Raw genomic sequence first — 139,915 nt, 5'->3', positions numbered from 1 at the left:
AAAATCTAAGTTTATGAGATCTCTATGAACTCACATTTTTATGAAAAGAACACTATAAGAAGGAACCACATTGCTCTAGCATTATTTTTGTTGAAACTCCTGTGCTATATAATCAAACAGCTGAGTGATGGTCCTTTGGCCTGAACGACGCCCTCAGCAATGTGCATTTGCTATCCCTGAAGAGGTCTAAATTGACTTAAATAAGCCTGATCTAGAGCAATTGGCCCTCCACATCCTGGTCAGGGTGACTGTCTTACAGGACACTGCCATTTAGCTGTTCTTAGGCCAGACTGCGCTAAACAAGCCACGCTTCCCATGTCTGCACAGGGTTTACCCAGACTAGCCGAGCCTCTAAGAACAGGGATAGAGCACACCTAAATGTGTCTGTCTTTCCCAGAGTCTGTTTTCTGTGCTCTTGCTGCCCCCGCCTGTAGTTACCTAAACTGCTTTGATACTAGGTAGCACGCTAAACCCAGGTTTACATGAATTCTGCTTAAGACTTGAAGTCATACACAGGGCTGGTAAAGGAACCAGGAAGCGAGGGGGAGAATGGAGCTGTCCGTACTACTCACTGCTCCATAGGTAACCTCATTTTACTCATTACGATGAACTTGAGCGGGGGTTGGGGGGAGGCAGAGGCAGGTGGATCTCTGAGTTCCAGGCCAGCCTCATCTACAGGGAGAGTTCCAGGTCAGCCAGGGCTACACAGAGAAACCCTGTCTCGAAAAATCAACAACAACAAAAAAGGATAAACTTGAACAAGTCATTTTGGGGCTGCTGGCATCAGTCCAGCTTGGGGGCAGATAGTAATTTTGTAAGTCTCCCCAAAATGACACACCACCTGCCTCTCCACACCTGTTGTCATCCCTGGGCTACTTCTCTCATTCACAGAAGCCAGTCTTCCTCCCTTCCCAGAGGGAGCTGGAAGATTAAGCCTCTAGTCTAAAACAGAAGCTCCCAGGTACCCAACAATGCAATATCCTTATCTGAGTCATACTCTGAAAGGTTTATGAGAACAAATCCCTTTCTTTGTCCCATTGATAGAAATTATAATTAAGATGTTGATTATTGGGTCGCTAGGATGGCTCGGTAGGTAGGAACACTTGTTGTCAAGTCTGATGACTTGGGTTTGATCCATGGGACCTTTATGGTGGGAAAAGAAAACTAACTTGGGCAAGTTGTCCTTTGACCTCTACCTCTATGCTGTGGCACACACTCTCTCCCTCTCTCTCTCTCCCTCCTCCCCTGCCCTGTCACACACACACACACACACACACACACACACACACACACACACACACACACAAAATACATAAATAAATGTAATTTAGATGGAACATTTTAAGATGCTAGCTATCTTAAATAATAAACATGTTTATTCTGTTGGAAACAATGGCAACTAGGGATTATGGCAGAACTGGCTCCTTTGGACCCTCATATACAAGTCAGTAGGGTCAGTTTCAATATCCCCTTTTATTCCTCATTATCAGGCCCTATCCAATGAACAAAACACCGTACCACTAAGCTGCACTGCCAGAACACTGAGAAGTCCACAACGGCCAGCTCTATTGCTAACATTATCTGTCTCCAAGTGTTTTTTGAGACGAGGAGGCTGGTCTCAAGCTCCAGGACTCCATGATCCTCCTTGTCTCAGCCTCCAGTATGCTTGGATCACAGGTGCATGCCACCACACCCAATTCCATCTGTATTTATTTTAAACCACTCTAATGCCTGTGAGACAACTACTCATGCCAAGGCCAAGCATCTCCAATAGCCCAGCATCCCCAATAGCTCAGCATCCCCAATAGCCCAGCATCCCCAATAGCTCAGCATCCCCAATAGCCCAGCATCCCCAATAGCTCAGCATCCCCAATAGCCCAGCATCCCCAATAGCCCAGCTATTGAAGTGAGTAAAGGAAAGCTTCTGCAGCTGACTTTAGAACATCTGGAGCAGAGAACTACAGGCCAAACTCCTATAAAAGGGAAGGTAGGCTTGCTCCTCTTCTACCTTGCTGGGTTTTTGTTTTATTTTTAATTCTCGTCAGCAGTCAAATCAATGTCTTTAGGATCCTTAGAACCGTGCAGTTATCTGCAGTCTAAATGTGGAACATTTCCATCCCTAAGCCTTGTGCTCAGTCACAGACACTCCCAGTCTCACTCCCAGCCCTAGGCAACCTTTGTCTCTACAGGAATATTTCCCTTCTCTTATCATTTCATATGCCAGGTACTTCAGTACTTCTTTTTAATTGCCAAATATTATACCACGTGGGTACACAACCCTGGGCTTATCTGCTTATTAGCTGATAAACACTTGAGTCTCCAGTTATTGTTTCTTGTGAATAATGTAGCTATGAATACACCTATATTGCCTATAGGTGGATATATGTTTTCTTTCTTTTCTTTTCTTTTTTTTTTTCTTTAGGTTTTTTGAGACAAGGTTTTTCTGTGTAACTACCCTGGCTGTCCTGGAACTCAATCTGTAGACCAAGCTGGCCTCAAACTCACAGAGATCTGCCTGTCTCTGTCTTGAGTACTGGGATTAAAGGCGTGTGCTACCACTGCCCAGCTGATCTGTTTTCATTTCTTCTGAATATAAACCTGGCAGTAGGCTGGGCATAGGAGTGCACACCTTTAACCCCAGCACTCTAGAGGCAGAGTCAAGCAGATATGCAGAGTGAGTTCCAAGTCAGCCAGGGCCACATAGTGAGACCATGTCACATACACACACACACACACACACACACACACACACACACACACAAACCCCAAAACCACCCAAAAAAAGTCAGCAGCAGAACATCTAGTCACACGGTAACTTAATGTTTACCGTTTTGGAAATCTGACACTTCCCAAAGTTTCTGAACCATTTTCTTTTTTCTTTTTTGTTTTTGTTTGTTTGTTTGTTTTTGTTTTTTTTTTTCTTCGAGACAGTGTTTCTCTGTGTAGCTTTACGCCTGTCCTGGATCTTGCTCTGTAGCCCAGGCTGGCCTCGAACTCACAGAGATCCGCCTGCCTCTGCCTCCCGAGTGCTGGGATTAAAGGTGTGAGACACCGCTGCCCGGCTTCTACACCATTTTCAAAGTCCCTCTGACAATGAGAAGGATCTTGTTTTTAACCAGATTATAAGAAGTTACCTTGAGCCAGGCGGTGGTGGCGCACGCCTTTAATCCCAGCACTCGGGAGGCAGAGCCAGGCGGATCTCTGTGAGTTCGAGGCCAGCCTGGGCTACCGAGTGAGTTCCAGGACAGGCACAAAGCTACACAGAGAAACCCTGTCTCGAAAAACCAAAAAAAAAAAAAAAAAGTTACCTTTTTCTACAACTATGTGGAGAAATCTCTAACCCCACACCATTTTCTCACACAGGATCTTGTTATGTAGCCCAGGCTGTACCCAAAATTAAGATCGTCCGGCTTCAGCCTCCCAAGCACTGGGAATAGAGGTGTGCACTGCCACAAGCAGTCCCTGTGTACGTGTGAAACCTCTCATGTTTGACTCAGGAACTAGTTACTCCTCCCATGCTGCAGGCTTAGTTGTATGAACTACTTCCCTGCTGTACCCTTTCAGTCCACTGCAGTATTTTTCTAACTACACCTACCCAAACTAGTCTCATCCTGAAACTCTCACAACTTCAGTGTGAGGTGTGCACCGTCTCCCCAGCTCCGTGTCTGCACATGCTGCTCTGTGCTATTGGTTCCTTTAAACACTGAAACAAAGAGAAGCTCCCTGACCCTGACTGAGTGGCGGGGCCTCGGCACTAACTCAAGCATTCTGAAAGGACGGTCGGGAAGGCACACAGCCAAGCATCTCAACCGAAAGGGGAGCGAGGTTACAAAACAACAGGCTTACTTGTAACTGACGGTCTTTTCTTCCTCCGGGCACTCCAGAAAATTAGGCACCCTCTTCAGGGGAGTCAAATCAAAAGTACTAGCATTAAAATTCACCTTCATTTTGACCCTAATAAGAGAACATGGGTCAGGATGTTGCAAAACAGTGCGCATTTGCATTTAAGCATTTTTATTATTAGAAACTGACCGTTATCAATATGGTCCATTATACTATTATTTGACATAGCGGCCAGGCTCACTGTTAGACAGCTTGTCCGACAGTCATCAAGCCCTGCATTCGGCACAAGGCTCCAACTTCGGATTTCCTGACTTTCTCTCTGGCCCTCAAGTCGTGAAACTATATAAATCTTTTCTTTTATCAATCAGTCTCTTTATTTTATCCTCTGCCATTATCCTGATGCCCTCACACCACATGGATTCCTATTTTAAAACAAACAAAAAAACAAACTCAGCACTGGAGACACGGCTAAACTGCAAAATCTGCTTTTCCAAATGGCCTGGGTTTGGTTCCCAACCACCCAGCTCACAATCACCTGTAACTCCAGCACCAGGATGCCCAACACTCTCTTCCAGACTCTGCAGACACCTGCACTCATGTTCACATACCCACACACAGGCTCACACATGTATGCATAAATTCAAAATAAAAACATCTTTAAACACAACAACAACAACTCTTTAGATCTGGAGAGATGGCTCAGCTGTTAAGAGCACCAGCTGCTCTTCCTGAGAACCCAGGTTCAATTCCCAGCACCCACGTGGGCAGCTCAAAAGTGCCTGAAACTCCAGCTCCAGGGGATCTGACATCCTCTTCTGGCTCTGTGAGCTGCACACACATGGCACACTTTGTTAAAGGAAACAACTATAATACCCAAACTTAGATCAACTTCTTAAACCAATTCTCCCAATAATGGGTGGCAGAAGAGGCATGTCAGTTTCTGCAGAAAAATACTGCATTTATACTATTTTTCCATCTCAAGTGTCTGATGTTCAACCAAAAAATATAAAATTAAGGTCAATTGAGGTGGTACATGCCTTTAAATCTAGCATTTAGGAAGCAGAGGCAGGAAGATCTCTAGAGGTGAGTTTGAGGCTAACCTGATGTACATGTGGAGTTCTAAGCCAGCCCAGGGCACAGTGGGAACCTGCCTCAAAAAAAAAAAAAAAAGAATAGTGATTGTTCTTCCAGAGGACCTGGGTTCAATGCCTAGTACCCACATGGTGGCTCACATTTAACTCCAGTCTCAGGGTATTCAGTACCCTCTTGTGACCTCTACAGGCACCAGGCACACGTTATGTATAAATAGACATGTAGGCAAAACACCTTACACATAAGAATAAACAAATCGGGGTTGGAGAGATGGCTCAGAGGTTAAGAGCACTGACTGCTCTTCCAGAGGTCCTGAGTTCAATTCCCAGCACCCACATAGTGGCTCACAACCATCTGTAATGAGATCTGGTGCCCTCTTCTGTGTACATAATAAATAAATAAATCTTTAAAAAAAAAAAAAAAAAGAATAAACAAATCTTTTAAAATTATAAGGCATGCAAAAATAGGCAAAATAAAATGTCTAGTCAAGATATAAAGTAATCAACAGAACCAGACTGAACCAAATTCAGAAATGACCCTAATGTTGGATCTATCAGATTGGAAATTTAAAGTAACTATGATTAATATGGCTTTTGAAAAAAAAAAAACAAACTTGGGGGGCTGGAGAGATGGCTCAGAGGTTAAGAGCACTGACTGCTCTTCCAGAGGTCCTGAGTTCAATTCCCAGCACCCACATAGTGGCTCACAACCATCTGTAATGAGATCTGGTGCCCTCTTCTGTGTACATAATAAATAAATAAATCTTTAAAAAAAAAAAAAAAAAGAATAAACAAATCTTTTAAAATTATAAGGCATGCAAAAATAGGCAAAATAAAATGTCTAGTCAAGATATAAAGTAATCAACAGAACCAGACTGAACCAAATTCAGAAATGACCCTAATGTTGGATCTATCAGATTGGAAATTTAAAGTAACTATGATTAATATGGCTTTTGAAAAAAAAAAAACAAACTTGGGGGGCTGGAGAGATGGCTCAGAGGTTAAGAGCACTGACTGCTCTTCCAGAGGTCCTGAGTTCAATTCCCAGCAACCACATGGTGGCTCACAACCATCTGTAATGAGATCTGGTGCCCTCTTCTGGCCTGCAGTCATACATGTTGTATACATAATAAATAAATTTTAAACTTAAAAAAAAGAAAGAAAAAAAAACTGGTTGAAAAAGTGGACAATATGCACTAAAAGATGAAAAATTTCAGAAAAAGGTGAAAACTATGAAAAATCAATGGAAATGCTAAAAATCATACTGTCACAGTCGGTGTGTTTGATGGGCTCATCAGTAGATAACACACAAAGGAGCTCCGGGAACTTACAGATGGCTCAAGAGAAATTATCTAACCAAAACACAGAAAGTAAAGTCAACCACTCTCAAAGACTTATAGAACTGTGGATGTTATCCATGGTCACACATACACAGAATCTCAAAAATTAAAGCAGACAAATGGTACATGAGAAATATTTGAAGGAATGATGATCTAGGTTTTCCCCTATATTAATGAAATATGTATAATGATAAAAATGAAAATGTCATACAACTCTAAGAGGAAAAAAATAAGCTTAGATACTTCATAGTCTACCTGATGAAAATCAAAATTGGAGAATCTTGATAGTACTCAAGAAAAATATCACGTACAGAGGAACAATGAATTACAGCAGACTTTATTTTAAAATCATCACTGAAGTAGATCACTGTCTCAAGAAAGAATTTTCGAAGTCCAAGAAGCTCACAACTTCCATTACATCAATTATTACCTGCTCCTTTTACAAAATTCACTTTCTATGTATCTCATGGGCACTTTAAGCCATTCGTTTGGAGTCATACATTGCCTTGAATTAGAAATACTCGGGAACCTGGAATGCAACTGGGCCTTCTCGATCTCTTTAAATTCTTTCATTGTATAGATTTTGCCTGCAAGACAATTAATAACCTACATCAGCATGCTTCAATGCACCTGCCATTGCTCTCGGGCTAGGGGATCACATACAAATCAAGTACCGGTCTCACACTGGAGGAGAGTCTTCTTGTCATTGTCCTTGTCATTCTGGGCTTTTTTCAGAGGGTCACGGAATGGCGGCATGACGACCTACAAGAGAAGCACTCTTCTGAGGACTGGGCTGCAGCTCTGAGGATTAGCATCCAGTCCATCCTAAGCATCCATGTGTGTTCTCATGCCGGGAGAGTAAAGAATACAGGACCTACTAACATAGATCCATTATATATAACACATTGCAGAGATGGGGCACTCTGATACTTTTCTTAGGAGGTCATAAAGCCAAGAGGAAAGGTTAGCTCTGGGGGGGGGGGGGCATACATGAGCTCGTGTGTGTGTGTGTGTGTGTGTGTGTGTGTGTGTGTGTGTGTGTGCAAATGCACGTGGATGTGCATGTGGAGCTCAGAGGTTGATGTCAGCTGTCTCCCTCTCCCTCTCTCTCCACCTTATTTTTTTTGGTGACAAGGCCTCTCACTGAACCTGAGACTTACTGTTCTGACTAGACCGGCCAATGAGCTCCAAGAATCCATCTGTTTCTGTGTCCCCAGCACTGAGGACACAGATGCTGTGACGTCTGCCTTTCACAGGGTGTTAGGGACCCAAGTTGAGGTTCTGTACTTGTACAAGTAGGTATTTTACTAACTAAACTATCTACCCAGTCCAAGGCAAGGTTACTCTTATTTCGAAGTTTGGGTTCGGTCTTCAAAACCTGTCATCATATATCCTTAAATTTAAAACCTCATTTTCCTTTAGTAAATGTATATATATCTCCATATGTCCATCTTCATCCTAATACCCAGAAACAGCAGCATAACAATTATATAAAACTAACTACAATATTCAAAATGCAGGTTATCTGTTAAGCGTTAAAGCACTAATGTCTTTTGCTGGCCAACATTGCTAAAATTACAATTCAACACAAGACCACAGCATTCAGAAGCAGTCACGGTCATGGTCTAGCCTGCTCCTATGAACTCCTACCACAGCTAAAAAGGTTACCTATGTGTCTTCCCAGTAATGCTGAGACTTGTTTTCTCGGGTAACTGTAACAGGAACATGACTATCCAGACCTAAGGTGAGCAGACTGCCCTCTCCAGTCTCACTGTTAGGTAAACTACAGAGTGGTATAGGAAGAGCCAACAGGAACTCGCTGTGAAGAGACAACACAGTGCTAGCATCTCGTTATTTGTCTGTGACTTTGTGACAGATGAAAACAGACTTTTACACTCTAAAGAGAGCAACAACGGTCTAAAGTTTAATTAACAACTGCATCACATTTCCCTATCGCTACTGAATTTTTACATTGTAACAGTGACTGAAGTTTTTGACTTGTGGACCACTGAACCCAAACAAAAATACTGCAACCTAGTAACTTTTTTGTTTGTTTGTTTTGTTTTTGGTTTTTCGAGACAGGGTTTCTCTGTGTAGCTTTGGAGCCTGTCCTGGATCTCGCTCTGTAGACCAGGCTGGCCTCAAACTCACAGAGATCCACCTGGCTCTTCCTCCCCAGTGCTAGGATTAAAGGTGTGCGCCACCACCGCCCGGCTGTGCTCTACATTTTTAAGAAACAAAAATGCATTTTTCACCTTCTTCAATTACAACAAAAATCAAAACACATTGTATGCAGAAGCAGACACAAGAATGAACTTTTATTTTAAACAAGACATTAAAGAAAGTTACATAAATGTAAAGCAGTATTACACTTTAGTTAAGTTTTTGTTTTGGAAAATACAGTTTTTGTAATAAAAGATATTTCAAATATAGAATTATTTTTTAAGTTACTAAAAGAGATTTCTTCGTCTTAACTTCAAATATAATCATATAACCAACATCAACATATCTAAACAATATAGTTGAAAAAAGGCTTCCTTTCCCTTTTGCTGGCACACTGCCGACGCCCATGTCTGTGGGGAATGTCTGAACTAACGCACGTCTGCCCTCGGAAGTCCGGCCGGTCTGCTGCCTGACACACCGGCTCTTGCACGGCCCTTTGCTCTGGCTGCTTCCCCACACGCTGTCACGCCAAGGCCACACAACTGCTCCCTGTTTCTTTCCACCCTCACCAGTGTCTAATGTACTCAATGCCTTTAGGTGGCATGCACGTGTACAGGACTAGATAAAATAACTGCCGGGACACAGATCAGCTACAGAGATAAGCATCATAAAAGTGTCTGTAAGAGCAATACTTAGTCTGTGGGGAAATGACAGCATGGCAAGGTGGGTACAGGACTGGAGACTCATTTACGCTCTGCTGTTCACAGGTGGTGCTGTGACAACCTCTCTGTGCTGTGACAACCTCATCCTTAACTGCCTCTCACAGCAGCAGGGGAGATGCATTTCCCTAAGAGATGGAGGGCTAGGGCTATAACTCAGTGGTAGAATGAATGCCTAATATATAGAAAAAAAACAAACATTTGGTTGACACCAACTAGTTCTAAATAGATAAGAAAGAAGTCCAAAAAGATATATAAAAATGTTACTGAGCTAGTTTTGGGTAATTGGATTTTTTTAATATTCTGAATTTAAATTATTTTTTTTCACTTACTATAAGAACGTATCAGACTGGGTGTAGTAGCCCCGTCTTTAATCCCAGTACTAGAGAGGCAGAGGCAGTTGGATCTCTGTGAGACCAACCAGGTCTACATAGTGAGTTCCAGTACAGCCAATGCTACATAGAGAAGCCCTCTCTCAAAACAAAACAAAAGAATGTATGACTTATGTAACAAAATTTTTTTTTAATTTTTTTTTTTTTAAATTTTCCAGAGCTGAGGACCGAACCCAGGGCCTTGTGCTTGCTAGGCAAGCACTCTACCACTGAGCTAAATCCCCAAACCCTTCTGTAACAAAATTTAAAGTCTTTGAAAATGTTTAAACATTTCCTATTACTCAGTTATTATACAACATTTTCATATTTTCTGAGATTAACTCATCTTTGGTCTTTGGGTTATTTAGTCCTTTCTAAAATATTACATAGGAAACCCACTCCAACAATGCTCCTGAACTTTAAGGACTCACTCAAGGGCAAGCAACACATATGTTAAGTCTGCTCATCAGACACATACCACCACAGTGAAGAAACCCACATACCTTTAGAAAATTGGGGTCCTCTTTGCTCATATAAAAAGGATCATATTCTTTTGGATCATAATGCTCTATAAATGCATTTCCCTATAAAAAGGAAATAAAACCACACATAAGAAGTACATAATTAATTTTGATGCTATCAGAACTCAAGAGTTACACAGTTTGTATCCCCTGCCCTCAATCATAAGAGACAAATGGGAGGCATTGGGCTACAGTCCCAGCCCTACACAGTTCCAGTCTTACGCTTCAAATAGCACCAATGGCTCAATACCACCCCTTCGTGTACAAGACATCTCAGTGGGTGAAGGCCCTAGCACTGATGACCTCAGTTCAATCCCCAGAACTAACAGTGTGAAAAGAGAACCCTGACTTCCCTGAGAGCTCATCACTCACTCACACACACACACACACACACACACGTACATGAATAAATAAATACAATTTAATTTAAATTAAAAGAATATATTGTTGGGCTGGAAAGATGGCTCAGCGGTTAAGAGCACTGGCTGCTCTTCCAGAGGTCCTGAGTTCAACTCCCAGCAACCACATGGTGGCTCACAACCATCTGTAATGAGATCTGGCACGTAGGCAGAAAACTATATACATAATTGTCTATATCAGAGTATAGATGGTACATAAACAGAAGAGAGAGAGGCAGGACTGTTTAGATGACTGAACAAAGACAACCATGACTTTTAAAGCACTGTAAGAATTATAAGATGACTTCTTATTACCTTCTTATTTACATGTCTCAAAAAACTGTCTAATTCTTGTCGTCTCCTCTTTTTAATCTTCTTATGTGAACAAACTTTTTCTATAATTTTCTTCTGTAGAGGATCTGCCACACACTCAACCCATTTTTTATACAACATCTCTTTTCTTCTTGCATTTAAGAAGTCATGATGATATAAATACTTATCTAGTTCCTAGTAAACGGGACAGAAAGACAAAAATATTATCCTGAAGGTTTTATGTCTTAAAGTTTTGTAAAATTAAAGTTCATAAGCTTAAATTATTCTTAAAAATAACCTGCCACCAGGGGCTGGAGAGATGTCTCAGTGGTTAAGAGCACTGGCTCCTCTTCTAGAGGTCCTGAGTTCAATTCCCAGCAACCACACAACATGCAGACAGAGCACTCATAACAAAAGAAAAGAAAAGAAAAACCCATCATTCAATCATTTAACCCTTTACTTGGCTTCCACCATTTGGCACACCCTGCTGAAAACAAAGGCACATGGACACTGGAGGCAACATGCCCACCCTTCCTGATAATCAACTAAATACACCGGGCCAGTGAGATGACTCAGCAGGAGAGAAGCTTGTCACTCAAGCCTGGCAACCTGAGTGGGACCCCCGGAACCCATAGAAAGGTGAAAAGCCAATTCCACAAAGTTGTCCTCTGACGTCCATGTGTGCCATGGCGTATGTGTCCACACACATATCATACACACACACGTATATGCAATAATAATAAGTAAAAATTTTATTTAAGCCCAGCAGTGGTGGTGCACGCCTTTAATCCCAGCACTCGGGAGGCAGAGGCAGGTGGATCTCTGTGAGTTCGAGGCCAGCCTGGTCTACAGACTTAGTTCCAGGATAGCCAGGACTACACAGAGAAACCCTGTCTCAAAAAAACAAACCAAAAAAAGTTTTACTTAAGTAAAATAAATCAAATATACCACACAGTAGAAGGAGAGACAATATAGCAACATTGTATACGTTAAAAGTGAAATCATACTAGGAAAATTATTTTATGTGTGTGCATGTGTGGTGTGCATGTATGTGTGTGGGCAGATATACTCACCTGTACAGTGCTGAAGGAAGTCCCTCAAAGCACAGGAAACTAGCAGTCATTAAAACACTCTCAGTGATGTGTCCCACTTAATCCCAACTGCTAATGAGTGTTTCTAATTCTATTTCCTGTATTATCTAAAACTGTGAGTTTTACTCACAGTTGTTAAGTAGATACTACATTGAAAATGGAAAAAATTATTTAAGATGCATTTTGTAGTCAATTCTTACCTTCATTACATAATTTTCTCTATATAATATTGACTGAACAGCTGCATCAGTATCTTCTTTAGCTAAAGCCTAAAAGAACAGAATTATTCCAAAAATCAAATCTTGAAAAATCATTAGCATTATCTGTGCTTATGATATTTTTATGTGAAAGGCATATCCCTGAAGCATTCTCTGTAAATCCTATTTTTCTGTATCACTTAGCACTTTTTCAAAAGCTATTTTGATCTTTCTGTTCTTGGTTACAGCAAGAAATAATTCATCTCACAGGCATTTTGAGTCCCAGGGCAGTCAAATGACTTGCCCAGAGTCATGTCGTAGTCAGAACCATCTTTTCCCACATCTGGTAAAATGTTTTTACCTTTCTGGGTTAAGACAGACATGCACAGGCCTCTATCTGACAGACTAATCTCTCTGTACGTCTAATGTAAGATTATGCCTGTCTAGCACCACCTAGGGCAAACCTATACCTAGAAGAAAGCCACTAAGGAAAAACAACACGGTCTAAGAAAGGCCGCATTCCATTTCCTGTTCCTATTCTTACTCTTTTATAATGAATTTACCTATTGATTTGACTTTGAAAATTGCTTTTTAAAAACAAAAATGTAGAGCCCGGCATGGTGGCGCACGCCTTAAATCCTAGCACTCAGGAGACAGAGGCAGGCTGATCTCTATGAGTTTGAGACCAGCCTTTGTAGAAAGTTCCAGGACAGCCAGGGCTGTTACAGAGAAACCCTGTCTCAAAGAAACAGAAAGAAAGAGAGAGAGAGAAAGAGAGAGAGAGAGAGAGAGAGAGAGGAGAGAGAGAGAGAGAGAGAGAGAGAAGGCAGGGAGGGAGGGAGGGAAGGAAGGAAGGAGAGAAAGAGAAAAAAAGAAAAATTAATAAATAAAAACTAAAATGTAATTGTCTCGGCCTCCCAAGCGCTGGGATTACAGGCCTGTGCCACAAACCCAGCCCGTTGTATGGTCCTTTAATTAATTTTACATGACAATCAACCAGTTGCTTAATAGACTGAAACATTTTTTTTTTCAAAGGCAGTAGGGACATTAATACAATTAAAATAAATACATTTATCATTAATGAAGACCTTGCAACCACCTAATAAATTTACGTGTTTTTGTGTGGGTCTGGTGGACTTTTTGTTGTTGTTTGTTTTTGTTTGTTTGTCTATTTGTTTTCTGTGGGGTTTTTTTTGGGGGGGGTGTTGTTTGTTTTTGAGACAGGGTTTTACTATATAGTCTTGGCTGTCCTAAAACTCACTATGTAGACCAGACTGTCCTCAAATTCAGAGATATGCTTGCCTCTGACTCCTGAGTACTGGGATTAAAGGCCGTGCCACCACACCCAACTGAACCACAATTCAAACTCAAATGTGTGTCTACTAGTTTCGGGGGAACAGGGTCTGGCTATGTATTCCAGCCTGGCCCAAAACTTGCCCAGGAGTCTTAGACTTGTGATGCTCCTGCCTCAACCTCCCAAATGCAAGGATTGCATGTGTAAACCAATACCCTTGGCTTCAGAAATCACTTTCTTTCCTCCTTCTGCACAGAGGGTTGCTGACTCTGACAAGACTGCTGTCCTCAACTAAGATGAGTAATGGATTAATGTTCTAGCTCCAGATTAAAGTACAAACAAAACAACAACAACAACAACAACAAAAACCAGCAATCCGAAGACACTGAAAACTGGCCAAAAGTGCCCACACAGCCCTATCCCTTATGCCCGACTAGTTTCAACCAGAGCTAATGGAGGTAAAACTCACTCACATGCATGTGGTGTCACTAGTTGAGGAATTTAAAAGGCAAAACTCCTGGCCAACTATGGAAGATGTTTCCCCCCCCAGTGCTGGAGATTAAGCCTTGTGCACGCTAGGCAAGTGCTATGCCAATGAACCACATCCTCAGGCCCAACCATTAAGAGATGAGAGGAGACGTCTCTAAGGGAGCCATAGAAAGGGTGCCACAAATTCCACAAATGAACTGGCCAAATCTCTGGTAAGCACCTGAACTGGTGGACAGGGCTCTATGCACCCCAAGCAAAGCTTAAGAAAAGCAGAGTGGCTCCACCTGCTGCCAACTGGTGGACAAATATTTCAATGACATAAAAGAATCAAGGTCCTTTATAATGTATCATCCATAATGCCTAAAATAGACAGAGGAAAAGGAAAATGTGACCCATACTTAAGAAAAAAAAATCAGCAGAACTAGGACCACCCATATGTTGTAACTGAAATATAAAGCCTTTGGGGGTGTGGGCATGGTACACATGCCCTAATTCCACTCATCCCAGGTACTTAGGAGCAGGAAGCAGGAAGACAAAGAGTTGAAGGCCAGGCTACACAACACAGTGAGGTCCTAACTAAAAGTAAAAAAGCAGGGTCGGGGAAGATGTTGGAATGGCTAAAAATATACGAACAATGAGCAGACAGACTTAGCAAGCAAACAGAAACAAGAAAAGAAGTGGTGGGAAAATCCAGTTCCCACACTTTAAAAAGAGACAGATTGCCGTGAGTTTCACAGAAGGTTTAAGATGACATAAACAACAATCAGTGACCGTGAAGACACAGCATTAGAAAGAATCCACTCCAGAGCCAGGCTTAGGGATGTGTCTGGAAACGCAGGCCCCAGAAGGCTGAGGCAGGAGGACTAGAGTTTGAGGACAGATGGACAACACAGAGACCTTGTCAGAGAGACAGAAGTGGGGGGTGCAGAGGGAGGGAAGGAAATAACACCCGAAAGAGGAAGAGCATTTTTGGAAACTGTGAGCCCACAGATACAAGTTCAATAAACTCCAAGGAGTGGAGAAATTGGAGCCTTCCTCCACTGCTGAGAATATAAAATGGTACAGCGGCTGCGGGAATAATATCTCTGCTGGTTTGCCAGAAAGTTAGGTACAGAGTTATTTGACCCAGCAAATCCAATCCTATGTTACAAGAGAACATAGTTCAAATCCAAAGTTGGAAACAAGTGTTCATGAGAGCAATGTTCACACTAACAAAACACAAGAAACACTTCCAATGTTCCGTCACTGAGGAAATAAAATGTGGCATCCAAGCACTGAGATAGTACTTGGTCATAAAAAGCAGGAAGTAGGAGCTAGAGAGACAGGTCAGTGGTTAAGAGTGAGAATGAGCTCAGTTCCTGCTGCAATCCACAGAAAAATGTGATGGAATTCAGCTACTATCACAAAAGCTACTACTTGGAAAGGCCAAGGCTTTTCCCGAAGGTCAAGCCATGGCTTAAGAAGTCTTGGTGATATTTTAGCTTTTGCATATATATTAGCCCATTCCTGCAATGATCCTTGTATGCTACGTATGCTTCCAAGAACTACTAACAGTGTATTTTATCTGAAATACCTATCAAGCATCCAAGGCCAAAAGATCTCCTGAATTAAGGTAAATTAAGCTTGGACCCTCCTTTCTTATACAGCCTTAGTGGTATTTATACTAACATTATAGACGCCTAACATTTACCTAACCACCTCTAGGAACATAGTCTGAGCACATAAATTCCCTTTTTCTGATACATTAACTGATTTTAGCTCTTAGTTGACCTCTTCCCTTACCACTCCCCTTTTGGGTTGTAAAAGAAAGCCTGACATCACTGCCTGAGGAAAACTCTTCTCTGCCTTTAGGACCCTGTAAGAAATCAAGCCTGGTGGCCTTGCTTTGGACAGAGCTCTGCTATTGCAGGGGTATAGAACTGTTAACCTCAGAGACTGAGGAGAATTTTTGAGGATTTTGACTGGAGAACTAGAAGAATGAGATGGAAGATGAGGAAGAGCCAGATGGGGAAAAACGAAATGATAAAGACCAAGATGGGGCAGAACTAAGATGAGAGAATTAAGATAGAACTTAGAGGGGACAGCAGATAAAGGTAGAGAGAAATCGGGAAAGAAAGGAGCTAGGCATGAGAACAGAACTGAAGCTGTGTAGATAGAATATTATCCCAGAGGAATAAAGTAGACAGATGAAAGAGCTCGGTGTACTTAAATTCTTTTCCCGAAAATAATTCAAGCCTTTTTTTTTTGTTTTTTTGTTTTTTTTTTTTTTTGTTTTTCAAGACAGGATTTCTCTGTGTAGTTTTTGGTGCCTGTCCTGGATCTCACTCTGTAGACCAGGCTGACCTCGAACTCACAGAGATCCACCTGGCTCTGCCTCCTGAGTGCTGGGATCAAAGGTGTGCGCCACCATCGCCCAGCAATGGAACTCTCTTTGTAGATCAGTCTGGCCTTGAACTCAGAGATCTGCCTGCCTGCCTCCTTAATGCTGGGATTAAAGACAGGTGCCACCACTACTCGGCTAGAAGAGCTTTTAATTGCTCCAAATTGGAAACAACCCAAATGTCCATCAATGAGATGGAAAAACTAGAACATATCCATTGAATAGAGTACCAGTTGCTAAAAAGAGGACTGGAATAGTGATACATACAACAGCATGGATAAACTGAAAGATAATTTTAAGTCAAAGAAGCCAGATAAGCCGGGCGGTGGTGGCACACGCCTTTGATCCCAGCACTCGGGAGGCAGAGCCAGGCGGATCTCTGTGAGTTCGAGGCCAGCCTGGGCTACCAAGTGAGTTCCAGGAGAGGCGCAAAGCTACACAGAGAAACCCTGTCTCGAAAAACCAAAAAAAAAAAAAAAAAAAAAGAAGCCAGATAAAAAGAATACATAAGGGCCAGGCATGGTGGCACACACCTTTAACCGCATCACTCAGGAGAATGAGGTAGGTGGATCTCTGTGAGTTTGAGGCCAGCCTGTTCTATCTACAGAGTGAGTTCCAGGACAGTCAGAGCTACAGAGAGATACCCTGACTCAAAAAACAAAACAAACAAACAAAAAAAAATCAAAAACAAAAACCATGTAATTTTTCACTGCATAAAAAAATTTTAAGGGGCTGGAGAAATGGCTCAGAGGTTAAGAGCACTGGCAATTCTTCCAGAGGTCCTGAGTTCAATTCCCAAAATCCACATGGTGACTCACAACCATCTACAATGAGATCTGGCACCCTCTTCTGGCCTGAAGGGATACATGCAAGCAGAATACTTGCTTGTATACATAATAAATAATAAATCTTAGAAAAAAAAAAATTTAAGAATAAGCAAAACCACCAGGCGGTGGTGGCCCACGCCTTTAATCCCAGCACTCGGGAGGCAGCGCCAGGAAGATCTTTGTGAGTTCGAGGCCAGCCTGGTCTACAGAGTGAGTTCCAGGACAGCCAGGTCTGTTTCACAGAGAAACCCTGTCTCGAAGAAAATAATAATAATAAGCAAAAACACAGGGACAGAGTGCTTACAAGAAATGAAGGAAGTGTGAGAGAGTATTGCAAAGGGCAGGAAACTGGGAATGTTGAATAGATTTGTAATCTTGATGTGTAAAAATAATGGCTTCAGGAGCGTATACATTCCCAAACTTACCAAATTATGCGTTTTGAGGGTATGTATTTACTGCATACCAATTATATACCTTAATAAAACTGTTTGAAAAAAGTGACAACATAGCAAAGTTCAAGTAGGTTTTTAAACAGCTTTGTTATATTAAAAAAGGATTTATAATCAATGGCTTGTGATTATACTTTAAGAAGCTCTCCAATGAAGAGCAAAAGGGGATAGAGTAGGGTAGAAAAAACGAAACAAAACAAAAAAACGCCCAAACTTAGTCCAAGCCACCTCCCTAAGCAAGGACCTCGCAAAAGGCACACAACTATACCTCCATAAAAGAGAGCGACTGTGGTTCCAACCATTCTTTGGAGCTCTTGCGCCTAGGAAGCGTGCCAGTTACCATATCCTCTTGGCTCCTCCCAGTTTTCATTGTGGTAGGTCGCCAAGTAACAGTGCCCCTAGAAAAGCTAAAACAGCATTTATTTTGTAAGGGAAATTCGCCGTAAGTTCCTCTTCCGTTGAATAATCAACCCTCGTGACCTTGGTCCCCTATTGGAACGAGTCTTTGAAAACTGACCATCCATGTTCCAAGGTGCCATGAAGGCCGGGCTCTTTTGGAGCCCTCGTGGCTAATTAAGGTGCTATCCAAGCCGTGTGGTCATCCGACTAGCCTCCAGGATTCTAATTTCTAGCAGTTTCCTGAATTCCTGAAGCTACCGAGGCACAACTGGGCTCTTGGGGAAGGAAGGGAATTCTGGACGAAATTCAGGCCTTCCAGCTCCAAGAGGCCCAGAGCCCTCCCCAGGGTGTGCACGGGAGGGAGAAGGGGACACATGCGAGCCTGTGCCCACGGTGGCTCTTAGGGCGCCAGGCCCGCTCACCAGGGAGCAGGGCCCGCGAGGACCCGATGCGCGCCCCGGCTCGCTCTGACGCAGACGGCGTGCGTGCGCAGGGCCGCCCGGCGGTGCGAGGCCTCGACCCCCTCTGGCGGCGGGCAGGGCTGTCGGCTCTCCCGGCACCACAGGGCGCCCGCGGCCCCAGCTCGAACCCGTGTGTGGCTTCAGAACGCGCGGACGTTCGGGGCTCCGTCTCCTGGACGCGGCCACGGCCGGGGATGGAGAAGGGGGGGGCGGGCGACGTGGAGCCGCGCGGGCCTCCAGCCGGGGCGGGGGGCCGGCCTCGCTCTCACAGGCAGCTGTCACAGCCAATCAGCTTTCGCGCCTGTCTCCCCACCCCCCCTCCAGGCTCCGCCCACGGCCCCGCCCCTGGCGGAGCTTGGATGCTCCCGTTGCCCTGGTACCCGGTGTGTAGCTCCCGTGCCCCGCCAGGATTTTTAGGTCCAGTTCGGCTGCCGGCTCGCCCCTCCCGCCGTCAGTCACTTCTCAGAAGGACGCAGGGCGAGCCTCCCCGTGGTGAACGAGCACCTGTGGCGGTTGGCTCGATGAGAGCCGTCCAAGGTGGCGGCTCCCGGGCAGGAAATGGAGCTCTAAGGGGCCACCAAGGTGGGCGTAGAGCCGGGGCGGTGGACCAGTGCCTGTCCCTCCCGGCGTTGATGCTGGTCCAGGAGGAGGAATGAAAGGATTATCTTACATAACTCGGCTTTTCTCCATCGGTGCTCTTGAGATTCTTTGGATAACCGGTTGCCTTTTTCTGTTCTTACTTTACTTTACTTTTATTTATTTACTCGTTCGTTTTTGCGGGGCTGAGAAGTGAACGGGGGATTTTTTTTTTTTTTTTAACCGCTCTGCCGTTGAGATTTCATCCGCAGAACTTTAGGGTTTTTTTTGTTTTTTTTTTAAGACGGGGTCTCTCTGGCTTTGACCTTGTATGACCTTCCTGCCCCTAGAGTGCCTGAGATGATAGGCATGGACTTGTGTTTTTAAATCCCAGGTAATTCTCGTGTAAATCATTACATAGCAAAAAATGTTGAGGCTCTGATTTTTTTTTTTCCTCTTCAAACTCTGCTTCATAAGCCAGTCTGTGAACTCTGATTTTTTTAATAGTTTTTGTTGTTGTTGTTGTTGTTTTCCTGGGTATTGATGAACACTAGATGATGATCCGCGATTTTCACTCTTCCAGGGTTTTAAAGGACACCCACTGATCACTAAAACTGAAGTATCAGAGGCCCTTGTATACTCACACGTGGAGGCTTCGACTACAGTTCCTGGTTCAGAGCTGAGGAAGCATGAGTCACTTACAAAACTTACTGTTAGATACCCTACTAGGGACGAAGCATGTGGACAGTGCGGCCCTCATCAAACTCCATGAAAGGAGCCTGTGTGTGACATCACCAGGATTTAGTGTAAGAGGAAAAAAAAAAAAAAGAAAACTCTTTTAAAACTAACTTTTTAGGTTAGCATACAAAGTATTGGTTTTTACCATGTCATCTTCAGATATGTGTTGTGAATGAACTATGTAAAAAATATGAACATGTTTGTCTCAACAATGTCAGAATTTATTGAGTAATGATAAATTCACAAGGTATAATAGTTTCTGTGGTATCAACTTGATAGATACGCCTGCTTTCCTCAGTAACCATGACTGAGGTGAACACGGGCTGTTTTAGTCCCATCTGAATTACTAATATCAACTACTCTTGGATCACACAGCAATGTGTGTGTGTGTGTGTGTGTGCATATACATGTAATCATATGCATGTGTGTATGTATGGTTCCAGAATAGCAATAAAGTATTAAGACACCACAGCAAGGTTCAAGAGTTTTCACAAGTCCTGAAAATCAGGGAAGTAGAAATGTCAGTAGAGCCGGGCGGTGGTGGCACACACCTTTAATCCCAGCACTCGGGAGGCAGAGCCAGGTGAATCTCTGAGTTCGAGGCCAGCCTGGTCTACAGAGTGAGTTCCAGGACAGGCACAAAGATACAGAGAAACCCTGTCTCAAAAAAAAAAAAAAAAAAAAAAAAAAAAAAAAAACCAAAAAACAAAAGAAAAAAAAAGTCAGTAGATATTTGATAATAGATATCGATAAATTAACAGAATCAGAGCTTTGAGAAAGAATCTGGTGAAACTTTGGTGACTAGTTGGACTCCTTCAGATCACGAGTTTGAGGGGAAAGCTTCAGAGTTGAGACCAGCTCTGGGGGCAAGAGGGCAGGGCCGGGTCCAGACAGATTGGTAGACGGGTGGGGCAGGTCCGGGTCAGTAGGAACCAATGTGATCTCAGTGTGGAGTCTGGGCAAGGGAGACTCTCCTTGGTCTGTTGTATATATTTCTTGGGCCTGGTTTTTCTGATATAATTTTAATATGTCTATATTGCCTTTACTGTCTCAGTTTCCCCCCTTACATTTATAGGGGAGCACTCTTTCTACTCCCAGGCATAAGTCATTTTCATTTTCCAGTCTGTGTTGTGTTGGTGGTGCTGAACAGACGTGCTATTCCTGTGTCCATCCAGGTTTCATTCATTCATTCCTGTCCACAATGCCCTTCTCTATACCCTCTCCTGCTTCCGCTGGTTCCCTTCCTCTCTCAATTCCTCTGTTTTCTTATCATGTGTATCCCATTATCCTATTTCCCACCTTCTTTAAGGGATATCCCTCCCTCCTTATGAGCCCCTTTCTAATTTTGTCACCTATACACACACAGAGAAGTAAATATATACATACACATAGTTGTAAAGATTTGGTTTTATTTCTGTCTGCATGTTTGCATGCCATGTGCATGCAGTACCTACAGAGGGCGATAGAGGGCTTCAGATCCTTTAAATTATAGCCGGTAGCCACAGGGCGGGTGGACAGTGGGAACTGAACCTAGGTCCTCTGCAAGCACTCTTACCTGCCAAGCTGTATCTTACCAGCCTCATCCACATAGTTTTAAATCCAGGTTCTATATATAAAAGAAAATGGGGGGTGGAGGGAGCTGGAGAGATGGCTTAGAGGTTAAGAGCACTGGCTGCTCTTCCAGAGGTCCTGAGTTCAATTCCCAGCAACCACATGGAAGAGCAGCCATAAAATTACCAGGCTGGCCTTGAACGCACAGAGATCTGCCTGGCTCTGCCTCCTGAGTGCTGGGATCAAAGACGTGCACCAATACCACCCTGCTCTAGGTATAGTTTTTTGGGGAGGAACTTCCATACTGATTTCCATGGTGACTGCACAAGTTTACATTCAGACCAGCAGTGAATTAAGAGTTCTTCTTATCTTTCCCCACATACTTGCCAACATTTATTGGTAGTTGTTTTCTTCTTTTTCTTTCTTTTCCATTTAAAAAAAAAAAAAAAAAAAAGGTTTCATATAGCCCAGGCTAGCCTGCAACCTGCTAGGTAACCAAAGATGACCTTGAACCTCCTGCTTCTACCTCCCAATGCTAGGACTATATTCATGGAGGACCATATTCATGGAGCACCATGCCCGCTCTATGCTGGGGACTAAACCCAGAGTTTGGGCATGCTCAGCAAGTACTCTACCAACTGAGCTACATCCCTGCCTTCATTTGGTTTTGTTTTCTCGGTGATACTTATTCCGACTGGTCTATGGTGGAATCTCAAAGCACCACATATATACATCGTGCCTTCAGAATTCAGAAGACTCGTAGCCCCTAGAAACTGTAAGCCACCATGTTGGCTCTGGGAATTGAATCTGGATCCTCTGCATGAGCAGCAATTATTCTTAACCACTGAGCCATCTCTCCAGAACTATTATTTTTATATGTGGATCTGTGTGTATATCCGTTTATGTGTGCATCTGAGGGCAGTGCTCTTGGAGGCTAGAAGAGGGCTTCAAATCCTCGGGAGCTGGAGTTGTAGGCAGTGGTGAGCCACCTGATATGGATGTTAGGAACTGGACTCCTGTCCTGTGGAAGAGCGCAAAAGTGCTCTTAATTACTGAGCCATCTTTCCAGCCCCTCAAAGTTTTAATTTGCATTTCTCTGGCAGATAAATATTAGTTTTTCAAGTATTTGTTTAGTATTTGGCCTTTTTATGTGTCTTTCCAAGAATCATCTATTCAGTTTATTGATTGATTGATTGATTGATTGATTGGCTGATTTGGGGATTTTGGTGTTTGAGTGTTGCAGTTCTTTGTATACCCTTGTGGGGCTTTTTTGTTTTTTTTTATAATTATTTACAATGGCTGCCCCTCAAGCCACGGCTGCCCTGATCAGCCCCTGCAACTCTGTTGTCAATTCCAGCAGCAGTTCACAGCAAGGGCCACAACCTGAGGGGATTCTGTTCCCTCAGGCACTGACTCTTTCAAAGCTACTAAGGGAACTTATCTAGATCTCTGTCCCTCTAAAGAATTCAAGAGTCCAAGGTTGAGGTGGAATTCTGCCCGCTCAGAGCGACTGAATAGCAAGTAGTTCCTTTGCTGGTGTCTTCCAAAAAACCCAGAGTCCTTCCTGCCACCCCCACTTAAAAGTCCTTGCTCACTGGTTCCTCCCTACCACTTCCTGTCAGCTAGTTGCTAACTCAGCCTCCTGACTGCAGGTGAATTTGTTTAATCAAACAAATGTAGCACGTCTTTGCATCATTAAACAAAGATTCCACGGTAAAAACAAATGTAACACATCTTAATGTTCCTCCACACACATCCTTGGTGTGTCCATCTTGGCCAGTGTGTAGTTGGCGTTGGTTTTGTGCTGTTTTGTGTTCCATCATCCCTTTGCTCTGGCAATTGTTTTCTTTGCTGTACATAAACGTTTAAATTTCCTGTGACTTCATTTGCCAATTCCTGAGGTGATTTCCTGTGCTATTGGAATCCTCTTCAGAAAATCCTTTCCTGGAGGTATGACTTTTAAACAAAAAAAGCCTTTTTCTACTAAAAAGCCATTGGAGGTGCTTTAGGATTCCAGACCACATAGTCTGTCACAATCAGTATTCTGTAGTTGGAAGAGCAGCCGTAGATAATGCCTAAAAGAGCAGGCATCCTCTAATGCAACTTTATGAACATTGGAACTTCAAAAAAAAGAGCTGTTCTTTTTTCTGGTCATTTCTAAAAAGTGAAAACCATTCAGTCCCAACCTTCAGGCCATTTAAAAAGGTAGTCAACCAAATTTGACTGGCCAGTGGGCCATGCTGTGGGATGTTCTCTATGTTGTAAATGTATTGCTGTGATTGATTAATAAATAAAACGCTGATTGGCCAGTAGCCAGGCAGGAAGTATAGGCGGGACTAGCAGAGAGGAGAATTGGGGAAACAGGAAGGTGGAGTGGAAGAGACGCAGCCAGCCGCCACCATGAAAAGCAAGATGTAAGGTACCAGTAAGCCACGAGCCACGTGACAAGGTATAGATGAATAGAAATGGGTTAATTTAAGATATAGAAACTAGATAACAAGAAGCCTGAGACATTAGGCCAAACAGTTTAAATAATGTAAGCATCTGTGTGTTTATTTTAGAGGGGGGCTGTGGGACTTCCGGGGCTTGGCGGGAGCTGGAGAAAAACTCTCCAGCTCCAGGGCCATGCTTTTCTGACCTGGCCTATTTCACCTCTGTAGGTAATGCCAAGTGATGTTCGCACACTTCTAAATGGATTTGCTAAAAACCCACTGATAACCCGAAGGGAAGGGTTGTATTTCAAGGAAAGGGATTACAAATGTGTCCGGGCAGATGACTTTTCTCTTTATGCTAAGAATGTGAGTATTCAAGATTTGAAGACATATGGGTAAAAAACTCAAGAATTTTACTTCAGTTTTCTTTACCCCTCCTGATGCTCTCTACATAACAGCCTAAGGTCATTACTGCCTTCAGTCCCAGGAAGGCACGTCTGAAAATACAGAAGGGCCGGGGACGCACCTCAAGAGTAGAGAACTTGCCTAGAGTGCGCAGAGCTCTGGGTTTGGTCTCCAGCCCTGGAATGAAGTAAAGAATTAAAAAGCACTTCTTGTCCGAAAGTACTCTCAGCCCGATATCCTGGCTGTTGCAAATATTTCCTGTGGAATCTGTGACCTGAGCTACCTCTTCCTGATACACAGTTCATCCTTCACAGTGCCGTGACCTGTTTGTCTGGGTCCTGAAGCCCTGACTGGGATCAGCGAGGGAATGAAGACAGGACAGACACACAGACACATAAAGTGAAGCTGGGATCGGGTGGGGGTGTTTAAATACATTCCCAAAGCTCATACCCCTGTTAGGCACAAGAATGTTCAATCAGACACAGAGGTAGGCAAGGAATGGTTATTGGGGCCTAAGATAGCCCAGAAGACACAGCGATTAGGCTCTGGACCTGCAACATTCCAACCTCCCCACAGTCAGTGTATGGTACGTTTCTTCCAGGAACTTTTCTTCACAATACGTGCAATATTAGTCCAGAAAGCTGAAACCTTTCAGGAAACATTACTAAATTTCTCAAAAGAGTGGAAGATTAAAATACAAATACATGAATACAAAGAAGTCAGAGAAATTGTTGTTTTGGGGATTTTGTTGTTGTTTTGGTTTTCCAAGACAGGGTTTCTCGGTGTGGCTTTGGCACCTTTCCTGGAACTCACCCTGTAGCCCAGGCTGGCCTCGAACGCACAGAGATCCGCCTGCCTCTGCCTCCCGAGTGCTGGGATTAAAGGCATGTGCCACCACCGCACAGCTCGGGTGTGTGTGTGTATATGTATATGTATGTATGTCTGGGGTAGCTGCTGGCCTTGTGGTTCAGACCAAAGCCAGAGCATTCTCTTTTCTTCTTCATCCAGGAGAACACTGGTGTGGTGGTTGTGAAGACCCATCTGTATCTTCTGGTGGCCACTTACACGGCAGGCATGTATCCTAGTGTCTGTGTGGAAGCCACAGAGAAGCTGGGTAAGTTTGCCTCCCACTGAGGTGTGAGACCCTGCTCAAACTAGCCAGGGAGAAAGGAGGAATTTATTGGAGAATCCAGGGGCGGCTCACACAAACACAAAGTGTTGAGCACAGGGGAGCGATGGGAAATGCAGGGACTGTGGATGGGAGCACTGTTGGGAGTCTGTCTTGTCTCTGCTTCTGGGTAAGTCAGCTTTGTGCTGTCCCACTGCAAAGCAGCTGCTTCCTGCCCTGGCTCAGTAGCATGGTGAAGCCTCCATCCCACCCCTGCTTTTCTCTGAGGACCCCGATTTGTGTCATAGAGTTTATCCCTCTGTCAGTAAGGAGAGGTGGGCAGGGGAGCAGAGAAGCAGCAGGTTAAAAAGCAGCTAAGTCAGGCTTAGGGACCCACCCTGTACAGAGGAGAAGCTGCTAGTGGAGCAGCGGCCATCTTGGTGTGGACTGCACTCCCCTTCCCTGGTTTACAATTGTGGAACAATAAAAATAAGATTTAATAGAGAACTAAAGTGAGGGGTGAGCATAGCAAATGGTAAATCATTTTAGGTTTTATTTTACAACTATTTTGAGTTTCTAATGATCTTAGAAACAGTCCTTTGAAATAGTAGTGGCTTCTAGCAAGAAAAGCAGCCATTCACCCAGTCATTTTTCTTTTAAGATTTATTTATTATGTGTACAGTGTTCTGTCTGCACGTATGCTTATTGGCCAGAAGAGGACGCCAGATCTCACTACAGATGGTTGTGAGCCACCATGTGGTTGCTGGGAATTGAACTCTAGAAGAACCTCTAGAAGAACAGCCGGTGCTCTTAACCGCTGAGCCATCTCTCCAGCCCTCACCCATTCATTCTTGCAGCAAATAACTGTGGAGCCCAATCATGCATGTGCCCCGCAGTATCTCAGATCAAAGCTGGATAAGGCATGCCCTCTGCCTCTTGTGACTCTGTAGATGCCATCCTACCTGCCAGAAATGCATTCCTGTTCTGTCCATGCCCCCTCACATTTGGTTAGTACATTCCTCATCATCACTGAGAGTCCAAGTCAGATCTGATGTCTCTTCCACTGTGCTGTTTATTTTATGCACACTAACATTGTTATTCTCATTAGAGCTCTTCATTAATCTGGATTAGGAACCCAGAAGGCAACCATGCCATCTTCATCATCCTCCTATCTAATATCTAACACAGTACCTGCTTTTGAGTAGGAAATGACTATATGATTGATAAACAGAGACATGAATGACTTCTACCAAGCAGAATCTGGGACAGTTCCAGTGGGCTAATCTCCAATGACTGTGTGAGAAATTAAGTCCCAGAAAAGGAGGCTCAGTTTTAGTGGAGTAGGAGCAGAAACCAGACAGAGACCTATAATTTGAGCTAATATATCTCACTAAAATATCCATAATGAAAGTAGGAAGCCAGGTCACTAGGCTGTCAATAAACCAGTCTTTATCCTATTGGCTCAGAACCAAGGCTAATTCCACAGAGAAGGCCAGAAAGTTCCCTGGCTTCACTGTAATGAAGATTCTCTGACCATTCATTCATTCATTCATTTATTCGTTTATTTATTTACTCAAGGCCACAAAAGACTCCAAAGAATAACACAGGTGACACTACACCAGTTAGAACCCACTGTTGTAAGAAGGGTTGGCTGTGTTAGAAGTGTTTGGATAGGGATGGATGGGCCAGGCTGTTACCCACCAGCTGCCTGCTGCCACTGACTTAATTGTGTGTGATTCCTCCATCACTCTGGCGCTCGCTCCCTCTCTCTCTCTCTCTCTCTCTCTCTCTCTCTCTCTCTCTCTCTCTCACACACACACACACACACACACACACACACACTCTTTCTCTCTCTCTCTCTCTCATACAGAGTTTCACTGTGTACCCCAGACTGGGCTCAAATCTTCCTACTTTAGCCCACTAAATTCTGGGATTACAGGCATGTGCTATTATGCCCCCAAATTGTGTTTTTCTCTATCAAAAAAAATTATGTGATTATTGTAGAAAATTTGAAAAATAAAGAATCAGGATGATTAATTTTTTTTAATCCTCTGGGTATAGTAACATACACCTTTATTTAATCCCAGCATTTAGAAGGAGTGGGCAGATCTCTGTGAGCTCAAGGTCAGACTAATCTATAGAGCTAGTTTCAAGCCAGCCAGAGTCACATGGTGAGACCCTTATGGTGGTATTTTATTTGTACTGAAATGTGATTTTATTTGTATGTTAATAAATAAAGTTGCCTGGGGGTCAGAGCTAATAGCAAGTCATTAGAAGCTGGGCAGTGGTAGTGCACGCCTTTAATCCCAACTCTTGGGAGGCAGAGCCAGGAGGATCTCTGTGTGTTCAAGGATACAGCCAGCATGGAGACACACACCTTTAATCTCAATACCAACCATAGAAGACCTGGAGGTCTGTACAGACAGGCAGTGACGAGGCGGTCATGTGGTTGGGTTTACAACCAATGAGAAGGCAGAACAGAAAGTAGTCTATATAATGACAAACACACAGGAAGTAGCTCTCTTGGCTGAAGAGGCTAGCTGCAGCAGTGAAGGGTGAGGCTCTTAGCTCTGACCTCTTGGGCTTTCATCTTTGCATTGGTTCTGTGTTTCTTACTGAATAGGACAGTTACTTCTACAGACCCTATTTCAAGTTTTTTTATTATGAAAGATTCTAACAGCATGACTTAATAACAGCTTTAAGGAGTAAATAGGCAAATAATCCTATACTACTTCACACAAGTCAGTCAGGGTTATTTTTAAAACAACTATATTGGCAGATCATATGCATTGGTAAAATGTTAACATCACTGATTCTAAGTCAACAGTTTTAAAAGTTAGTATGAAATTATTAAAGAACTATAATGATTCCTTAAACTTCCTGTGCCTTAACTCCTAGACAGACAAACAGATGTCTTAGTTTCATCACCTGAGAGTTGCCTCGCTCTTTACCAAACCCACATGTAAGAATCTGGGCTCTGTGTTTTGACATCTACATGGAAAGAAACAGATGTTTCATGGTTTGGGTATTTTGTTTATTCTCATGAGAATATCATCTAAGACCTTATTGCCAGTTCTATAACATAGATGAATACAAAAATAGAATTCATTTTTCTGAATTTGCCTGGCAAGTTTTTAAAGGTCTTATTTTTGTTTGTTTTTGCTTTTTGATCTATGTAGTACTGATTGGCCTAGAACTCCACATGCAGATTAAACTGGCCTTAAACGTGACATAATGTTTTTGCTTCTAACACCCAAGTGGTGGGATTCTAAGAGTGTGCTGCCATGCCTGACTAAAAGTCTGCTGACACTTAATACAGTCCTGGTCCCCACCATTTCCATCTGTCGTGGGTGCCGCAGAGCAGTGGTTCTCAATCTATGGGTCGTGACCCCTTTGGGGGGTCAAACCACCTTTCACAGGGGTCACCTAAGACCATCAGAAAATACAGATATTTACATTATGATTCATAACTAGCAAAATTACAAATGTAGGTAGCAATGAAATAATTTTATGGTTGGGGGTCAGCACATCATGAAGAACTGTATTAAAGGATCAGAGCATTCGGAGGTTTAGAATCATTGTGGCAGAGGAAGGCAAACTGAGTAACTTCCAGCAGTCAGTTTAAGAAACAAGTAGAATTTTTGATGAGTGAAACACAGCTTTCATATTTTTCTTATTAACCAATTTTTTTTTTAAATGAAGGAGCAGGCAGCAGGTTCTACTGTTCCCTGAGCTCTCCCCCACCCATTTTCCATCGACAGTTATGTGTACCTTCATTCTCTACGTGGAGAACCAACCACTCTCCAGAGCAGCTTAAATATCTCTACCACTATGAAATCAAATTGAGGATTGCATACATCTCTCTCTCCTAGTAGACACAGACCTCCACAAGGACAAGGCCTGTGTTTTAACTAGCCCGTCATCCTTGTGACATGACATGGTCCAGCACATGGTAGTCAACCAACACTGCTTATTGGGAAATGAGTGAACTACATTGTAATGGCAGTTCACTCCTCGGAAATCATTAACATGCTGTGTTTCTTTCAGGAGAATATCTAAGAAAAAAAGGAAATTAAGTCAACAGAAAACTAGTAAAGACACCTTTATTATCTTGAAAGAAAAGTCTAGATCCTTAAGAAGAAGTATTTTGTGGTTGAAAAACACTGAGTGGAAGATTAAAACAAAGACTGAGTTAAGGGAACATTTTTTTCTCATTTCAAGAAGTCACCATCTCTAACTGGAAGGACCTGACCAGCTCGTTCCTTTTCTTTAGGCGTTGGTCACTGATTTGAAACCTGAGTGCACTAGGCTTTTCACAGCACAAGTCTGTTGGGAGTCTCACCTTCAAGTCCCTACACATCTTGCCAGAGATTCCAAGAATGTAGGCCCTAGCCTCTCCTGTGTGTGAGCCACACGCGCATCAAAGTTAGAGGACAGCTATGGCAGTCAGCTCTCCTCTCCCACCACGTGGGTAGTGGGAATGGAACTCGGGTCGTAAGGGTTGGTGGCAAGTAAACCCACCGAACCATCTCACCAGTTCCCCCAACCACTCTGTACCTAGGCCACGTCAGCGTCATGCCACCTTTAAAAATTAAAGTAATGCTTCTTCCTGTGGGGGGAGGGACTTGCTAAGTGCTTTCTGTCAAAGAAGTAGAGCTCCTGAGTTCAGTGCCCCTTTATTAAAATATAGATTGCATTGCATGTGTGACAGCTGCCTTGTTCTCACCAATCATATGGGACCTGTGGGGCAGGGAGCCAATGCAAAGGCCACCCAATAATAGGCCACGAATCAGAGTATTGGACGGACACTCACTGTCTATCTCAGGCATCGGATATTGTTCAGCATTACAACGGCCTTCTCAAACTCGGGAAATTTCTGACCACCTCTCCCACTGCTTCTGAGTCTACATCTCTTAATGAGGCAGAATGGCTACCGAGTAACCTCTCTGAGAAAGGGTTCTTCCGTTGACCACCTGCTACATGATGATCAGGACAATAAGAGAGAGAGAACTTATTGTGATAATTTAGGGTTCTGCCATAGCCACTCCTGCAAAGGAAGCATCTTTCTTTCTCTACAGCAGCCCCAGGCCAGGCTGGTCAGTGAGCCCTTTGGTACACCCTTCGGTGGACCATTCAGTGCATCCTCCAGTACACCCTCCAGTACACCCTCCAGTGCACCCTCCAGTGCACCCTCCAGTGCACCCTCCAGTGCACACTCCAGTGAACCCTCCAGTGCACACTCCAGTGAACCCTCCAGTGCACACTCCAGTGAACCCTCCAGTGCACCCTTCAGTACACCCTCCAGTACTCCCTCCTGTGCACCCTCCAGTACACCCTCCAGTGCACCCTCCAGTGCACCCTCCAGTACACCCTCCAGTGCACCCTCCAGTACACCCTCCAGTGCACCCTCCAGTACACCCTCCCTCCAGTGCACCCTCCAGTACACCCTCCAGTGCACCCTCCAGTACACCACCTCAGTGAACCCTTCAGTGCACACTTCAGGAATTGCTTTTAGGGAGGAAATGGTTTGGATCTTTGGACAAGAGAGAGCCTGGGAATACAAACTTAACTCTGCTTTGGCCAGATTGGATTGCCCTGATCCTTAAGGATGATGATTATTTAAGTGAATGCACTGTTTTCCAGGTCCCTCTACAGTATACTTTACATGGACCAGAGGGACATGCAGCAGGTCTCTAAATATTGTAAGAAACCCCTAGTCTCAAATATGACCCTTCTAAATGAAGTGTCTGGATGCAAACAGACTGTTTGGGACTAGGTTTGAGAGTGTCATTGTGATGGGATACCCCAGTTATATGGTGAATGGACACAGAGGCCCTGGTACCCAGAGAGGTAACCTTAGACTTCAGGGGCTGGGGAAGTGGTGGAGCTCGTTACATTAGTTTTGTCTCCTATATTCTATGCCACAATCAGCAACACAGTTGCTTGATCTAACTTTCTAGCTTTGATAGAGTCAAATCAAATCCTATGCCCTTTGCAGTTTTGATATTGTCAGGCAGAAAGACACCGTGTTCTGAATCCTGAAGACATTCTATTCTGGGAAAAATATCTTTTGGTGCTTATGAAATTCTCTCATTTTCAAGTTTTATCCCACAACCTTTCAAAGAGTTTCCAACGTCAGTCTTTTTCTGAGTGTAGGTGCTAAGGGTCACAAATGTGTTCTTAGTGGTCAACGTTCCCGCCGAAACCATTTACCCATTTAATTGCTTGGCTTTTGAAAGAGGTAAGTTTCAAATTGATTTCTTTCATATTGAATAGCCTGCCGAATGCTAAGTAGCAATGAACCAACAGTAAATACCTCATCTTCTCCACCACTGATAGGTTCACAGTTTAGTAGGGTACGCAGATTTGTGAGTCATATGATCATGTGATCAACCCTGCATAAGTTCAGATATGAAACAATCCCAGAGCACAGAGCTTGGAGCTACTGACTGTCCCAAGAAGCCCCTTCAGGGTTTTTTGAGACTCTGAAACTGGCATTAGAAGTGAGTTTGAAAGAGTAAGCATAGAAGAGAGCAGAGAGCATACTAGGGTGAAGGGTGGCATATGACAGAGTCATGGCACTTCCTGGCATGCACAGAATGGTGAGGAGTTCAAGACAGATGGAGAACAGTATGTGTGGCTATTCCCCAAGAGAAAAGGACTCTCAAAGGACATCAGTAACTACGGACAACACTTTTATAATACTTAAGTTTAAGCTGGGGATGTAGCTTAGGGATAAAACACCTGCCTAGCATGCTAGAAGACCTGAGATCCAGCCTCAGTGCTCCTGAAATAAAAACTAAATACATATACATATAAATGCCCTAAACTTAGTCTTAATCTATTAAGAATACAAAAAATATTAAAGAATATTAAAAACTTGGGAAAAATAAGCTGCTCATAATTTCACACTAAATGAAAACTATTGATGATTTCACTTTTACCCAGTCTCTTTCAATGTCCATATGTTTTAACCTTATCTAATTCCTTAGTGCATATAACTGTCATCTGCTATGTTCATTTAGCATTGAATTATTTCTTGAATATCACTAAAATTCCTTAAAAAAACACTATCAAATCATTGCATATCCTTTGATTTAAATATACATCCTTCTGTTAGCAGCTTTAGTTATTTCCACCTTTTTTTTTTTGTGGTTTTTTTGAGACAGGGTTTCTCAGTGTAGTTTGGTGCCTGTCCTGAATCTTGCTCTGTAGACCAGGCTGGCCTCGAACTCACAGAGATCCACCTGGCTCTGCCTCCCAAGTGCTGGGATTAAAGGCATACACCACCACTGCCCAGCTATTTCCACTTTTTTTTATATCACCAATACTCCTATTTGACTGTTTACATAGATCTTCCTCCAGGTTTGGGATTCAGTCTTCAGTGATTTCTCCTCATAATGTAACACACTTGGAGTGTATAATTCAGGATGCTGTGTACCTACCCCTAGGCTGATAAACAGAGGAGCTGACCCTAAACTACAGTGCCATGCAAGGGTGACCATGAAACATCTTGGTGGTTCACCGATAGCCAACTGACAGCCTTTCCTAGGTACTTGACCACTGCACTGCTTGGGAAGGACTCTCCGTCACTTCCTATAACTAACTCTCCTTACAAAGTTGCCACTGTGTCCAGGTATATAAAGACACAAAGAAGTAACCCTTTGGGGTAGTTGCACAGTACTGGTAGAAATGCCCAGAGAGCCTGTGATCTTCTCAAACAAGAGTCTCCAAACTAAGGATATTCCTATCATGGTAGTTCACAATAACTTTGGAAGGCCGGCAATGGCATGCATAGATTAAAGGGTTCCCCTACCCCAGATTCTTTTCTTTGGGGTTGGGGGGGGAGGTCCAGACAGTGTTTCTCCTTGTATCCCTGGCTGTCCTGGAACTCCCTCTGTAGACCAGGCTGGCCTCAAACTCAGAGATCCGACTGCCTCTGCCTCCCCAGTTGCTGGGATTAAAGGCGTGCGCCACCACACTCAGCTCCGCCCGAGATTCTTAACTCCTATATGTACTTTGCTAAAGCTAAACTCCTGAGATTGAGGGCTCATGTCACATCTCTTTTCTTTCCTTTGCCCTATCCCGCCTCCCATCTCCAGGACACAATCTTGCCCATCCCAAACCACACTTTGGGGCTTAGTGTTCAGTAAAAACCACACCGTGCTAAAGGAAAGGAAAATACTAGATACTTTTAGATACAATAACCTCCTCATCCTGCATGGTGCAAACAGGCATCATCTGTGACGTGGAGTCCCGTGAGAGTAAAGCAGAAAAGCATCCGTGAGACACAGCAAACACCTCTGTGTGGACTGGAGTTGGCTCAGCAGCTTGGAACACTGGCTGCTCCTCGGAGGACCTGGGTTCACTTCACAGCACCCACATGGCTGCTTACAGCCACCTGGAACTCCAGTTCCACTCACACAGATGAGGTAAAATACATACATGTTTTAAAAATTAAGGAAAATCGCCGGGCGGTGGTGGCGCACGCCTTTAATCCCAGCACTCGGGAGGCAGAGCCAGGCGGATCTCTGTGAGTTCGAGGCCAGCCTGGGCTACCAAGTGAATTCCAGGACAGGCGCAAAGCTACACAGAGAAACCCTGTCTCGAAAAACAAAAAAAAAAAAAAAAAAAATTAAGGAAAATCTTTATAGCATAATTCATCTAGGAAAGGAAAGCTTCACACTTTTCCCCCTCAGTTATTTCTTAAATTTCAGAGACAAGATGATTGTCCCAAGATGTGTGATTATGATTACTTGAAATGAAAAATCCTTTATTATTTATTATGTATTCAATGTTCTGCCTGCATATATGCCTGCATACCAGAAGAGGGCATCAGATCTCATTAGGGATGGTTGTGAGCTACCCTGTGGTTGCTGGGAATTGAACTCAGGACCTCTGGGAGAACAGCCAGTGCTCTTAACCGTTGAGCCATCTCTCCAGCCCCAAAAAAATCCTTTCTTAGAGAAGGGGATTTAAGATATAAAAAGTTAGATAATCAACTTCAAAATGTGAGAAGGGGCATATAATTCCCGGGTATGGTAGCACACCCCTTTAATCCTAGCACTTGGGAAGCAGAGGCAGGCAGATCTCTGAGTTAGAAGCCAGCCTGGTCTACATAGTGAGTTCCAGGACAGTCAGGGCTCCACAGAGAGACTATGTCTTGAAAAAAACAAAATTCTGAGGAGTGCTTTATGTATATTTGAAAACTCAAAAGGTGAAAATCACCTTCTGAGTTGAGAAGAAAAACCTTAGACTCTGAGTCATGAGGACTAGTATCCAGGAAGAGGAAACCAAAGCAGGTAGTTAAACAGTCCACAGAGGCCGGGGGTGAAGGATGAAGAAGCCCTCTCCTTCCCCAAGAGCCTTCCTAAGACTTAGAGTCCTGGGTCCTGAGATTTGCCTCATCAGCCTTAAGGAGTAGTGCTGTGGAGGGAGGTCACATAGTACCCAGGAGCCAGGGACAGTCCTGCCGCAGGAAAGCTAGTGTGTTACTGGTTGGTGAAGCTCTGTAGCTTCCCTAGGGAAAGTGTCAAGCCTCACACTCTTCCAGATGGTGCTGTTCCAGATGGTGAGTCACCCGAACTCCTGGCTGCCCAAATAGAGAAACTGCTGCCTCAAGGTGACACAGCAGAACTTTGCCGAACCTTTGGAGTAGCTGGAAGCCTCCTAGGAACCTAGGAAAGATCAATCCTTCCAGCCCACTTGCCTATCAGATAAGCATGTAAGTCCAGATCAGGGTTTCTGGAGTCCATCATCTATACCTACCCCAAGAGATAGTGTGTATTCTGACAGATGAACTTCTGGGCAAAAGATAGAGGTAAAAGGACTCTAGGATACAGACCTTTACTTAACTAGCTACTGGGAAATAACCAGGCAATCCTAAAAGCTGGATCATCCCAGAAGGGGTAGTGTTCCACAGATCTACTACTAATGTAGCCAGGAGTCAGCAAACCTGGAAATAAGACAATCTCCGTAGCACAGAGGGGTGCCACACAGGCCACCCACTGCTCTGTGACGGTCTCCTCTGTTTGAAGACCAGCTGCTTTGGCCAGTTCCTGCTCTCCACTTCTGTCCTTTTCTCTTTCTATTGGAGGTATTCAGTGGGAGTTGAGATAGCCACTCCCACGGACTCGGGAGTCCCTAGGGTCAAGTGGTCCTGATAAGGTATTGACACCCCTCCCAGATCCCCATCCCTGACACATCAAATAGAGCTTTTAATCTGCTCGCACATCTGGGTGTTGTGGCTCAGGCTTGCAAATCCAGCACCTCATGGGAAGTCTTTCATGGAGCTCATACAGTGGGCATATCTTGCCTCTGAGCAAGGACCATTTCCCAAGGTGGGCAAGACGTTAGGTACTGCTTGCCCAAGGCACAAGTGAGCATAGTCCTATCAGGCACTATGACCTGTCTCCTTGGCTCGGGTTCTCTCCCCTCTCATATCCATAGTTTTGAAGACTGCCTCTGTCCATCCCCCCCACCCCCCACCCCGCAATGACTGTACTGCCTTCCTACCAACCGCGGTGGCCAATCACAGAGCGGGATCCAAGATGGCCACTCCTTCCTCCAGACATGATTTATCTTCCCGGAAGAGAGCTCTAATGCTCCTGTCCAGAACTGAACCAGCGCGGAGAGGTTGGTTGAGCACAAGAACTACGGAGAAAACAGGGAGAAAATGGTCATCACAGCCTCCCCCAACCCTGCTAGAGTTCAAGGGCGCATGACGCCCCTCAAGAGCCCAATTCATGTAACATTAGATTCTGAAAATGAAGAATGAGCAGCACATGCACACCGAAGAGGATGACATGGGCCCACCAGCCCACCCCCCCTAAGCATGCATAGCACCGTAGTAAGAGGGCTGCGCTGACAGGTTGTAAGGTAAGGCCCTGTGGTTAAAATACGATGATTAATCTAGACTTCAACTTTATGGGATTTAGGTCACCATGGAAACAAATCTTTGAACACATCCATAAGGGATTATCTAGGTTAGGTTAATTGAGGTTAAAAGACCCATTCTAGGCCGGGCGGTGGTGGCGCACGCCTTTAATCCCAGCACTCGGGAGGCAGAGCCAGGCGGATCTCTGTGAGTTCGAGGCCAGCCTGGTCTCCAAAGCGAGTTCCAGGAAAGGCGCAAAGCTACACAGAGAAACCCTGTCTCGAAAAACCAAAAAAAAAAAAAAAAAGAAAAGAAAAAAAAAACCCATTCTATTCATGTGTGGTATGATTCATAAGTTATCAACCCAAACACACACACACATACACATACACACACACACACACACACACACACACACACACACACACACACACACGGGATGGGGTGGGGATATGAGCACATGTGTTCATCACAGAATCCAACATTTTGAAACAATAATCCTTGGTTAAAGTGGTTAATAACAGTGGCGTCACTCAGAGGTTGAACAGGTAGTTCCTGAGCAGATGCCCTGAAGAAATGCTTCTTTTCCCCTACAGATGGAGGCTTGCTGTGTTGTCCAGGCTGACCCCCAGTTCATGATTCTCCTGCCTCAGCATTCTGAGTAACTGGAGTCAAAAGTACATGCTACCACACCACCAAAGAAGTGTCTTTGGGCACATACCTTTAATCCCAGCACTCGGGAGGCAGAGGCAGGCAGATCTCTGTGAGTTCGAGGCCAGCCTGGGCTACAGAGTGAGTTCCAGGAAAGGTGCCAAAGCTACACAGAGAAACTCTGTCTTGAAAAATCAAAGAAGAAGAAGGAGGAGGAGGAGGAGGAGGAGGAGGAGGAGGAGGAGGAGGAGGAGGAGAAGGAGAAGAAGGAGAAGAAGAAGAAGAAGAAGAAGAAGAAGAAGAAGAAGAAGAAGAAGAAGTGTCTTTTGCATGAGGCATGCTTTGTACAAGCATCTACCCTTTCAGCCTTCCATGGTCGTTACTGTCAGACAGTCATGCATAAGAACATTCCTCACCTTCTGGCTTGATTTTCTAATCGTTTGCTAGGGCAGACACATGCAATTCTATTTTGGTCCTGACAACGTTCACAACCTGAAGTGCTACTGAGTCGAGATCTTACTAAGTACAACATCGTTTCTCGCTCACCTTGGGGAAGGTTCCTTGCTGAAGGCCACCAGAATCTGACAATCTGGTAGCAAGATATACCCACTGTAGGAGCCCAGGAAAGACTTCCCATGGAGGCATTCGGTTTGCTGGCCTACAGCAGAACACCCAGACTGGCACTTTTTTTGTTTTTTGAGACAAGGTCCTGTTAACAAAATACCTTGTATTCATGTGTTGCTAAATCTCCTTCCCAAGGAGAGAAGTAATCAATGTCCACCCCTTCTCCTAAGTCCCCAACAACGAACAGAGGAACTATTCTGCCAAAGTTCACTTGGGGAGCCAGTGAGTGTGTTGGGGTTCCTTAGAGCATAGGTGAGGGGTTACTTACAAGGACATGAGCGTTCCTCCCCACACCACACCACACTCATTAAGCCCTTATCTGGAAGGGATGAAGGTTTCCCCACAGAGGAATAGATGGAGCCCCTCAGCCCTATCCCCCCACCCCCACCTCACCCAGCCTGTATGGTCTACTCCCTCCCCAAGGCCATGTTCATCAGGTGAAGGGATTGTGGTGCGCGCATACACACACATACACACACACACACACACACACACACACACACACACACACACACACACCCCTCTCTCTATGTGTAAACAGTCAGAAGCCCAGAAGAGATCCTTCTGCAAGGAGGTAGAGCTGAATTCCCCAAGATGGCTATTGGTGGGGCTGGAGGGTAGTCACTCACAACAGCATGTCGAAATTCTTAAAGAATAAATAGGCAGGTTGGTGGTGCCCCACGCCTTTAATCCCAGCACTTGGGAGGCTGGAGGATCTCTGTGAGTTCGAGGCCAGCCTGGACTACAGATCAAGTTGAAGGACAGCCGGGGCTACACACAGAAACTCTGTCTCAAAAAATAATAACAAAATACCCAAATAAATATTGAAATGAAAATAATAAACTGATGACAAGGCCTCGGGTTTGTTGCCCAGATTGGCCTTGAGCTGACACTCCTGTGTCATCCTCTAGAGTAGCTGAAATTATAGGCAGTGGCTTCTGTATATTCTCCTAACCTGGTGGTCCCCCAATAGGGCCCCTCGGGGGCATCCGATAATGTCTGAAGAGTGTTGTTATAGACACCATTGAGTATGTGGGATGCTAAACATATAGTGCAGAGGGCAATCTCCCACAATGAAGAATTACTTATTCCTAAATGTTAATTGTGTCAAGGTCAAGAAATCCTGATGGAGGCATGAGAGGCCCCCTTTCGAGTTGTTGGTCAGGGCTGTTCAAAAGATTCCCCAAACATTCGAGACTGTTGTTATTGCCTTTGGTTTCATCCCAGAGGTAGAAAGTAAAGCTCTATTGTTGAACACACCACATACCTCAGACACTGGACCCAGAGGTCCCTGAGCTGGAACTGACCTGAATGCCTCATCCCTGAGGACTAGCATTCATGGTACTAAGAGGTGTCTTATAAGCTTCCAACAGTCCTACCCAGCTGTGACACCCAGGAACCACAATATGGGAATCCAGCTCCCACTTTTTGAAGGGTTCTTAGGTAAAGGAGAGAGGAATGAGGAAATATCAGATAGAAAGAGAGATCCAGCGGACGAGAAGAAAGACAAAAACCACAGAATAGCTTAGGGAGGGCCTGGGTCAATACCCAACAGCCTCGTCTTTTATTCAAAAGGACTTTTTATAATATGCCAAGGGGAGAGAGGCAAAAGACCTCCCCCTTGCAAGATCAAAGCACACCATACAGCCAAGTGTAGATAGACCCTTCCAAACACCTGGTAACCACGCCCGTGACCAAATCATCTCCTCATGCAGCCCTGCTGGGTAAAGCAAGCTCAGATTCTCTGACCCTGAGTAAGTACTCACTAGAAAGCCTCTATGGGCTCCCACACCACAACAGTGACCAGTATGGCATCAAACCCCTACCAGTGAGACAGTGGCACAAATACCTTGGTGGCGACAGACAGCTCTATAATTGACTTCAGACCCACTCGACAGAAGTTAATCATCTCTGCCACTGGAAACCTAGCCAACTGCCCAGGATTAGTGAAATCATGAATCTTGGAGAATTTTCAAGCACCACCTAACTAAATCAGCAAAATCCCTCACTACACTCTAAACGTTTGTCCTTACTCCCACAGATAAGTGTGGTCCTCGCCCCCTCATCAAGGAAACGTCTCTTTACAATAGGCAGAGACCATCACAGAAAACCCCAACCAATCAAAACACAGAGTTGTGGAGGCCAGTCCCAGTGGATACATGTACACCACAACTCAAGAGCTGTAGCATAAACAGACCAAGGGGAGCCTGGCTTGATTGGAAAATGGACGTATCAGGGTCTTAGGTTGCAGCTGAGCCTACGTCGTCTGTAAAGAGGGAAGTTCTGTCTTATCTAATGAGAGCTGGGGCAGCTTCCAATGTCCCCTAAGCTGGGGAAAAGAATATCCAAACCACCATTCTGTCGCTTTGCATTTTAAAGGGTGAAAAGGACGAGATTGGGTTGGCTCCTTTAGGTCCCACCCCTTGGACGGCTCAGAGTTCAGGCATTCATTCCAGGGACAGCTGAGGGCGGGTCCCTTGGCTCTAGGGTGCGGCCACCAGCACCCAAAGGAGCCAAGACGGGCAGTACCTGCTGAACCAGCTTAGTTAAATTGTTCCCATGGCCTGAAGGGGCCTGTCGACAGGACTGGAGATTCCAACCCAGAAACAGGGTAATTTGTTGCAGCCGTTCAGTGTTTCCAGCCCTGGACCGCAATTAAAAGCGTGTCTTCCGGGACCAAGAGCCAGTGTGTAGGGATTGCAGGGTCCTGGGAGACAGGATCCAGGATCTGAGCCAGCGGTCACCTGTAGTGGACGCCGCGCAGGGGTGTCCTACCCTTCTTTTCTTCGGGAGCCTGGGTTTTTCTGCCTGACTGCCCGGTGTTCTCAGCATGCTGGCGGTGCACTTTGACCAGCCAGGGGGACCAGAAAACCTCTACCTGAAGGAGGTGCCCAAGCCGAGCCCAGGAGAGGGTGAAGTCCTCCTGAAGGTGGCAGCCAGCGCCCTGAACAGGGCTGACTTACTCCAGGTACCCAGGGGTTCCAAGGGTCAGTGCAGGGTGGGCTCCAGGGCTCGACCTCTGTCTTCAGCGAAGGGACCAGACAGAGCAAACAAGGATTGGGATGTTGCCCGCAGCACCCGTTAGAACAGCTGTGCTGGGGTTGTGCGACCCAAAGCCAAGTAGCCACTTTGTTGCCATAAATGAGGGGGATGTGCTGAGGGTGTAGCTCATTGGGAGAGCCTCTGCCTACCACGCTCCAGGCCCTGGGTGATGCTCCACAACAAAACAAAAACAAGGGTGTCTGCAAAGCAGAATCCACTATGTAACACTCATTATCTTCCCTGGCATCCAAGAAAACAGCAGGGAAGCACCGTTTGTTGACACCGGGAGGGCGGAGGGGGGGGGGCGGGACGGGGTACACCTGCCCCTAATAAACTCCTCAGACAAGCCCATTTATATTTTACACATAAAGTCTCAGAGGAAGACCTAGAACACAGTTAAGACACCGTCCCTTCAGATTCCCGCCCCGGGCTTCATAAATGTCTTATCTAAACTGCTGTGCCCACGGAACCCAGATTAGAACAAAGTGCTTGTTAATTAAACTTTGGTTAGGATTTTCTCACAGGCCGTGGATTGAACCCATTTGAAGCACAGTTAGCCTGCCACCCCCTCCCTTTTTTTTTTTTTTTAACAGACTCTTGAAAATAGGCTGGATTCCAGGTAGCATAAGAACAGGCAAGGAAGCAAACTGTGTGCACCCATGTGGACTGATTAATAAGTTATAATGTAAATAACCTCTCCCCGATACTCCTGAAAGTAACCCAAAGAAATTCACTGGCCCAGAAAAAAAAAAAAGTTATAGTCCGATCATAAGATAGAGTGCTGACAGGCAACTTTCATTTATTTATTGTTTTAATTTTTCACTTTAAAAATTATTTGAATAATCTTAATGATAATAATAAGAAGAAATTAAAAATAAAATAATAATGAAAAGTTGTTTTAACCCCACGTAGCCCAGGACAGTCTCAAACTTGAGACCTTCCCAACTCAGTCTCTAGAATGCTGACATCATAAACATGCGCCACCGAGGCAGCCTACAATTTTAAGAATGGATGATCCCAGCACTGTAGAGGTTGAAGCAGGAGGATTGCCTCAAGTTTGAGGCCAGCCTGGGCTACAAAGAAAGACCTGGTGGTGGGGGACCGGGGGAGGGCTGGGGGGCGGTTAAACCAACAACTACAGAGATGAAATCAAGCAGGGCCAGGGCCATAACTTTGTGGTAGAATATTTTCCCACCATGCTCAAGGGCCTCAGCACCACACAAGCAGACAAAATGACGCAGATGTATACAAGGAAGGAAGGGAGGGTGAGGCGTAGCTCAGTCAGCAGCGTGCCTGCCTAGCTTGCGAAGCTCAGGGTTTGAGCTCCAGCACCGCATAGTACTGCATACCCCAGCCCAGTACTTCCTTCACAGCTGAGTTAGTTGAGATCAATTAGAAATGTCCATCAGGGATCGGGACAGTGACTCCGTTGGTGAACTGCTGACGGAGCATGCATGAAGACCTGAGTTTGGACTGCCAGCACAATCATTAAAAACCAGGTGTGCGGACTGGAGAGAAGGCTCAGCGGTTAAGAGCACCGACTGCTCTTCCAGAGGACCTGGGTTCAATTCCCAGCACCCACACGGCAGCTCACAGCTCTCTGTAACTCCAGTTCCAGGGTATCTGGCATCCTCCACAGATGTACATGTAGGCAAAACACAACTTCACATAAAATAAAAATAAATAAATCTTAGTGTGCCTGTCATCCCAGAGACAGGAGAATCCCCCAGAGACAGGTGAATCCCTGGGGCTTGCTGGCCAGCCAATCTAGTTGAACAAGTAATTCTAGTTTCAGTGAGAGACCCTGTGTCAGAATATAAGGTAGAGAGCCATGGAGGAAGGCACTCAGTATTGACCTGTGGATTCCATGTGCATGCCACACACATCTGTGCATGTACACACACAGAAAGAAATGTGCATCCGAATCAACTGGCAAACTTTTTTAAATTAACATGGCAGGGCCAGGCAATTGTAGTTTGAAATAGTTTTTGATGCAAAACTCCAGTTAGGTCCCTGTGGTCTAAAGCCTTTGAGACCCGGGGTAAGTACAGTCTGTCATTCAATAAATATCTATAATTGATCTATAATTTTGCCCCTAGTCTCTCTAATAATTTACTTTGCAATCTTGGACAAGCCATTTCCCCACCCCCTGGTCTCTTGCTTTTTTGTACAATAAAGGACTTGAGTAAATCAACTAGCTGAGGACTCTACCAGTTATGGCTGATGTTTGTGACCTGTAGCCTTTTATTTATACAAACTAAGCCATCTCCTCTCCTCTTATAAAGCTGGATTCCGCTGGGCAGTGGTGGCACACATCTTTGATCCCAGCACTTGGGAGGCAGAGGCAGGCTAATCTCTGTGAGTTTGAGGACAGCCTGGTCTACAGAGTGAATTCTAGGACAGCTGGGGCTACACAGAGAAACACTGTCTCAAAAAAACAAAACAAGGGGTCGGGGATTTAGCTCAGTGTTAGAGCCCTTGCCTAGGAAGCGCAAGGCCCTGGGTTCAGTCCTCAGGTCTGAAAAAAAAAAAGAAAAAAGAAAAGAAAACAAACAAACAAAAAACCCACAAACAACAAAAAGATTAAAAAAAAAAACAAAAAACCAGACTTCATCCTGATTTTTTTCCCATCTGTGAAAAGGAAGAGCCATTGGAGGGGGGCCAGGGATGGTGACACACAAATTCCAGCTTATGCTCCCTACTTACTGTGCCTCTCTTTCTGCAGAGAGTGGGCCAGTATGCCCCACCCCCAGGAGCCAGTAGCATTTTGGGACTTGAAGCATCTGGACAAGTGGCTGAGCTGGGGCCTCGCTGCCAGGGACACTGGAAGGTCGGGGATTTGGCCATGGCTTTGCTGCCTGGGGGAGGCCAAGCTCAGTACGTCACTGTTCATGAAGATCTCCTCATGCCTATCCCAGAAGGACTGACCCTGAATCAAGCTGCAGCCATCCCAGAGGCCTGGATTACTGCCTTTCAGCTCTTACATCTCGTAGGTGAGGGTGCCTGCCGCTCACTTCACACAGCAAGGCTCACTCCCCAGTGAGCCAACCTCCCCACACCCCAGCAGTCCTCCGGGACACCCAGTACCCAGCACCCTACCTTGCTGTATCACTAACACTGCCAGGCCATCAAACCATGTTAAAATGGCTTGATATTGGGGGCGGGGTGAGAACCATGGTTAGCAGATAGGAGGTCTAGGAACATCTTAACACAAGACCTGGGAGCAATCTGCACCTCAGGTCACGTGGACTTCTCTATGAGGCCCAGTGCAATGTAAGAGGCCGACTAGGGATGTATCTCAGTGTGGTAGAGCATTTTCCTAGCATGCTCAGAGGCCTGTGCCAGATCCTCAGCTTTGAAAGAGAAAGGAAGGAAAGAAAAAGAAAAACATAGCCATAGACTTTTGGGGAATAGCTCTATCTTGAACAGCAGCTGAGGTCTGAGGTGGGAAAACCTGATGTGAGCAAGGGTGGCTGGAGACGGCTGTTGGGAACAAAACGACTTGAGCTGTGGTAGATGCATCAAGGCAGGCCAAGAAAGCTCAAGGTGAAGGCGGCTGCTCCACTCAGAGATGAGGGATGGTTGTTATCATTTGTAAAAAGATGATGACGGACGATGGTGGCGCACGCCTTTAATCCCAGTACTTGGGAGGCAGAGTCAGGTGGATCTCTGTGAGTTCGAGGCCAGCCTGGTCTACAGAATGAGATCCAGGACAGGCACCAAAACTACACAGAGAAAAAACCCTGTCTCAAAAAAAAAAAAAAAAAAAATGGCATTGGGCAGATTGAAGACCTTGAATGCCAGACTGTAGCTAGAGTTTTCCTGCCTGACCCACAGTCAGGACAAATCTCTCTCACCTGTCAGTCCCACAGCCGCTCAGACCCAACCAAGTAAACACAGAGACTTATATTGTTTACAAACTGTATGGCTGTGGCAGGCTTCTTGCTAACTGTTCTTACAGCTTAAATTAATCCATTTCCATTAATCTATACTTTGCCACGTGGCTCATGGCTTACCGGTATCTTGACATGCTGTTTCTCATCATGGCGGCTGGCAGTGTCTCTCTGCCTCAGCCTTCCACTTCCCAGCTTTATTCTCCTCCTTGTCCCGCCTATACTTCCTCCTGCCTGACTACTGGCCAATCAGTGTTTTATTTACTAACCAATCAGAGCAACACGTTTGCCGTACAGAACATCCCACAGCACCAGACTGTTTGGACTCAGTGCAAAGCCAAAAAGTCACTTCTCCTTTTGAGAAAAAAAAAAAAAAAAAAAAAAAAAAAAAAAAGATGATAAAGAAAGCTCCATTTGGATTGGAGGAGTCTGATGTCTATGTGAGACACTGGATCAGTGAGACCAGCGAAAGCCAGACTGAGACTGAAGAAAGCCTGACTTCAAGTGATGACAATGGGGATGGGGGTTATTCTTGCTTTAAAAAGTGTGTATGTAGATATATGCATTTGGGTGTTGTTATTTCGTATTTTGAATAGAGATACTGGATGTGGCTACCAACAGTTTTGTTTAGCCCGTTTTCCACCTGATCAGAGACAGTAAAGGCAAAAAGAAAAGAGAGGGAGAAAGAGAGACAGAGATAGAGAACTGTCAATGTGTCCCTTCAGAAAGCAAGATATTTGGCATCTGGTCCAAGAGTCAAGTGAGGTAGACAGGCTATTTAGTTGGACAGAAGAATTGGCAGGTTCCACGGTGTCTATACTTTTCATCACAGGCCACGTTCAGGTTGGAGACTTAGTGCTGATCCACGCAGGATCAAGTGGTGTGGGCACAGCTGCCATCCAGCTGACTCGGAAGGCTGGCGCTATTCCTCTGGTTACAGCCGGCTCCCCGCATAAGCTTCAAATGGCGGAAAAGCTTGGGGCTGCTGCTGGATTCAATTATAGAGAAGATTTTTCTGAAGCGACATTGAGAGTCACTAACGGTAAGTCACTCCTTCTGCAACTCAGCAGACAAAAAAAAAAAAAAAATGATTAAACGAAATCTTCGTCTCCATGGTTGCCAGTGTGCTGGGTCAGTCTAGACTTTGCTGGAAGGACTATCGTTGCCCTGGCCAAACTGGTGTAACCTGGTGTTTGAATACTAGAGACTGGCAGCCAGCACAAGGGTCTAAGGTTATTTCAGTGTTGTCCATGTCCATGCAGGGCAAGAACTCCATCACTAAGAGCTACATCCCTAACCCACAATGTGCATTCTTGCAGGCGACATGGTTCAAACATGTTTAGAAACTGCATAACCCCACAGAGTTGACCTGGAATTTATCCAGGGCCCATTCTTCCCAAACAGCCACTCTGTAGTGAGTTAACAGGAAGCCTGCAGCACAGACTAATCCAGAGATGGTCAAAGTAGGGCTGGGGTGAGAGCCCCGTAAGCAGATGTGTGTGTGTGTGTGTGTGTGTGTGTACTCCAAGGCCAAATCTGGAGTTTTTTGAAGACAGGGTTTCATGTTTCCAGACTGGACTCAAACTCTCTATAGCTGAGAGTGACCTTGAACTTCTGATTCTCCCATCTCTATCTTCTGAGTGCTGGGATTACCGACGTACACCACCTTGCCGGGTTTATGTGATTCTGGGTGCCAAGCCCAGGGCTTTATGCGCGTTAGGCCGACACTCTACCAATTGAGCTACATCTTAGCTCAAATCTGCGGTTTTTTTATTTTTTTCATTCATCTTTTTCTATTATCCTGTGGGTAGAAAAGGAGAGCTGAGAACAAAGTTAGCAAGCTGTGACTCTGATAAGCCAGCGCAGACCCTCTAACTTAGAGGTGGACAATCAGTCTGCTCTGTAGCCCAGTGTAGACTTCCTCTTTTCTACTCCTACTCATGCCTGGATGCCAGAGGAACTGTATTATTTGGGAGATGAGGTCAGATACCAGGTTTTGGAGTAGTTGCTTCCCTCCTGCTATGAAGAGGTGGGGAACAGGCACTCATAAAAGATGCACTCACTATATTACACATGCTATTATAGAGTGCTATTATGTAATTCCTTTTACAACAATATTTCTATGGCCAATGTTTTTAGTTCCAACTGCACTTGCATTGGCACTTGTATTGATTTGTTATTTTGGTTTTGTTTGTTTGTTTGTTTTTGTTTGTTCTTGAGCTGAGGACCGAACCCAGGGCCTTGCGCTTGCTAGGCAAGTGCTCTACTACTGAGCTAAATCCCCAACCCCTTGATTTGTTATTTTGAGGCATGGTCTCACTCTGTACCCCAGGCTAGCCTCGAGCTTGAGATCCCCCCGCCTCAACCTCCAAGTGCTGGTATTACATGCATGCGCTACCACACCTACATTTATTTTTACCCACATATCCACAAATACACCATGAAATCTTATTTGTACCAGTTGTTGTATCTAACATTATTGTCCATCTTTCCCCCTTTGAAAGGTGTTGGAGTGGATCTTATTCTAGACTGCATAGGCGGATCCTATTGGGAGAAGAATATCAACTGCCTGGCTCTGGACGGTCGCTGGGTTCTCTACGGTTTAATAGGAGGAGGGGACGTCAGTGGGCCCCTGCTTTCAAAACTGCTCTTTAAGCGAGGGAGTCTGATCACTAGTTTGTTGCGATCTAGGGATAATAAGGTGAGCAATGAGTGAAAAAAAAAAAGTGTGACTGTCACCCAGAAAACTGTGTTGGTACATACTCAGTCATAGCTGACCCTAGGGAGCCTATAAGGAAACCTGCCATCTTGTGGACAGATGTGTTCAGACTGTCTAATTCAGATGAGCCAACAGAAGCCTCTGGCATCTCCCATATTTACACACACACACACACACACACACACACACACACACGCACGCACGCACGCACGCACCTGCGTACTTTCTATCAGGATGAACGAAACATTGGCCATAGTATTAAGTCTTCAAATAGGTCCGAGGCTTTGTTTTCAGGGTAGACCTCTTCTCAGTGTACTAAGAAAGCCTAGTCGGTAAATAAGTCGTACCTTCAACAAATTTATGCTCCTAAAGTCTTCTGTAGCATTCTAGCAGGTGCCAGGTTGGGAATGTTAGTTCATCAGTTTCGAACCCAGTAGGGAAGATAAGGCTCAATTAGGCATCCCTTTTGTATAGACACTATGTAAGTCTGTTGGTTACACTAGTATTTACTGCAGTGTTCAATCTTAACCTGATACAGATAATGGTTGCACATTTGAAAGCATGCTCTCTCATATAAGAAGTGAAGGGGGTTGTGCTGTTTCAGATGCTCAGACAGCATTAAGGCTAAGCAGGATGGGGGATGGCAGGGTAAGGCCTCTGTTCAAGTTGATGTTCGTTTTCTTAGTACAAACAGACAGTGGTGAAAACTTTCACGGAGCAGATTCTGCCCTACTTCTCCAAGGACAGCCCCCAACGTCTGCTGCCGGTTCTGGACAGAGTCTACCAGGCGACCGATATTCGAGCGGCCCACGAGTACATGGAGGCTAACAAGAACGTGGGCAAGATCGTCTTGGAGCTGCCCCAGTGAAGGAAGACTCCAGAGCAAGCTTGGAGTGGGTTCTTCTCCCAGGTCCACCCCTGTAAAGCTGCTCCAACGAAAATAAAAAGAGTGTATATGAAGGGAGGTGTGTTCTCTGTCAGTCACCTAGCATGTGGACAAGGGTGAGGTGGGAGTCAGGACTATCAGGTGTCACAAAGTGTCGCAGCATGGGTATGTGGGTTCACTCGGATCTGTGGAAACAAAACTCAGAGGCACCTTAAGATGAATCTAGTCTTTTGTGGCTGTAGGGGGATGCAGCCTCTAAGGACTTTGCCCAGGGCATTTTTATTTTTCTCAATATTTACACTTTAGCAAGTTGATATCCATATGCTCAAAAGAACCTGAAAGGAGCTCCCCAGAAATACAATGCCAAGTGCAAATTCCTCGATTTATCAGATACCACGGTTTTCCGGGTTTCCTGAACCACGTTTTGCATAGGCTTTGTATCCTGGGGAAACTCTCAGACAAGATTCACATAGGGCGACTGGAGAAACATAAGGTATCGGTTAAACAAAAGATTAGGGCAAGACGCTACTCTCTGGAGCCAGGCCAGGACTAGCTCAGCAGGAATTGCAGCCATAATCAGGTGCCGGGCGACCCCCGAAACCCCGGCCCCGGACCAGTGTTCTGGGTAAAGCTCACAATTCAGAATCCAGTAGACGGCGCTAAGCACCTAAAACGGGCCACTCCCACCTTCGTGTCCTCAACGCTAAGCCGCAACCCTGACCTGGACCCGCCCCTCAGCCCTCCAGCCCCGCCCCCTTCAAGCAGGAACACCTCCCTCCCTGTAGCCTTCACCCCGCCCCTTCCTGTCCGGTACCCGGAAGTGTCTTGGAGCTCGCCTTTGCGCCTTCCGGTCTGAGAACGCTGTCCCGGTAGTTGAGTCTGGAGCCTCTTTTCGAGGACGTCAACAGGTCCTCGTTTGAGACGCGGGCTTTCCGGCAGTGCCTGGAACGGCTTCCGGTTCTGCCTGGCTGTTGATACCCTGTATCTGACGCTCTGTCGCCCTCCCGGGCGACCGAGCTTTAGAGAGATTCCGAGGAATCCCACGGTCGCCTCCAACAGCCCGCCAAGATGGCGATGCAAGCGGCCAAGAGGGCGAACGTGAGTACCCGCTTTCTGCGCGGCGGGGAAACGATCTGGTGGCTTGGCTGTCGCAGCGTGGGTGGGAGAGTTCTTGTCCTCCGCCCACAGGTCGGGGAGCCCATTGCCTGTTCGGTCAAAGGAGGTTCTGTCCTGGCCTTATCCTCAGGGGTGTGTTCCTTGAGCGACTTTTCGCTCCCACCCCTTTTGAGAGCCCCCCCGGTATCACTGACAGTGTAAGGTCCCACAGTCTCTGCTGCTTGACCTCACCTAGGAGCAGGCGTTAGGATCTTCCGAGTCTAAAAAGCCGATAGCACAGACGTATTCAGTAACTATATGGTTCGCTGCCAGCTGGAGCCTGGTGTTTTTCTCGCATGTAGAACTTTGGGAATCCCCCGTTCATGTATTTAAGCTCCTGGCGTGTCTCTGGCTTTACAAATGGGAAGCAGTTCATCAGCTGTATTTATTCAACACCAGTGTTGGGGACACAGCAGTGAATTAAAAAGTCATTCTTGCCGGGCGATGGTGGCGGCACGCCTTTAATCCCAGCACTCGGGAGGCAGAGGCAGGCGGATCTCTCTGAGTTTGAGCCCAGCCTGGTCTACAGAGCGAGTTCCAGGATAGGCCCTAAAGCTACACATAGAAACCCTGTCTCGAAAAACAAACAAACAAAAGTCTTTTTTGTGTTCTACTGTTGGCAGCGAGTGGAGTGTTATCAAAATCTTTTCGGAAAAAAACTAGGCAACGCTTAAAACTTAGAATTATACCAAAACAAGACAGATAATTGACCATTGGATATGCTGATGAAGATTTGGGGCTACCTTGATTATTTGAATTATTTCAGTGAGTGAAAACTTGGTTCCTATAGGATAAAAAGATGGTGGGAATTAAGAAAAAGAAACCTGCAAAGAGTTGGTCCTTTGAGTTTTCTTATTAGTAGAGAAATTGAATTGTTCTAAAGATACATAAAGTGCATTTTATATGCCAACGAGAGTGCACCAATGGAATGGGAGAAACCTAATAAAAGAAGGAAAATGTATCAAGTTCAGGATCGAAGCTGGAAATGTGGCTCAGTGGTAGTCCCTGGATTTGATTCCAAGCACCTCAAATCGCAACAAAAACCTAAAATAATTAAAGAAGGGATTTTGAGTAGATGAGTGGTTGGTATAGCAGAAGAAAAATGGAATGGACATAGGTGAATAAAGTTAATAATAGGAATATATAGTACTTACCATTTAGTCATACCTGTTTTCTTCAAGAAGCATAGAGCCAGGGTCCTGTCCTGGGTTGGCAGAGAAGAGCAGACAGCCCTTTCAGTTTTACAGGGAATGATGGTGGAGAGGTTTTAGGAGAGAAGAGAAGGAGGTTACACAGTGTTTTGCAGAGTGAGAAAGCAGATTTATTAGAGAAATATATTTTTGTCTGGGCAGTTGTTGATTTTAAAACTTGGGGGGAAAAGGTATCACTACTCATTTGAAAGTGTGGAATAAATTTCTTTTAATTTATATTTATTTATTATTGTATTGCGTGTGCCACAGTTGTGTCAATTTAATAAGTATTTATTGGGAAAATTTTTGTCTGGTGTGTAACTGACTGAGTATATTAGCAGAGAGTGAGCTGTGAGTCATGAAAGTAGAATAAGAAGAGTGTGGAGTGTGAGAAATACACAGCAGGTCAAGAAAAGTAGCTATAGAGGACTATTTCAATATCAAAGATTGTGTAGAAACCCAAGTGTTGGAGGAGGAGGACCAGCCAGGCACCCTAGAAGTTTGCGAGGTGGACACTGCAACAAAAAGACATTAGCAGAATCACTTTCAGCAGAGTGCTGGGTGGTAGCTTAGGTCTGGCGTCTAAGAAATGAAGAATGAGTCAGTGCGTACAGACTCTTCTACTTGACTGAAAAAGAAAAAAAGCAAGATAAAGTAAGTAGAGAGAGCTAGAAAGTGCAGGGAAGCCAGACATCTTGTCCTTTCTTCAAGGTGTGTCTCTAATACCTAGCCCACTGTGTACATTAAAAAGGCATTTAGTGCCGGGTGGTGGTGGCGCACGCCTTTAATCCCAGCACTCGGGAGGCAGAGCCAGGCGGATCTCTGTGAGTTCGAGGCCAGCCTGGTCTCCAAAGTGAGTTCCAGGAAAGGCGCAAAGCTACACAGAGAAACCCTGTCTCGAAAAACCAAAAAAAAAAAAAAAAAAAAAAAAAAAAGGCATTTAGTAACTATTTGAGTGAGTGAAGAGGATTCCAGCATTTTGTTTTGTGTGGGGATTGGGAGGACCAGGTCAGCTGCTCTCGTGGTAGGAAGGGAAAGCCTGTAAGAACAAGAGAGAGGGGCCATTGACACAAGTTCTTAAGACAGCAGAAAGCTTATGAATGGGATTTTATCATCTTTTCTTTCCCAGGAGACATTAAGGATCCGTGAGTGAACTGGGAAATACTTGTTAAATTGGAGTGCTCAAAAGCCTCGGTCTTAGTTCCTACTTACAGTCTCCCCTCTGTGTGGTGCTCTCTTGTTTTTTCTGAAGAACATGCCACTTAAGAGTAGCATCAAATTATACTTTTATTCTTATTTTGCATCTTTGGGTTCTTTTTAATGGCAGCACTGCTTTCCTACAGTATAATGATACACATTTCTCATTTTAGATTCGCCTCCCACCTGAAGTAAATCGGATTTTGTATATAAGGAATTTGCCATACAAAATCACAGCGGAAGAAATGTATGATATATTTGGAAAATATGGGCCTATTCGTCAAATCAGAGTGTAAGTTGTACTGAGACTTGAAATGTCACTTACAGGAAATGGTTTCCTAGTCCATAATCTCAGAATTGTGACTAGCAGCAGAACTGTGTTGTGTGGTGTGTAGTGATAATGTCTGTTTCACAGTGAGACTACGAAGCTCTTGAGTAAAAGTACCTTTCTAGTACCATGTAAGGTTTAGTGATAAAATCTTCTAACCCTGAACTGAACAGTTAAACCATTTATACAGAACCTGGACTTGTGCCATTTAAGGGTTCCTCTGAAAAGAGTTCTAAAGCTTTTATTTTTAGTTACACTATTTCTTTTTAGGGAGCACCTTGGGTAGGCCCTGTTGGTTTGAACCCAGGGCCCTGTACATGCTGGGTAGGCACTATACCTCTGAGCTGTAGCCAACCCCACTATATTTTTATAAGTTTTCTGAAGTGAGTGTGGTGGTGCAGTGCCTATAAACTCAGCTCTTCAGAGGTGAAGTCAAGAGTTCAAGGTCGTTTTCATCAATCAGTGATTTTGAGGTCAGTCTGGACTTCCTAAGACCCTACCTCAAACAAAACAAGCAAAAAAAAAATTCTTTTTATAATCTGAGAACCCCTTCCTGGCCTTTAGGACCATTGAGGCTGAGGACTTTGCTTTTGAATGCTCTCCATCTCTCCTAGGATAAACTGATTACTGGAAACACGTTATCATTAATACCCGAATGAAGACAAAAACAAAAGCACTGTAGACCAGTTGCTCTTAGAAGGTCTCGGTCCTCTGAGCAGCAGCTAGGAGCTTTGAACTTCTACAGGATACATTTTGTCTGTATTTTGAGGATGTGAGGACTCCAGGTCCTTCCAAGTACCAAGAATCAGGAATCAGGGAGCAGAAGTGTCTACCATGTGGCAAGTTGCCGGGCTTGTTGGGTTTTCTTCATCTGTAAAATAATCTGGATGGTGGTGGTTGTTCTTGTTTCGTTTTGAGACAGGGTTTCTCTGTGTAGCCCTGGCTGTCCTGGAACTCACTCTGTAGACCAGGCTGGCCTTGAACTCACAGACTCACCTGACTGCCTCCAGAGTTCTGGGATTAAAGGTGTGCACCAGCACTGCCAGGTTCTTAATGTGGAGGCAGTGTGATAAATTGACAGGATTGGTTGTTAGACCTGGGTTCAGTTACTAAAAGAACTTTCAAGTTCAGTGAAACTGGGCAGACTGTTTCCTCTATCTAGGCTTCAGTTCTCTGTGGGAGACTTAGCTTGGATGGAATTACGAAGTCTGCACATATCAGAGTTGCCAGCTTTGCAGTGTGTATTGGTCACCAGTCTCTGTAAAACACCAGTTGCCACTGAACTTTCTCTGTCCATCCCTTAGTTACTATGACTTAGTAACTAAGTTTCCTAGTAGTTAATACGTGGTTGTGCTATTGCCCATGAACTCACCTGTCTTTCTCGGTAGGGTGAGTGCCTCCAGGCTATGTGCTGATAGCATTTGCGCCTGATTCATAGTAACCACCCATATATGTGTGTGTGTGTGTGTGTGTGTGTGTATGTGTGTGTATATATATGTGTATATATGTGTGTATATATATATATATATATATATATATATATATATATATATATATATATATATACACAAATGAATATGGCTGGGGATACAGCTCAGTAGTAGAGTCTGCAACACCTGAGTTCAATCCCCAATACCATAAAAAGAAAATAAATGAATATAATAGTAGTATGGCTATGACTAATGTATGATGGCATTATAAAACTTACTGATACTTAGTTGAGAGGTGGTTAAATCAAAGTTAGAGAATGTTGCTGAAAATGCAACAAAAGAACCAGTCATGGTGGAAGACACCTGTAATAAGAGCCACTTTGGAGTCTGAGGCAGAAAGATTGCAAGTTTGAGGCCAGTCTGGGCAGTACAGTGTGTTAAATAAAAGTGGCTGGTGATACAGCTTGGTGCTCGAGAGCAACCCAAGCGTGAGCAGGACCACAGTAGCTTGGGGCCAATGCTTCCACGCTTTTCCCTGGCTGCTTGTCACAGCTCCGTCACTGAGTTCGAGGCCAGCCTAGGCTGCATATGGAGATCCTGTCTGGAAGAAAAGAAAACAACTTACCTTTGCCCTTAAGGAAATACAAACTTTTTCCCCCCTTTGGACAGTTCTCAACTTCTATACCTAATACAATCCTGAAAATGATTAAACTGTTAATAGTTATTAATACTATACCAAGAGAATAAAAATTATAAAATCCCTCCTCAGGTGGGACATGGTAATGCACTGGAGACTGAGGCAGGAAGATTACAAGTTCAAGGCAGGCTGGCCTAGACCACATAGGGAGCCCTTGTCTAAAACAAACAAACATGCCCGTCAGACCCAGGCAACGCAACAGAATGAGTTCATTCATTGGCACTGGCACTCACTATCACACCATCACCTGTAATCTTTTCTTTCCCTTCTATAGGAACATGCCTCTGAGCAGGGCTTAGACTGGAGTCTGGGGCAAGGGTAGGGTAGGGGTCATAGTTTTGAGACATGATCTCACTGTGTCTCACACCTATCTGCAGCAAAGGATGCCGACTCCCTGTCAGGGTTTCTCTGTGTAACAGTTCTGGCTAACCTGGAACTCACTCTGGAGACCAGGTTGGCCTCGAACTCACAAGGATCTACCTACCTCTGCCTCCCTCTGAGTGCCGGGATTAAAGGTGTGCGCCACAGCTAGTTCACTTCCAAACACATTAATTTACAAAATTACAGACTTGCTGGGCTTTGGTGGCACACACCTTTAATCCTAGCACTCAGAGGCAGAGGCAGGTGGATTTCTGAGTTCGAGGCCAGCCTGGTCTACAGAGTGACTTCCAGGACAGCCGGGGCTACACAGAGAAACACCTTACCTTGAAAAACAAACAAACATAAAATGCTCATTTAGCATTTATTCATAATGTTGGTTCCCTCTGGTATTTTTCAAGTAAGTTTCAAATTACTTAAATGAAGCATATTTTGTTTATTGTCTCCAAACAGTTGTATAAGGCTGCAGGGTAGAGTCAGTGGTAGAATAGAGGACTTGAATATATAGTTTGTATTTTTAAGAATACAGTGCCAGGCTGGGCGGTGGTGGCGCACGACTTTAATACCAGCACTCCGTGCCAAAGCAAACAAGGTGCAGGTACAGGTTCAGGAAGACTGAAAATTGTTGATGCTTGGGTAAATGTGTCTTCTGACTGTGCTGCAGAGGGAATACACCTGAGACCAGAGGAACAGCCTATGTGGTCTACGAAGACATCTTCGATGCTAAGAATGCATGCGACCATCTCTCCGGATTCAACGTGTGTAACAGATACCTCGTGGTGTTGTATTATAATGCTAACCGGGTGAGTACAGCCTACTCAGAGTGGCTCTGGGAAGTGTGTGGTGGGTGTTCTGTTGGTTAGTGCTGCTGGTGAGCTCCTCCTTTAGCTGTGGTCAGTCCTCAACAACTGTGGTGCTTGTCACACTTGCAGGCATTCCAGAAGATGGACACCAAGAAGAAGGAGGAGCAGCTGAAGCTTCTCAAGGAGAAGTATGGCATCAACACAGACCCCCCCAAATGAGTTCTCGGACTTCACTCTGAAGACGTCCATGCAGGGTCCCCAGTCACCATTTTCTTCTTAGTTAGCATGACTTGTTTCAAATTTTTCTAAGCATTAGAATATATTATGTTAATAAACCTGTAGCTTTTGTAAAACCTGTCAGTGTTTTCTCTTTTGGAGAATGGGGGTTTTGAGACAGGGTCTCTCTGTGGCACAGCCCTAGCTGCCCTGCAACTCGCTCTGTAGCCCAGGCAGGCCTTGAACTCACAGAGATCCACCTGCCTCTGCCTCCCGAGTGCTGGGACTAAAGGTGTGCGCACTGACCAGCCAGTGTTTTCTCTTAAACTTCCTACTCCTGTTTAATACGAGGAAAAAAACACAAGACAGGAGAACCACATGCAGGACTGTAGGTGAGCCTAGGGACTGAGGGCCTTGAGAACAGTGGTTTTGGGGGTTTTGTTGTTTGTGTTTATTTACTTGCTGTGATATATATGTATGCAGACGTGCATGTGTAGCAATCAGAATGACTGGTAGGAGCTCTTCCACCATGTGGGGCATGGAGACTGAACTGAGGCTTGAGAGCAAATGCCTTCACCAGATCCTGAGCCATCAAAGGAATGTGTGGACTTGTCTTGTTTTGATTTTGTTTTTTTTGAGACAGGGTCTCTCCATGTAGACCAGGCTGGCCTCCAAATCACAGAGATCCTCCCGCCTCTGTCTCCCAAGTGCTGGGATTAAAGGTGTGCGCCGCCACACCCAGCCCAGACTTGTCATTTTTAACCAGTAACAACCCAATGAGGTAACATGAGGACACCAAAGCTCATGATGTGTAGTGCACACCTGTAATCCCAGCACTTGGGACGCTGAGGCAGGAGGATCACCATGAGTTTGAGATCATCAAACTATGATCTATGGCTATGGAGTAAATTCTGGGCCAGTCTCAGCCCGGGTTACAGAGTAAGACTGTCTCAAAAGACGAAGGCAGAGACATGAGTGGACTGGCACAAGAGCTGCAGAGAGCCAGACACCTGCCAGTGGGCAGCCTTGTCCTTACAGCAGAGGTCTGTGGAGAGGCGGTGGTTTAGAGGGCAGCATGTTGGTAGAAACTTGAGAGCACGCTGTTTAGGCAGTGGTACCATTACCAGGCCAAGATGGAACTTAGGTAGATTGCCTGCTCATTATTAACTATATATATTTTGGGCTTAGCTCACAATATGTCTTTGCCATAAATAAAATGCTTAATCTTAGGAGTTTCCATGACATGGGAAGAGTGTAATAATTGTCACATTCACTGTGGCTTGGCAGCTTGGGGGAAGACAGCTATAAATTTTCTTTTTATAGTTCAGGCGCAGGCCAAATGGAGAAGTGTGGACTGATTGTTTTGTAAACCCAGAACCTAGAGTCACTTTGAAGGCTACATAGACTGACTAGTATTAACGGACAAAGACATCCTGCTTTTAAATGCATTTAAAGTCTGTCATTACTTTGTAGAAAATAGGCTACCTTCTAGATTTTGTGCTGTCTTTTCAAAGCTCACGCAGGAATGATGTATTATGTCTGAGTGGTTTTTGAAAGCACCGTAAAAGAATGAAAGGCCTTTTTTGTTTTGTTTTGTTTTTTTCTTTTTTGAGACAAGGTCTCTGTGTAATAGCCCTGGCTGTCTGGGAACCCACTACATAGACCAGGCTGGCCTGGAACTCAGAGATCCGCCTGCCTCTACCTCCTGAGTGCTGAGATTAAAGGTGTGTGCCACCATAGGCAACAAAAAGCCATTTCTAAGAAGGGTGGGCAGATAAAAAGGCCATAGCTGTACTTTTCTTATGAGTGCCTTTATGATTTCCTTATTAATTCCATAACGCATGCTGTGGCTTAGGTGTTTGCAGATTTAAAAGGTGTTCTGAAAGACCCCTTTGTCAGGGGAAAACCAAAATCAGACTGACTTGAGAGTGATGTCTCCACGTGGCAGGCCCGCTCACCTCTAATGATGTTAATAACCAGGAAAATTCCTTCTATTAGCAGTTGTGAACACTGTCAATTGGATTATGTATCTGTTAGCTGAATTTCATGACCCAGATTAAGAGTTTTAAAACTAGGGCTGAGGGTATAGCTCAATGAGAGAGGGCTTTCTGAGCCAGGGGCTGGGTTTGACCCCAGCACTACAGAAAACAAATTCCCTTGTGACTGTTTGGAATTCTGTAATTTAGATACAAGAACTTAGACTGGGACAGACACTGAGTCTCTCTGCAGGAGGTATGTGGTTAAATCTGAGGCTCCAGTTGACTGTCTTCTGCACCAGGCACCTAAAAGTTCAATTTTTTTAAACCAAGTTTAAGAGTGTAAGGGATGGCTGTGTGGTGGTGGCCCACGCCTTTAATCCCAGCACTCGGGAGGCAGAGCCAGGCGGATCTCTGTGAGTTCGAGGCCAGCCTGGGCTACAGAGTGAGATCCAGGACAGGCTCCAAAGCTACACAGAGAAACCCTGTCTTGAAATCCGCCCCCCCACACACACACACAAAGGAGTATAAGGGATGAAGTTGGACATGGTGACACACACCTATAATTTAAGCACTTGGGAAGCAGAGGCAGGAGAATCATACATTTGAGGTCAGGTTAGACTACACGGTGAACTCTTGTCTCAAAGGACAGAAAGTGCAATGAACAGATTTTGTCTACATAGTCTCCGGTGCAGGTGTGTCCAACTTGCTTTACTTTCAGTGAGGCTGAGTCTCGGGGTTCTAACAACTTACGAGATTCATTGAGTAGCAGTTTGAAAACAAGTGATAGGATCTTTTTTTTTTTTTTTTTTTTAAGAGTATTCACTTATTATGTATACAGTGTTCTGTCTGCATGTATGCCTGCAAACCAGAAGAGGGCACCAGGTCCCATTAGAGATGGTTGTGAGCCACCTTGTGGTTGTTGGGAATTGAACTCGGGACCTCTGGAAAAGCAGCCAGTTCTCTCAACCACTGAGCCATCTTTCCAGCCCAAATGTTAGGATCTTACACTGGTCTCTCGCTAACCAACCTTTAGTGACTCTCTCAAGACACTGAACTCTTTGGCATGTGCCGTAATTTTTGATATCATCTTCCAAAGACTTGAGAAAGCAGTCATTTCTCTGCTTACCTGTAAATCCTATATATCCCTCCGGTGCTAGCCAATAGGTGTTTACATTATTAGGGTTTCTTAGTAGCTGTCATTACAGCCTCTTGTCACCAGGCTGTACTTACTATGGACAGATCTTTTGTGTGGGCCCATGAAATAGTTTCTGGTATCATTTTTGCTCATCCTGTTGATGTCAACAGCAGAAAGTATGGGTATCTTTTCTATACAGGCTGAGTTCTGAGGAATTATAAGTGTTGGAGTCATCGAGGAAGCAGGATATTCCAGAGGTGACACCCCAGAGTGGAATGGGTACAGCATCCTTTGGCCACTGTGGTTCCAAACACTGTGGGTGAATAAAAGCAAGGCAACCATGTTCCATTCATGGTTGTGTTCATGAACCCCTCAGCCTCAGCAGAGGAATTCATCTGTGACTTTTGGGATATAAGGGGTATATAAAGTAGCCCAGATTGTGGCCCCATATCCTACATAGAATGCTACATGATGTATATCAGTGGATCTTTAATCCCAACACTTGGGAGACAAAGACAGATCTCTATGAGTTCGAGTTTAAGGCCAGCCTGGGCTACATAGTGAGATGTCTCAAGTAAAAAATAGATAAGCAAATAAATAAATCAGATAGATAGCTCCTGAGGATTAGCAGTCTAGGCTGTCCTCTGTTCTCCATAAGCGCCCATGTACACGCACATGCAGGCACAGACACCTTCTACACTGTTCTCAGAAGTAACTTCAAGGTAAGCTCGAGCAAATCTAGATGTAAGTAAGCGGTGCCCATGAAAACAAGCCTCAGAACCACACATTCTTTTCAAAAGTAACTTCCCAGAGCGAGTCAGGTTTCGAGCCTTAAACACATTCATTTGTTCAGACGCACTTTCTGGTGAGGGAGGGAAGCTCATCCCTCACTCCGCAAACCTGAGGTTGTGGGATCACCTAGGAGATCGAATCTCACTCAGGATTGCTAGGATGCCGGGTTAGTTACGCGCGGGGGACTCCAAGCTGGTGAGTTTAGTAGGGTAGTAGCTAATTTGCAAAGTTGCTTAGAGGGTTTGTGATCATTTTATTGAAAAAGGAAAGCTAGGCTTGGGTGGTCTGCACCTGTATATCCCTGCAGTCAGGAGGCTGAAGGAGTTCTAGGTCAGCCTGGGCTCCGAGACCCTGTCTCAAAACAAAATGAGACGGAAAGGATACAGAACAAGGTCCAGCATTAACGTTTGCTCGTGTAGCTATTCCTTACACTCTCTTAGCCCCCTTTTACTCCTTTATCACCAAGGGCAGCGCCTTGTGTGTCATTAAAGAACTTCCCACAACACGATGGCCAGGAAGATGCCAAGCATGGAGCCTTTATTTTACACAGTATTTCCAAAGAGGGAGCTGCTTAAAGTGAGCAGCCAACAGGAGAAAGTGACAGCAAAGGTAACTGGCTCAAGTCCCTCCATGAAACCACGTACAGCGCATGTCTGAGCACCTTGGATGTCTGGCTTAAGTGCAGGTAAGGCAATAATAGATTGTGCAAACAAGGTCCGTGTCCTCGGATCGGGAATGGCTACTACATGCATCACAAAATAAACAACCTGAAATGTCTGGATCTGTCGCTAAATTTCCTCAAGCAAAGATGTATGGGAACAATTAAATGGCGGACGCATACAGAGCAGGGCGGGCGGGAAGAACGGATAATGTCGAGGGGCAGTGACATCAGCACACTGATCAAGAGCCCTACATAGGAGGAGCCGTCCCAGTGGCAGAGCAGGCTAGGACAGAGAGCGGGAGCCATCTCCAGCCACCTCGAGTTCCTTCCTGCCTTCACTCTAAGTTGAGCAGCTCCACGTCAAAGATGAGGGTGGCATTGGGAGGGATGACTCCAGGGTGGCCAGTAGCTCCGTATGCCACATCAGGGGTGCAGGTCAGCTTCGCCCTCTGCCCCAAGCTCATCTAGCAGGGATGGGGGGCAGATGGGAGAGGAGAAAGAGGACCCAGCTTGATTTAAAAGAGAAAAGGAAGGTGACGATGGCATTTTTCCCAAACCATACTTAGGGTGATTCCAGATCTGAGATTAATTTTATACGTGGCACACTAAAGTCCGGCTGAGAGCTTAAACATGCAGATTCTGCCTCAAATTATGGAGCAGTTAACAGCCACAAAGTAGTCTCAGATTCATTCAAGCATCAACCATTACTGGTTATCCAGCTAGTGCATGCTTGTGTCTGCTCATGATTGTTCCTGGTCCTCTTCCGAAGTAGTCAAAGAGGAATGTATAAACAGCTTTGAACACACTTGCAACAGGACCAGTTAAGATTCAGCGACTAAAGGCCACGGCATGGCGGCAAAGGAGTGGAACATCCTATAATTTCCCCAGAGAACTGAGGGAGGAGAGCTGGGACCACAGCTCATCAGCACTGTCAACCCCTGCCCCCCCGCCTCCCGGAGCTGTTTCAAATGTTTCAAACATTTCCAGAAATTTGAGTGGACTGGTTAGTATTGTATCGATGTTAATGCTTTAGTTGAATCACTGTAGTATGATTATATATGTTAGCATTTGAAGAAGTTGGGTGAAAATTATATAGGGGCTCCACTATTTCTGTAATATTTTTATATCTGAAATAGCTTCAGAAAATGTTTAAAGGTAAAAACCAAAGCACTCCTTGGCTTATCCATCTCTAGCTCTTCTGCTGTCTCAGCTCAGACAGCTTGTTGGTCTTTTTAGCCCGCTCAAGCAAGCCTAGGAAAGATGCTTGGGATGAGATACAGATGTGCCAGGCACAGAAGAGGCGAAGGGCAGAACCAGGAGTGAGCACTAGGTGGCGTTGCTGCACCTGGCAGTAGAGTCATGGCAGTGTGCGTCTGTGCTAATGTGAGTGGGAAAGTGGAGGACCCAAATCCACCACTCCTTAAAGACCCCTTTAGTGAGCATCCTCAGCCTCCCTGAAACCATTAGTGAGCATCCTCAGCCTCCCTAAAACCGTTAGTGAGCATCCTCAGCCTCCCTGAAACCGTTAGTGAGCATCCTCAGCCTCCCTAAAACCGTTAGTGGGTATCCTCAGCCTACCTGGGCAGCACCTTCTTCAAAACCTTTGATGACTTCCTGCTTGCCAATTCTGAACTTGAAAGGTTTGTTTCTGTCTCTGGATGAATCGAATTTCTTGCCATTCTGGAGCATTCCTAGCGAAGTGAGAAGAGGGTAGAAAAGAGCTGTGGTTTTGAGTGAACCAACAGTTGGACTCAGCATGTCTAGACGGAATTCCTCTTCCGAGGGAACCCTCTCCTCTTTGATCTCCCCATCGGCAGGAAACCTGGACCTATCTCTCTGCCTCACCCCCACATGCAGCCTGTCACCGAGTCCTACATCTCCTTGGAATCCACCTACCTTTCTAATTTCTGCTACTCCACCACTCTGGTCTCCAGAGTCACCAGCACACCTCACCTGGAGACAGGAACAGCCTCCCAAACGATGTTTCTACTGACCAATCTTCCACTCGCTACATCCACAGATTTTTTTCCCCCTTTAAACACAATTCTGATCATTACTTTTCCCTGCTTAGAACACAATAGCTCCCAGAGCATAATCCAAAAGCCTGAGGCTAATGATGCCTGCCTTCAAATTCTCTCTCTCCCCATCTCTGCTCCTCCCCCTACCTATTCAGAGCACACCATTCGCAAGTTCCTCTACGCCTTCTAAACTTTTCCAGCTAAATCCTCGGGCATTCTAGTCTCAGGTTCAGTCCTTTCCTAAGGTTCTAAGTGCTTCCTGAGAATGCAAAGCCAAAGATCACACCATCCCATCATCCCCTGCTCCAGTAAAAAGTGTGAGGCGACTTAGGCACTCGAGTAGCTTCCAGCTCCTGTGCAAACAGTTGTTTTATCCTGGAACACCCAGGTGTGATCTCTGGCAGTTTGTATCATCCTTTACCTTCTCACTGCCAGGAGCCCAGTGGTCCCTGACATCCACATGTTGTCACTGTCCATCAGCCCAAGGACCCAGAGCTACTGCACTATTTCCATTGCTTATGGTACTCTTGCTCAAAGACCAGTGTGTCTTCTTAAATTTTCATTTTAGTTTACACGTATAGGTGTTTGCCTGGGCAGCATTTGAGTGCCTGCTGCCCTTGGAGGCTAGAAAATGGCTTCAGATCCCCTGGACCTAGCGTTACAGATGGATGTGAACCACCATGTAAGTACTGAGAATTGAACCCACGTCCTCTGGAAGAGCAGCAGGTGCTCTTAACCACTGAGCCAGCTCTCCAGCCCCAGACTTGATTTTCTGAATTCCATGCTAATCTAAGGTTTTTTTCTTTTTCTTTTTTTTTTTTGGTTTTTTGAGACAGGGTTTCTCTGTGTAGTTTTGCACCTTTCCTGGAACTAGCTTTCTAGACCAGGCTGGCCTCAAACTCACAGAGATCCACCTGCCTCTGCCTCCCAAGTGCTGGGATTAAAGGTGTGTGCCACCACCGCCCAGCTAGTCCAAGATTTCTATAGGTGCTAAACCACCACATAAGATAATGTGGGATCATAGGAAGACACGGCCTGTTAAGTTCAGAAATGGAGTTCTTATTATTTTGAGATTTTGTTTTATTTCAACCGGGTCTTATTCTGTAGCCCAGGCTGGCCTGGAGCTCAATATGTAGCCCTAGCTGGCCTCGAAATGCTGAATCTCAGGTGTTAGTCACCACACCCAGTTGAGAAAAGGTTTTTAGTTCAGTCTGGCACTGACTCACTGTGTGAAATTGGGGAAATGGGCCTCATATTTTCCTTATTTAACATAGGAGGCTTTGCCAGCTTACAAGTGCCTGAGCATCTATAATTTTACTTTTGAATTCCTACAACTCGAATGTGTACTAGAGAGTCCTATTTACCTCCCTTCTGGGTAGACTAGGTTGGGCTCCTGCCCTGAGTTCTAAATGTGGCGAAGGAGAAACCCTTCTGGCTGCCCAGAGACGCACACAGATGGATGCTACAGAGATCAAACACAAATACATGGAGATACACAGTTGCTAAGATATTCAAATTCACAGAGATATTTATGCATGCTCACATGCACTTACACACAGACACTCAGGAGAGGGCCCTGATGGCCAAGCAGATGCTAAGAAAATATTTAGATCGGCAGACCTACATATATTCATACAGACATGCACTTGGGCAAATACACGCTTGAATATGCACACATGCACAGTCCATTTATAGACTAGCTTTCCCATTTCCCCAATGCCTTCAGGTTTCATAAAGCTGAATCTATTTGGAACCATGTAACAGTTATCTGTTGCTGTGAGCTCAGCCAAAGCCACAAACTCCAAACACGGGCCCACATAAATATGTGTACTTCTTTTACAATGATGCCACTATAATACATCAAATAAAGGATGACTTTTTGGATTAACATTGCTGGATCAAATCTCTATCCACATGGGGAAAAAGAACTGAATTCAGCCTCTACCACCTCTACACACAAAAACCAATTCCAGATGAACCAAAGTCCTAAATATGAAAGATAAAATAATATAACCTCAGGCTTCGGATGTAGGGATGTAGTATGGTGGTGGAGTAATTCACTGTATGTACAAAGATCTCGCTTTGGTTCTTAACACCACAAATACTCATGGTTTCTACAGAGCAGTGGGGCACCATGGTGCTCAATTGCAATCCCAACACTCAGGTGGAGTCAGGAGGATCAGGAATTCAAGCCTTGATTACAGACAAATTCAAGGCCAACCTGAGTCACATGGATCCTGTCTCAACTCTCTAAATAAATAAATAAATAAATAAATAAATAAATAAATAAATAAATAAGAAAAGAAAAACACACACCACCACCAACAGCATTTTTACCAGATGATAAACATATGAATAAATGAAATCTTCATAATATAGTGAAAGATTTCTTGAAGTGAATATAGAAAAATATGTAACCATGAAGGAGAAGACTGATAAGTAGGACATCATGAAAATTAAGAACTTCCGCTCCAGAGATACTATTGAAAGATTAATGACAGGGCTGGAGAGACGGCTCAGTGATTAAGAGCCCTGGCTGCTCTTGCAGAGATCCTGGGTTCAATTCCCAGCACTCACACAGCAGTTCACCACTGTCTGCAATTTTCAGTTTTCAGAGGATTCAGTGTCCTTGTTCGGCCTCTGCAGGCACCAGACACACAAACTCACCATGTAGCCAAGGTTCGCCTTGAACTTTTGATCTTGTCCCCGCTTCCCAAGTGTGGGTATTATAGGTGTGGACCACCAGGGCCAGCTTATATTCCCTTTTTTTTTTTTAAGTTTACCAGAAGTTTCATACATACTGTGTTTGCTAAGACAGTTTCTCCTAAAGCACAGCCATTTGTAGCTGATGGAAGTGTTTCACGCACACTGCCTACTCTATGTATCTACTTTGCAAAAAGACATTTGGTTTCATTAACTTGATCAACAATGATCTGTCTACAACATGTCGAACAGATAAATCAATTACCCTGGTCAGAGGCTCCAGAGGCCCCAGGGTAATTAGGCCACATCACCAGGAGATAAAACAGCCCGGGTGTGCTGACATCAGTGACTGAGATTCAACTGTTGAAAAACAGCCACGTCATCTGCTAGAACCAGTCTGGTGCTTCGCACTGGCCTAGGGAACTGCTAAAAATGGCCCCATCTGAATATGTCCCAGGAATTTAGCTGGCCTTGCTGTATGCTAAATGGCTGTCACCCATAGACTTTGCCACATTAGGAAGCGAGTCACAAGGCAGAGTCCTCACACCTCTTGGAGCAAACACCTGCCAGCAGTCTTCTTGCCAGCAGGCCTAAGGAACTCATCTAGAATGTTCCTGAGGGCGGGGAAGGAGGAGGAGCACTTGTTGCTCTTCCAAAGCATCCAAGTTCAGTTCCCAGCACCCACATGGTGGATCACAAACATCCATAACTCCAGTACCAGGGGATCTGACACCTTCTTACCTCCAGGGGTACCAGGCACACATGTGGCACACACACATACATGCAGCCCAAACACCCATACACATAAAATAAAATAAATGAATATAGAATGCCCCTTGGTCCGTGGGTCTTCAAACACACAGCATCCAAGAAGAGACAACAAAGATGCCGCACCCTCCTCTGGATTCTCCCAGCACCCAGAGACAGCATTGCCCCACCCTCATCCCCCTCACTGCAGTGAGGGGTGGAGAGGTGTGGACAAAAGAAGAAAAACAGGGTAAAAGGGGATCTGAGGGTCTTTCAGAATAAGTTTGAAACATGAGACAGGAGCAGGAAGGCCAGGATACCCACTGCCCACCATCAGGGAATGAAACTGGAGGCTGGCACCATAGATGGTGGGTAAGGGAAAAGTGAACTGGTCACAGGAAACAGCGATGGTCTTTGAGGACCATCCAGGGACAAGACTCTCTGGGGAGAAGCTTACAGGATAGCCCTGCCTTGGGAGAGGCACACCTGGGCCAGGGCTGAGGGAGTAAGACGTACCTGTGTAGTGCACCACGCATATCTGACCCTTCTTGGGGAACGTCCTTCCTGTCGGGAGATATGAAGGCAGAAAAGGGATTAGGGGATTAGAAAAACTCACCTGACACATCCAAGATTGATTTCGACCCTGATTGACTCACTTTTCCCTTATTATCACAGAGATGCCTGTCTCTGTGCCTTGGATGAGCCAGAAGTAATAATGTCTCCTTTCTAGTTTGTATTTGAACTCTATGTTATTGGCCCAGTTTACTAGTTAAAACAAGCAAACAAAAAACTCCATCACTTTTTATTGCTTCTTTTACTTCCATCTATTCTACAAGCATTCATGAATAGCCAACTATGTGCCAAACCTGAAGCAGATCTCAGAGACAGAGAGCAATACATGAACCCATGAAGAAGAGAAGCAGAAACATAAATCCCAAAGTGCTATAGAGTCATGATTGCCATCAAGGATGAATAAATGCAATCATTCACAAGAAATCGATAACGACCAGACCGGTGCCTCATGCCGGAGTTACAGCCTAGAACAATAAAGACAGGCTCCCTGGTCTTCTGAGGTTTGTAGTCTTTCTTTTGTGTATGTGGGATGGTCATGTGTTGTGGGGGCAGTGTGTGTGTGTGTGTGTGTGTGTGTGTGTGTGTGTGTGTGTGTGTGTGTAGCGCATGCATTTGTGTACCCAGGTGCACATGTCCATGAGCTCGCAAGCAAGAGGCCAGACAAAGATGTTGAGTGCCTTCCTCAATCCCCCTCCAACTTATTTCCCTGAGATCCAGCCACTGAGCCAGAAGCAATGCCACGGAGCTCCCAGGACCTGCCTGTCTCTTCTCCCAGTGCTGGAGTTTCAGGCAGTCACACCCAGCTTTTTCAGATGAGTGATGGAGATTCAAACTCAAGTCTTCATGTTGGTATAGCTGGAGCTCTTACCCACTGAGCCATCTCCCCAGTTTCCACTCTAAAGGAGGGAGACAACCAATGCTCACATAAATAAGGATAGATGGCCAATAAGCCCTCTAAAGAAAATGAACACACTGATGAATTGCAGAGAGACGTGGTGAACCAGCAGTTTCAGAAAGGGCGTGCCAGGAAGGCGTTTTGGAGAAGGGGATGTGTGAGCTGCTACTTTCGGAAGGGATCAACTCAAAGACCACGCATGCAGCAGGGAGGGACTGCTGTATTTTCAGGATAGGAGGGAACAGAGTGAGAGGGAGGAGAGGAATGTGAAAGAGCCGCACCACACAGCTTACAGAGATGGATTTAATACTAAGTGCAGTAGGAAACCACTGAAGGGTTTAAAAGCATGAGAATGACCTAATCTGAATTAAGATTTTATAAGATCACTCTGGCTGCTGCGTGTGGGATGGGTGGTTAGACATCTGTTGCGATAATCTAGACAAGAAATCAATGACGGTATGAATTAAGGTGGTGGCAGCTGAGAACGGAGTGAAATAGATTGGAGATGTATTGGGGAAGCAGGGTTGACGAGGGCATCTAAGTGGAATGGAGACAGGACCCGCCACCCATCTCGCCGCCAGATGAGGAAAAAAGGAGAAAACAAGAACGATGCTTGAAATTTGAGGTTTGGGTAGCTGGAAGGTGGTAGAGCTGTTTTCAGAGATGAGAAAACCGAAAAGGAACAGATTTGTGCGGGTGGCAATCTCGAGCTGCCTATTAGACATGCAAGTTTTTACTGCAAGAAGGTAGATGCAGAGCCAACGCTGAATAAACAAACTGGGTGGAATATAAAGCCATGAGGCTGGATTATGATAGTGGACTGAAGGAGTCCACCAAAGGGAGCCCGAGGAAGCATTGTGGGACATGGTTAAATTGAATGGTAAAGGACGGGCAGGGTCTGTCTGGAGAAGTAAAGGGATCTGGGAAATAGAATGACTTGTAAGACATGTTCAAAAGCCTGGAATCCAGAGTTGGGATGTAGCTCAACGTAGAGCAGTTGCCTAGCATGCAATAAGGCCCTGGGTTCCACCCAAAGCACAGAAAGCCCTAGGGTCCTAGAGTCCAGTTCCAGAGAAGCCCACTGATTTCATCCTGTTACCCTGGGGTCCAGCACACAGTACATGGTCCATAAATAGTTGCTAAATAGGTTGTGTGTTTAACAAGTCGCAGGTGGCTTGGTGAAGCTGGTTGTGGGTGCAGGGGTTATAATGAAGGAGGATCTGCCAGTGTGGATCACTGTAGCCCTCTCTATCACCAAAGGGGCAGACTGCTTGCAGAAGTAGGGGGAAGCAGCTCCCAATCATTTTCGGCCTGGGGGAGGGGCCTGTTGAGCTCTGCATTTGAAAAGGATCAAATGGAAGACAGGGAGCCAGCTCAGAGGCCGTGTGGGTGACGAGGCCTGGGACAGGCTTCCTCGACCCTAGCACCAAGATTCTTTGCATGGACAGAGAAACCTGTCCCCCAAGGAGTGATCTGGGCAGTCCCTGGTATTTCCAGGAACCCCTCGTTTTGCAACCAAGAAGCCTTTTAATTTCCTGGGGAGGAATATGTCAATAATATCTAACAGCAAGTTTGCTTGTTGAAACGCTGTAGATCTGGGGTGCGGCTTTGGGTCTGGATTAGATTTTCCTTAGAAATAGCTACTCCTTGAATGTCTACACCCGGTTTTCTAAGTAGTTGAGAAAACTCGCTGCTGGTTTTCTTGAGAGCAGACAGAGAACCCGGAGAAAGACTTGTGGGGGTGAACAAAGTTAGGGAACATGTGTTCTGCTGTGGAGTGGCTGACTAAGGAACCCTGGACTGTCCAGACAGGTCAAGCAGCAGGTCTGAGAGCTGGGTTTTGAGGTTTGACTCTGGAGGACATGGTAATGGGCAGATGACGAGGGAGGCTGAGTGGGACCAGAAGGGTGATATAGGAAGCAAAAGCAGCCAAAGGAGTGGCAGGCTCCCAAATTGGCTCTCTCTCTACAGCTTACCGCTGCCCAGCCCTGGGGGCTGCCAGACAAGAGGGCTGGGGAGGGTGGGGCGCGGGTCCATCCCTGGTGTCGGACTGGGAAAACGGAGCTGAAATTCGAACCTGGGAAGTCAGCAGCAGCGGATAATCCAGAGGCTGCAGCTAAAGCGGCATAAACCGCAGCTTCGGACAGTGGCCGGACGCAGACCCCTGTGGCCCCAGGGTGAGCGGGCGCAGAAGCGAGTGGTGAATTGTCCTCCAGAACCCCCAAGAATCGGGGTGTGTGTGGGGTTCTCCTCCTGCTGTCCGCATCTAACCCCCTCACCCCTCACCCCCAACCCCGTTTTAGATCCCCGGAGCCACCTCGGAATCAGACCTCTGCCCGCGGACTCCGCCCCGGGACCCCTCCTCCTCCTCCCGGGCCCCCGCCGCCCGGTACCGTCTCCCGGGGAGATGGTCTCGATCTCCACGCCCATCGCGGTCCCACAGGCCCCGCCTCCAGGGGGTCCTCGCGGCTGCCCCGACCCCGGCTCTGCTCAGGCCTGACCCCGCCGGCGCTCCGGCTCGCCTTCTCGCCGCCACTGCAGAGCCGGAGGAGGTGCGGCTGGAGTCAGGACCTGCGCGGGGAGGGGCCGCCGGGAAGGGGGCGGCGGGGTGGAGCCGCGCGACAAGGTGGGGTTGGCCGGGGCGGGGCCCGGGGGAAGCGACCCTGACGTGGCTGCTCCGGAGCCTGGCCAGACGGAGCACCATTAACCCCACTAGCCGAGGGAGGAGGGTGGCGAACGAGGCGTGCCGGCACTAGCGCATCCACGCATCCATCCATCCATCTGTCGGTTCCATGCATATTTATTTAGCACCTACTCGGTGCAAAGCTCCAGGGAGTCCGCTCAGTCCTACAGACTCGGAGGAGAAAGCCGGTAATTAAACTAACACTTTAAATACATGTGCTCAGTGCCGTGGGCTTCAGAGTACAGCGGAAGCACCCGAGACTGATAACCTAACCCTGGCCAGGCTTCCCGAATCTACAGGAACAGAGCCGGGAAGGGAAGAAACCAACTACTGATGATTTTTTTTCCCCAACCACCTTGAGCCCATGCTCATTATCCCTCAAAGTTCTACGGCAGGTATTTGTATTGGGTGGGGGTGGGGGTGGGGTCTCACTTTTCAAGGCAGAGGACCGCTCCCTGGGGGATTCCAGTTGGATTAAAGCAGGATCGCTGGGCTGCGGGTCCTAGCTGAGAATACAGCTATAGCCTGGAGTGGCAAGTGCTGCAGAAGGAACGAATGAATTCCTTTACCTCTATCCAACACAGACAGGAATCTAGAAAGAGACTTTTGTCCTTCCCGAATCCTCTGCCTCCGTGGTGCTGGGAACTGAACCCAGGGAAATCAGGGCCTCTCCACACACGCTAAGCTAATAGAGGCTACATCCACAGCCCATAGGAAGATATATTGGGAGGAGGTAGCATTTGCTTGAAGGCTGAAGGACGCTTTAAGACTGTCTCCTCATCCTTCCTACACCGTTGCAAAAAAAAAATCGACATGTGTTGATTCTGACAAGAGACGCCTGGGAAGAGGTAAGTATGAGAGAAAGACCTATTCAAAGGCCCAGAGTTGGAACGTGAGGCGTTTTCCGTGGTTTCTCCACTCTTACTCTTCCAGGTGGCGAAGTCGCAGATGCGGTTGTTAGCATCCATTAAAGAGGCCTGAAGTTGGCGCTCAGGAAAGATGGTCTAGGGTAGTGTGCGGGTCAGGATCTGAAAGACCCCGCGGGCGTGGCCTAGAGTCTTCATGGCTACAGAAGTTTGAGACCTCCAACCCTATTGGCTACGGCCTTGGGCAGGTACTTTCAGATTAGGGGTAGAACAGATCTGCCACTTGGGCAGGCCTAGGAAGCGGCTCCAGGCGAATGGGTGCTATTTACATTTTGGGAGCGATAGTTTATGGGATTTTAAATGGGAAGTCCCTGACTCCCCTCTCCCAAACTAAAACCGACTGACCCATGTTGACTCTAGGGCTCCGATTCCTTCTTACCAACCTCTTCTAAGAGAATGAATGAGACGTGCTTGGGAGAAGAGGTTGAAGCGCTTGAGACGGAGTCTGAGGATTTACCGGTCGTGGTTTCACGGGAACTACAACTCCCAGAAACCCTTGCAGCAAAACCCTTGCGCTTACTGGCTAGCGGAAGGACCCGCCGCTAACGTGACGCACGCAATAGCCAATAGTAAAGAGGCATTGCCCAGGACCGAGGGCCGAGCCTTCCGTTCGTTGCCCGGGACTTCTGATCCGCGGTCCTGTGACGTGAGCGGCCCCCGGGATTTTTATGTGTGGGGCGGGGAGGCCAAGAGACCAAGGTATTTCGTGTCTTTTGCGGCCAGGCCTGGCGTGTGTAGGGAGGCTGGGGCTGGGCAGGGAGGTGGGAGGCACTATAGCCCAGGGATGCAGGCGTGGGGAGGAGGTGAGTTCCAGGCGACGGTGTGTACGGGACAGTAGGTTGAGGACCAGTCTGGTGTGGTAAAACAAGTGAGTGTATCCTTTGGGACTCACGAATGATACTTCTGGTAATATAACCTAAAGAATATAGCCTTGCCGGGCGGCGGTGGCGCACGCCTTTAGTCCCAGCACTCGGGAGGCAGAGCCAGGCGGGTCTCTGTGAGTTCGAGGCCAGCCTGGTCTACAGAGCGAGATCCAGGAAAGGTGCCAAAACTACACAGAGAAACCCTGTCTCGGGGGGTGGGTGGGGTGGAGAATATAGCCTTATTTATAATAGAATAAAGTCTACGGACTTTGAGGTGTCTCAGAAAACCGAACTAAGAAGTTTTATCACAAATCACAGTAGCTGAGCTTTTTGTTAATTGCTGGAGGCTCTGTAACCGGTTAATCAGTTAAGGCGTAGCCAGAACGTTGTCTCTGTCCCACTTCTCTAATCCTTTTGGGGAGGCAGAGGGGGTTTTTGTTGTTGTTGTTGTTGTTGTTATTGTTTTGTTTTGGTCTGGCTTGGGCTTTTTTTTTTTGAGACGGTAGCCATATCGTTTTGCAACCTGTGCTAGTCTGAAATTCATTGTTCAGACTGACCTCAGACTCTAGGCAGTGTGTGTGCCTCATCATTTGTGCATGCACGTGCAACGTGCTTTGGGGTAGAGTTGGAAGTCATAAGACGACTTTTGTGAATTGGTTCTGACGTGCCGCACCGTGGGGTCCAGGGCTTGAACTCAGGTCATCAGGCTTTAGAGGCAAACGCTTTTACCTGCTGGGCCATCTTGCTGACTCTTTGTTCACTTTAGTATTGTGGCCTTCAGACTCTTTCATGCCCCCACCCCCTTTTGGGGACATGATCTCCCTACCTAACCCTGACTGGCCTGGAAACCACTATATAAACCAGGCTGGCCTCAAACTGCCTCTGCCTCCTTTAGGACAAGGAGATCCAAGTTACACAGATATATTTGTAGCAAATAATACAAGCCCTTAATGTCTTGTTAATACCTTTTGAAAGAACTTTATTATTTTTAATTTTGGGGGAGGGCGCTCGGGATTGGACCCAAATTTTTGAGCATTCGAGGCTGAAACTCTACCAATGACCCACATCCTCAAGTCCAGAAGGATGTTTGTTTTGTTTTGTTTTTTTATGCTGAAGATGTGTGTCCAGTCATCAAGTTTGTGACTAGAAGAGAAAAGTGATTTAAAACAAAACCAGCTGGGCAGTGGTGGCGCCCACCTTTAATCCCAGCACTTGGGAGGCAGAGCCAGGCTGATCTCTGAGTTCTGGTTTACAGAGCGAAGATCCAGGATAGGCACCAAAACTACACAGAGAAACCCTGTCTCAAAAAACCAAAAACCAGCCGGGCGGTGGTGGCGCACGCCTTTAATCCCAGCACTCGGGAGGCAGAGCCAGGCGGATCTCTGTGAGTTCGAGGCCATCCTGGTCTCCAAAGCGAGTTCCAGGAAAGGTGCAAAGCTACACAGAGAAACCCTGCCTCGAAAAACCAAAAAAAAAAAAAAAAAAAAAAAAAAACCAAAAACAAACAAAACCCCCAAAACTAAAATAATAATAATAATGATGATGATAATTCTCCCTCACAACACAACACCCCAATTCTTCGGAAAGAAAAGACTGGAGTGAAGTTGGTGTCTCTCCATTTGCCGTGATGAAGAGGAAGAGATGATGAAGAGATCATGTGTTAGTTCAGGAAAAGGAAATAGAGCAGATGTTTGTGATGGTTAGTTTTATGCCAACTTTCTTCTTGAAGGAAGATGCACTAATACTAGTCTAAAAGCCTTCTATTACCATACCTGCTTTTCCATGACCTGTGTTACTGTGTCCACATGCACTGTCAATGATGTTAGACCCAAGTCTGTGACTTAAAATACGTCATCTAAATTGTTTTTTATTTAGTTGGCCCATTAGGAATTTTTCTGCCCAGGAAAATGTGTCATGAGTTATTTATCAATAAAACTCTTTTAAAAGGGCATAAGTAGTTGCCAGAGGAGAGCCACGTGTTGTAGACCAGTCAGACAGAGGTTCCAGCTTTCACCATTGGTAATGACAAGGGACTCATCTCCGTTTTGGAAGCTACTGTGGAGTCACTTCTCCTGACATCAGGTATAAACGCAGAGCAGAACATTCCTCCTTAGTACAAGATCCTAAGAACAGGCATGAAACTGTAAGAGGATAAAGCTTACAGATAAGTTAAACACCGATGGCTGGGTTGTGTGGTAGGGAATCTATTTCTTTGGATAGAGTCTGAAGACAACTTGGAAAGTTCCTTGACACTTTACCAATCATAAAATTGAACAGTATCTGTTAGAGGTGAAGACTGGAATAGCAATAGGAGCTTCGTGAGCACCTCCTTACAGAAGGGGCTGGGACAGGAGCCCATCCAGAGTGAGTGGCTGAAGAAAGGGGTGTGCACTACACCCCCCGACCCCAATACATCTTCACTGCTCCGTGTTTGGGAAACCGCCCGCTGGTGGGCATGGGATATAGTCCACAGGTAGAGCAATTGCCTCGAACGTACAGGGTCCTGGGTTCCACCTTCAGTGGTGAACAAAAAGTTTGTTGCTATTCTTTGACTATTTAAAAGCTAAGATTTTTTTTAAGTCTTAAAATTCTTTATGAAATAAGTATATTTTTTATAAATTAATATTTTACTACTCTAAGAAGGTAATTTGACCGGGCGGTGGTGGCGCACGCCTTTAATCCCAGCACTCGGGAGGCAGAGCCAGGCGGCTCTCTGTGAGTTCGAGGCCAGCCTGGGCTACCAAGTGAGTTCCAGGAGAGGCTCAAAGCTACACAGAGAAACCCTGTCTCGAAAAACCAAAAAAAAAAAAAAAAAAAAAAAAAAAAAAATCCCCCCACATAAAGAAGTTGAAGGGTCCCACTTTGTCTCATATGCTACCCTATCTCAGTATCTACTGTGAACAGTTTACATATCATCCTGAAATTTTCCTGAGTCTTATTTATTTTTTTATTTTTTTTTTTTTGGTTTTTTTTTTTTTTTTTTTTTTTTTTTGGTTTTTCGAGACAGGGTTTCTCTGTGTAGCTTTGCGCCTTTCCTGGGACTCACTTGGTAGCCCAGGCTGGCCTCGAACTCACAGAGATCCGCCTGGCTCTGCCTCCCGAGTGCTGGGATTAAAGGCGTGCGCCACCACCGCCCGGCTATTTTTTTTTTTGGTTTTTGATACAGGGTTTCTCTGGCCCTGCACTTGCTATGTCGCTAAGGATGCCCCTGAACTCCTGATCCTCCTGCCTCCCACTCCAAGGTACTGAGAATATGGACCTGTCCCTCGATGCTTGGCTAAAAACTTAACTTGCTTGCTTGTTTGCTCTCCCGGATCATCCCGGGCAAACGCTCTACCGTTGAACTCCATGCTTGCACTGGCTTTTTCCTTTTGCAGATATTGCTGGTGAGAACATTTGTATATGTGGTTGACTTACTGCAGTATTGTAAAATAGTCTTATATGTTGTAGACTTGCTGTTCATTGTTTGATTCATTTAGGTCTTTAACCCATCCGGAGTTTATGTTGTTGTAAATTTTTTTAACTTTTTGGAGCTTTCAGCTTTATTATCTAAAATAAAAGTGATTCTCCCACCCAGCGTGGTGGCGCACGCCTTTAATCCCAGCACTCGGGAGGCAGAGGCAAGAGGATCTCTGTGAGTTCAAGGCCAGCCTGGGCTACAAAGCAAGTTCCAGGACATCCAGAGCTACATAGTAGAAAGACCTTCTCTCAAAAAAAAAAAAAAAAATTTTTTTTTCTCTCTTTCACAAGGTAGTAAAGAGTTGTATTGAAGCCGGGCGGTGGTGGTGCACGCCTTTAATCCCAGCACTCGGGAGGCAGAGCCAGGTGGATCTCTGTGAGTTCGAGACCAGCCTGGTCTACAGAGCGAGATCCAGGAAAGGCGCAAAGCTACACAGAGAAACCCTGTCTCGAAAAACCAAAAAAAAAAAAAAAAAAAAAAAAAAAGAGTTGTATTGAATCATGTCCAGTCGGCATCATGCAGTGGCACATGCCAGCCACCTTGACCCTTTCCTCTCTCCTAATTAGCCCGCAGTCCAGGTCATCTCTGGGTTGAGTTCATAGAACTGGGTCAGTTTTTACGTATTTTATCCCAGTGTTTCCCTGATTTTCTTTGTTTGTTTGAGACAGGTTCGCACTGTGTGGCCCGGGCTAGCCTTGAATCTTGAATTCACCACGTATACCTGCCTACTTTACTGCATTTTACATCTCATAGACTACTCACATTTTTATGTCAAAATTGAAGGTCATAAAGTTCTAGTATTACTTAGTGATGGGGCTGGGGTAGTAGAGCATTCGGTAGCAGGCACAAGGCCCTGGGTTTGATGCCCAGTACCATGTGAAAAGACAAAACTAAAACTGTATTGTTGTAAAACATTATTTTAAAGGTGTGTTACTTTTGTTTTTGTTACAGTTGTTTAACTCTGGGAAGCTGTGTTACTTTGTTTATGCTCTGGAATGTTTGTTTAATGATGGAAAGATGTGTTTGTATTTTTTTTTTTTTTTTTTTTGGTTTTTTTGGTTTTTTTGAGACAGGGTTTTTCTGTGTAGTTTTGCGCCTTTCCTGGAACTCGCTTTGGAGACCAGGCTGGCCTTGAACTCACAGAGATCCGCCTGGCTCTGCCTCAAAAGTGCTGGGACTAAAGGCGTGCGCCACCACCACCACCTGGCGGAGAGATGTGTTTGATTAAATAAAATTCACCTGGGGTCAGGTGGCTGCGTCAGCAACAGCTGACAGGAAGTGGTAGGGAGGAGCCAGGTGGAGAAGGGCTTTTAAGTGGGGGAGAGGAGAAGCTTTTTGGAGGACGTGAGCCAGCAGAGGAGGTGAGTTATTTGTTATTCAGCCTCTCTGAAGAGCAGAATTCCCCCTTAACCTTTGAATCTTGAGTTCTTTAGAGGGACAGAGGTTTAGTTAAGTTCCCTTCGTAGCTTTGAAAGAGTCGGAGCCTGAGGGAACAAAATTCCCTCCGGCTATGGCCCTTGTGGCCTCACTGCCGCTTGTAGCCTGGGAGTTGCAGTTGCTGATCTGGACATCGGTGTCTCAAAAGGCAGCAACAATTTAGAAAAAGGACACCACTGTTTTGGTGACTAATAGGAATTGAAGGATTATTTTTGCTTTCTCTTCATTCTAACTTGATGAGATGTGAGTTTGAAAGCCTTAGAAAAATTCTTTCTGGGTGTGATGATCAGCACCTGTAACCTCAGCATTTGGGAAGCTGATGCAGGATGATTTCAGAGAGTTCACAGCCAGCCTTGGCAACATAGTGAGTTTCAGGCTAGCTAGGTTTACACAGTAGGCAAGATCTTGTCTCAAAACAAACAAAATACTAGGGCTGATGACATGGATCAGTGGGTAAAGGCACCTACTGCCAACCCTGAGTTCCTGAGTTCAATCCCCAGGACACACACATAAATAAATACAAGCAAACGGGGGGGGGGGGGGGGGCTAGTAGATGACTCCCTTTTTTTTCTTTTTTCCTACCCAGTCTCACTTGATTTCTGCTTGTTTTAAGAGGCTGGTTATTATTATTATTATTTTGCAAGATTTATTTGTTGGGGGAGAGGGTGGGGAGGGGCGGGAGTGTACACACACGGGCACAGTTTGAATGCAAGTGCCCAAAGAGACAAGAAGAGGGCATTGGATCCCCTGGGGCTGGAGCTACAGATGGTTGTGAGCTGTAAGGTGGGTGCTGGGAATTGAACCTGAGTCCTCCAGAAGAGCAGCAACTGCCCTTAACCACTGAGCCTTCTTTCTGTTCCCTCTGCTCCTGCTTTGAATCCAGTTTGTGCGTGTGGTAAAATACACAGATCTGTTATCCTAACCGTTTTAAGTATGCATTGGTATTAAGTACACCCATAGTGTTGTACACCCACCACTGCCATCCATCTCATCTCTGCTAATTCCTTTCATCCCTGAGTGTCCTGGAATTTGCTCTGTAGCTGTAGACCAGGCTGGCCTCGAACCTCAGCCTTCTGCATGTTTGATTAAAGGAGTGTGCCACCACACGTGGCAGAACTGAAACTCTTTTTTTTTTTTTCTTCCTAAGACAGGGTTTCTCTGTGTAGCTCTGGCTGTCCTGGAACTCATTTTGTAGACCAGGGTGGCCTTGAACTCAGACACCCACTTGCCTCTATCTGCCAAGTGCTGGGATTAAAGGCATGCGCCACCACCATCCGGCTAAGAACTGAGACTCTTTATGTAATGTACTTCTTTAGTAAGTACCTGGGTGTGAGCAGATAATACTCAGAGTGTGAAAGTTGATGCTCTACATTATTGTAAAGAATTACTGCAAAGGGCAAACCGAGAAGGTAGAAGTGCCCTGAAGATTAGTGCTGTGTGGGTGTCATAGAGAAATCAAACAGTGATTTTTGAGTATCATTTCAGCAATGAGGCAAAAGCCATTTTTAAAAAATAGAGGAAGTAAGTGCTGATAAAACCAGAAGTGTGAATATCATTGATTTGACCTGAAGGGGTGAATGGGAATTAGATAATAGACTTTCCTTGACTTTTAATTCTTAATGAAAATTTTTTCTAACTTGTAAGTTCCCTCAATAACTAGATACGGTGCTCACACCTGTAGCCCCAGCCTTGGAAGGCTGAGGTAGCAGGATCCCCAAGAGTTTGAGGCCAGCCAGCGTGGGCTCCGCGGTGAGCTCCAGGTTGGTGTGGGCTACAGAGTGAGACTGTCTCAAAAGCAGTCAAGTGAAAGATAGGGACTGGCAAGATGGCTCAGTGGGTAAGGTGCTTGCTCCCAAGCCTGAAGATCTGAGTTCGATCCTCGGAACCCACATAGTGGAAGGAAAGAGTGGCCTCACCGAGTTGTCCTGTGACCTCTGTGCACTTGAGCGCATGTGCACATGCATAAACTGAGATCAATAGAGGCGTTTAAAGAATTGAAAGAGACGGATGGTGGTCACACTCGGGAGGCAGAGGCAGACCGCTCTCTGTTAGTTTAAGGCCAGCCTGATCTACAAAGCAAGTTCTAGGACAGCCAAGGCTACACAGCGAGACCCTTTCTCAAATCCCTCCTCCCCCCAAAAAAATTAAAAAGGGTTCTGAAGAGAATGTTTGGTGGTTTACAGCAGTTGTTGCTCTTACAGAGGACCCGGGTTTGGTTCCATCATCCACATGGTTTATAACTATCTGTAGCTCCGGTTGCAAGGGATCTGATACCGCTTGGCCTCCCTCAGGCACTAGGCACGCACACAGTAGTGCATCTACATACATGCATGCAAATGCTCATACACAGAAGATAAATATATTCAAAAAATTGAAAATAGAGAAATGAAGGGGAAGAAAGAAAAACTATAAATACCAGGATAAATTCTAACTCTAAATTCAATGGATGTGTGTGTGTATGTGTGTTTTGAACCAGGGTCTCACTGTGTTACAGGCGGGCCTATAACAGTGTAGACCTGGGATTAAAGGTATGCACCACCATACTGGGCAATTTTGCTGTACTTTTTTTTTTTTTTTTTTTTTCCTCGAAACAGGGTTTCTCTGTGTAGCTTTGCCCCTTTCCTGGATCTCGCTCTGTAGACCAGGCTGGCCTCCAACTCACAGAGATCCTCCTGCCTCTGCCTCCTGAGTGCTGGGATTAAAGGCGTGCGCCGCCGCCGCCGCCGCCGCCGCCGCCGCCGCCGCCGCCACCGCCACCCGACTATTTTGCTATATTTTTAACATTTCTACATATTAACTATTTTTTGTGCCATACCAGGGTTTTAAGCTATAGCTTTTCACACATGCTAACTCTGTGCTCTGTCGTTGAGCTACGTCTCCAGCTCAATATCCTATATCCATTCCATATTCAAATTTCTCCAGTTCTAAAAAATATTCCTTTTTCCCCCTCCCCCAAAACACTCCTTTCTTGATAGGAAGTTTTATTTCCTGTCCTTGCTCATTATGCTTACTTTGGCATAGTAGTCTCTTAATGTGGAAGTTGCTCTTCTGTGTCCCAACAGCATTAACCTGTGAAGGGTCCCAGCCTATTGTAAAATCTAACTTGTGCATTTGCTTGATTATTCTTTTGGGGTGTAACTTTCCTTCCCCCCTCCCCTCTCTTTTGTGACCGGACCCCGCTCTGCAGAACTAGCTGGCCTGGAACTCACTGTGGGAACCAGGTTGGTCTTAAACTCGCCGAGATCCTCCTGCCTCAGCCTCCTAAGTGCTGGCACTGAAGGCGTGCACCACTATGCCCTTGTGTAACTTTCCTTCTTAATGGTTTCAGATAGCCTTTGTCCGAAAGGATGGAGTTGGGAAACGGAAAACTGCTTAGGACCGGACTGAACTCGCTGAATCAGGCGGTGCATCCAACCCACGGCCTCGCCTGGACGGACGGGAATCGGGTGGTCCTGACGGATTTACAGCTTCATAATGGAGAGGCCAGGTTTGGGGACTCCCAAGTCTTCGGGAAATTTGAATACGTCTGTGGGGTTTCCTGGGCCCCGCTCAGCGCCGCTTACGGACCCACTCTGCTCGCCGTCCAGCATAAGAAACACGTCACTGTGTGGCAGCTGCGTCCCAGCACCTCGGGATCAAGCAAATGGCAGATGTCTCAGACCTCCGAAATCAGAGAGTCCCTCCCTCTCCTTCCCCAGGGCTGTGTGTGGCACCCGAAAGATGCTGTCCTGGCTGTGTTGACGGCACAGGATGCTTCCATTTTTCCTGACGTTCACAGCGACGGTTCCAGAGTAAAAGTGGACATCAACACCAGGGGCCGAATTTACTGTGCGTGTTGGACCCTGGATGGCCAGAGGCTGGTGGTGGCGATAGACAGCAGCCTTCACTCGTACATATGGGACAGTGCTCAGAAGTCCCTCCACAGCTGCTCCTTCTGCCCGGTGTTTGACGTGAACCGCCCCATCCGCGCCATCACAGCCACCGTGGACTCTCAGGTGGCCATAGCCACCGAGCTTCCACTCCACAAGCTTTGTAGCTTAAATGCGTCCGAAGCCTTTGACGCTCCACCCAGTGGGAGAGATGCCGGTGTGCGTGCTCTGCCTGTGGGTGAGATGCCCCCCGGGGAAGGGAGTTCTGGAGTGACAGTTTCTTCCTTTTCAGATCCTCTGGATCTGACTCGCATACATTTCAACCGATCCGGAGCTGAGGAGGGTCCTCTTATTTGTGTAAGAGAAAAGGACTACCTGACAGGAACTGGCCAGGACTCTTCCCATTTGGTCCTGGTAACTTTTAAGAAAGCGGTTACCATGACAAAAAAGGTTGCCATCCCGGGCATCCTGGTTCCTGACCTCATAGCATTTAACTTGAAAGCCCAGCTAGTGGCCGTGGCCGCCAACACGTGCAACGTCATTCTGATCTATTGCGTCACTCCGTCTTCTCTGCCCAACATCCAGCAAATTCAGTTAGAGAGTAACGAAAGACCGAAAGGCCTATGCTTCTTGACAGACAGATTATTGTTAATTTCTGTGGGGAAACCAAAGCCCACCGAAGCCGTCTTCCTTCCTCGTTCAGAATCTGATCAGTATTCCGTTTGCCTGGTAGTTAGAGAAGTAACCCTGGGAAGAGAGTCTTCTGGAACGCCTGCTGAAAGTCAGGGTGCTTACTCTGCCTTCAATGCTCAGTTGAATAAAGCAGACAGAGAAAAGATGGTTGAGAACCTCTCCCTGGGGTTGAGACAAGGGCTCTTGCTAACAGCAGACACCAGTGCTCAGAGTGGGAGGTCTGGAAGAGCCCTTATTCAAGAGATTGAAAGTCCCTCGCCCCCTCCACCCAGTGATTCCATTGTACAGGAAACCCTTCTCAGGCCCTCCTGGCTTTGGCCAGCCTTGCCTAGACCCAGCTGGACACCAGACCACACCAGCACCCCAGAACCGAATTTACCTCCAAGAGAGAACTTGGGGAAAGAGAAGGAAGCTGGCCCGCTCTCCAGGGAGCTGGACGTTTTGTCTCGGCACCTGGTCGGAATGCAGCAGAGTCTTTTTGAACTCATGGACTCTCTGCAGAAGGAGAAGCGGTTCTCTCCAGTCTATCCCCTCTCTCAGGATCCTCCCTTCGTTCACCTCATTTACCAGGTAACGTCTCCCTTGAGGAGCTTCCACTATGCAGGAAGCTCTTGAGTCCAGTGGGTCCAGAAACAGTGGTAAGGTAGGAGGGGCAGGGCCAGGCCCTGAGTAAAGCTCGGTGACCTGCACATGCTGGGTTACAGGCAAGCTCGCCTGCCTTTGTACACTTAGTCGGATGTTAACCCACCCAAAGTGCACACACCAGGGTTTAGCGTGATTTTATCACATCCTTGCTGTGAAAATGAAAGAGTGCACTCTGGCGATTTATATTTAGGAAAAAAAAATAGGTTTAATTGTGTCATTCCATTGTGAAAACCTTTTCAATGTGTGTGTGTGTGTGTGTGTGATCATTTAAAATGCTTTGAGTGCATCCCTACACATGCCCATGCAAGTACATCGCCATGGTTTTTTGTTTGTATTTTGTGGTTGGTGTTTGTATTTTTGAGAAAAGGTTTCTCTGGGCAGCCCTGGCTGTCCTGGAACTCACTCTGTAGACCAGGCTGGCCTCGAACTCAGAGATCTCTCTGCCTCTGCCTCCCCAGTGCTGGGATTAAAGGCTCATGCCACCACTGCCTGGCCCATCTCCATGTTTTTTATCGAGGACACTTCTTTTCACATCGTGTCTGGCTCTGCTCCACCCTGTCCATCACTTCCTTTAACCAGCAGCCCGATGTGAGCCTCTCCCGCTTGCCTCTACACATATAAAATCACACAGATCCTTGTGTACGTATATACATACAGTATGGTGGAGTGCTTTGTCATGGTCTTACAGAGTGAAGTCATGGGGTGCTCTATACCTCAAGCTGAGTATGCGTGTACCTCAAATAATGCCAAACTAGTGTATTTACTCATTTGGTTTAGTACCTTTATTTTTGTTGTATTAGTTCCCAGAAGTGAAGTGCAAATTTGAAGAGCGTGTTTCTACCATTTTTTGTTGTTTTTAAAATCAGATCCCATGTAGCTTAGGCTAGCCTCTCAGGGATGACCTTGAACTTCTTGTGTGTGGTGTATGTATGTGTTGATATGAGTTGTGTGCAGGTGGAGGGTATACACGTGTGTGTTGGGAGGCAGGAAGCTGACATCACGTGTCTTCCTAGATTGCTTTCCACCGTATGTTTTGAGACCAGGTTTCTCCCTGAACCCAAGTCTCATGGATTTGGCCATTGAGTTCTGAGAGTCGTCTGTATCCACCCAGCCAGCATGTACCCTGCTTTTTTTTTTTTTTTTTTTTACATGTGTGCTGGGTATTCAAGTTCAGGTTCTTGTGCTTTTGCGGCAGATAATTTACTGACTCAGCCGTCTTCACAGACCATGACCTTGAATTTCTTATCTTCTGCCTTCTCAGAAGGGCTGGATCACAGGTGTGCACCCCACACCTGGTTTTATGCTGTGCTGGGGAACCAACTCGGGGCCTTGTGTGTGCTAAGGCAGCACTCTACCTTTTGAGGAGAGTTGCCCAGTTAATGTCATTGGGGTTTTTTTTTTTTTTTTTTTTTGGTATTTACTTACTTAGTGTGTGTACTGAAAAAGTTGTTAGAAGCTGGAGAGGTAGTGGTTAAGAGCATGGACTCGGCTGGACATGGTGGCGTACACCTTTAGTTCCAGCAGTTGGGAGGCAGAGAGGCAGGAGGATCTCTGTGAGTTAGAGGCCAGCCTGGTTAACATAGTGAGTTCCAGGATAGCCAGGGCTACATAATGAGACCCTGTCTAAACACACACACAAACACACACACACACCCACCCCTACCTTAAAAACAAAAAAAAGAAAAAACATGCACAGCTCTTCTAGAGAACGAGAGTTTGGTTCCTACCACCTGTAACCCCAGTGCCAGGGGATAATGCCCTTTTCTGACCTCTTCTGGTACGGTGTACATGTGGTGTACAGACATATGTGCAACAGAACACACATACAAAAAAAAATCTAAAAAAAAAAAAGAAAATTAAAAATGACTAAACAAACAGAAAAACTAAACAGATTGAGTATCCCCAATCTAAATATCTGAAGTCTGAAGTGCCATTCAGGTGTTAAAGTCCACACCTGACTTCTTGTGATTGGTCATAGCCCAAATCCAGGTCCACAGCAGGCCTCATGGCCCCTGGCTGTAATCCCAGCACTTGGGAGGGGGAAGTAGGAAGATGGAGAGTTTGGTGTTAACCTCGGCTACCTCCTGGCCTGATGACAGGCTGGGCTACAGGAGACCCTCCCTCACAAACAGAGATTACAAATAAAATAACAGTTTTGTTTAAATTACCTGCAGAGCTGTGTTTGGCTGTGCATGTCTGTAATCCCAAGGCTCTGGAGGTGGAGGCACCGGGGAATCCAAGCCAACCTGGGTACATGATGATTCTGCATCACAAAGGAAGTGGAAATACTATGTTTAGAAAGTGGGGTACGCTGGGCGGTAGTGGCTCACATCTTTAATCCCAGCACTCGGGAGGCAGAGCCAGGCGGATCTCTGTGAGTTCGAGGCCAGCCTGGGCTACCAAGTGAGTTCCAGGAAAGGCGCAAAGCTACACAGAGAAACCCTGTCTCGAAAAACAAAAAACAAACAAACAAACAAACAAAAAGTGGGGTACATTTCTCCTGCATGTTATGGAACCATCTGCTGGGAATGTTGTGGCACAGGGGTCACTTGAGCCCAGAAGTTTGGGGCCAGGAGCATGAGCCGAATTAGACCCTATCTCAAACAAACAAAAATTCCTACTTTTTATTAAGGTGCATATGAAATATAAATGATTTCATGTTTAGGTGTCTCATTACACATGAATATTCCCAAATTGAAAGGACTTCTGTTCTCAGACATTTCAGATAAGAGATAATCAACCTGTGTAGTGAAATTCTGTATGGTCAAGGTCATCCCAGTGTGAGTTTGAGACTCAGAGTGCTGATAATTTTAACAGCAGAGTATGTTAGACACGTGACTGCTTTAAAACACTTCTATTAGCATATATTAATTGTACAAAATAATGTGTTTCATTATGACTTACTTTAAGCCTTCATTGAATTCACCCCTCTTCCCTCCATCCCCTGACCCCATTATCTTCCCTGTGACAGCCCCCTTCTGTCTCCCTCCTCCAGATTCCATATACGAGAGAAAGTATAATAGTTGTCTGAGTCTGACTTAGTCCCCAAACCAGCTGTCCAGTTCCTTAGTAACACCGTTCGCCATTTCTTTTTTTTTTTTTTTTGGTTTTTCGAGACAGGGTTTCTCTGTAGCTTTGCGCCTTTCCTGGAACTCGTTTTGGAGACCAGGCTGGCCTCGAACTCACAGAGATCCGCCTGACTCTGCCTCCCGAGTGCTGGGATTAAAGGCGTGCGCCACCACCGCCCGGCCCCGTTCGCCATTTCTTATGAAGACACTATTTCACTTAATAATCAGGAGTAATGTGTAGATAGTAACTTTTATCTATTATACTTTGTGTTTGTATATGATGTGTATGTGTGAGGTGGGCATGCATGTTCCATGGCATGCATGTAGAAATCGGAGCACAGTTTTCAAGAATCAGAAGCCACTATGGTCCGAGCACTGAGGAGGCAGAGGCAGGTGGACCTTTGTGAGCCTACAGAGCAAGTTCCAGGCTAGCCAGAACTATATAGTGAGACTCAGTCTATAAGAGGTCGGTTCTCTCTGTCCATCTTTAGTTCTAGGAATCAAACCTGGGTATCATAACCTAACTGGCAAGTGCTTTTTCCCACGGAGCCATCTTCCTGGCCTAGTATTTTATTTAGTAATGAAGCTCTTGCTGTGATGAAACACCATGACCAAAGCAAACTGGGGAGGAAAGGGTTTCTTTCACTCACAGTTCCGTGTAACAGTTCATCATCAGAAGCAGTCAGGACAGGAACTCTCACAGGGCAGGAACCTGGAGGCAGGAGCTGATGCAGAGGCCAGGGAGGGTGCTTCATACTGCCTTGCTCCTCATGGCTTGCTCAGCCTGCTTTCTTATAGAACCCAGGACCACCAGCCCAGAGATGGCACCACCCACCATGGGCTGGGCCCTCCCCATCAATCACTAATTAAGAAAATGCCTTAAAGGCTTTCTGCACAGCCCGATCTTATGGAGGCATTTTCTCAATTGAGGTTCCTTCTCTCTGATGACTATACCTTGTGCCAAGTTGACATAAAGCTAACCAGCACACCTGCCCCTAGAAGTAATATTTTTATTCTATGTTTATGATTATGCTTTAGGCTCATAATGTAGAACCATAACAATTTAAAGATATTTTTCTCTAGGTATGTTTTAAATCATTTAAAATGACTTCACTCTTTCATGAGTTAGGAAAAGGTTTGTGTTTTGAGACAGGGTCTCACTGGGTAACCCTCGCTGTCCTCAACTCTCTTTGAAGACCAGACTGCCTTAAACTCACAGAGCTTTGCCTGCCTCTCCCCTCAACCCCGAGTGCTGGATCCAAGGTGTGCTCCATCACTCCTGGCCCCTCTACGTCGTCCTCCAGAAATGTCATTGCACCACTTTTCCTGTCGATTAACGGTTTTCGCTTTCACTTGAAGAAACCCTCTTCTGTGGGTCCTGCTGAAAAAAGGGCCGTGCTTCTCTGCGACGGCAGGCTGCGGCTCAGCACAGTCCAGCAGATGTTTGGCCTCTATCTCGTGGAAATGCTGCACGGTAGGTTAGAACCAGAGCCTCCTTGCCCTCTCCCGTCTGTTTCTCAGCTTCAGGAATGGAAGCGATACTGTCCAACCGTTCAGTGACTCACCAAACAGTTAATGAATATGATACACTGCCCACTGTATACCCAGGCCGATTAGAGAAACTGCAGCCATTGAAAACGAGCGCTTTCCTGGGGGAACTTGTACCCACCTGGGAAAAAGGTGGAAATGACATTAAAAAGGTAGAAACGAGCTACAAGGCGACAGGTAACAGTGTGCCTGTTGCAATCCAGTGCCCTGCGGTGCTGCTTGGAGGAGCTGGCCTTCTCATGTGGAGGACACACCTGCACTCGAGCCCTGCCTGATACAGCCTTAGTCGTCACTTGTGGGACATGGTTGCTTTATTAGGCCTCGGGGTTTTTTGGTTTTTTCATGACAGGGTTTCTCTGTGTAGCTTTGGCGCCTTTCCTGAATCTCATTCTGTAGCCCAGGCTGGCCTTGAACTCACAGAGATCCACCTGCCTCTACCTCCCGAGTGCTGAGACTAAAGATGTGCACCACCACCACCACCGCCCAGCTCACTTTTTTTTTTTTAACAGCAACCACCGCATTGAACATAAAGACATTTTGTTTTTCCTTTTAGCATCATAACATTTTTCTGTCTTGACAGATACATTTATAACATGGCTTTGCAATGGTCATTTTTTTTTTTTTTTTTTTAGGTTTTTCGAGACAGGGTTTCTCTGTGCAGCTTTGCGCCTTTCCTGGATCTCGCTCTCTAGACCAGGCTGGCCTCGAACTCACAAAGATCCGCCTGCCTCTGCCTCCCAAGTGCTGGGATTAAAGGCATGCGCCACCACCGCCCGGCGCAATGGTCATTTTTAACAGATAGGTTAATATTACTTCTGAGGCATACCGCTTTTACTTCCTCATAGTTTCTTGTTTATGAGTTTTTAGTTTACTTTAAAATTTTTAGTTTTGTTTTTTGCGTTTGCCTGCATGTTTATCTGTGAATGGGATGCATGCAGTACCCATGTAGGCCAGAAGAGGGCATTGAATTTCCTGTGACTGGTGTTTCAGACAGTTAGTTGTTAGACCTCATGAAGGTGCTGGGAATTGAACCCAGGTCTTCTGGAAGTACAGCTAGTGTTCTTAACTGCTGAGCCAGCTCTCAGGTCCCACTTGTACGAGTGTTTTGCCTGCATCTATGTCTGTGCATCATGGGGACACTGTGGCCTAGGAGACAAGAAGGGCCGTTGGATCCCGTCTGTCCTGGACAGGCAGTGAATGCTCACTGTGCACTACACACGTACATGCATACAGGCAAATCACTCACCCCTGTAAAATAAAATAGGTATTTTTTGAAATACACATTTAGGCCATTTTCAGTTTTCACCATTGTAAATAACACTAAGAAAACCCTTCCTACATTTTTGTCTGTTACTTTTGGGAGTGTGCATTTTTCACACGTTCTCTGAGACTTCAGAACCAGAGGTGGTCCAAATATGTGTTACACTTGTGGCCCCAGAGCCAAGCCCAGGATTTTCTAGGTGACTATTCTGGTCACCCTCCTTGGGTAGCTACAGTTGGTACTAATGTATAGAATAAAAAATCCCTCAGTAGGGTAGATCACACAGCACCATATGATAAATGTCAGTCCTGGGGCTGGGGAAATGGCTCAGTGGTTAAGAGTACTGACTGCTCTTCCAGAGGACCCAGGTTCAATTCCCAGCACCTACATGGCAGCTCACCACTGTCTGTAACTCCTGTAACTGTCTGTTCCAGAGGATCCGATGCCCTCATATAGACATACATGCAGGCAAAACACCAGTGTACGTAAAATAAAATTAATAGAGTATAAATGTCAGTCCTGAGGAAAACTATGTTCTTAGCTTTGAGTGACCCACCTGAGGTGACTTTCTGAGCTACCACGTGACCTGACCCTAAGTACAACTCCATTCTTCCATCTCCATGTTTTCTGAAAAGTGTCAGATGATGAGGCTTATGATGAGGTTTGACATCAACCTCTGTATTTCACTTTAAAAAGTTAGCCCCGGTGTGGCGGTGTCCATCTGTGACGGCAGCACTGGTGTGAGCGAGGCCAGCCTTGGGCTACTGTGGTGCAGCCACAGCTGTAGAGCCAGGCTTAATGGGAGCCAGACATGTTTGCAGTTAGGTGTTCATCCTTCTGGAACTGCACAATCGCCTGAGTTGCTGTGTGTTTGTTTACTTTGTAGATTCCCACTGGATCCTCCTCTCCGCGGACAGCCAAGGTTTCATCCCATTAACTTTCACAGCCTCCCAGACGGTCGTGGTGAGAGATGGCAGTCTGTCTAAGCCAGAGGTGGCTAGGGACTCTTTCTCACTATCAGGATGTCACTCGCACACCTGAAGCCTTTGGAGACCTTGCCACCCAGAGTGTAGATCCAGCTGGCTGTTTGCACAGCAGGACCCGATGGCTGTTTTGCAGAGTGCGTGCTCCACCAGCTTCCCCTTGGGCTCTGTGCTGCTGGGCAGCAGGGCAAATGGTTGCTTATGTATTCATGACTGTGCCACTTGGAGGATAGAATTCCAAGAACAGAACAACACTCCGCTGCCATATGGATTGTATTTTGCAACTTCTCTAAGACTGCTTGCCCAGCTGGCAGCTGCGTGAACACCGCCTTAGAGTGCGTCACAGGATGCGCTGGCATAGTTACCAACCTTTGTCCTGCTTTAGGTGAGGAGGAGACTGCTGTGGAGCCTGTGCTCCACACAGCCTTTAATCCATTCCCCAGGCAGTAGAAAACCAGTACCAAAGGAAGCTGGAGACCCTACTTCACCCTCAGGACTGCCTGGGTCGGGCGGGAGTTCAGAGGATGGCCTCCCGCCCAGGATTTAAGACCAACCCTTTTGATTCCGTAAACAGTTCCAGCTGATGGAAGTCCAGATACTGCTCAAAAGTGCTCTGGGCAAATTTTAAATAAAATTTCAAGATTTGACCCCCTCTGGCCTCTGCCTGAATGTGTGCGCTGCCCACCTGGTGTTTTCTTGCCTTCGCCAATCATGATTTTCTCCTTGAGATGTGCTGATTTATTTTCCAGTTTGAGGGTCACAAAAATTTCCCATTTTCCCTCCCAGTAATCAGCCTTCTTGGTCACCTTTTCATTTGTTTGGTTGGTTGGTTTCTTCGAGACAGGGTTTCTCTGTGTAGTTTTGGTGCCTGTCCTGGATCTCACTCTGTAGACCAGGCTGGCCTCGAACTCACAGAGATCTGCCTGGTTCTTTCTCCCAAGTGTTGGGATTAAAGGCTCCTTTGTTTGTTTTTGAAGTAAGGGCTCAGACCTTACTCCAGAATGTAAGGCTCCTGCTCCCCCTGAGCTGTGTGCCTCCAGCCCAGCTTGTCACTTTTAACTTTGCTTTTTCTCTTTTAACCCCTTTCAAACCTAAGAGACCAGTGTAGAATCGGAAAGTCTTTCAAAAGGTTGAAAATTTCACAAAACCTCAGCGAGCTGTAAAAAGTGTCAGTCTGTGTGTACTAGATAAGGTGCCAGCTTAGTACGGTGAGGGAAGAGTCTTGACCCCTTCAGCTGGACACCTCACTGCTCAGACAGTATCCCACACGTCAGTCACTGCAGGCCGGCAGATTGATCCGGGCTGGGAGCGCTGCACATCCGCAGAGCCACTGTTTCAGCCCTCGAGGCTCCATTAACACGTAGACTCCCCCTCCCTTTTTCCTGAAAATTACCCAGAGAGGAACCGTCTTGTGCCTTTGGGGACTCCTGTCTGTCTCTTGCCGTTTATGAAGATGGAGCTGGGCTGAGGAGAGAGGCAAAGGCCTATTTTGTGGTTCAGATGCATTAGACAACCGCTGGGATAATGGAGGGGAAGGCCGCTCGTCTGCAATCAGCGGCCTGCAGAGTGGTGGCTGAGGCCTGGCTCCAATTGCAGAGGAAGTGTCTGGGGTGTGATGAAATCACTGCTATTACGACTCCTAAAGAGAGGGACTAAGGGAACCTGAGCAAGAGCCCTGTGAGTGCCTCAAGCTGTACTTACTTTATAATCACCATTTCTCAGGGCAGAGGACTCAGAATGAGTCTTGATTGAAATCTCGAATGTCGGCTGAGGCTATGCTGAATGTTCTGATGGTGTATACTCTTTGTGAGTGTCGCTGGGGTAGAGAAGTGTTCTGGATTTGCCTACGCATAACTGTCATCCTTGTATTTCTTCCTCCGGTGGACATAGTGCAGAATGTAAATTGTTTCTGGGTAATAACTCTGATTCCAACTAATGACAGCTCTTACACAGATATTTCCTGGGCCTCTGCTGTTGAGGACTGTCTTTGGAACAATAGAAGCCAGTCCGGTGTCATTTGCTGGCGGTAGAGAGACGCGCTAAGTCCTTCAGCATGTTTAAAGTCACATTAACGATTTTATTCAGCCAGGTGTGGTGGTGCGCACCTTTAATCCAGCACTCGGGAGGCAGAGGCAGGTGGATCTCTGTGAGTTGGAGGCCAGCCTGGGCTACACAGTAAGTTCCAGGCCTTCCAGTACTAACTACATAGTGAGACCCAGTATAATAATAATAATAATAATAGCAATAATAGTAATGATAAGTCGTTCTAAGGAGTGGGAACATTACTAGAACCTTTCAAGCTTCCTGTGTGTCCCTTTAAATCCTGTCTTCACAGCACCAGAGATGACTGATGGATGTCTTGATTATTTTAATTATTGCTTCCTCATCCCTCTCCTTTGTAAGAGGGAGTTTCACCATCTTGTATACACGGCGTAGACATCATGTTTAGGTCCCTTGTTTTTGAGCTTTAAACAAATGGTGTATTATATAGTCTTCTGTGACTCTGAGTGTGCGTGTGTGTGTGTGTGTGTGCGCGCGCGCGCGCGTATGCTCGTGCTCCCTGGAATTAAAGGTGTTCGCCACCAGCCGGGCGGCAGTGGTGGTGCACGCCTTTAAGCCCAGCACTCGGGAGGCAGAGCCAGGCAGATCTCTGTGAGTTCGAGGACAGCCTGGTCTACAGAGTGAGATCCAGGACAGGCTCCAAAACTACACAGAGAAACCCTGTCTCGAAACACAAAACAAAAACAAACAAAGGCGTGCACCACCACTTCCCAGCATCCATCCAGCCCTTTGTTTTGAAATAGTGTTTCCCATTGTTCTGGAACTCACCAAGTAGGCTAGGCGAGCATCTGTCTTGTTTTACCTCCCCAAAACACTCGGATTACAACCTCATGCCACTATGTGTGGTTTCTGTTGTTGATTGTTTCTTATTATTTATTTATTTATTTGTTTATTTTTTCGAGTCAAGGTTTCTCTGTGTAGCTTTGGCTGTCCTGGAACTCACAGGCTGGCCTTGAATTCAGATCTGCGCCACCACTGCCTGGCTTGTTGATTTTTCATGTGAGTCCTGGGACTCAAACTGAGATCCTCAAGCTTAGAGGCAGCAATGCTCTTCTGACTGAGCCAGCCCTCCAGCCCCTCCCCCTTGTTTTCTGAGACTGTCTCTCACTGAACCTGGAGCTCACCATTTTGGCTAGACTGGCAGGCCATTGAGCACCTACGATCTGCCTGTCTCCCTCCCCCACCCACCCAAACACTGGGGTCACAGGTCACAGCCCTATCATGCTGTCCCAGGTTTTTACCTGGATGCTGGGGGTCTGAACTCAAGTCCTCGAACTTACACAGAAGCTTGTTCCCACTAAGCCGTCTCCCAGGCCCGCACTCAATATTATTTCAAAGACACATCCTCTTGTGTGTATGTTATTTTTACTGTTGTGACTTGGCAGAATTCACAATACTCCTGGCATGGGCATTTCACTGTTTCCTGGCTTTGTTTTTGAAATTACGAACCACATTGCTTTGGATACTTTTGTAACTATCTCTGTATGCAAATATTTGACAAGTCTCTCTGTGGTCTTTTACCCAGAAATGGCTCTCACTGTGACGCTGTTTGGTTCCTACAAATTGCTTTGTAGTATATTTCGAGGCCAGGTATTATAATGCTTTCTTCTTTTTTACTCAAGATTGATGTAGGTACTAGTATTTGCGTGTGCTTCCATATGAATATAAGGATTGTTTTGTTTTCTATGAAGAAGGTTGGGCTAGGGATATAGATCAAAAACTCTATTCGTAGCTCATCTAGCATATACTTAAGGTCTCAGGATCAGTCCTTACCTGGAAAAAAAAAACAGTCAAAATAACAAGAAACCTGTCAAGGCTCATGTCTAGGATCCCAGTACTTGGTTGGCTCAGCCAACATTGGTGCATTTGAAGCCGGCTTGTACTCTACAGCGACGTCCTGTCTCACACATAGAAAGAATGATGTTTGCTGTAGGATTTTGGCAGAGACTTCTTTGAGGAAGAAGCATTGCTTTTTGTTCTTGGTTTGCTAACTACTTCTATTATGGGTGCATTTAGTTTTTATCAGATAGTTCTTCCATGGAGGGAAGGTGATGGGTTCCATTTGGGTGCGTGGTGTTGGGACTGCCCGGGAAGCACCCCGGGAGGCCCTGGGTCTGGGGAGCTGAAGCTCAGCCTAGAGCGGTGGGTTGAGAGTGGAGTCTGCAGCAGCTTACGGGTGGCGGTGGTAAGTGAGATCGCACTGCCCCGGGAAGGCGGAGAAGGTTAAGGAACATCAAAGAAGCAGAAGGAGGGCTGGAGAGATGGCTTAGAGGTTAAGAGCACCGACTGCTCTTCCAGAGGTCCTGAGTTCAGTTCCCAGCATCCACAAGGTGGCTCACAACCATCTATAATGAGATCTGGCGCCCTGTTCTGTATACTAAATAAATAAATCTTTAAAAAAAAAAAAAAGAAGCAGAAGGAAAGGGGGAGTTGTGGGTCAGAGATGCTGGAGAGCAAGCCAAGGATGATTAGAGTTTGGGAGCTCAGCGTTCACTAACTAGCATTGAAGGCTTCCTCGGTGTGTTAGTTACTTGTCTTGTTGCTGTGCTAAAATACCCTGATAAAAGCCACTTAAGGAAGGCAGGGTTGGCCAAGCTCTGGTGACGCACACCTTGAGTCCCAGCACTCGGGAGGCAGAGATAGCCGGATCTCTGAGTTCGAGGCCAGCCTGGTCTACAGATTGTGTTCCAGGACAGCCAGGGCTGACAGAGAAACCCTGTCTTGGAACACCAAAAGAAGAAGAAGAGGAGGGGGAGGCGTGTGGGAAGGGGAGGAGGAGAAGGCTGAAGCCAAGTTTAATGGATTCAGGAGTGACAGGTAAGGAGGAGATGGGAATGGCTAGGGGTGGAGAGAGATGTAAGAGAAGCAAGCTGTTTTGTTTTAGGTTGAGGGCGGCTGTGCCCCAGTCAGTGTGATACATGGCTGGGGTAAGAGCCATACTTCATGGCTTCTCCTCAGCGGACTCCAGCATGGGATGGGGAGCTGTTCACAGTTACATTTTACCCACTCTGAAGGAAACAAGTTCTTTAATTTTTGTTTGCTTTTAAGATGGGTCTGGGCCGGGCAGTGGTGGTGCACGCCTTTAATCCCAGCACTCGGGAGGCAGAGGCAGGCAGATCTCTGTGAGTTTGAGTCCAGCCTGGTCTACAGAGTGAGTTTCAGGACAGGCTCCAAAGCTACACAGAGAAACTCTGTCACAACCACCCCCCCACTCCCCACCCCCGCAAAAAAAGTGGATCTCAGGTTGTTCACTGGCCTCAAATTTAATATGCAACTGAGGCTGGCCTTGAACTCTTGATTCTCCTGTTTCTACCCCGAGTGCCAGCATTAACTGTGTGCATCACCACACCCAGCTAAATTTGTTTTTTTTTAAAAAATATAAACCCCAGTGAATCTCTTTTCCCCAAAGACACAGCCCCTAGAAAACTGCAGTTCTTATTACATGCTATTATAACAAGAATTTCAGAAGATGTATTTACATTTATTTGTAAAAGTGACTGGCCTCCGATGGTTCTGCGTCGTCCTCTGTCTACTGATAGAAGCAGTGACCTCAATTCATGTGAAGAGAGCAAAATGCTGGGCAAACACCTGTGTGCCAGGTAGTCGTGTGTCCTCTGTTTACCCATTGACACTGTGTCCCAGCTTTTCCATGCTCTCAGCAGGTGTCCACTGGAGACTGAGCAAACCAGGTCTTGGTCTGTTTTCCTGTGTGTGGAGCTCTGCCATCTAGCAAAGGGAGTGAGTGTACAGGCTGGAGGAGGCAGAACCTTCCTGATGCCAGAAGTAGTCTTGGGGGATGCTTTCAGAGTCTGAGGTTTCTTGAAGGAGGAGGAGTTTGGGCTACAAGTCGGGAAGGTCCAGGGTCAACAGGTAAGGAGGTGGCAGGTAGGGTCCCTGGAACCTGGGCTAGCCGCTTTGGGAGATGTCACTAAAGCCTCCATTCGCAAGGGAAAATGTCGCATGCTGAGTTGCTTTGCTGTGCCCGGGGGCTGGACAGAGAGTTCCAGAAAACTCAGGCTTCTGCGTTCCCGGCTCACAGAAGTCCCCTTTACATTCAGGCGATGCTGTAGCTAGTTCTCCTGAGGGAAGGGAAGAAGCCGAGAAGGAAGAGATGTAAGGTGAGGGTCTCTGCCCAGTCACAGGGTGCCACAGAAGTTTCAGTGGCAGTTCCGTGTCTTGCCAACAACTCTCCCCTCACAGGCCTACGAAAGCCACAACCCAGTTCCTCCCGTCCCATCAGGCAAGTCCCCAACCTCTAGGCATTGTTGGGGTTGAGAGAGTGATCTCTGGGGCCCTTTAGCTGAAGGCTGATGTTATCAGCTGTGAGAAGTGAGGGGCTGCTGATAATGCCGCCTTGTGTGTCCCGTGTAGAGATGGACAGTGACTTGTGTGTTTGTGAGTAGGAACATCTGTGGGCCAGATGTGTGTTGATGTGGCAGCACACACTTCCTCATAGGTGCCTCTTTGGCCTTGGGTCCTGTGCTGAGCTGCTGGGATAGAAGGATTCACGTGCTATATCCCCAGCTGCAAGATGTATGGGAGGGGAAGGACGGCCCAGACAGCGACTCAGCAGCCATGGGAGGGAAGAGCGGGAGGCTCCCGGGCTCGGGCACCGGGGCAGACCATGAGTCTACTCTCTGAGACGGAGATCCAGAAGAAGTGTGGGGAGAGGATGAGCTCAGGTGAAGGCTTCCCGCATCTGGCTAACGTGCTGGTGGGACAGCCAGAACAGCTGTGCAAGGAGTGACGTGCCCGGATGTGGAACTTGACGGAAGTGCCGGGCAGAGGGTAACTTGAGTCACCAGGTGTGAGGTGTTCTAGATGACATGAATAGAGGGCTGCAAGGGAGATCTAGGGATCCCTCTCATCCCCTATCTACCCAGTAATCCAAGGGAGAAGATTGAGGATGAGAGTAGAGATGGAAGGAAGTCTGGGAGCAAAGAGTGTCACTGAAGCTAAGGCAGGCAGCCCGAAATCCGATGGCTTGGGTGTGTGTGTGTGTGTGTGTGTGTGTGTGTGTGTGTGTGTGTGTCCGTGTGTCCCTTAGGCTCGTGTACCCATGTACAAGCACTACCCATGTGTACCCATGTACAAGCACTGCCCACCTCCTGAGGCTTAGCTGGGCGGAGGTGTCCTGGCTTGGCGTCTTGGGAGTTGGGCCAGCCATGAGGATGCACAGACCAATAAGGATCATACAGGTGGGCACCGCACCAATGAGGACCTTGAGGGTGACGACCACTTCCTCTGCTTGCTGGCAGGCCCCTGCCTTATACCCCGCGAACCTGGAGAAACACCACCCCTCAATCCTGTCAGCTTTGCTGAGCATGACTCCTTGGGTGAGAAGTCATAGACATGGCGTCCCCACCTTCTCCTGAAAACTGACTTCTAGCCAGGTTGGGTATGTGAAGGGCCAGAGAGGAGTCCAGAGCCCCTTTCTTAGTCCTGATGATGGGTTTCCCCCACACTCCATGGAGTGGAGCATGCACTCCAGACTCATGGGTGACCTCTAGGAGGGGGTTCTGTCTCCTCCCCTTCCCCCCCCACCCCGGTCTTCTGTGCTTTTGGTATACCCCAGCCCTGGGACTGACTGACTCCAAACCGAGGGTGGAGATGCCCAGGGCGCCTGCTCCTGAGAGCTTGGTGAAGAAGACGTAGGATGAGTAGAAGATCGTCTCCACGCCTGGGCCATGCTGGTGCTGCAGCTGGAAGTCATCCACCACATCTGGCAACATGGACCTGGGGGGTGGGGGCGCATGGAGTTAGCCCTCTTCCCTTTGAAAATCAACAGACGGCCTGTGAGTCCTCAGGAGGGCAGAGACCAAGTTGGAGACCTCTGCTCAGGACCAACCCACAGCATCCAGCAGGATGTCTGTGTTTCCCTCTGTTCTGTGGTTGGCTCTTTTTTTTTTTCCCCCTGAGACAGGGTTTCTCTGTGTAGTTTTGGTGCCTGTCCTGAAACTCACTCTGTAGACCAGGCTGGCCTCGAACTCACAGAGATCCGCCTGCCACTGCCTCCCCAGTGCTGGGATTAAAGGCGTGTGCCACCACCACCCGGCCACTGGCTCCTTTTGAGGAAGGCCCCACCCAGGGAGTCGGACAGCAGGCAGAAGAAAGACTCCCTTATGGGAGGGTATGAGGCGCCCAATCCCCTGTCCCTTCATCCAGCCTACCAGGGTAGCAGCAGGGACACAGCAATGCTCACACCAGAGACAAAGGCCACAACATAGGCCACAGGCGCTGAGGGCACAGCAGCCAGCAAGATAGAAAAGGGCACCATCACCTGGGGAGAGAGACCTGTGAGCTGGTCCTCCACAGTTTCCCCGGCTTGCTTTCTCATAACAGGCTCAGCCTTTGTTATGCATGATAAGCCCTGCACCTGGTCCTGTGCTAGGCCCAGCAGACCCAAGGGAACCCTGGTCTAAACCCTGCTGAGCTCAGGCTCCCTGGTTACCTCCTCAGCCACCCCCAAGCTTTGCGTCTTGCTTCACTCACACAGATCCCGAACGCGGATGTCCTCTTCCCAAATCGCTGGAGAACCCACTCCCACAGCGGGGTGCTCAGCACGGCTGAGATCTGTGAGCAGACAGCATCATCCCACAAGGGCCCTGAGGTCCACACCTTCCCCCAGACCTCAAAGTCCTTGCTTTTAGGTAGGCCACCCAACCTCAGACTGTCTGGTTTGAACCAGTAACTATTAACTATGAGTCTGACCCCCAACTCCACCCTCTGCTGAAAAGAGACTGAAACAAGACGTGATCATTAGAACTCTGGCCACAGAGGTTCTCCCTCAGGCTCCCAAGGGCTCCAGTCTCCACCTCCTTGGTCCCCTTACCAGGATGGTTAGCACCAAGCCCTGGACGTGGTCTTGTAGCCGGGAGGCATGTAAACAGAACAGGACCAGGTAGCTTTGTTCCACCTGAGATGATGCACAGGGAGCAGTCATATGCAGGGGATTGGCAGGAATTCAGAAGTCATGTGTAAAGGGAAGGTCTCCAGTAAGGCCTCTTCACCAAGTCCTTGAACTCCAAGGATTCCCCCTCACCACAGATACGAGCGTCATTCCTCCTGCACTGTCCCCGTTTGTATAGTTAGGTAGGATCAGATAGACTTGACTAGACTCCAGGTAATAGAGAATGTCCTCCCAGACACCATCGACTTCTTGGAACCCCAGTCACACAAGCCACACCCAGGTCTTCCCTCTCAGCCCCTCTCAGCCCTGTGTGACATCCCCTATAAAACTAAAACCTACACCAGGCATGGTGATGCATGCTCGTAACCCCAGCGCTTGCGTGGAGGCGGGAGAATCAGGAGCTGATGACCGGAATCAGCCACATAGCAAGTTTAAAGCCAGCCTGGGCTACATGAGACTCGATTTCCAATGCCTGTTTACAATAAGCACAGCCAGAGCAAATCAAAGGTCACTCGGTCAGCGGTACCTGGACGGCAGCCGAGATGAACAAGAAGGAGACCACCAGACTCAAGTAGGGCGGGTGCCGGGAAGTGATGGCCAGCCCCGCGAAGAAGCTCAGGCCTGAACCTGAGGCTGGGGCGGAAGTGTCTGCAAAACAGGAAAGTGATACCTGGATTGGGAGAGTTTAAAAACTCACCCCCCGGGGGGTGGGGTGGGGGGGAGTCCTGCTCCCAGCTTCTGCCTCGCATGTCCTCACTGCACCCCCATACCTGGCTGCTCCTTCACTCCTAGGCACAGCAAACTGCCACACACAGGGTAAGTCAACGCAACCACAGCGGCTGCGAGGCAATAGAGCCGAGCCTGCGGGACGGGACAGAACGGCGCTGAGGGTGACGTTTCCAGACCACGGAGGAAAAGCAGGAGCACCCCTCGATGCCAGCGGAAAGCTCATCCCCCCCAAGCCCAAAGATGCTGCCTTCTGCTCCTCCGGTTCGCTCAGAGTTAGACCTCAGAGCTCGGGACAGTCTCGCTTTTCTGGTGACTCTTGGCCCCCATAGGGAAGGGAACATCCGAGCCACCAGAGGTCAGCATGCTTGATGTCCCATCTTAGTCAGCAAACGGGCATTGCTGCTAACTTCTGTGTCCTAGATCCTGGGGTCACAAGGACGAGCAAGTGGCCCCTCATCCGCAGTAAGGGGTGGGGGCAGTGGGGAGGGGTGCGCGCATCCATAGCCAGTCAACAGGAGTGTGATGGATGGTGACCCGGATGAAATACAGAGAAAATAAAGATGCAGATAAAGAGAGGCACGGGATGATAGCCAACGAGGACAGAGGGCGCTTCTGGGAGCGGGAGGAAGGGAGCTCCAGGCACTGCCCTGGCCTCGCCCTGGAAAGCACACTGTTCTTGGCTCCAGTTCTCTGTTTTCCTTGTCCTGAAGTTGTTGGTAATTTTGTGTGTGAATTTTTTTTTTTGAGGCAGGGTCTTTGTGTAGCCCAGGCTGGCCCTATAACTCACTATGTAGCCAAGGATGACCTTGCACTTGGGATCGTCTTTGCTCCCACCTCTGGGTGCTGGGGTTACAGCTGCGACCCATCATTGGCTTCGATGGTGCTGAAGGGCTTCAAACTTGCGGGGCAAATCCTCTACCGACTGAGCTGTAACCCGGTCCCTGCCTTCTCTGCTGTTCTTGTCCATTAGCGGTTTTTGTCATCCCCACCCCCCAAGAAGCACACACACTGAGTGCTTTGTTTATTTCGAGGCTGGTTTCATATAACCCAGGCTAGCCCTAAACTGACTGTATAACCAGAGATAGCCTTGAACTTCTGCTCTTCCTGTCTCCGCCTCCCAGGTGTTCCGCCATGCCATGCCTCGCTTGTGGCTTTGCTGTTACTATTTGGTTGGCTTTGGCCATGCCTGGTGATTGAATTTATTTAGTACCTCATGCATGCTGGTCAAGTGCCCTCCCACTGAGCTACATCCCCTAATGGTTTGTTTTCTCTCTCTCTCTCTCTCTCTCTCTCTCTCTCTCTCTCTCTCTCTCTCGCTCTTTCTCGCTCTCTCTCTCTTTCCCCCCTCCCTTCCTTCTTCCCTTCCAGACAGGCTTTAGTGGAGAACCTGACAGGTATTGGGGCTTGTGAGTTCAGCCAGAGAAGTAGGAAAAAGGTGAGGGCACATAAAGTAGGCATCCCCACCCAAGAGGAAGAAACGACAGAAGAGCATCCCTGGAGGAAGGAGTTGACTCCGCAGAGGGAGTCCTGGGTACCTCAGACACTTACGGCATCTGGGGAGACAGCGGTACTCCCGGGGAGCTGCACTCCAGGATCCTCACACCTCCGAGACCCATGGGCACTGGACACGATGAGCCCATGGACGGCGGCTCCCATCAGCGTCCCTGCCATCTCCATGGTCATCCCTGGAGACAGAGTATGTACAAGGTGACGCGGCGAGCTGCAGGATCTGAAAGAGAGCAGCTTCCGGCCGGAACTCAGCTGTGCTGTACTCACGGTATGCAGTGGCCGAGTCTCGCTCTCTGGGGCTGGGAGTGAGGATCATAGTGAGCGCCGTGTAGGGAACCTGGAAGAACTGGATGGCCCCTCAGAGATTAGGATGGCCTCTACCATCCATACTGTCACTCAGGTTCTATGTCTCCTTCCCTTGCCACTTTGCTATGCAAAAGCCAGCAGCCACCCTGTCCCATCCAGGTTCCTAAAAGACCCAACCATCTGAATCTCAAAGCTAAGGGCTCAGAAGCAAAGCCCTGAGCAGAGCCAGGATTATTAGTGACAGGTTTCTAAGCACCAATGGGCAGGTCAGAGCAGTGAGTCCGGACCTACAACACCCTGACTCCAAATAGAAATCCTGTCTGGCATTGGGAATCACCAGAACCAGGCCGAGGAGGGGGCGATCACACACTTACCGTAGCCAGGGCCTGGAACAGGCAGTAGAAGGTGGTATACCAGAGCCCACGCAGGCTGGTGAATGGGGGCAGGAACCACAGGAAGAAGTAGGCCAGGGCAATGAAGGGCATGCAGCCCAGCGCCCTGTAGAGGCACAGCTAAGGCACTATGCCTACCACACGGGGCACCAAGGACTCAGCAGGGACAACCTCACCCTGTCTCTGCCCTTTGACGGGACCCTGGAGCTGGGGCTCTCAGGGAGCCACAGAGACAGGGGGAAGCGAGGGTAATGGAAGGAGGGGCATTCACTGTTGGGACTCTGGCCAGGGCCCTTGGAGGTGCTGTTCCCTGTACTCAGAACACTGGAGAACTGGGGGTTCACTTACTGATAGCGCATTTGGCTAGCACATATAAGGTACTTCGTTTGATTTCCTGGAGCACACGTACATTGTTTTTCCTCTAGGACCTTCTAGCCCAGTCCCACTCCATGAGCCACAGACAGAGTGGGGAGCCCCGGAAGCTTGTTCAGCCCTGTGCCCACTGATGAGGAACGGACAATCCCTAAGCATGTCTCTGGACTACTGTAAGACTCATATTCTGACCTAGCTTATCTCCTGCACCGCACAGGCTTGTCCTCTAACCATCCACAGGTATCAACCAAGAAACAGGCTGTGACAGTGACCTAGGGCCAAGGGGTTGGGAATCTAAGCACCAAGGGACTGCTCACCAAGGCATCAGTCGTCCAGATCTTGTCCTTCTGCTTTTGTTGATGAAGAAGCCAGCCACAGGGTCCGCAACTGCCCCAGACACCTTCCCTCCGAACAAGGCAAGTGACACCTGGGCAGCGGGGATCTGAAACCATCAAGAAGATACAGCCAAGGCTCCGCAAAACCAGAGACTATAGTCAGGCTCGCTTGCCGTGGAAAGGGGGATCTGGGAACTCATCTAGAGCTACAGCCATGGCGGAAAGGGCTCCTTCCCGGGACATGATTCCAGAAAGCTCTGAGGGACATCGGAGCCAGTGAGGAGAGGTGTAAAGTCACTGTTCTCAACCTCTGGGTCACGACCCCACGGGGGTTGCATATTGGATATTTGCATTATGATTCATAATAGTAGAAAAATTATAGCTATGAAGTAGCAATGATATAATTTTATGGTTAGGGGTCACCACAACATGAGGAACTGTATTAAAGGGTGGCAGCATTAAGAATGTTGAGAACCAGTGAGATAGAGTTTCATGTCTCAAGGTCAGTATGTAGGCAAGGATGACCTTCAACTTCCAACCCTGTCTCTGCTACTGGGATTATAGGATTGTGCCACTGTGCCCATTTCATGCATGCTAGCGTGGTAGTTTGAATGTAATTGGCCCCATAAGCCCACAATCTCATAGGGAGTGGCATTATTAGGAGGTGTGGCTCCGTTGGAGTGGGTATGGCCTTGTTGGAGGAAGTGTGTCACTGTGGGGGCGGGCTTTGAAGTTTCATATACTCAGGATACCGCCCAGTGAGTCAGTTGGCTTCCTGTTGCCTGCAAGATGCAGGATACTTGCTTATTCCTCCAGTACCATGCCTGCCTGCATGCTGCCATGCTCCCTGCCATGATGGACGGAACCTCTGAACTGTAAGCAAGCCACCCCAATGAAATGTTTCCTTTAGAAGAGTTGCTGTGGTCATGGTGTCTCTTCACAGCAGCAGTAATCCTGACTAAGACACTAGACAACCACTCTACCTGTTGAACTATCCCCATCTTGTTTTGTTTCGAGACAGGGTTGGCCTCAAACTAGCCATGCTGCCGAGCCTGGGTTTGAACTCCCGATCCTCGTGCCTCTGCCTCTCTGCTGAAATGCTGGGATTACAAGTGTCTGTCACCACATCCGGCTATTATTTTCCTAGTACAAGCAGGATGTAATGAGTATCTTTGAAGAGATTTCCCTCCATGGCCTTTTTATCGTTGCTCTCAAACGTGGGTCACAGGGCTAGCGACCAAAACCAAAGTGGCAGCATGGGTGGAGAGGAGGTAGGAAGACCAGGGGGCCCTGGGCGGCTGCCCACACTCACCTGTGCCACATCGAGTAGGAAGGGCTGCAGGTAGAAGGCCGAGGCGCTGGAGGCCACCTGGTTGGGGACTCCACCAATGCCATAGCACACCTTCGTACAGACTGACAGGCGACCGGTCCTGTTGTCCTGGGGGAGACACAAGAACTAACCCCTATCCCTAGAGACACAAAACAGCTCCCCACACCCCAATGACTCTCATAAAAATCCTAGGTTCCCTGACTCAGTAACCCCAGCCTCATTTTGACCCCAGAGCATCCTAAAGGGAAGTGAGAGAGAATTAAAAAGCAGAATTCTAAACCGTGACCTCTAAACCATTCCGGGGGGGAAGTTCTTCCTTGCATACTGCCCCCATGCTTCCTGCCATAGCCACATAGTACTGAGTCAGTAATCAGAGTGAGCTGTGGGCCCCTGTATGACCCTGAATAAATCCCTTTATGTCTCTAGGCCATGTTTTCCTCATCTATCAGAGGCAATTGCCTGCCAGCTTCACAAGGTTGTCATGATGGTGGACCCGAGACAGTGGTTCTGAGAATCGATCGTTCAGTGTTTGGGTTTATTTTACACTTGTGTGTGCATGTGTGTGTGTGTGTGTGTGCGCGTGTGCGTGTGCGTGTGCGTGTGCGTGTGCGTGTGTGTGAGATGCATGCTCCACAGCACACATGTGGAGGTCACAGTTTGTTCTCTCTTTCCATCATGGGAACTCTAGGTATGGAACTCAGGTCATCAGGCTTGGTGGCAGGTGTTTACCCACTCAGTCCTCCAATGTTTGTGACTTTTGCAAGGCACCTGTCGAGTCCCCGGCATCAGCTGTGGTGGGGATGTGTACACCATAGACACCAGCAAACCTTACCCCTTTCCTTTTGGGAGGACTGTTTATCAACCCAGCAGTATCACAAAATAGTGAAGAGCCTGGAACATGGAATATCACCGTCCCTCAGCCATCCAGCAGAGTCATAAACATTTGATTGCCAGCTCACAGCCCCACGTGGTCCAAACACGGCTCCTTGCTGCCATCCCACTGTGAAACCAGCTCCGCACCCCATTCGCCACATGGCATTAAATAACACTGGTGTTTGCTCAGTGGCTCGGGCCACACACAACCTTGGTCATCCTCGGTGGTTCCTGTCTTTTCCAGTTCCCCTGCCACATCTGTCAGGTGAGCCTCCTAAGTGGCTCCTCTGCCGCTAGTCCACTCCCCTGCAGCAGCCAGTGCTCTTTGTTCGAATAACATAAATCAGACTCTGTTTAAAACCAATAACTTGTCTGTCTTTATTGTCTAGTAAAAAGCCAAGTCCTCGAAATGGCCTACAGGAATCCCACTCTGATCCCACTCCCTCCCTTCCAATAGCTTTCTTGGTGTTAGGTTCTTATTGTTCAAACGCGTTGAGACTGTTGCTTCCTCAGGGCCTTTGTGTTTCTGTCTTCTCTAGAAGGTTCTTTTGTGTCTTTCAAGAGTTGATTGCTTGCCATTCAGGTATGAGTTTAAATGTTCCTTCCTCAGAGACATTCCCTGACAACTTGGGTCTCTGAATCGCCCAGACTGTCTGGTATATTCTCATTTATTCCTATTTCTCCCCCTGACCACTTAAGCTGAGAGCATAAATGTTCTCCCTCAATGTGGTGCCTCTTGTACCTGGGCATACTGTAGGTGCTTAATATATGCTTTTAAAGCAATACATGGCCACGAGGACACTGTAAAGTACTCTATGTTCAGATAAGGCTAGGAATCATTTTTTTCATCCTTTGCCTGGGGACGGATGCAGGATAGAAAGCTAAGACTTTGTCCATTTCAGTATCTTGTAGGCACCACAGGCAGGCTACATGGAAGGGAAGGTCTTCCCAGATAAGGTTTATCTCCCACTTCACACATGCTTCCTACCCCAGGCGAGAAACCGCTCTCAATGCTGGGTGCATTCTTTTTCTGATATTTGTGTGAACATTATTGCAACTTCCAGAAACGCTTAGTTGGTAGAATCCAGCGTGAGTGGATTCCCATCCCATAATGAGTCTCTTGTTTCCCCCTAAATGGGCCTGTAGAGGTTTTAGATAATAGAAGACCAGCCAGACAAACTCCAAAAGAAACTGAGATGATACAGTCTTGCGGTCTTCCGAATGATCATTTGGTCGCCTTACCCCGTCAGTCCACGGAATCTACATTTTACAAACTGACAAACTGACTGTGTGATCTAGGCAGGGCTAGCCTTGCTGAGCCTCAGTTTCTTGACAAGTAAAATGCAGACGTATACACCCCATAGCATTAAGGATAATTAAACACTGATGCTTCGTGGCAATCTGTTTTCTTTCTTTCTCTCTCTTTCTTTCTTTCTTCTTGCCATTAATATATCACCTCAATTCCCTGAATTTTTCTGGAAAATGAGAGTCCCCAAAGGGCCCTCTGCCCCACTCCCAGTATGGGAGAAGTCTTACCATGATAGACAAACCCTCTGAAACTGGGCTACATCTTTACTCATCCCCTTTTCTGGTTGTTAAGATTGTTCAGGTCTTACTATGCTTCCCAGAACCTCAAGGAATCTTCCTGCCTCAGTCTCCCCAGCCAGGAACTGGGATTACAGGCACACCGAGGCACCAGGGGTCTCCCAGTTGAGGGGTGCCTCTTTCTTTTGCTCTGAGTTGCCTGACTCAGTAAACACTGAGTCAAGATAGGGGATGGGGGGGGGGCGGGAGGAGGGAAGAGAGGGGAATCTGTGGTTGGTATGTAAAATGAATAGAAATCTCTCAATAATAATAATAAAAGATAGAGGATGGAGGTGGTAGTCTATTGAAGCCGCAGGAACACCTTGCCAGTGGAACTGAGGTAGGTTCTGAACAGAGCGCGACACAGCCCGAGGCTCTTAACCCCTCTCTGGCATTGGCAACAGTCTCCACATTAGCCCCAGCCCGAGCTCTACCCACGAAGAGAACGCAGAGGGTCTAAGAACACCTTGGATTCCAATCTACCCTCTCCCCATACCTCCAAAGCCCCCCGCCTGGGCACCCGGGGGATCGTCTTTCTAAGGAGAACTCGGTATCTGGGCAGCACCGGGGTTTCAGAGGGAGGCTAAGTCCATTGGAGCAGCTTTGAGTTTGGGGAAGGCAGGCAGCCCCCTTACCAACATCTGCCGGGGCTGAAGCGGTGGCCTGGGATCAGGACACTAGAGACCTGGTCCTTCCTGCCTGCCTATTAGTTGCTTCACATCAGGACTCTGGGTGCCATCCCGTTTTCTCTAGGGTGTTCCAGTGGGGCACCAAACTCTATACTCTGCCCAACATCTGGATAAAGGGCTATGGCAGGCGCCTGTCTTCCCTGCCCATGGGAGCGCCGAGCAGCCCGCTCCCCTCTCGCCCTCCTGGCGCTCACCGAGCCTGGCTCCTGGGTGTGAGGCTCTGCAACCGGAGCCGGGGTGGGTTCGTGAGGCGACATCCGCAGGCTGCTTGTCTCTGACTGTGGCAGCGCCGGGCGCTATTGTACGAGGGGTGGGTCCGGCCAAGTGGGCGCGGCCCGGGCCCGCGGGAGCCCCAGCAGTCCCTCTGCAGTCTGTGGCAGCAGCTTGAGGATACCCAACACCTCCAAGTTTCCGGTCAATCGCCACACACCTGGGGAAAGCTGCCAAGCCCTCTGGGACGATTTTCTTTTCTTGGCCAACTTGTAGACAGAAACTCTCAGCTAACCCCACCTTGGGTGAAAGCCAGCAAATAAATTTATTCTTTAAATGAAGCAATACACTCCACTTGTTCAGACTAAAATTATAGCTGTACTTCAGGCTTTCAGTACACATTTCCCAGGCTTTCCTATAGGTAACTGGTAGGTACGTCTGTGCAACCAAGTCCTGGCAGATGAGTTAAGTGTGGTGTGTGCAATATTCCAGGAAGTGCTTTAAAAGACAAAGGACCAGCCGGACGGTGGTGGCGCACGCCTTTAATCCCAGCACTCGGGAGGCAGAGGCAGGCGGATCTCTGTGAGTTCGAGGCCAGCCTGGACTAGAGTGAGTTCCAGGAAAGGCGCAAAGCTATACAGAGAAACCCTATCTTGGAAAAACAAAACAAAACAACAACAACAAAAAAGGCAAAGGACCACACTGTATAAATAAATCTCTTGTCAAAATAGTGTGACCTGCCTGCCTTGTATTATCAGACTGCTGAAACAATGGGCCCCAGAAATTAGTCACCCCTCAAAACAAAACAAAACAACAACAACCGCCCCCCCCCCCAAAACCAATACAACAAAATCAAAAAACTCTTTCTGGGAGAAGAGGCCCTGGGCAGCCAGAGAAGGAACTTCTTAGAGAGAGATCTCCACTTGTCTGTTAGTCCTGGCCGGACTGCTGAGTTCCACTCCCTTGCGGAGACGGACTGGGGAGGTCACTGGCCCCTTTGGTTACTCTCCTCACTGCGCTCACAGTGAATATGCCTCCTCCCTTTCCTCTATTCATCGGGCTCTTTGAGTTAGTGCAGGGAGGGTGGACTGCTCAACCCGGTGTGACCTTAAGTCCAGCAGCAATAGGTGCAATGTACATACTAGACCACTGTTCCTCAGGACACAGGCACAAGCTCAACTACATACAGTAAAATGACAAACTTTTTGCTGCAAATAATCACAACATGTGGCAAGGTATTCGTGTTCTCCCAAGTGTGGGAGATAACATTCACAAACTATAAAGCACTTGTAATGGGATATATACAAATAACTCTCTTAATAACAAAAAAAAATCTCATTTTAAAGATACACAGATAAACTATAAGGACATAAAAACATGCTCATGCTGGCTGTGGCTGTGTATGATCTTTTTTAGAGACAGTTTCTCTGTGTAGCCCTGACTGTCCTGTAACTCCAATTGTAGACCAGGCTGGCCTCGAACTGCCTCCCGAGTGCTGGGATTAAAGGTATGTGCCACCACGCCCAGATGGAGTTCCTTTTCAAGGAGATTCAAATTTCCAAAATTATATCCTGGTTGAATAATATAGTTGAATACATTTAAAAAAAATCATTGACTATTTTTTTTTTTTGTGCCTGGCGGTGCAGCTATCTTGAGAACCCACGTCAATTTATACTGAGATTATCTTTAGAAGATCTGTATTTTATAACTTTCCATAATGAGTATGAATTATGAGTATGAATTGTCTGTGCCAAAACAATTTAAAGCAAATGACAAAGAGCAAGATATAAAAGTAATGAGTAAGCCACTTCTAACTGAGGATCCAGTGTGGTAAGCAACTTTTTACCGAAGTGGTTTGTTCTTTGGCAAAGAAAAACAAAGGAGTGTATTAATAAACCTCCATGCTATGTCATTAGAACAAATACAACTGTTGGATTGGTACTAAAATATCACTTTTTCACATTTCTGAGCATGAAAATAACATTGGTTAAAGAAAAGGCATCTAATAAATAATCATTGATTCTCAAACTGAATGACTTAGCCAAATAAACAAATGACAAAAGCATTCACATGTACTATTTTATAACAAGTGTAAATCATTTAACAAACCCTTTCAATGAACAGTGTTTTAAGAGAACAGTTCGTTTAACCATTAGCAAAATACCACATCAAAAATATATTAAGGCACTAAAATAAATACACACATACTGCATTGTCAATGTATGGAAACATCATGACGCACACTGACTGATAAAGTAAGATTATTTTAGCTTTGAATGCATAGTAATCTAGCTAGCAGATTCGGATGTGTAAATCAGACATGTACTTCTGTATGTCCATCTTATCCACAAGATAAAGGACTAGTGACAGATTTGAAGCAATGACTTGGGTCAGATTGCATTCCATGCCTAAGATGTTCATTCATTTCAGGTTTTGCTTCCCTTGGCCATTTATGCTTCCAAAGTCAACCTGTAGTAAGGAGTCTAGCAGCTTCACAACTTCTGAATTTTCAAGTAAACAGCTTTATCAGATGATTATCATCAAGAACATGCTTTACACTAACATTTTCACAGTTTAAAAAAACACAAGTTATTGCTGATGACTGTTCTTCCTATTGGAACCTCCCACTGGCATGTACTCTACAAGATACACAAGAAACCCCCTGTAGCTTCTGGTTAATGAGGAACTGGAAAATCCACAAAGGAGGCTTTTTTTTACTTTTTTGGTAGATACATGAGAAACATTCTTGTGAGAGGCCTTTCATAAATTACAACTATGCATATAGAAAGGTTTCATGATAGACCTATATGAAACATTTCCTTAGAGATTCCTGACTATATTAACAATCAGAAGGTTTTGTCTATATTTGAAAGATAAAATTATCGATTTTACTATCCTCTTTTTTTTGTTAAGAACGTAATTATTTCTATTTGCTAAAGAGGGCTCTGATATTGCTATGTAAACATTATTGACAATAAATAGTTTTCTATTAGGTACCTGCTGAATTCCTAGGTTAAGGGCGAAATGAAAATGCTCTCCTTCATCCTCTATTCCACACCGCCCACCTAAAAAACAGGGTGTGGCATGTGGAAGGCTGGAGCTAGGGAAGAGAGCGTCTTTAAAATAGGACTACAAAAGAAAGGGCTGATCCAGGACATCCAGTTATGCACACGGGTTCCCTCTTGGCATTCCTGAGCCTTAGTTAAAACCTCATTCACACTTTCCAGTCCTGCCTCATCTGTGGCTGGGAGGCAAGGCACAGGTTACATCATGAATGGTTCAGCTTAAAGAGAACAGCCTGAGTAAATTTAGCTAAGTGAGGTGCAGAAGCTGCATTTCAGCGGAGTGGTTCACTGTCTGTGCTGAAGCACACAGGGTGGATTTCCACAGGACTCAGGCCTAGCACAGAACTCCTGCATCGTTATACTAACTACCTACGAATCACTCGAGATTCCAGATGGAGCTGGCACCATGTCAGACACAGTGAATCATGTCTGTGGAAGGTGGCAGCAATGGACTTTGTTTATTTAAGACAGTCTCATTCTGCAGCCCAAGCTGCCCTTGACCTCATGGTAATCCTTCTGCCTCAGCCTCCCAAGTGCTATGATCACAGATGTGGGCTACCATGTTTGGCCAGGTATTGGCCCTTTGGAAAGGACTCCCAAATGACCCTCTGTCAGGATGTCTTTCCTAGTCACGTAGTGTTACGTTTCTTTTTCACTCTCACCAATGAAAAGGGCTGTCTTCTAGAGGCTATAAAGTGAGTGATACTACAACATAGTGAATACAGGAACAGGTGAGAATCATTTATATTCATTGTCAGACAAACTTTTGGGAAAAAATACAATGTCACCTTTCTTAAGAAATCTTTTCATGCTTTGGAAATTATTATTTATTTAAATCTTTTTAAAAATTAACGTGTATATGTGCTTTTCCTGCCTTGTATCACTTGAGTGCAGTACCCACAGAGGTCAGGAGAGGGAGCTGGATGCCTTGAATCAGGAGTTACAGGTGATTGTGAGTTGCCGTGTGGGTGCTGGGAATTGAACCTGGGTCCACAGCAAATGCAGCCAGTGCTCTGAACTGCTGAGCCACCCCTCCAGGATTGAAAGTTGTTATTATAGAGACAGGACTTTGCTGTGTTACTTAGGCCGATCTGAATTCCTGGGCTCAAGTGACCCTCCCCTCTCAGTTTGCTGTGAGGGTGTGAGTGACAGCTACAGGGCATGCACCACTGTGGGCAGCTTGGAAGTTATTATTTTTAAAGGAATAAATATCTGAAAACTTTGAGGTTCCCCCCCCCACACCCCACAGGGTTTCTCTATATAGCCCTGGCTGTCCTGGAACTCACTCTGTAGACCAGGCTGGCCTCGAACTCAGATCTGCCAGTGTCTGCCTCCAGAGTGCTGGGACTAAAGGTATGCACCATCACCTGGCCAAACTTTGAGTTTTTAATACTATTATACATATAACTCACATAAAAGGTTTATAGCATACATCCAGCACCCTATGGATACTGTTGCTGGTATAGGCCACTTAATCCTTGCTACAATGTATACCTTTGTTTTTATTAATTTTTATTTGTATTTTAATTACTTAAGGTTTAATTCAATAGACCATTTGCAAAATAGTTCACTCACATAAAAGGTTTATAGCATACATCCAGCACCCTATGGATACTGTTGCTGGTATGGGCCACTTAATCCTTGCTATAATATATACTTCACTTTTGTTTTTATTAATTTTTATTTATATTTTAATTACTTAAAGTTTAATTCAATAGATCATATGCAAAATAGTTCATTTAACTTATTTCCAAACACGGGGATTTAATCTGAAAATTGAAACATAATTGGTTTTCAGTTAAAAGTATAATACACTAAGCATGTTTCCTAGAATGTCTATACAGGTTTACTGTGATATGAAGTAGAAAATGTGTACTTTTTGTGAACTGAAGAAACATTCACAAATCTGTAATATGATAAAGTAGATTTTAGTTGAGTGGTGCAAATGAATGGCTAATTACAAATGTTAGCTAAAAATTAATTCCTAGTTTTTGGGAAGAAAGTAGGAAGAGAATCAACTGTGGTTCTTGGAGAATTTTTGTGAATGCTTTTACATTTCATATTTAAAAGGTTTTTTTTGTTTTTTTGTTTTTTTTTTTAATTTGCTGGGGATTGATTGAACCTGGGGTCTCATATATGCTTGGCAAACACTCTACCATTGAACCCATCTACCTCAGCCCATAAAATTACATATAGAAGGTATAGAAAAGTGTGTAGGCACATTAATACTAACATTGTACTAAGCTACACAATTTTATTCCTAAAAGATTATACATCTTAGATACTCTTGCTAAATTAATACTTGAATATCTCTTGCCATCACAGAGTGAAAACTGAGAAGCTGTGAGGGTTGGGTATAGGCAATACAATGATAACATTGATGCTTTTAACATGTCATGTACAATATTTAATGTATTGCTATTTAAAAACTGAGAGAGCTAACATATTAATATCTGCTACTTGGAAGTAATGTTTCAATGCTAATACTCTGCTAATTTAGACCACATGAAGATTAATTATGTAGCTATTTAATATATCATGTTGGTTAACTACTATTTGAAGACACACATTTTTTTCTGAGTGGCCTTTGAGAAAAGTGCATTAACTGTGGTTTCCAGTCATACATTGCTCTCCTAACTTGTGATTATTTAAACACCCTCCTAAGGAATTAAGTAGCACTCAAACCACAAGCTCAGGCAAACTGACTTCTGTCTCCCACTTCTGCATGTCCACTTCCAACCATCACTTCTCTCAGTCTCTCAAAACTCAAAACTATCAGAGTTTTCTAAAAGGCTCCGCGGTTTGCTGGAGTCTCTGAATGATTACAGCATTCTGTAAATCTGCTTCTTCCAATGTCAGCGTCTCATCCAGAAGTCTGAGAAAAGGAAGAGCCGTTGCCAGGGCAAAGGGGGGGCTTCTCTGAGATCCTTGGTATTTTTCAATGAAGTCTTTGATGTGGCTCACCCTGCAAAATACCACAAACTATTAATTTATGAAATCAACTTGTAGTATAGGTATTTATTTGGATTTGTTAAAATAGAGACTAGAGAAAGTTTTGTATGATATAACCAGTCATTTGTTTATTTGTTTTTTAAAGCAGTGCTTGGATTACAGGCCAGTGCTAAGTTTACAGATATGTGACACCATGTCCAGTTTATGTGGTACTAGGGATTGAACCCAAGGCTTCGGGTATGCTAGGCAGGTCCTTTACCATCTGAGCTACACAGCTACATCCCAAGCTCCCTATCCTTTGGGAATGAACCCAGAGGCTCAGACATGCTAGCCAAGAACTCCTACTAGTCAGCTGAAGCTCAGGTTCTAGGTGACTTTTAAATCTGATGTGTGTGTGCGCATGCACTCTGCCAACTGCGCCACATCTTCAGCCCATGATCATCGCACTCTTGAATGTCCATCAGTTAGTTCAACTCTGTGGGTTTTGGTTTTTCCAGTCAAGGTTTCTCTGTGTTCTCTGTGATCCATGCTCATCATGTGCCAGCTGTGCAGTGGTGCAAACTTTTTTTGTACTTTTTAATGATGGCGATCAAACCCAAGATTCTGTGCAAGCATTGAGATACACCTCCAACCTGTTATAAAATCTATTTTTTCAAGACAGGATTTCATGTAGCCCAGGCTGGTCTCGAACCTGCCATGTAGCTGAGGATATGTTTGAACTTCTTTTCTGATCCTCCTGCCTCTACTTCCTAAGCCTGGGATAGTGAGATCCTAACTCAAAAACAAATGAACAAACAAACAGAAACTACAAAAGATGAGAAAAATGCCTGGGATCCAGAGAAAGTTCAAGGCCTGCCTGGCAATTTGGTGAGAACTGTCCCACAGTTAATGCAAAGTAAAAACAGGATAGTTCAGTGGTAGAATACTGGCCTAAAAAACAAAAACAAAAACAAAAACAAAAAAAGAAACAACCAACCAACCAACCTACCTCGAAGAAGAAATGTAAACTTGAAACGCTGTAATTGTGGGTGAAAGCACTCGCTGCCAAAACTGACAACCTGACTGAGCTCCCAGGACTCAAGATGGAAAGAGAATAGACTCTCAGAAGTAGTTCTCTGACATCCCCACCCACGCAGGGTGCATGTGTACTCCCTACCTAACCACCCACTCACACAAGATAGACGGACGGACAGACAGACAGACAGACAGACAGATACATACATACATACATACATACATACATAGAATGTAAAAAAGCAGAGTGAATATCAAGGCCATTCTGATCTATATAATGAGTTCTAGGCCAGCTAGGGTCACATGGTAAGTTTTTGTTCTGTCTCACAACAAAAACAAACAAAAGAACAACAACAAAAAAACCCAACAGCAAACAAAACAACTATTCAGAAAATACAGCAACGCACTCTTATACACACACAAACACACAAAAAGAATAAAAAAAGATTCAAAGTAAAGGGAAGCAAAAGAGGAAAGATGATAGCCCTAGACCTGCCTCCTTGGGGAAACTATGTATGTGTCACTCCAGCTGGGAGATGTCTCTGTGGGCACGTGCACTTGCCATGCAAACCTGAGGAAATGAATTCAACCTGCGGAAGCCATGGAAATGTGGAAGGAGAGAACAACTTCACCAAGCTGTCCTCTGCCTGCCATAGCTCCTCCCCATCACATACACACTCACACACACACACACACACACACACACACACACACACACACACACACACAGAGCAACCAACAGACTTTAAAAGACGCATCCCTGAAAAAGAGAACCAACACTCCAATGGGAAAAAAGAAAGTCTAAAGCTTGGTATGGTGCGTGGCACATGACTACAACCCCGGCCTTCAGTCTGAGGCCAGCCTGAATGACACAGAAGGATGCAGAATAAGACCCTGTCTCAAACAAACAAACAAACAAGCAGACAGGCAAAACAAAAAAGCTGGGCAGTGGTGGCACATGCCTTTAATGCCAGCTCTTGGGCGGCAGAGGCAGGTGGATCTCTGTGAGTTCAAGGCTAGCCTGGTCTACAAAGAGAGTTCCAGGACAGCCAGGACTGTTACCCAGAGAAACCCTGTGTTGAAAAAAAAAAAAAAAGAAAAAGAAAAAGAAAAAGAAAAACAGACCAATGAAACACAGAATGGAGAGTCCAGAGCAGATGCAGGCATCTGATTTAAAATGGACACCATGGGAGGGGAGAGGATAGACAGATAGACAGTCTTCTGTACACACAGAACATGGCCAGTGGAGTGTAATACTGAGTAACACAAGTGAACTCTTACTCAAAGGAGACTGCCCCTTGGGCCTCTAACTTTGCTATGAGGACAGGGCCAGCTCCTTTGACGGTTTAAGAAAGTGGGAGACAGAAGGAACAGACCCAGAGGCAGTGACCTGCAGAGCTCCTCAGAGCTCCCTCAGAGGAACCTGCAAATGAGCGCAGCTGAGAGCCACAAAGTCATACCAGGAAACACAGGAGAAAGAGACTTCGAAACAAGCTTACTTAACTATCAATAGCATTACAGTGAACTTGTTCTATAACTTTTTGTTTTGAAACAGGGTCTCACTGTGCAGCCTTGGCTGGCCTGACTCACAGAGATCCACTGCCTCTCAATAAAAAATACTCAGACAGAGAATGAACTAACTACAGTACAGAAGGCCAAGTCAACATGATACTGAGTTTAAAAACCCCAAAACAAAGCAAAAAATACCCTCGACTAAACATAGTGGAGTCTAAGAATCCAATGTTGATTGACACATTAACCTTAAGAGAGCTATTTCTTTAAAAAAGCTTGCATAAGGCTGGGCAGCAGTGGTGCATGCCTTTAATCCCAGCACTCGGGAGGCAGAGCCAGGTGGATCTCTGTGAGTTCAAGGCTAGCCTGGTCTACAGAGCTAGATCCAGGACAGGCACCATAGCTACACAGTGAAACCCTGTCTTAAAAACAAAAAAACACCAAAACAAAACAAAAAAACCAAAACAAAACAAAAAAGCTTTCATTAGCTCAAAAATCAGTGTCATCTAAACTCAAAAGGAGAAATGAAATTTACAATTGGAGACAATCAGGCAAGCGCAGAAACAAGACTGACCTATGAGAAACATTAAATCTTTGGACAGTCCTTTCCCCGTTGGCCAACCAGATCTGGATCCTGGTGATGGGCTCCAAGTTGTTCAGTGAAACAGCAGACAGGGCACTTTTATTTTCAACTTCGATACTCTTTGCTTTAGAAACGATTTTTGGTGTAGCACTAAGAAAATCCAAACAACAAAGTCAGATACAAGTTTTCTCATAATAAAAAAATTTACTTAAAATGAAGCTCGGTTTCTAGGAAGAGTTTTATAAGTCACAACTACTCCTTCAGTAATAAATATGTTAGTTATATTCACAACATATAATGTTCTAGGATCAAATGAAATTAGGCACACCCAGTTGAACTGTAAGCATACAGAATGACATGTAAATTAGCATCACCTGGGGTACAGGATGAATCTCTAAAAGAAATTACTTTCTCTACAGAGGTTAGCCCTTGAGTAATCAAGGGGGAAAAAAGCAAAGTATTTTGAAAGGTACAGCTAGAAGTTTCTATATGTCAAGTTGAAACTGTATATGCCTTCCCACTACTAGTAAATGAAAACAAGGGACTGGCCTTGCTCAGTTGGTAGAGTGCTTGCTTAGCATACACAAATCCTCGGTCCAATCTGCCATACCCCATAAAACTGAGCATGTGTTAAACATTGTAATCCCAGCACTAGGGAGGTGGAGGCAGGAGGACAAGAAGTTCAAAGCTATCCTTTGATATATAAAGACATATATATATAAAGACCCTGCCTAAAACAAACAAAGCAAACCAAGACCAAAACCAAAACCATAACCAAAACCAAAACCAAGACCAATACAACCTTTAAAAAAAAAGTCTCATTTGGGAGTTGGGGATGTATTTCAGTAATAAGTATTTGCCTTACATGTTTATGGGCCCTAGGTTAGAGCCCTAATACCAGAAAAAACAACCATTTTTAGCAGGAGAAATATCAAGTTCTATATGGTTAAAATAATGGAAAACACAGATAATAACCGTACTTACCTTCCTAGTCTGTGACCCTGTCCCGAGAAGGGCTGGAACACGGGCTTTGTAGACATACATACTTCATTTTTTTTATCTTCAACTTTAACATCCACCTCTTCTTTATCAAAAATTCCCCGTAATTCTGAAGGTAATTCCCTTCAAAAGAAAAGAAAATGATAAAGCTCCTGTTTGCCCTTTCTCTGAAATACATTCCCTATGCCAAAAGAACTACATGATTTGTATTAGTTAATGTATGGGTTAAGGGGGTAGCTTAGCTGGTAGAGCACTTGCCTAGCATGCGCAGGCCTTGGGTTTAATCTATATACCATATAAGCAAGGCATGGTATAGAAAAATGTCTGTCGTAAATCAAACAGTGAAGGGGAAGATGAATAGGAATCTCACTTACAAACTTAAGTAAAACATAGCTCTCTGAACAGATGAAGATAGGTTTCTTCTGTATCCCAGAACCTAATCAATATTTATATGTATAATTCAGATATCATTTGGCTTAAAAGGGCTTATTGGGAAATGTTATCATTTTTACTATTTTCTATAGAGAAAAAATTTTACTGTTTCAAATAACCCTGGACTTTTGAATTATAACCTTTTTTTTTTTTTTTTTTTGGTTTTTCAAGACAGGGTTTCTCTGTGTAGCTTTGCGCCTTTCCTGGAACTCGCTTTGGAGACCAGGCTGGCCTCGAACTCACAGAGATCCGCCTGGCTCTGCCTCCCGAGTGCTGGGATTAAAGGCGTGCGCCACCACCGCCCGGCTTATAACCTGTTTTTACGTTCAGGCTATCTGTGTATTATTTCTCCTGCAGTTGTACATAAAATGTTTTTACATTAAAAAAGGACAAATACTATAGAATTCTATTACATAAAATATATAGAATATACAAATTCATAGAGACAGAAAGATCAGATGTTATCTCAAGATGGAGAAGAAAGGAATATAGAGCAGTGATTTCCTAAGTACAGAATCTCTGTTTTGTGTGATGGAAAAGTCCCACAAATGGACAGTAGTATCAGGACATAATATCATGAATGTAATAAATCAATACAATTAATGTAGTTAATGAATACCATAAATATAATTATTGAATGAATACTGTGAATATGATCAATGAATACCACAAATGTAATTAATATGAGTGTAAAATTAATGAATATTATGAGTGTAATTAAAAAATAAATTAAAAAAAAAAACTTAGCCAAGGACTAGAGAGATCAGCGGTTAAAAGCACAGTCCACTCTTCCTGAAGACTCAAGTTTGGCTCCAGAATCCATGTCAGGTGGCTTACAATGTCCTCTAACTTCCGTTCCAGGGGATATGATGCCTCTGGCCTCTGCAGGCATCTGCACACATGTATAAAATGCACCTACCCCCCATGCATGTAATTAAAAAAAATTTATAAACAAAAACTTAGTTGGGCTAAGTAATCCTAGCATTTGAGTGGTAAAGACAGAAGGGTAAGGCGCTCAAGGTAATAGTCAGTAATGAACTTGAGGTCAGCCTGAGCTATATGAGACCTGATATCTCCCCCAAACCAATTAATTTATACAGGGTTGTGGGGGTGTAGCTCAGTAGTAGAGTACTTGCCTGGCTTACATATAGTTCTGAGTTTAATCCACAGCCCAGCAAAACAAAAAATAAAACAAAACCAACCAACCAACCAACAAACAAGCAAAACACTTGCATAGGAATATATTTTTAACAGCTATAAATATGAAAATGACCCAAACATCTAACCACTGATAAACAGACAAACTGTGACATCTTACTATGTAGTCCTGGCTGTCTTTGAACTCATAGAGATCTGCCTTTATCTGCCTTGATTAAAGGTAAGCACCACCATGCCTAATAAAATACTTCTTATAGTAATAAAAGTTAAATAGCCTCAATTGCCAAGAAAAATTAGTGTGTGGGTATGTATATATATATATATATATATATATATATATATATGAATAATAAGTTATCATTGTGAGAATATATATTCAAAGAGCTCATGATGGAAAATTAAAAACTGGTTTATAAATAAATATATACATGTTATATATAAATCAGTGCACATAAATGCCAACAAAATGAAATTTTTTTCACTTTCACAGGAATGAAAATTCAACAAAAATGTTAATTGCAGCTATTTCTGAGTAGTAAAATTATTGGTAATTTTCAAGCTTTTCTTAATGCTTTAAAACACTTTTAGGGACTGGAGACATAGTTAGTGACTAGCATGTATGCATGGAGGCCTGGATTACACCAGAAGTTCAGGCTCCAAGCCAATGAGAGGGCTTAGTGGGTAGACACTTGCCAATATGTCTGATGACCTGAGTTTGAAACCCAGTAGAGAGAGTTGACTCCTACAGGTTGGTCCCTGATATCTACACATGCTCCTCCATGTATTCCACCACATCAATAAATAAGTAGATGTTTAAAAAAAGAAGTTCACCTTTATTCCCAACACTGGGGAGGCAGAGGCAGGTGGATCTGTGAGATCAAGGCCAGCCTGCAGAATGAGTTCCAGGACAGTTAGGGCTACACAGAGAAACCCTGTCTTGAAAAAACAAAGAAAAAGAAGTTCAAGGTCATTCTTTACTATGTTGAGGTCACATGGGCTGCGTAAGACAATGTCTCAAATAAAAACAATACAGATTACCACTCCCCTCAAAAATGTTTGGATTTTCTAGACAAACCATGTATAATACTTAGATTGATAATTTTAAACTTTATAATCATAAAGATAAAATGACTAAACGTGGAATAACAAAGAAGACATTAAGGAGTAAGTGGCAAGACTGTGGTTGATCAGAATTCAAATTCCTAAACTTCAAAATTATAGTTGTAATCTGGGTTTATTTGTGCATTTCCATAATCCCATTTGAGGCCAGCCTGGTCTACATAGTACACTCTAAGTTACCCAAGATTGTGTTCTGGGACCCTATATCAGTAAAGCAAACCACAAAAAAAATTAGTTATAGCTCTTTAAGAAAATGTTTAAAAAAAAAAAAAAAGGCATTACAAGCCAGGTGTAAAGATGGGCCACATCTTTAATCCTAGCGCAAAGAGGCAGAGGCCGAAGGATCTCTGTGAGTTCAAGGCCAGCCTGGACTACAATTCCAGGAGAGCAGGGATTGTTACACGGAGAAACCCTGTCTCAAAAAATAAAAAACAAAGAAAAGGGCACTGGGGGTGGGCATGGTACCCATGCCTTTAATCCCAGCTCCCAGACCATTGTTAAATCCAAGGCCAGCCTAGAGGGAGAGTAAGAGGGAAGGGGTGGGCGTGGGAGGAAGAAAGGGAAAGATCAATTTAAGCTAGTTGTGGTAGCTTATACCTTGGATTTCAAGGCTAGCAGAGACTAAATGAGACTGCTGTTCAAAGATTTTACATTTGTTTACACCTGTGTATAGTATATGCATGGGCAGATGCCCTTGGGGGCCAGAAGAGGCCCCAGACTAAAGCAGCCAAAACTCTTAAACCATCTCTCCAGCTCTGGCTGTTATTTAAAACAAACAAACAAACAAACACACTACACTCCCCCGCCCCCGAGGAAAGAGATGTGAATTGACAGAAGCAACAGTATGTCAATGAATGTGTAAAAGAGCATAATAATCACTACAATGATTCTTTCACATGAAACATGCCTGAAATACCCTTCTACTAGATCCTGCTTACCCCTTTTTGATGGAGTTCAGAAACTGCTGACTTGCACCATCAGAGTAACTTCTAAAGTCATCATTGACTGTGAATCCGTTTTTCCACAATTTTATATTTACATCTACCTACAAGGCAGTAAAGAAAGGAATGCATTGTAAGAAAGGCTGACCTTGCTCTCACTAAATAGCCTAGGCTGGCCTTAAACTCCAGATCCTCCTACCTTAGCCCAAGTTCTGAGTTTACAGGCCTGTGCCACCATACCCAGCTCATGTATGACTTTAAAATAATAACATATATATTAGTCATTTGGAAAACAGTGGTCCCCTAAGCCATGCAAATCTAACATGTAGACAAAACATTCAAACACATAAAAGAAGTAAATGTGATACATTTCCAGGTCTTTGTTTACTTTTTAAACTATGATTTATCAAAGTTTATAATTGGTACTATAATGATTGAAATATCTTTAAAAAAATAAAAACTTATATAGGTATGCAGTTGCAAAGGTATTTTAAAATGTTTCCAAAGCTGGGCAGTGGTGGTGTACACCTTTAATCATAGCACTTTGGAAGCAGAGGCAGGTTTGAGGCCAGCCTGGTCTACAGCGTGAGTTTCAGAACAGCCAAAGTTACACAAAGAAACCCTGTGTTGAAAAACAAAAACCACAAGTTTCTTAGATGGCTCAGTCAGTTCTCTCCTACCCTGTGGGTTTCAGACTGTTGGGCCTGGCAGCGGTGTGCTTACTCCGTGAGTCACCTCTCAGTCCTTCCCATCTCCTTTTTTGAGACAGGATCTCTTACTGACCCTGGAGTTCACCGATTCAGCTTGACTGGCTAGCCACCAAGCACAGGGATCATCTGGGTCTCTGCCTCTCCAGCCCTGGGAATGAGTCTTCTGGGAGTCCCAGTGCAGGTCCTCACACTTATTTCGGCAAGGCAAGCATTCTAACTGCCATGGCCCTGGCTTCCGCCCATCCTGAATATTCCAGCCTTGAACTACTTATGTGGCCGAGGACACCTTCGGCCTCCAGTTTTCCTGATTCTCCATCTCCCAAGTGTCGGGATTGCAGATGTAAATCATCATGTCCAGTTTATGAAGTGCTGGGTTGACGCAGAGCTTTGTGAAAGCAGTCTACCAGCTGAGCTCCACCCTCAGCCCCAGCACAGGCATTCGTAACTGGAAGCAACATTGACCTGGTTTGTAAAGTCAAGTAAATAATACAATAACTTATAACTCAAGTTTGTTGTGACTGCCTTGCCTCCTGCTCAGACGCCAACAACTCTACCCATCGCTTTCTGACACGGTGCAAATTCCACACAATGAAAATGGGAATAATAGCTTTACTATTGCAAAGGTAGTTTTGACTTGAGCGGTCCTCCTCGAGGCCAATAAGTAACAGACATTTATTTACCTGTTTCTTCTGTTCAGTGGGGGACAAGCATTTGGCACCAACCTTCTCTGCTTCCTCAAAAAGGCTGTCAACAAAATAGTCACAGTTCCTTTGTTGATTATCATTGAGGGGCTGATTGTCAGGGGGTCCTGTTTCACAAACCCTAAAAATAAAATAAAAATAAAGTGCTGTAAACTCTGCGTTTGTGAAGATGTACCCTGGGGAAGTCATTAAAGGCATTTTAGTCTAGACCAGTCCTACAGACACTTGGGGAAGGCTAACTTTTTGCTGTGTAGGGTATCTTTTATATTTTAGGATGTCTAGCAGGGCCCTTGACCTTTATCCATACAGTGTTGATAACAAGAGCAGTATGAAGGCACAAATGATAACCAAGCAGTTATGCACATATGAAGCATGTGCATAAATTAATATAAATTAATTTAAAAGTCCCCAAACCAGATGTTCATTACTGCATCCCGTGTGCGAGTGTGTGCACAGGCGCACATGCGCAGAAGCACTGTGGAAGTCAGAGAACAACCTGTGGGAATTATGGGGATTGGTTTACTCTTTCTACCATGTGGTGCAGGGATCGAACTTAGGCTGTCAAGCTTGGCAACAAGGGAACTTGTTGGGGAATATTATTTTAAGGGGTGTTACTTTTGTTTATGTTGCATTTGTTTAACTCTGTGGAGCTGTGTTACTGTGCCTGTCTAAAACACCTGATGGTCTAATAAACAGCTAAACAGCCAATAGTGAGGCAGGAGAAAGGATAGGTGGAGTTGGCAGGCAGAGGGAATTAACAGAAGGAGAAATCTGGGAGAGGAGAGATCTAGGAGCGAGAGAAGGAGGAGGACATCAGGGGCCAGCCACCCAGCTACACAACCAGCAACCGAGTAAGAAAGAAAGGTATACAAAAACAGAGAACAGGAAAAGCCCAGAGGCAAAAGACAGACAGGTTAGTTTACAGTTAAGAAAAGCTGGCAAGAAACAAGCCAAGCTAAGGCTGTGCAATCATAATTAAGAATAAGCCTCCGTGCATGATTTATTTGGGTGCTGGGTGGTGGGCCTCCCCAAAAAAGCAAAAAACAACAACAGGAGGTATCACACTTGCCCCAGAATTTTAAAAAGAATTTTTTTCCTTTTTTCTGGAGCTGAGGACCGAACCCAGGGCCTTGCACTTGCTAGGCAAGCGCTCTACCACTGAGCTAAATCCCCAACCCTAAAAAGAACTTTTTAAAGAGGTCGGTAGAGGGCTAGAAAGATGGCTCACAGGTTAAGAGTGTGTACTGCTCTTGTGGAGGACCCGAGTTTGGTTCCTAGCATCTATATACGGCAGCTCACAGCTACTGTAACTACAGTTCCAGAGGACCAGATGCTCTATTCGGGCCTCTGAGGGCACCTGCATTCAGGTGCAACATTCTTCATAGACACAGACACATTTTAAAAAAGATCTCAGTACAATGTAACAGTTGTTAACCAATCTCCACTTAAAGTGCCAAAGTAACTAAAAATACCTTTATAAATGTCGATGTGTCTAACACTAGTCCAAAAGCACAAAGAAGTACACTTTTATTTTTTGAAACAGGGTCTCATATATCCCAGACTGGCCTCAAACTCTCTAAGTAGCCAAGGATGACCTCAAACTACTGCCTCCATCTACCAAATGCTATGATTATAGGCATGTGCCACAATCCTGGATTTTTTATATGGTGCTGGGGACTGAACCCAGGGCCTAATGCATACTAGGCAAGAACCCTACCAACTAAGGTATATGCTCAGTCATAAGTACACACACACAAAAAAGGACATTGTTTTGAAGGGTTCAAAATAGCCTTTTTAACAACCCATCCAACCACACACAGAGTCTCATTATTTTGCCAAAGCTGGTCTCAAACTATTAGGCTCAAGTAGTCCTAGCTCAGATTGACAAAATGTTGGGACTATGGTTTATGGCACTGTGCTCAGCCTCAGATGACTTCACAAGGGATTACTAAGTACTTTTTGGTGTAGAAACTAAAAGCGATAGTATGTCAGGAAGACACTAACAAGCATTTTTTTTTTTTTGTGGCGGGGTGTGTGGGGGGGGAGTGGGGTGTTCGAGACAGGGTTTCTCTGTAGCTTTGGAGCCTGCCTTAGAACTCGCTCTGTAGACCAAGGCTGGCCTCGAACTCACAGAGATCCACCTGTCTCTGCCTCCTGAGTGCTGGGATTAAAGGTGCACACCACCACCACCCGGCTAAACGTAATCTTTTTTCATTTGGGTTTTTTTTCAAGACAGGATTTCTCAGTGTAGCCTTGGCTATCCTGGAACTTACTCTGTAGAGCAGGTTGGTCTTGAACTCACAGAGATATGCCTCCAAAGTACTGGGATTAAAGGTGTATGCCACCACTGTCAGGCATAACAAGCATTCTTTACATTTGCACACTCACAGTGATATTCTCCACTAATGGTCATTTTAATAGCCCACTTCCTTTTCTATTTGTTTTTTTCAGACTGAGTCTCATGTAGGCCAGGCTAGCCTCAAACTCTATAAAACTGACATTGACCTTGAATTTCTGATTCTCCTGTCTCTATGTCCTAAATGTTGGAATGCCAAGCATGTGCCATCCTGCCTGGCTTTCTGTTGCTGTTGATTTAGGATTTATATTTCATCATATAAAAATGTTACATAAGATTTTACTTGTCAGGAATGGATTCTGAGCTTTTGGAAGTTAGGCACAAAATTTATGAGAAACAATGAGATATCACTATTTTGTAACTCACTAACAGGAACTATAAGGTAGATACACTTACTGATCCTGCTGCTAATCTACCTCTCAAGTCTATGCTTCTAACCATGCTACTCTATAAAGAACCATTCTAAGCACTTTACATGTGCCAACTCATTCAGTCTTCACAGTGATCCTAGAAAGTATTATTTTTACCTTAATAGATGAAGATAATGGCTAAGTAAAGCTTGTTTAAGCAAAGCTTATGCTCTTAACACCATGTCAGACAATCTTTCAAAATAACCATCATTATATTGTTATTAAAATCAAAGTTTATGCTTTTTTTTTAGTTTTTTGAGACAGGGTTTCTCTCTGTAGCTTTGTGCGTTCCCTGGATCTCGCTCTGTAGACCAGGCTGGCCTCGAACTCACAGAGATCCACCTGCCTCTGCCTCCTGAGTGCTGCACCACCACCGCCCGGCCAAAGCTTATGCTCTGAACACCATGTCAGACAATCTCTCAAACTAGCCACCATTATATTGTTATTAAAATGTTGGTACTCAAGGTTGAGGATATAGCTCAGTTGGATTTGGCTCACTCAAAAGGACCTGAGTTTGACCCCATCACCTAGGTGTACAGGGTATAGTGATGAATCCTAGAACTCAAAGAAGAGACAAGCAGATTTCTGTGAGTTACAAAGGTTTACAGAGGCGTTCCAGGCTAACCGGAGCTATGTAGTGAGACACTATCTCAACAACCAAATAAATGCCAGGAATGTGGGTGGAAGAGATGGCTCATACCATGGTAATGCTTTAAGTTAGGCATATCCTTTTTACTTTCCAAGATAATTCTTTCTGCTACACACACAGTTAAAACATCCATATTATCAGTATTAATTATATCGTCCCCAAACAATGACAAGGTTCTTTCACACAGAAATGTTTCAGGATATCTGATCACATTGTGTGAAGGTGTGTCGCTGTTTTACCTCACCTGCCTAAGACACCTTCTAATTGGTTTAATAAATAGCCAAGAGATAGTCAGGAAAGGATAGGCGGGAATTCCAGGCAGAGACAGGAACTCTGGGAAAAATTGGAGAGGCACCAACACTACACAGAGAAACACTGTCTCGAAAAACAAAACCAAACCAAAAGCCCAGGCCCTTATGGTTCATGTTTAGATACCTTTACTTAATTGCAGGAAGGAAAACTAAGTTTCAATAAGAAACTTAAATTTCTATGATTTGGTTTTCTTATCTCTAAGAAGCAGATACTGGGCTTGGGATCTAGCTCAGCTGGCAGAGTACTTGCATATGGCATTCACAAAGCCCTGGGTTCAATCCTCAGCACTACATAAACCTGGCATGGTGGTGCATGCCTATAATCCCAGTACTTTGGTGGTAAAGACAGGAGGATGAGAAGTTCAGGTTGAATCTTTGGGTACAGAGTGTATTAAAGGATAACCAGGGCTATTGTGAGACTGTCACAAAAAAAGAAGTAAAGATGTGGATGCCACCACAAATGGTCCTGAAGATAAAATGAAAAAGACAATGTGGCTGGGAGTGGCACGTTGGCACACGTTGTTAGTCCAGAGGATCTCTATGAGTTCCAGGACAGCCAGGGCTGTACAGAAAAATCTTGCCTCAAAAAAACCAACAAAAAATAGTTTTATGAAAAACTCAATAAATCAAAACGACAACTCAATGAATAGCACTGTAAGTAGATGAGATGAGGCCAAAGAAGAACTATCTGAAGACAAGGCTAGAGAACTATATGTAGGTCAGGAATAGTGGCCCAAGCCTTTAATCCCAGCACTGGAGAAGCAGAGGCAGGCAGATTTGGGTGAGTTCAAGGCCAGCCTGGTCTACAGAGTGAGTTTCAGGACAGCCAAGGCTACAGAGAGAAACACTGTCTCAAAAAAAATCAAGACCAAAACCAAAAACAAGAAAAAAAAATTATATTTAGGGTTCAGTAAATTGACTTAGGCAGTAAAAGTATTTACTGCCGGGCGGTGGTGGCGCACGCCTTTAATCCCAGCACTCGGGAGGCAGAGCCAGGCGGATCTCTGTGAGTTCGAGGCCAGCCTGGTCTCCAAAGCGAGTTCCAGGAAAGGCGCAAAGCTACACAGAGAAACCCTGTCTCGAAAAAAAACCAAAAAAAAAAAAAAAAAAAAAAAAAAAGTATTTACTATGTTCAATCCCCAGACTAAATTCAATCTCCAGAACCCACATATAATTGTGGGGGGTGGGGGAGATTGACTCCTTCCAAACACATATGGAATGTAGCCACTCAAGAGAGTGATGAATTTTATGGAGATAGCAGTTTTTTATAATGCAATCATAGCCTGGCCTGGTGGTATAGGCCTGTATCTCCAGCTACTTAGCAGACTGGGGGAGCTTTGTAAATTCAATGAATGTGTGGGCTACAGAGTGAGTTTAAGGCCAACCTGGGCAATTTAGTGATGCCCTGTCACACAAAAGCTGGAGATGTAGCTGAGTGGCAGAGTGCTTGCTTTGCCTATGTGAGGCCCTAGACTCAATCCCTACAAAGAAAGAAAGGCCATTAAAGAGAAAAAGTAATCATGATCAGAAGAAGGAAGAGCTCCAGGATACAGTTAAAGGAACGAACTCTTTTTTTTTTTTTTTTTTTGGTTTTTCGAGACAGGGTTTCTCTGTGTAGCTTTGCGCCTTTCCTGGAACTCACTTGGTAGCCCAGGCTGGCCTTGAACTCACAGAGATCCGCCTGGCTCTGCCTCCCGAGTGCTGGGATTAAAGGCGTGCGCCACCACCGCCCGGCTGGACCGAACTTTTACAACAACCTGCTCAATGAGGCTATGGGTAAAAACTACAACAAACCACCCTCAAATATATTACTATTACCAATTTGCGTAAGTGATCATACATAATTAAAAGCTGCTTTACTATTTCTGCCAGTGGTATGCAAACAAAACAAAAACAAAGAAAATAACAAAGGCATTAAACTCGTTAACTTACCAGTCTTCTTTTATACTGTCAAGACTATCTACTTCTTTCATTCTCTTCCTGCTACTGCAAAAGTAAAAAGAAACAAAAGTTAAAGTTTTCAATAGTATCAAAACCTTACTCCTATGTATCAGTATTCTTTAACAAGTAAGTTACCGTGTAACCTTAAAGTAGTTCTAAAAGGGTTTGAACAACTGACCACATTCAATATGGTCATTTTTTTTTTTTTTGAGAGTAAGAAATAGTTTATTCTGGAACCAAATATGAATGACCATTACCCAAGAACAGATTTAGGTTACCTCAAACACCACATTCCAATGTGGTAACAGGTTCATGCTGTCTTTTTAGTCACAGACTAAGAACCATAAATCAGGGCACTTTTCATCATCAGATATGTAGATTATAGAAAAGTGGGGGAAACTTCTTGTTACAGGCCTTAGATGCTATATGATGGCATTTTTAGCCTTTGAGTTGGTAGAAGTTAGGGGTCTGTTTGTATATTTCACGAGGATTTACCTAATAGTCATAAGGAAGTTAGGCCTGTTGGAAAAGAATTCAATATGGTCATTTTCATCTAAAACAAAACACAGAAACACAGCAGTGTGGTGCCACATGCCTGTAATCCCAGCACCTGGGAAGCAGAGGAAGGATGAGTTCAAGGTCATCTTCAACTCTGTTGCTAAAGACGAGCTTGGGCTCTGAGTAGGGGAGGAATGAAAGAAAGTTTAACCTCACCACTGGGGAGGCAGAGGCAGGCCAAATTCTGTGAGCTCTAGGCCAGCTGGGGCCATGTAGTGAGACCTAGTCTCAAAACAAAACAAAATAAAAAGACCAGGAGCTGGAGAAATGACTCAGTAGTTAAGAGAATTTATTGTTCTTGCAGAGGGCTGGGGTTAGATTCCCAGAACCCACAGGGCAGCTCACAACCACTTGTTGTGATTTATACCTGTAGTGGGTGGTTTTGTGTGTCAACTTGCATCATCAGAAGAAGGATCCTCAGCTGAGAGAATGTGTTCTTTTTTTTTTTTTCCGAGACAAGGTTTCTCTGTGTAGCTTTGCACCTTTCCTGGAACTCACTCTGTAGCCCAGGCTGGCCTTGAACTCACAGAGATCTGCCTGCCTCTGCCTCCCAAGTGCTGGGATTAAAGGTGTGTGCCACCACTGCCCAGCCGAAATGTGTTCTTGAGATCCAGCTGTAAGGCATTTCCTCATTTAGTGATCAATGCAGGGAGGCCCAGCCCATGGTCGGTGGTGCCATCCCTGGACTGCTGGTCCTGGGTTCTATAAGAAGATGGGCAGAGCAAGCCATGGGAAGCAAGCCAGTGAGCACTCTGCCATGGCTTCTGGATCAGCTCCTGCCTCCGGGATCCTGCCCTGCTTGAGTTCCTGTCCTGACTTACTTCAGTGAATAATAGCAATGTTGAAGTGTAAGCCTAATAAACCCTTTCCTTCTCAACTTGCTATTTGGTCATGGTGTTTTGTCGCACGCAGCAACAGAAATCCTAACTAAGACAACATCCTCTCTGACTTCTGAGGGCACCTGGCACACACATATTGTATAGTAGTGTATAGACAGACTTGTGAACAAAACACTCATTCACATTAAAAGAAAAAGAAAGAAAGAAGTAGAAAGAAAGAAAAGAAATAGAGAAAAAAGATCCCACAAAGACACCAATAATAATATTTTAAATGGGGATTCTTTTTTTTTTTTTTTTGGGTCTTTTTCTCTGTCTGCTATATGTGTTTCCTCATCCCTCAATAAACACCTTTCTTCAACTGCTAAAATTAATATTTTAAAGGGGCTTTTTTAGGTGTGTACATGTGTGTAAGTGTTCATGTAGTATACATGCATGACGGTGGCATGTGAGGCTAGAGGGCAACGTCAGGTGTCTTCCTGGATGCTTTCCCACCACATTTGTGTGTATGTGCAGGTATGTGTGCATGCATGTGGAGGCCAGAGGGCAATTTCAGGTGTTTCCTCCTCAGACATCAACCCTCTTATTTTTTCAGGGAGAGTGCCTCCCTGGAACCTGGGGATCACTGATTCTGCTAGACCGGCAGGCCAGTGAACTCCAGAGATCCACTCGTCTCTGCATCCCCAGTGTTGAGATTACATGCATTCACCACTAACTTTCATGTGGATGCTGGTGATCCAAACTCAGGCCCAAAGAATGTACTTTATTGACTCAGCCATTCTGTAGCTTCCAAAGGTTTTTCATTCGTTTGTTTGTTTTTCTGAGACAAAGTCTCACTACATTGTCCTGGATAGCTTAGAATGTTAGTTCCAAAGACCCTCATCCCCATCCCTGTCTTCATTCAAACCAGATTCTACACTGCTATTGGAAGAAGGGCAGAGTCTGAGGAGTTACCAGCCAGACTCAGAGGAAGCAGGACATGTACAAAATGAGGTAACAAGCAATGAGCCACGTGGTAGAACTTAGATAAGAAATATGGGTTCATTTAGGTTGTAAAAGCTAGTAAGCAACAAGTCTAAGCCATTGGCTGTGCATTTATACTTAATATAAGCCTCAGTGTGTTTCTTTGGGAGTGGCTGCTATCACAGGAAACCTCCCCCTACAAATGGTGTTCCAACATGGGTCTGGAATTTCCACATAAGACCTGACAAAGCTTAAAAAAGGATTCTAAACACACAGAGTCAAACTCAGCTTCTTGGTAACCACCTTTTCCCCACTAGGCTCTGTTTGCTAGTGGCAAGCAGAAGCAGAGCTCCTTTAAGAGACGGTTTCCTGACTCAGTGCTAGTGGCAAAGACAGGCACAGTTTTTAAAAAAAAATTTTTTTAATTTTTATTATTTTTTTGAAGGCACATAGATCTTGTTTATACATGTCTTAGACAAACACATTGTCTTTTTCTTTTTTTAAGATTTACTTATTATGTATACAGTGTTCTGCCTGAACAACAGAAGAGGGACCAGATCTCATTACAGATGGTTGGGAGCTACCCTGTGGTTGCTGGGAATTGAACTCAGGACCTCTGGAGGAACAGCCAATGCTCTTACCCTCTGAGCCATCTCTCCAGTCCCAGGCACAGTTCTATTAAGAAGCCTGCTACCAAACACTTAAATGGGGTTCATGAGCAGTGGGTGGCATACTACTTGGTGGCAACATGGACCCAAAACGACCCAGAGTTGGAGCAGTAAACGTGGTTCGCTCTTGTCAGTATCTCTGCCATGAAGCTAGGCTCTCAGGGAACCAAGCAGGGCAGAGCCAGCCGCCAAAGTGGAGGCTCTGGTCCTAGCCACGCAGCTTAACAGTTTAAAGACTCATATGGTCAGAAAAAGATCACAGATATGCAATAGAGATTTAGACAGAAAAAACCTCTAAATGGGTTACAGTGTCTTAAAAATATACATAGGCTTGGGAGAGAAAGGAGAAGGTAAAGACAGTCATTAAAAAAAAAGAAACTATATAGTTTTAAAATAATAGTAAAGTCCTTAAAAGGGGAGTAAAGTAATATAAAAGAAATAAGTCACGTGAAGATGGAAAACACACATAGAGTCTGGATCCTATGTTATTGTGTTGTCTTTAAATTTTTTGACTCATAAAAGATACTGGATTATAAAAGGTACTAGATTAAACCAACCTATATATTTTAAAAATATCTTGACTTCAAAATTTAAGTCAAAAGATATGTTACTTTGGGAAAGAGGTTATGCTTTCATTTCCACAGATAATGTGAAGCTGTGGATTTGTTCAAGGTTAAAGAGAATCAGGTTTGATCAGGGAAGACCCCCTGAAATCCTGGCTACAGACATAAATACATAAACCTACAAAACATATAAAACACATAACATATATTTCACCTGATGAAACATAAAATAAAAAATCATCTTGGCTGACTTGTGTGCAATGCACAGTCTATACTTGTATTAATACTGATATGTATGTTTATCTTTAAAAAGTTTATGTATTTTCAGAACAAGGGACCAGACACCAATAAAAATGGATGGCCCAGGTGGTCCAGCATACAGAATAGCTTCAAGACTGCTGACTGAGATGATCCAGCCTCACAGAATACTATAGCCAAGACTTAACGATTATCCTAAATTTTCTCAGGGTCCAAAGATTGCCAATACCCCCAAACAACAAGAAGTAGTCTAGAGAATGACAACTACATTCCCAAAATATTGGTTATAAATGTTTGTTATCATTTAAGGGGGGGTTGGTTACAAGGTGTTATTCATAAGAGTAAAAAAAAAAAACTAAACAAAGGAGATTAGATCTCAGGGATCTCATTCTGAAAAGAAAAAGGGGATTATATACAGAAATGATAGGATAAAAGGGTAGATTATTGAATCACTTTTAAACCAAAAAACAAACAAACAAACAAACAAAAAACCCAACTACTAATATTAAATATTTCACATTTGTATGGACTTTGGTATATTGATACAAATTTAAAGTTAATTTTATTATACTGTATGTATATTTCTACTCTTGTTTAGGGTATTGTGTTTATGCAGCTCATTAAAAAATGTAATATGTAATTAAGAAATACAGATTAATAGTCATCTATAATAGTCAAACTTATAGTCATGTTAGGTATGTTTTCAAGGTCATACACAGATCTATTTAGAGAGATGGTCTTCAAACACTTCAAAGGCCTACATAATATGGCGTTTAATATGTTTAAAATGTTTAATGACCTAAGGCTTTTCATGATAGCAAGACCCCTCTGCTCCTAGAAGTACCAATTTACTTCAGAGAATATAATGGGCATCAGAGAAATTCCATATGGAGTTTGCCTTCCTTATGGCAAAAGCTAGCCATTTGGGCAAAGACACTGCCCTTGCCTCAATTGCTGACAGTTACTGTCCAAACTGGACCAGTAGGATGCAAGAAAGGTGACTGCCAAACTTTGTCAAGACAAGGTAGGACAGTCCTTTAGAATTCCCTGCTTCTCAGGAAAGACTGTCAGATACACTAGGCCTGTGGGCCAAAACTGGATGCCCCAATGTTACAGAAGAACCGAAGGTGATTGTCCAGGCAGCCAGATGTCCCTGTCATTAGGTAACATTTCACCCTTCTGGGGTCTTTGATGAAGTTGGAGACTAGATAGTTATAGTTTTCCTTAGTTATGATAGAAGGTAAATTAGGTACAAAACTTTGGAGTGACAAAGGACAATAGAATATTTTCCCTAATTTTGCCAAATACAAATAGACCATATATTGTAACTGTAATTCTTACTTGACAACTGGTTTTATTGTATGTTTTTGTTTACTATGCTAAAGCTAAAATCTGCCTTTTTAATTAGATAAAAAGGGAGAAATGCTGTGGAATAATCCTTTTGAACACTGTGAAGATTTGTCACTGTGATTGGTTTAATAAAGAAGGTGACTGGCCAGTCTGGTCTACAGAGTGAGATCCAGGACAGGCACCAAAACTATACAGAGAAACCTTGTCTCAAAAAAAAAAAAAAAAGCTGACTGGCCAGTAGCTGAACAGGATAAAGTTAGGCAGGAGAGCCAAACTGAGAATAATGGGAAGGAGGGTGGAGTCAAAGGAGTCACCAGCCAGATGCAGAGGAAGCAGGATGCGTACAAAATGAGGTAATAAGCAATGAGTCATGTGGTAGAACTTAGATAAGAAATATGGGTTGATTTAGGTTGTAAAAGCTAGTTAGGAACCAGCTTAAGCTATTGGCCAAGCATTTATAATTAATATAAGCCTCAGTGTGTTTATTTGGGAGCTGCTGGCTGGAAACTTCCGCCTAATTTGGACTTCCCTGCAGAAAACTCCTCAACCATTCCAACTATTATCAGAATAAGGTCCAAATCCTTTGAGCAATATTACAGGAAAACTAATATAGTTCTTTCCATTTTTACCATAGCTGCACTTAATAGGTTGTAATAAAAGTATGTTCCTTTAATTGTACCCTTAGAGGTCTTTGTTATGATCATCAATACCACTAGATAAACTTTATTATTTCTGTCAGTGACATGCAATAAAAACAGAAAGATAGTAACATAGGTATCAGGTCCAAGGGTATCCCATTTGCCCACACAAAAGGGCAGTCCCACTGACTGGGTCCAAAATTGAGTCTAGGCCCAGTTCAACCAGGACTATAGGAGGATAGATAAAAGCCAGCATTTCTCAGGAAACTTGTGAAACTGGTTCCCATCTATCAAAAGGAGTTATTTCCCTTACTTCTGGCAGAAGGGACATATGACTTCATTGACACATACCTGTGGCTCAAAGCCCATGCAGACCTCCAGGCTCCCTCAGTCCCTTTCAGAATTCATGCTAACCTCCCCAGGCTTCACTCCTCCCAGGTACCCCTTTGTTCTCTTTATAATGGCAAGGACTTCCCCCTGCCTGGCTATTCCTCTTGCTGTAGGTATGCACTATTCTCCCTTCTCTTGTAGATAGCCCTGGCCATGCCCAATCTGTTTCTCTTTCTCTCTCTTATGCACAATAACAACCTTCCCTTTAATGATACCATCAGTCATTCCAATGGTTTCTCTACTGTGTCTCCTTGAATACAAGCATTAGCAAAGAAATTCATTGCTTGAATTAACTTACCATTCTTTCTCTATACTAGTTTTTTATTACATAAAAAGGTGACATGGTTTCGTTGGGTCCTGGGGTAGTGTGAACAATGGGGGTTAGACCACCAAAGTCAGATACCCAGAAGCAAACTTTTTTCATCAATGCGGGGTACCAGAGCTTCTAACTAGTTAGGGCCACAGAAAGGTTGGAATCTGATACTGTGACCATGAGAAGAGGCCCGAAACTTTTTATAGCAAAAAAACATATGCAGGGTGGGAAGACAAAGTCTTGAGGTTAGGCTTTGAGTAGCAGTACATTCTGGGACTTACAATTTTTTTTTTTGTTTTTTGTTTTTTTAAGACAGGTTTTCTCTGTAGCTTTTCGCCTTTCCTGGAACTCACTCTGTAGTCCAGGCTGGCCTCAAACTCACAGAGATCCACCTGCCTCTGCCTCCCGAGTGCTGGGATTAAAGGTGTGCGCCACCACTGCCCATTGGGGTTTACAACTTTTGATTACAGGGTGTTAGTTCAAGATGTTTACAAAAGTCTGTAGCTATCTTGACACAACTGTGGGTCTGTCTTAATTCTTAACCAACTGCTTTTCCTATAACTGGAAAGAATGTAAGGCAAAGAGTCATGTAGAAGTAATTGCTAAAGGTTAACTTGTTTAAAGCAGCTGTCAGCTCCAATACCACTAATATATATATATATTATATATTATATGAATATATATGCTAATATGAATAGGCATACTTTTTTTATATTCCTAGGCTCTTCATTCTCCCTTTGAGTTTGTACCAGAATCAAACCCTTGATTCATCTGGATCTATATACAAGCCTGAGTCTGAGTCTTTAACAGTTGTATATAGGTCCTCAAGAGCCTGGGTAGCTAAAGGTGCATATTGTGAGCAGAGAATCAAGAGCTTTACCAAGGAAATACGGCTCTTTATAAACTTAATAAACATGTTAACCACACAGGCACCATTGTTAATAGTAATAGAAGAATAATCAGAGTCCAGTAATGGAGGTCAATAGAGTGGTTAGTCAAGGGGACCAGTTAAAGAGTTTATGAAACCAGGAATAAGATTGTTGTCTTTCATTTTGTCTCTTAAGGAGACTTATCTTAAACTCTTTTAAAGAATCTCTTATAACATCCGAGTGGTTAGCATAAAAACAACACGATTCACCTAGGGCAGCACCTAGCCTCCTCCTGCTGACTTGTGATTAACGCGGCTGCGCCAAGGGCAGCTGAATCAGCTATGCCTTGTCCTACCAGCAAAGGGACAAGAATAGGAGCTTCCCTCTTGTGTCTAAGCTCCAGGAAGGTGCCCAGATGTCCCCTGACAGCCAGGCCATCATAGTAATATATTTGTGGGACTATTCGTACCAAAACACAAAGTTCAGGCTGGTTTCCTATGGTGAACATGTTGGTCGATATACAAGCATATAGTCCCCATGGCACAGGCGAACCAGGATCCTCGGGGTGCAACCAACTGTAAGTTATCTAAGCTGAGAGTAGTTTTGGCGGTCTCTTTGTAAGTCTCCTGGACTATATACATCTGAACTCTTGCATATGGAAGAGTAGGCAGTCTTATAAGAGCAAAAACAGGTAGCAGCCCCCAAGCCATCTCCTAAAGTGAGAGGGGCTTCCCAGGGACAGGCTGTTTATTGGTTAAAGATACTTTTTTAAGGGTTGTGGATGGGTGCTCAATCCAGATTCCTATTCCTATGTAAAAAGGAGGCTTAGGCTTTAGGCATGGCCAGGAATCAGCAGTGAGATTAACATCAGTAGAATTGAGAAGAAAATATGTGGTCAGAACCATTTCATAAAGTGGGTCTGTGGATGCAGATAGATTAATCTGATTTTCTATTATTTCCCTGGCTATTGCAACCATGTTTGAGGAAGTGAAGTTCTGAACTTCACTGAGCAAGTGGAACAGATGTCGTGTGAGACCAAGTTGTGGGGACTTGAGTGGAAACCTGAGGGACAGAGTGGGGGCCGGAGGGGGCACTAGGATATCATGTAGGGGCCCTATGGGTAAGACGGGAGTCTTGACCCGTGAACACTATATGGTGAATACTGTTCCCATATGCTTATAAAATGAATCCCCATGATGTTCCTGGGTCCCATGCAGTATAAGCTGGAGGGTCTAGAGAGACCCATTTGACTTTGATTGTGATAGGATTACAAAATGTGGGTTCTGTACAGTAACTATTAACAGATGCTGATATCGTTATGAAGGGGTAGCTGAGGCCCAAGTCTCATATCCCCAATTTGGACACCAGAATTCTCTCTGGTTACTATAGGCAGGGGTGCTGGGAACTGGGCAAGCATAGTAGTATTTTTCCTGGAATGTTTTTGAAGGATGTTTAGCTAACTCAATATTCACATGCTCTATCAGATTCTAAGCTAAGTTGGAGGCTCCCCATATGGGCAACCTTTACAGGCTTATGAGTGATGGTCAGGTCTGGCATTAAGTAACATAAATCAGTCCTAAAAACTGGGAAATCTTTTAAATCTTCTTGGACTTGTTCAGATATGAGGCAACCTGTCCAGAAGTCTGAAAGTCTCCAAATGTAGGCGACAACAGAGATCGGAGGGCCCCCAGTGACCTTAGAAATTAGGCTAAAGTAAATCAGAAAAGTCAAGAGGGCCAGAGAGCCCTCAGTTTTATCTTTAATGGGTCCTCAGGGTTTGTAAATCTCTCCATCAAGTGTACAAGTCATCCATTCTTCCATCAGGAACAGGTTTGAGATAAGTGATGAATCCCTGTCCTGATCCCGTCAATTTTCACAGCTGTCAGGGTAGTCAGGATCACTGTGTGTAGTCCCTTTCAGCATGGTCCAAGGGCTTCTTGGTGATGTCTCCAGACCCAAACAAAGTCACCTGGTTTATGGTTATGTGTCTTGGCAGGTGGCAGCTCGTAAACATCTCTCAGGAGTGGAAAAATGCAGTCTTGGACTGCCTGGATGGACTTAAGAAACTCGTATTCAGACATCTTAGCCATGACTTTTGAAGGGAGTTTGGGGACCAGGGGTGGAGGCCTGCCAAACATGGTTTCATAGGGCATCAATCCAGAAGAGTAGGGAGTGTTCCATATCTGGAACAGGGCAAAGAGTAGGAGGGCTGTCCAGTCATCACCAGTTTCTAGAGTTAAGTTAGTTAAGGTCTCTTTTACGGTCCAATTTATCCTTTCTATCTGTCCAGAATTCTGGGGGTGTTATGTACAATGTAATTTCTGATTAGTCCCCAATATTTTAACTAAGTCTTGTGTTACCTTAGAGATAAAAGCTGGTCCACTGTCTGACACTATTACAAAAGGAAGTCTATACACCTTGGGATGAGTTCATCAATGATCTTGACTACTGCAGATGCCATCTCTTTCCTAGTTGAGAAAGTTTCCACCAAAAAGTGTCTATAAAAACTAGAAGGTATTTATACCCATACTTGCTAGGTTTTACCTCAGTGAAATCCACCTCCAGTGGACTCCAAGGGAAGTTTCTCTTTTCTACTTGTTTTGAGAGGGCTCTTTTTTTTTTTTTTCCTGTGGGCTAGTAGCCTGGCAAGGGAGGCACTGAGTCACACAGTCCTGGACCAATTGATTTATATTGAAATTTTTGAATTTTGAGTGTTCTTTTTATTTTCTTTGGCCTAAATGTGTTCCCCTGTGGATCTGGCAGATCACGGACTTGGCCAGTTCAGTTGGCAGGATGAGTTTTCCATCTGGGTTTGATCCCTAAAAAGTGGGGAACAAAGGGTAATACTCAAGAAGGCTGGAGAGAGAGCTCATTGAGTGAGAGCAATGGCTGCTCCTCCAGAGTACCTGGGTTCAATTCCTAGCACCACATGGTGGCTCACAACCATCTGTGACTCTGGTTCTACAGGGATCTCACACCCTCTTCTGGCTTCCTCAGGTACCAGGCACAGAAATGGTGCACAGACATGCATGTAGACAAAACACTTGTGCACATGAAGCAAATACCATTTTTTTTCTTAAGAGTAAGTACTCAAGTAATAACTGCTATCTACAGTATTCTTCTTCCTAGCACTCCATCCTACCTGAACACAATTCTGACTTTTGCATTTCACAAGTACCTACCCCTAACATCGGTGTTATCACACCAGTATTCCCTGAATTAACAACACAACTCAGGAGAGGAATCACACCAGTAATACCAGCACTTAGGAAGCCGGAGCAGGAAAATGCCAGCGTTTGAGGCCACAATGGAATACTTAGGAAGTTCGAGACCAGCCAAGGCTACATATAATCTGTCCCTGGGGGATGGGGGGGGACAGCTAAGGCATACTTACCTTTAATACCAGCACTTGGAAGGCAGAAGTAGGCAGATATCTGAGTTTGAGGCCAGCCTGGTCCACGTATTGAGTTCCAGGCAGCCAAGACTAGTGAGACCTTGTCACAAAAATTAAAAACATGGTGCTGCATGTCTATAATCCAGGCACATTGGAGTCTGAGGAATTCCAAGTTCAAGTCCAGCCTGGGATAAATGAGGCTCTATATTTTGTTGTTGTTCTTGTTTTGTTTTTCTTTTTGGTTTTGTGAGACAGGGTTCTTCTGTGTAGGCCTTGCTGTCCTGGAACTCACGAGATCCACCCGCCTCTACCTCCCCAGTGCTGAGATAAAAGGCGTGCACCACCACAGCAGGCCTAGCTAAGGAGACCCTGTTTTAACAACAATAACAACAGCAACAAATACCTCCTCAATACAGATCATCAGTTCCCTATTTTTTCATATATTAAATACAAACGAACCAACACTGGAGGCCACTCTAACGCGCATCTTTGCTGATAATAAACTTTTATTACTACGAGTGAAAAAGGAGGTGGTGGGGGGACGGGGACGCAAGAGCATTAAAAAGATAAAACTCAATTAGGAAAACAGCAAACATCAGATTTCCAAAACATCAAAGTGAGCTAAAGGAAGGCTGGCGAAGTCAATTACGAAATGTCCAGCGAGTGAGACCTTCTGTATTTCTGGAGTGCGCTCTGGGCAGCGATCGCCTTTGGAAATGGAGCCATCTCTCTGGCCAGCACCTAACTCGAAGTTTCTGGGCGTCTTCAGAGAGAGAGAGAGAGAGAGAGAGAAGCACGATGTACGAGCCCCAAGCCCCGCGGGGGAGCCGCGGGTCCGCACTCCCGGGCTGGGGCCTCTGACCGCCAGCGTCATGCCCCGGCCGCAGTCGCGCGGTCCCGCAGCCCCGGATGCCGACTCACTGCGGCCCAGACGCTGCCACGGTGGCAGGCGACAGCCCGGAGCACCTCCGGGGAAACGCCCGCCCGACCCCGGTCACCCGCCCGAACGCGGCGCGGAGCCGGGAGACTCACCTCGGGGGCGCGGTCCCGCGGCCTCGTCCTCGGTCCCTGAGGGTCCGCAAGCGTCGCCGCCGCCGCCGCCGCCGCCGCCGCCCGGCGGGAGCCGCTCAGGCCAGGGGCGCCCGGAGACACCCTCTTTAGGGACCAGCGCGGAGATACGGTCCGCCTCCCTCCCGTCCGCCGGACGCGCCCCGGGAGCGCGCGCCCGGGTGGCGGGAGCGCGCCGGACAGGGCTCCGCGCGGCTCCGGAGCGCGCGCCCGGATGACGTGGGCGCGCCGGGGGCGCGGGGGGTTGGGGGGGAGAACGGCTCCGCGCGGCTCCGCAGCGCGCGCCCGGATGACGTGAGCGCGCGGAGAGGCGGGGCTTCCTGTGGCGGGTCTCCCTCAAGGCCTCGACTCGGCGCGCACTAATGGCGGCGGTCTCTCCCCGGCCGCCCGCTCCGCTGCTCGTCGCCTCCTTAGGAGGCGCGGAACGTGCCAGGAGCTAGGTGGGCGTTCACCTGAGAAAACAAACAAACAAACAAACAAACAAACCCCGCGTCTACCTGTTTCTTCCGGTGCCTCTTCCCTTCCTCGGGGAGATTTCCCTGCATCCCGTCAGTGAACTTCACCTGAGCCCTGTTCTCCCAAGAGTGACAGTTAAAGAAACTCCCTCGCTCTTTGTGTTCTTGAAAGGGCTCCGCTACAAAGGCCACCTCTTCCCTATAGGATTTATTTGTTTGTGTGTTTATTTATTTATATTTATTTCGTTGGGTTTTGTTGTTGTTGTTGTTCCGAGGCACGGTTTTTCTGTGTCGCTCCGGCTGTCCGGGAACTCACAGAGATCCTCCTGCCTCTGCCTCCCGAGTCGACTTCTTACGGGATTTAGATAAGACTCCGAGATGCTCCCCTTTGTTTACTCAAGACACGGTCAGGCGTATATTCTCCACATTCCCGATCTATAAATGATGAGCAGAACTGCTTGTAAAAGCTATGTGGTCAAAATACCAGCTGCCCCGACGTCACTAAACTTTAGGGAAGCATCTCTCGTTGTTCCAGAGTCCCAAACTTTCACACACCCTCAGCCCCAGCCAGGAAGCACCTCGCCTCACCCCCGCTTTATTATTTTATTTTTTTTCTACTCCAGAAAGTACATTGATTGACCTTTGGAATAAACAAAACTGATATCCTGTCTGGTCCTCTTCTACTGTTGGTTGGTCCCACTTTGCCACACCTAGGTCTTTCTGGCCTTATTTATTCTTCCCTATACAAGAAAAAGCGCCCCCCCCCCCAAAAAAAATAAGAAAAGCCCTTATCTACCTAATCTAGGAGCTAGTTGCAGATCTCATAGATACAATAGTCTCTTTTCTATTTTTCTGGGTTTTTTTCCCCCCCAGACAAGGTGTTACTATGTGTCCTGGAACTCCCAATGTACACCAGTCTGGCGCCGCCGCCTGCCTCAGTCTCCCAGTGCTGGGATTAAAGGTGTGTGCCACTACACCCGGCTCCAACAGTCGCTTAAATCTACATTTAAACTTCTTGTTGGAGGCGGAACCATAGTTTTTTTACCTACTAGACAAGGTCTCTCTCCGCCACGAAGCTACACCCCCACCTATCTTGGATCTGGTTTTGGGCTGACGTTTGTACATTTGCCCTGTGGCAGTAGTATTCCTCACTGCAGCAGGGCCATCCCTTCCCGACCCACTGCGATGACCTTTCTACATAGAATCTAGATGGACCTAAACTGGGATTTGTTTTTTATTTGACAGTTGTTAGTGCCTGGA

The 139,915-nt window shown here is 45.4% G+C and overlaps 8 protein-coding genes across 26 annotated transcripts in view; 4 read left to right on the top strand and 4 right to left on the bottom strand.

Moving 5' to 3' along the window:
- Fam228b (family with sequence similarity 228 member B) overlaps positions 1 to 18,551 on the bottom strand; it is a 23,913-nt gene extending 5,362 nt beyond the window's left edge. Inside the window, exons 1-8 of one of the 5 annotated variants that reach the window (XM_052745999.1) lie at positions 18,003 to 18,550; positions 17,754 to 17,892; positions 12,050 to 12,118; positions 10,762 to 10,953; positions 10,031 to 10,111; positions 6,949 to 7,036; positions 6,705 to 6,861; positions 3,847 to 3,954 (exon numbers count right to left, since the gene is read on the bottom strand). In XM_052745999.1, coding sequence (XP_052601959.1) covers positions 3,847 to 3,954; positions 6,705 to 6,861; positions 6,949 to 7,036; positions 10,031 to 10,111; positions 10,762 to 10,953; positions 12,050 to 12,118; positions 17,754 to 17,855 — 797 coding nt within the window. In that variant the 5' untranslated portion in view covers positions 17,856 to 17,892; positions 18,003 to 18,550. Of the gene's footprint in view, positions 1 to 3,846; positions 3,955 to 6,704; positions 6,862 to 6,948; positions 7,037 to 10,030; positions 10,112 to 10,761; positions 10,954 to 11,056; positions 12,026 to 12,049; positions 12,119 to 17,753; positions 17,893 to 18,002 lie in introns of those variants that run through there. The other 4 variants (XM_052745998.1, XM_052746001.1, XM_052746000.1 and 1 more) reach the window with 4 other exon arrangements.
- Pfn4 (profilin family member 4) lies at positions 18,333 to 29,856 on the top strand. Of its 4 annotated transcripts, none has more exons than XM_052746007.1 (6): positions 18,679 to 18,927; positions 19,226 to 19,315; positions 19,505 to 19,727; positions 23,871 to 24,008; positions 25,056 to 25,161; positions 25,838 to 27,750. In XM_052746007.1, exons 3-6 carry the CDS (start codon positions 19,611 to 19,613, stop codon positions 25,927 to 25,929), a joined length of 453 nt encoding a protein of 150 aa, XP_052601967.1. In that variant the 5' UTR covers positions 18,679 to 18,927; positions 19,226 to 19,315; positions 19,505 to 19,610; the 3' UTR covers positions 25,930 to 27,750. The 4 variants fall into 4 exon arrangements, with proteins under 4 accessions (XP_052601965.1, XP_052601966.1, XP_052601967.1 ...); XM_052746008.1 differs by lacking the exon at positions 25,838 to 27,750 and adding an exon at positions 29,203 to 29,856 and having other exon boundaries at positions 18,682 to 18,927; XM_052746005.1 differs by lacking the exons at positions 23,871 to 24,008; positions 25,056 to 25,161; positions 25,838 to 27,750 and having other exon boundaries at positions 18,333 to 18,927; positions 19,505 to 19,614.
- A 7,145-nt stretch (positions 29,857 to 37,001) lies between these two features.
- Positions 37,002 to 48,561, top strand: Tp53i3 (tumor protein p53 inducible protein 3). The gene is made up of 5 exons (XM_052745983.1): positions 37,002 to 40,274; positions 43,074 to 43,341; positions 45,074 to 45,283; positions 46,746 to 46,942; positions 47,646 to 48,561. Exons 1-5 carry the CDS (start codon positions 40,137 to 40,139, stop codon positions 47,826 to 47,828), a joined length of 996 nt encoding a protein of 331 aa, XP_052601943.1. The 5' UTR covers positions 37,002 to 40,136; the 3' UTR covers positions 47,829 to 48,561.
- A 110-nt stretch (positions 48,562 to 48,671) lies between these two features.
- Sf3b6 (splicing factor 3b subunit 6) lies at positions 48,672 to 55,379 on the top strand. The gene is made up of 4 exons (XM_052745976.1): positions 48,672 to 48,944; positions 51,562 to 51,680; positions 54,886 to 55,024; positions 55,154 to 55,379. Exons 1-4 carry the CDS (start codon positions 48,915 to 48,917, stop codon positions 55,241 to 55,243), a joined length of 378 nt encoding a protein of 125 aa, XP_052601936.1. The 5' UTR covers positions 48,672 to 48,914; the 3' UTR covers positions 55,244 to 55,379.
- On the bottom strand, positions 49,840 to 70,816 carry Fkbp1b (FKBP prolyl isomerase 1B). Of its 5 annotated transcripts, XM_052745978.1 has the most exons (5): positions 69,137 to 69,337; positions 65,792 to 65,839; positions 61,386 to 61,498; positions 50,156 to 50,233; positions 49,840 to 50,045 (listed from the first exon to the last, which is right to left on the bottom strand). In XM_052745978.1, the coding sequence occupies exons 1-4, from the start codon at positions 69,171 to 69,173 to the stop codon at positions 50,159 to 50,161; spliced, it is 273 nt and encodes a 90-aa protein (XP_052601938.1). In that variant the 5' UTR covers positions 69,174 to 69,337; the 3' UTR covers positions 49,840 to 50,045; positions 50,156 to 50,158. The 5 variants fall into 5 exon arrangements, with proteins under 5 accessions (XP_052601938.1, XP_052601940.1, XP_052601941.1 ...); XM_052745980.1 differs by lacking the exons at positions 49,840 to 50,045; positions 50,156 to 50,233; positions 69,137 to 69,337 and adding exons at positions 59,657 to 60,271; positions 70,736 to 70,816; XM_052745981.1 differs by lacking the exons at positions 49,840 to 50,045; positions 50,156 to 50,233; positions 69,137 to 69,337 and adding exons at positions 59,657 to 60,271; positions 69,859 to 69,943.
- Positions 69,490 to 88,826, top strand: Wdcp (WD repeat and coiled coil containing). 8 transcript variants are annotated; one of them, XM_052745969.1, is made up of 5 exons: positions 72,742 to 72,914; positions 74,382 to 74,457; positions 79,441 to 81,244; positions 85,747 to 85,861; positions 88,083 to 88,826. In XM_052745969.1, the coding sequence occupies exons 3-5, from the start codon at positions 79,460 to 79,462 to the stop codon at positions 88,235 to 88,237; spliced, it is 2,055 nt and encodes a 684-aa protein (XP_052601929.1). In that variant the 5' UTR covers positions 72,742 to 72,914; positions 74,382 to 74,457; positions 79,441 to 79,459; the 3' UTR covers positions 88,238 to 88,826. The 8 variants fall into 8 exon arrangements, with proteins under 8 accessions (XP_052601930.1, XP_052601931.1, XP_052601927.1 ...); XM_052745970.1 differs by lacking the exons at positions 72,742 to 72,914; positions 74,382 to 74,457 and adding an exon at positions 69,490 to 69,614; XM_052745971.1 differs by lacking the exons at positions 72,742 to 72,914; positions 74,382 to 74,457 and adding an exon at positions 69,976 to 70,274.
- Positions 88,827 to 93,452: 4,626 nt separating this feature from the next.
- On the bottom strand, positions 93,453 to 105,526 carry Mfsd2b (MFSD2 lysolipid transporter B, sphingolipid). Its single transcript, XM_052745966.1, has 14 exons — positions 105,464 to 105,526; positions 102,106 to 102,231; positions 100,776 to 100,900; positions 100,069 to 100,192; positions 99,656 to 99,734; positions 99,428 to 99,564; positions 97,921 to 98,011; positions 97,677 to 97,798; positions 97,073 to 97,156; positions 96,733 to 96,813; positions 96,411 to 96,520; positions 95,833 to 95,976; positions 95,346 to 95,522; positions 93,453 to 94,319 (listed from the first exon to the last, which is right to left on the bottom strand). The coding sequence occupies exons 1-14, from the start codon at positions 105,524 to 105,526 to the stop codon at positions 94,295 to 94,297; spliced, it is 1,488 nt and encodes a 495-aa protein (XP_052601926.1). The 3' UTR covers positions 93,453 to 94,294.
- A 2,018-nt stretch (positions 105,527 to 107,544) lies between these two features.
- Positions 107,545 to 138,369, bottom strand: Ubxn2a (UBX domain protein 2A). Its single transcript, XM_052745965.1, has 7 exons — positions 138,165 to 138,369; positions 126,324 to 126,377; positions 120,645 to 120,786; positions 119,252 to 119,358; positions 115,590 to 115,727; positions 114,597 to 114,755; positions 107,545 to 111,509 (listed from the first exon to the last, which is right to left on the bottom strand). Exons 2-7 carry the CDS (start codon positions 126,362 to 126,364, stop codon positions 111,320 to 111,322), a joined length of 777 nt encoding a protein of 258 aa, XP_052601925.1. The 5' UTR covers positions 126,365 to 126,377; positions 138,165 to 138,369; the 3' UTR covers positions 107,545 to 111,319.
- Between the last annotated feature and the right edge of the window lie 1,546 nt (positions 138,370 to 139,915).

Source organism: Peromyscus californicus, unplaced genomic scaffold (genome assembly GCF_007827085.1).
Source record: "Peromyscus californicus insignis strain IS unplaced genomic scaffold, ASM782708v3 Scaffold_1__1_contigs__length_55948999, whole genome shotgun sequence".
NCBI lineage: Eukaryota > Metazoa > Chordata > Mammalia > Rodentia > Cricetidae > Peromyscus > Peromyscus californicus.
The sequence above is the reverse complement of the archived record's forward strand: the minus strand, read 5'-3'. Positions and strand labels throughout refer to the sequence as shown.

What these genes read in the sequence shown, in the direction of transcription:
- Pfn4 (XM_052746005.1), top strand. Translation starts at nt 18,333, where the DNA reads ATGCGCGCCCCGGCTCGCTCTGACGCAGACGGCGTGCGTGCGCAGGGC. An exon ending in AGCTCTAAGGGGCCACCAAG is followed by an intron (nt 18,928 to 19,225) that starts GTGGGCGTAGAG and finishes TTTTTTTTTAAG; the next exon opens with ACGGGGTCTCTCTGGCTTTG.
- Tp53i3 (XM_052745983.1), top strand. Translation starts at nt 40,137, where the DNA reads ATGCTGGCGGTGCACTTTGACCAGCCAGGGGGACCAGAAAACCTCTAC. An exon ending in TCAGCTCTTACATCTCGTAG is followed by an intron (nt 43,342 to 45,073) that starts GTGAGGGTGCCT and finishes TTTTCATCACAG; the next exon opens with GCCACGTTCAGGTTGGAGAC. An exon ending in TGCGATCTAGGGATAATAAG is followed by an intron (nt 46,943 to 47,645) that starts GTGAGCAATGAG and finishes TCGTTTTCTTAG; the next exon opens with TACAAACAGACAGTGGTGAA.
- Sf3b6 (XM_052745976.1), top strand. Translation starts at nt 48,915, where the DNA reads ATGGCGATGCAAGCGGCCAAGAGGGCGAAC. An exon ending in CCTATTCGTCAAATCAGAGT is followed by an intron (nt 51,681 to 54,885) that starts GTAAGTTGTACT and finishes ACTGTGCTGCAG; the next exon opens with AGGGAATACACCTGAGACCA. An exon ending in TGTATTATAATGCTAACCGG is followed by an intron (nt 55,025 to 55,153) that starts GTGAGTACAGCC and finishes TCACACTTGCAG; the next exon opens with GCATTCCAGAAGATGGACAC.
- Fkbp1b (XM_052745977.1), bottom strand. Translation starts at nt 69,173, where the DNA reads ATGGGCGTGGAGATCGAGACCATCTCCCCGGGAGACG. An exon ending in ATGCGTGGTGCACTACACAG is followed by an intron (nt 61,499 to 65,791) that starts GTACGTCTTACT and finishes TCACTTCGCTAG; the next exon opens with GAATGCTCCAGAATGGCAAG. An exon ending in TTGAAGAAGGTGCTGCCCAG is followed by an intron (nt 60,272 to 61,385) that starts GTAGGCTGAGGA and finishes CATCCCTGCTAG; the next exon opens with ATGAGCTTGGGGCAGAGGGC.
- Wdcp (XM_052745970.1), top strand. Translation starts at nt 79,460, where the DNA reads ATGGAGTTGGGAAACGGAAAACTGCTTAGGACCGGACTGAACTCGCTG. An exon ending in TCGTTCACCTCATTTACCAG is followed by an intron (nt 81,245 to 85,746) that starts GTAACGTCTCCC and finishes TTTCACTTGAAG; the next exon opens with AAACCCTCTTCTGTGGGTCC. An exon ending in TCTCGTGGAAATGCTGCACG is followed by an intron (nt 85,862 to 88,082) that starts GTAGGTTAGAAC and finishes TTTACTTTGTAG; the next exon opens with ATTCCCACTGGATCCTCCTC.
- Mfsd2b (XM_052745966.1), bottom strand. Translation starts at nt 105,526, where the DNA reads ATGTCGCCTCACGAACCCACCCCGGCTCCGGTTGCAGAGCCTCACACC. An exon ending in TCTGGACGACTGATGCCTTG is followed by an intron (nt 100,193 to 100,775) that starts GTGAGCAGTCCC and finishes GTGCCTCTACAG; the next exon opens with GGCGCTGGGCTGCATGCCCT. An exon ending in ATCTCCACCCTCGGTTTGGA is followed by an intron (nt 95,523 to 95,832) that starts GTCAGTCAGTCC and finishes GTGTTTCTCCAG; the next exon opens with GTTCGCGGGGTATAAGGCAG.
- Ubxn2a (XM_052745965.1), bottom strand. Translation starts at nt 126,364, where the DNA reads ATGAAAGAAGTAGATAGTCTTGACAGTATAAAAGAAGACTG. An exon ending in CTGAACTCCATCAAAAAGGG is followed by an intron (nt 115,728 to 119,251) that starts GTAAGCAGGATC and finishes TTTCTTTTGAAG; the next exon opens with GGAATTACCTTCAGAATTAC. An exon ending in CAGGGTCACAGACTAGGAAG is followed by an intron (nt 114,756 to 115,589) that starts GTAAGTACGGTT and finishes GGATTTTCTTAG; the next exon opens with TGCTACACCAAAAATCGTTT.